The sequence below is a fragment of the Sprattus sprattus genome (genome assembly GCF_963457725.1).
Source record: "Sprattus sprattus genome assembly, chromosome: 16".
NCBI lineage: Eukaryota > Metazoa > Chordata > Actinopteri > Clupeiformes > Clupeidae > Sprattus > Sprattus sprattus.
The window spans coordinates 23277338-23421516 of record NC_137914.1 but is presented as its reverse complement, the minus strand read 5'-3'; the positions used below and the strand labels follow the sequence as shown (position 1 = coordinate 23421516).

Below are 144179 nucleotides of genomic sequence, written 5' to 3'. Positions count from 1 at the left end.
GGATGACACTCACCTCAACTGATCCCCTCCTTTTCCATCCTGATAATTAACTCTTTAAATCAGATTTGTTTTACCCCATTGACATCACATTGACTAGTCCATGATGAATCGGAAAGGAAGGCTGTCCTTCAAACACTTTATCCCCTCGAAGTTTTGGCATCAAGCTGGCAAATGTGAATCATGCTAAACCAGGCAGAAATCTTCTGCTCTTCAATTCCTATTTTGCTCTATTACAATTACCTCACATACAATTCTACAACATATTTCTGGACAATAGTTTTAAGTGAAACATGCCATACAAAAATCATAATATATTAGATTCAACTTTGACATTGCACCGAGTACAAGTACTGAGACAACGAAACACAGTTTAGCATCTAACCAGAAGTGCAAAATAGCAATAAAAGTGCAAAGAATGTGCATATGTAAAGTGGAATAAGTGAATAAATAAGATATATGCAGTAAGAGTTAGGCATGAAATATGAACAGAATTGGGACTAGCAGCAATTGAGGTAGGAAGTGTAAATAGATATGAAATATATAAAGTGCAGGTGTAAGTATTAGTGGTGGTAATAAGTAAAGAGAAGTGAATGAAGTAGTAGTAATATAATGATTAGTAAGTGTTGTAAGGTGTAAGTACAGTTAGTACAGTAAGTACAGTAATACAGCAAAGATGGATTGTAAGTACATTTAAAACAGTAAAAAGTGGGCCATATACTTATGTTCCCCTTCAACTATGCAAACAAAATAACAGGGTATGTCCATGACATAATTGTGCATACTTGCATGTCAACAAACATTACAATGGTCACAGACCTGGGGATGTCAGGGTCAGTCGTTACCACTTTAATGTAGCCTTTCCTTGGCAAGGGTCATGTTTTGCATGTGGACCGGCATGTGCACTGGTACAGCAGTCCCACCCTTTTTCATTATTTACTGACACACAAAACTGGTGACTCAGTGACTGGTTAGACTAAACAGGAAAGGGATGCCATAGTTCAGGGAAAAGATGTCCATGGGTGACCTGGAGCATTTTAATAATGTTGGCCAATGCCAAGATGCCCTGTGACCTTCTTATGACAGGAACTGGAGTACTCCAGGCACTCGGTGTCCATGAAGTACCATTCCTTCCGGACAAGCTTATAAATATCAGCCCCCATAAGCTTGCCCCCAAAACTCCTGAACAGAGCCCGGCCCAGCCCAGCCCACTACTGCTGCTCTTAAGGCAGCGTCTGTCTCCAGGCCCGAGGCAGTAGCTGAAACACACAGAAATACCAGTCTGTTAGTGTAATGGCCAAAATGTAAAGACACATACATGCAACATACGGTACAAACACTGTTCATTGCTAATCATAGATAAGTTGATGTCTCAACACAATGTAATCAAATGAAAACTGTCATTGTTCATGAGTGAATGTGTGTCCATGTGTGCTTGTGTTAGATTGTGTGTGTCCATGAGCCTCTTTAAAAATAAATGATTCTGGTTTCTTGAAATATTCAAATGGTTTGCTATGGAGTTGTACACAATTTTTGTCATTTAGCCTAACTTTTACTCAAAATCACTGTTTGACATTTATCAAGTTCCCAAAATCTACACTAAACTGCCTTCGTTTTGATATTGACTACAATAACTTTGCAAAGCAAAGTCATTCGCAACATTCGCAACTCCGTTCTGTTACCAGGTCATTGAGTTGGCTGTATTCTCGCCCCCTCCTTTCGCATCAGCGGATGAGGAGCGTTTGCACAAGCTCTGGCCAGTGCGCGCTCTACGCACTTATGAAGAGCGCACTGGTTCATTCAGGCAATCGGATCAGTTATTCGTATGCTTCGGTGCAAGCGCCAAAGGCAGACCTCTGGCAAAGTCGAGCCTCTCCCGTTGGCTGGTGGAGGCTTTCACTTTGTCTTATACAAGTTTGTCATTGGAGCCCCCGGAGAAGCTTCGTGCGCATCCTACCCATGGGGTTTCGTCATCCTGGGCCCTGTTTAAGGGCGTTTCAGTGGATGACATTTGCAAAGCTGCAAGCTGGAGCTCTCGCCACACCTTTATTAACTACTACATGTTGGATGTGGCGGAGCCTGTTTTCCTGCAGAGCGTATTACAGGCGAGCGATCTGTGATCCTATGCGGCCTGCGAATATGCTTATCAATTGTGTGACCATCTCCCCTTATGTATTAAAGGCGGATGACGCAGATGGGTGTAAGTTTCATAAGCAAGGGATCGTGATCCTGTTTCACTTATATTGAATTCATTCCCATAAGGCACACCGCCACCGCCACATGAACCTCTCTGAGGGAAAGACGAATGGGTTGGCGTGTGCAGTCGCGGACCTACCATTAAGGCGAACTAGGCAACTGCCTTAAGCCCCCACCCAGCAGAAAGCTCCCGACGAGCCGACCACTCAGGCACCGATGGGCCGATGGGATGGCACCAGTCAATAATCAACCGGCCCTCCTGCTGGTCTTGTCGGTCGCGACAGTTTTCCTTGCTTCACAGAATACATTATATACCTCTAACGAGGACAAATAGGAATCACTGTCTGGTATTTATACTACTCCTAGTGACCTGTATTCACACTCATGGTTACTATTTTCTTTACTAATCTAATCTACTCCGTCAGTCTTACTATGTTTATTTGTTATTAAATGTCAATCACTCTAGCCTAATAATTGCGTGTCTCGCTCGTAGACACCTTTAACAACCCTACACACACACACACACACACATAATCACACACCCAGCATGCAACACTACCATTACCCCTATGTTTACACCCCATCGTATGTTCTGTTCTGTTCATTTCTACAATAAAGTTCAAACCAGTGGCGGCGGACCTTAAGGGCGATTGTGGCGACGAACTGCCTTCAGGAAAAGGAGATTTTTTTTTCTCTGTCGGAAATTACCAAATGTCGAATCAGGCAACAGTCACGCAACAGTTGTGCTTCAGAAGGCGGCGTCCCTATTTGGGGCTAAATGGAAATCGCCCCAGATCTCTCTCACTCTAATGTTAAATCCATTCTCTTTCATAAAAGAGGGCTCTCAATGCATTTTCCATGGCTTCCGGGAGGGCTCGCCATGCTCCATTCTTTCGTCATAAGTATAACACCAAATGTATCGATTCAACAGGTTTCTACAAAGGGTGGAATCCTACATCAGAATTGGAACGAAAGAAAATCATGGCTAGCACGCTGTGAAGTGGCTAACGCGGTCTGTATTCCTTTATTTGTATGCTACTACTGTCACTTTTCATAGGTTGTACAGTGTGAATGTTCGCTTTTTGCCCTAACACTGAGTTATTTTCTTTGTGAAGACTTATTTAGCTTTTGTAAGCCAATACTTTCGAGATCAGTCAATAAATATAGTTGGTTTTGACTTATATGTTGCCCCCTTCTTTACGTTGTTACTGGACATATTTTATGTGTCCTGTAAAGCTATGTTGCATCATACAACATTTGAGACATGTGGATAATGAAAAAGTGGGATCATTTAATGTGGAGCCAAATCATGTTTGCTTATGAAGGCTCCTGAATGCAACTTTCTTCCATATAACTAGATACTGTAGCTATGTAGGTAGAGGGGAAATATTTTGATTGTGTGCTGCCATCTACTATACAAAAAGGTATTGCTGTATGAGTTAATCAGCCTACAAAAAAAATGATATTGCTTAATGTAGGTCGCCCTAATCATTATCAAAAAAATTGTGTACTCTTTCTCTGCTGACATTTATTCCTAAAGGCTCTGTAGTTATACATATAACCATCTGATACTAGCCCAGAGTTAAGCATATTCATCTAGCAAACTATACCTACCTTGGAGTGTTACAATAGCCAGTATCATTTTATTCCATGTGTCCATCAAGGCAAATTTGTGGATCCAAATGTTATTAAAAAACATATATAATGTTATTTCTTTGTAATCATCCAAAATTAGTTAAGTGTATGGGTATTTTGCATACATTGAGTGGGCAACGCGCCGTATATTAAGTGGGCCGCTCTGACAGACAACTCCCTGGCCACTTTTTTCCCCAAGTCCGCCCCTGCTTTGAGGTGGCCCTTTTTTTTTTTTGCATTAAAAGGACGGATGAAGAGGGCCCCTGGCTATGTTCGCCTTAGGCCCCCAAATGACTAGGTCCGCCACTGGGCGTGTGCATATGTATGTTGGCCGACACTGTTGCACGCGTGATTGGACTCGGTCCCATATGTCACATCGCAGTCACAACTGCGATAGGGAACATCTCGGTTATGTATATAACCTCGGTTCCCTAAGCATGGGACCAGATGTGACAATGGCTGCGTGCACAGTGCGTGTTTTTCTTCTGGTAGGCCCAAATGCTCAGAGTCTTCAGAGGGTGAGCGACGTGATCACTCCCAATATACAGTCCCGCTCAGCAGTATTGGCACCCCTAGTGAATATGAGCAAACAGGCTATGAAAAAATATGTCTTTGCTGTTTATCCTCTTGGTCTTCCACTCAAAATATTCATACAAATCTTACCTTTTCATTGAGGTAAAATAATTGAGAGAAAAAGTTTTTTTTTTTACATTAAATAAATATTATTCTTCAAAACATGTGTGCAGGTATTGGCACCCCTTAATTAAATGTTTTGTGCAGCCTCCCTTTGCCAAGATAACAGCTCTGAGTCTTCTCCTATAATGCCTGATAAGGTTGGTGAACACATGGCACGGGATCTGACACCATTCTTACATACAGTATCTCTTCAGATCCTTCAGATTCTGAGGTCAACGCTTGTAGACTCGGCTTCAGCTCATCCCACAGATTTTCTTTGGGGTTTAGGTCGGGGGACTGTGATGGCCATGGCAAAACCTTTATTCTGCGGCCGGTGAACCATTTTTGTGTTGATTTTGAGGTATGCTTCGGATCATTGTCCTGCTGGAAGTTCCAACCATGGCCCATTTTAAGCTTACTAGAGGGGGCTGTTAGGTTTTCATTTAATATCTGCTGGTATTTGATCAAGTCCATGATACCATGTATCCTAACAAGATGTCCAGGGCCTTTGGAAGAAAAACAGCCCCACAACATCAAAGATCGGCCACCATACTTCACAGTAGGTATGGGGTGCTTTTCTGTATGGCTATCTTTCTGTCTACGCCAAACCCACCTTTGTTGTTTTTGCCAAAAAGCTTTATTTTGGTCTCATCTGACCATTTAACTCTAAGTCTGACTTCCATTTGGCAAACTGTAGGCACTCTAGTTTGTTGTTGATTGACAGCAGAGGCTTTTTTCTGGCAACCCTTCAAAACAACCTGTGGTGATGTAGGTGGCGTCTGATGGTAGTTTTGGAGACTTTCTAACCCCAAGACTCAACTAATGTCTGCAATTCTCCAGCTGTGATCCTTGGAGATTATTTTGCCAGTTGAACCATCCTCCTCACGGTGCGTGGGGTCAATGTACACACACGTCGTCTTTCAGGCTGATTCTTAACATCACCTGACGCTTTAAACATCTTTATTATTTCCATTGTGGAAATGGGTATTTTCAACTGGTACGAGATTTTCTTGTGTCCATTTCTTGATTTGTGCAGCTGAACAACTTTTTATTGCACATCGTCACTGTGTTCTTGGGTCTTTCCCATTGTGATGAATGACTAATGGAATTTGGCCTGTGTCATCTCATATTTGTACATCAGTGGAACAGGAAGTCATGGTCAACCTCTTAAGAGTTCATAATTAAACAGGTGAACTTAAAAATGTAAAACATGACTGGAAATATACTTCAGTTAGATTTCAATTATAAGAGGGGGTGCCAATAATCTAGGGGTGCCAATAATAGTGGTACACATTTTTTGTAAAAAATATTTATTTAATCTCAACCGCTGTTTTCTCTTACAATAATTTAACTTCAATGTAAAGGTAAGATTTTTGTGAATATTTTGAGTGAAACACCAAGAGGATAAACAGCACAGACATATTTTTTCATACCCTGTTTGCTCATATTCACTAGGGGTGCCAATACTGCTGAGCGGGACTGTATGGGGACCTGAGGGGGCGGGCTCAGTGCGGTGATTTGTCGCAATTCGGCCTTCTGGCGTGAATAGAAAGTGCTTTGATTGGTCAATGAAATTGTCATTTCCCATATGTCACATCTGGTCCCATGGTTAGGGAACCGAGGTTATATACATAACCGAGATGTTTCATTCCCGGCATGGCATGCCGGTTCTCATGGTTTTCAGTTTTTCATGCCTGATGCTTTTTTTAAACACATCCACTCATGAAATATACTTGCTGATAATGACTTTCTTCACCATCATGTTTGAATGAGTCTTGTCAAGTCTCTTTGGCTAAGTGAGATTTAAAAAAAAAAGTAAAAAGCAGTCAAAATAAAGTGCATGACACATAATCTAGATGTTTTACTAGATTATCTACTCTTGTTTGTGAAGAGAATTTGTCCCAGAGGGAGAAGGTGTATCTATGAGAGATGTTGATACTGTTTCACCAGGGCTTGGACAGTGGAGGAGTAATTAGCAAATCGGTTCTCAGATAAAGTATGAACTCCTTTAGTGTCGCCAATGGCAAGATAAACACAGTATAAAAATATTGAGTCTGTGAGCTGCGTGGTTTGGATTCTTACGCAGTCAAGAGGGGCATTGTGGGTAATAACAATCATTTTCCATGTATAGCAGAAACAATACAGTCTTAATACCTCTGTCATGACCTTGAACTTCTGTCGCCACGATTTTTGTCATTGGCGACATCTAGTGGCCTAAAGACTTGTTTTATTATTTTCCTTTGTCCCCCTGTGCCACACCTGATTTATATTATTGTTGTCAATCAATTACCCTTGTAGCTAGACTATAAAAACCCTGTGTTGGCTCGTCATGTCATTGCGACGTTTGCTCAGACACTCCTGTCCCGTGTGAACACTACTCCCAAGTAAGACATCTCCTGTGCTGGTTTTTGCGTGGTTCTCGCCACATTTCGCTGTTCTCCTAACAGCGGTCTCTGGAATTCTTTTTCTCCCGTGGGTGAGCTAGAGCTACATTTTTGTTAGCTTCCTTTGTTAGGCCTTTTTGCCACTCTGACTGTTCTTTTGTGATTTGGATTACTACCTTTTGGAAACTACTTTTGCGTTTGGATTATTCCCTGTTGGAGATCTTCTGTGTTTTGTATTCCACTCCTCATTTTTGCTGTCGACGTCTTCCCTTCTTATTATTGACTGTTTTGACGGAAAACTAATAAAGAAAAGTTTTGAGTTTATCTCTGCATCTGGGTCCTCACTAGCCCACTGGGTTAGTCACTGGTTACCACGCCAGCGACCTGGGTTCACATCCCGATCCCGCTAACCTAACAGAACGTCGCAATCATTATGGACCTAGCAGAGCAAATGTCCAGAATCGAGCAGATGTTTCAGGCCTTGACTTTAGACCTACAGTCAAGCCACACCCGTCTGGACCAGCACGAACAAGCATTAGTGCAGCACAAGGAAGCAGCGGCTCGCCAGCAGGAGGAGGTCAATCGTCAGCAGGCAGAGCTGGCGTCTCAGCGTGAGAATATGGCCCACCAGCAGGCACTGCTTACGTCCCAGCAGGACAGCATGACTCGCCAGCAGGAGGACCTTGGCCGCCAAAGGGCAGATATTGCATGCCAGCAGGAGGGCTTACTACGCCACAGCCAGCACCTGCAACAACTGGACCAGAGAGGCGCTGCACAGCATCTACCTGATGCCCCTGTCCCACATTCCTCTGCAGAACCCCGGGTTTCCCAGCCGCCACGCTATGACGGTGAAAAGGGGGGTTGTCGAGGCTTCCTAACCCAATGCGACCTGATCTTCGAGCTCCAGCCCCGGGCTTTTTCCTCTGACCGCCTCCGCGTGGCTTACATTATCACTCTCCTAACAGGCAAGGCCCTGAAATGGGCTACTGCAGTCTGGGCAAAGCAGGGCTCAGTCTGCTCGTCCTTTAGGGATTTCCAGCAGGAGATGTTAATGGTCTTTGACCAATCAACAACTGGGCCAGACACTGCCAAGCAGCTGATGACCATTCGGCAGGGGAGGCGTTCGGTGTCGGACTACGCCATAGAGTTCCGCACTCTCGCAGAGGAGAGTGGATGGAACGAGAAGTCTTTGGCAACAGCCTTCCACCACGGGTTGTCGGACGCCCTGAAGGATGGCTTGGCCTCAATCGGGTGCCCCACTGAGCTAGAGCCTCTGATTTCCCACGCCGTGCGTTTGGACAACCGTATGAGCGAGCGCCGTGGGGACCAGGGGGTCTCTTGGGTTCTACCGGCAGGCTCTTGGAGGTCCAAGTCGAGTGAGGATCCTGAGCCTATGCAGTTGGGAGGGACCAGACTGTCAGCCCGAGAGAAGGAACGGCGGATGCGTGAGGGTCTCTGCCTGTACTGTGGCGAAACAGGTCATCTCCGATCCTCATGTCCCGAGCTCTCGGGAAAAGGGGTCGTCCGTCCAACCAGGGGAGGGTTGTGACGGGCGCAACCCTTTCCTCCCAATCTCCTGACCAAGCGGTGTATCTCCCCATCTCCATCTCCTGGGGGGAGAAGGAACATTCATGCAGGGCCCTGATAGACTCCGGGGCGGCAGGAAACTTCATTGACCGCGGTCTCGCACTGAGGCTCAAGATCCCTCTGGTTCCCCTTGAAACGCCGCTTGCCGTCACTGCCCTGGATGGGCGAGCACTGGGGGATGGAAATGTGACTCGGGTCACATCAAGGGTGAGGCTACAATTGGGAGACCATCGTGAGGAGATCTCCTTGAACCTGATTCGTTCCCCGGATTTTCCAGTGGTCTTGGGGTTCCCGTGGCTCAACTGCCACAACCCCCATCTTGACTGGGTGACAGGCCGCATCCTCGAGTGGGGTCCTACCTGCCACGCCACCTGCCTCTTCAGCGATTCTCCTCACTGCCTTCCCGAGCCTCCTGATCCTGCTGAACTGTCTCTGGTGCCGGCGGAGTATCTGGATCTGCAAGAGGTCTTCAGCAAGAGTCGGGCCTCGTCACTTCCCCCTCACCGGCCATACGACTGCTCTATCGAGCTGCAACCCGACACCAGCCCAACCAAGGGGCGGATTTTCTCTCTTTCCCGTCCAGAAAGGAAGGCCATGGACGAGTACATCAGGGATGCCCTAGCATCGGGGTTCATCCGTCCGTCCACTTCCCCTGCTGGAGCGGGGTTTTTCTTCGTGGGCAAGAAGGATGGATCTCTGAGGCCCTGTATCGATTACCGGAGCCTAAACAAGATAACCATCCGTAACCGCTATCCCCTGCCACTGATGTCCACAGCGTTTGACCTCCTTCAGGGTGCTAGGATTTTTACTAAGCTGGACCTGCGAAGCGCCTACCACCTGATCCGCATCCGGAAGGGGGACGAGTGGAAGACGGCATTCAACACCCCGACGGGGCACTACGAGTACCAGGTGATGCCCTTTGGCCTTACTAATGCCCCAGCCGTCTTCCAGGCTCTAATCAATGACTGTCTCCGGGACATGATTAACCACTTTGTTTTTGTGTACCTGGATGATATCTTGATTTTTTCCAAGTCTCTGCAGGATCATCGCCTACACGTCCGACGAGTTCTCCAGAGACTCCTTCAGAACCACTTATTTGTTAAACCCCAGAAGTGCGAGTTTCACCGGCCTGAGGTCACCTTCCTGGGATACATCCTCAGAGAGGGCCAGATTGAGATGGACCAGAAGAAGACCAAGGCAGTGAGGGACTGGGAGGCTCCTAAGTCCGTTAAGGGTGTGCAGCAGTTTCTGGGGTTCGCAAATTTTTATAGGAGGTTCATCCGAGGTTTCAGCTCTATTGCAGAACCCATCTCCGCCCTTACCAAGAAGGGTCGGGGTCCTTTTGTCTGGTCCTCTAAGGCAGAGAAGGCGTTTTGCGAACTGAAGAGAAGGTTCTCTTCGGCCCCCATTCTCGTCCTTCCTGACCCGTCCCTGCCGTTCATTGTGGAGGTGGATGCCTCTGGGGTAGGGGTTGGGGCAATACTCTCCCAGAGGGCTCAGGATGGCAAGATCCACCCCTGCGCCTTCTTCTCCCACCGGCTGAGTCCTGCGGAATCCCGGTACGACGTGGGGGACCGGGAGTTGCTGGCCGTCAAGCTGGCGCTCGAGGAGTGGAGGCACTGGCTGGAGGGTGCTCAACATCCGTTCCTGGTGTGGACGGATCACAGGAATCTCGAGTACCTCCAGGTCGCCAAGCACCTCAACCCCCGACAGTCTCGATGGTCCCTGTTCTTTGGGCGGTTCGACTTCACCATCTCCTACCGTCCAGGCTCGAAGAACGCCAAACCTGACGCCTTGTCCCGGCAGTTCCCTTCCGCTAGCCAGGACGAAGAGGAGAGGTGCGTCATTCCTTCCTCCCGGATCGTGGCATCCATCCGCTGGGGAATTGAGGACAAGGTCCGAAGGGCACAACAGGACGAACCCAACCCGGGTCCAGAGAGGCCTGGTCTCCTCTTTGTTCCGCGGGGTGTACGGTCTCAGGTACTCCAGTGGGGCCATGCTTCGCGCCTCACAGCACACCCTGGGGTCCGACGGACTTTGGAGTTTGTGCAGAGACATTTCTGGTGGCCTGGCATGGCCGAGAATGTCAAGTCCTTTGTCGGGGCCTGCGCTGTCTGTGCACGAAGCAAGAACCCTCACCAACGGCCTCAGGGGTTGCTTCACCCCCTCCCCATCCCACACCGGCCATGGTCGCACATCTCCATGGATTTCGTGACGGGTCTTCCTGTGTCGGAGGGTAACACGGTAATTCTTGTCATTGTAGACAGATTTTCTAAAGCCTGTCGCTTTGTGCCGTTACCCAAGCTACCATCGGCACTTGAAACGGCAAGACTCACTTTTAACTTTGTTTTTCGAGTGTTTGGTCTCCCACAGGATATTGTGTCCGACCGCGGTCCCCAGTTCTGCTCCAGGGTGTGGCGGGCCTTCTGCAAAATGATTGGGGCGACTGCCAGTCTCTCCTCGGGCTTCCATCCCCAGTCTAACGGACAGACGGAGAGGATGAACCAGGAGCTCGAGACCACCCTGAGGGCACTGGTGGCAGACAACGCGTCCTCCTGGAGCTCTTTTCTTCCGTGGGCAGAATATGCCCACAACACCCTCCAGTCTTCTGCCACTAACCTGTCTCCTTTTCAGTGCCAGTTCGGGTTCCAGCCTCCCTTGTTTGCAGAGCAGGAGGAGGACGTTGGGGTGCCCTCTGTCCAGCACTTCATGAGGAGGTGTAGACGGACCTGGAGGAAGGCCCGGCAGAACCTGGTCCGCACCGCGAGGACCACACAGTCCCAGGCCAACCGGCGCCGGAGACCTTCCGTCCAGGGCAGAGGGTGTGGTTATCTGCACGGGACATCCCCTTGCGAGTGGAGTCTCGCAAGCTGGCTCCCAGGTTTATCGGTCCATTCAAGATCGTCCGGAGGATCAACCCGGTGACCTACAAGCTCCAGCTTCCTCGCACCCTGAGGATCAACCCCTCATTCCATGTGTCCCTGCTGCGACCCCTTCTCACCTCTCCTCTGGCTCCCGCTGCCAGGCCCCCTCCCACCCCCCGCATCGTGGGTGGACAGCCCGCCTTCACAGTTCGCCGGTTGCTGGACTCCCGTCGGGTTGGGCGCGGGTTACAGTACCTGGTGGACTGGGAGGGTTATAACGCAGAGGAGCGCTCTTGGGTTCCGGCCCGGAACATTTTTGATGACTCACTTATCAAAGACTTTCACCATGAGCACCCTGATCGCCCAGGGGTCGTCGGGAGACGCCCCTAAAGGGGGGGGTACTGTCATGACCTTGAACTTCTGTCGCCACGATTTTTGTCATTGGCGACATCTAGTGGCCTAAAGACTTGTTTTATTATTTTCCTTTGTCCCCCTGTGCCACACCTGATTTATATTATTGTTGTCAATCAATTACCCTTGTAGCTAGACTATAAAAACCCTGTGTTGGCTCGTCATGTCATTGCGACGTTTGCTCAGACACTCCTGTCCCGTGTGAACACTACTCCCAAGTAAGACATCTCCTGTGCTGGTTTTTGCGTGGTTCTCGCCACATTTCGCTGTTCTCCTAACAGCGGTCTCTGGAATTCTTTTTCTCCCGTGGGTGAGCTAGAGCTACATTTTTGTTAGCTTCCTTTGTTAGGCCTTTTTGCCACTCTGACTGTTCTTTTGTGATTTGGATTACTACCTTTTGGAAACTACTTTTGCGTTTGGATTATTCCCTGTTGGAGATCTTCTGTGTTTTGTATTCCACTCCTCATTTTTGCTGTCGACGTCTTCCCTTCTTATTATTGACTGTTTTGACGGAAAACTAATAAAGAAAAGTTTTGAGTTTATCTCTGCATCTGGGTCCTCACTAGCCCACTGGGTTAGTCACTGGTTACCACGCCAGCGACCTGGGTTCACATCCCGATCCCGCTAACCTAACAACCTCATGGCAGAACTACTGATAATAAGCTTCCCCCCCAAAATATTATGAGATCCTAGGCCTCTGTAATTTATATTAGCCGGAAGATCTTTGTCTGGTTAGTTTCTGGGAAAGGCTTGAGTGATCAGACAACCTTTCCAAATATTTGGTGCCTCATGTCCTGATGATGTGACATCGGACAGAACATTGCTCAGTGACCTTTTCAAGTAAGAAGGCTGGCATTGTGCTGTTAAACACGGGCATCGGACTGCATCTGGATGGTGTCTTGTCATTACACAGATCACGCACAGCGCGTCAGTCTGAATTATTGATCGGGACTCAAGTGTGGGTAATCAAGTCAGGCCACCCGGGATCTCCCGGCTCCACAGTGAGATCTGTGGGATGCCAAAAATAACCCCTGTCACCAGCCTCCTCTTCAAAACAAACACATTCTCTACTGCCCTGTACAGCTACACTGGAACTTTCCATCAAAGTCGCCTCGTTAAAGATGGATTGATGTCATGAATCTTTAATTGTTGGTCAAGAACCTTTAATGGCACGCCTGCCGCCAGGCAGCCCTATTAACCCAGAATGTATCATATGTAATAATCAGATTTTTTTCAAGGCAAATGAGAATTTCAATTATAAGTCTTTCAAAATTATGTTGACAGCAAATAAGGGTTTTTAGAGGATGTAAATGGAAAAACTTTTCCTCTCTCTCTCTCTCTGAATCTCTCTCTTTCTCTTACTCTCTCTCTCTCTCTCTGACTCTCTCTCTCTCTCTCTCTCTCTCTCTCTCTCTCTCTCTCTCTCTCTCTCTCTCTCTCTCTCTCTCACACACACACACACAATCTTTATGAAGTGAAGGTTTGCTGTTACAGTGAAATCTAGGCCATTGTTATGTGTTGGGCATGAGCACTGGCCACAGTTAAACCCACACTGAGCCCCCCTCCAAAGCAGAATTAAAGTGTGGTGCGCCCTGAGATTAGCGACTGGCTACATGCCCCCTGCACCTCTATATTTCAAAAGGCTTGAATGTCCCACAAAGGTCCTTACTGTACTGTTTCCCCCATGAGATACAGATGTTGATTGAGCTGCCCAGGTACAAAGATTAATAAAGGATAATATGTGACAGGTGACACTAAACAAAAACAAATATAAATAGATAACGCATGATAACGCCACATACACTCTGCCTGAACGCACATAGGTTAATCTCATCTGGGCACATCAGATTACTCTTCGCTGGCTGGCGGGCAACCAGACGTTCAAACTGGGGAGGGTTATAGGATCAGGGTTTTGCTTTAGGATTAAAAAAGTACATGGTGCTTTCCTTATGCAGCATTAACAAAACAGTGCCTTCCAGGGATTGTCTAAAAAAAAACGACTTGTGTAATGGAATGCCCAGCAGAACGCTTTTCAGAAGCATGCTAAATGCATCTGATACTATAAAAACAAAACAACACGTGGCACAGCAACCCACAGTAGGGCACAGCACATGAGAATCAAGATCCAGCCAGAGAAGAGAATAATGCATTACAAAACCACCAGGCTGATTATTAAGCATTGTGTAAATTGTGCAGACTTTGACTTCAGTCACCTGGGATTTTATACATGTTTATTATACGGCTCTTCAGAACGTTCCAAAAAGCCCCGTTGATTTGAATGGGCCATCCCCAACGTTCGCAGGTACTTATTTTCATATAATGACCTGCATATAATGACCGCTGTGCTGTCAATGGCAACGGGTTTTGTGCCTCTGATATAGGTCTTTCGTATCATTCCCCAAGTATTCCACACTAACTTATCAATGGAGTTTCAGCAGACGGTTGAGCAGCTGTGTTCTAAAGAATGTTCAACGTCTTTGAAGTTCAACGTCTTTGGCGAACTATTTCTCTGCTTTTTAACACTACGTAAAGTAACAAATACATTGTAAAAAGACACACTGTGTTAAGTGTATTTGTTTTTTTGTTTTGTTGTGGCAAGTAACCGTATAATAAGCGGGATAATGTATAGAACGCAGGTCCTTATCGGAAAATAAGTCCCTTCAGGGCGAAGCAAGACACCTCCGCTTCGCGTCGGTGTCCGGTTCACCCTGTCGGGACTTATTTTCCGATAAGGACCTGCGTTCTATACATTATCCCTTACGTAAAATTACATGGATTTGCACCATTTACACAGCTGCTACTTTTATATATAAAGAAGTGGACATGGTTGGTCGATTAAGTAAAAAAAAAAGGCGAGGACAAGTTGTAGGTCTTCAGGGTACAAAATAAACGTGTGTAAAGACTTCTCATCTTTGTTTATATGAACCAAAGTTCTGTAAAAATGTTTTGGCTTTATCTATTCCTGTGATGATTTTTTAATGAAGAACAATCATATAGTAACTGCACTTGTGATGTGTGTGTTCACATTTGTTTGAGAAGAGACTGATTCTCTGAACTTGCAGCAATAGCCAGTCGGGAATCACAGACTCATTCCTCCTGACCAAGAGCAGTCATGCTTTCCCAGAGCCACAGGGGTGTAGTAGGATTAGACTTGTGCTTCACCCACAAGTGGGACTCAAGCGCGAAATAAAGACGGTGGCAGTGGTTTCCATTTCTCCATCTGGGGCTTAATTGATGGAGTTCCTTCAGGAGACTCACTGTGTCCCAAGAATGAGCTGAGCCACAGTCTGGAAGTGCCCCCTCCCTAGGCTGTGTTTCACAGTGAAACAGCTGTCACCACTCAAAATGTAGGTCACGTTTAAAAGGCTTCCACTGCTACTAAAGTGAAGCTACTGGAAAAAAGATGGCACACTTACATGCCTTTGACCATTGTCATGCATATTCCATCTCATATCAGAATACACGCCTTTTGTCTGGATCATTTTATACGCCAGCAGTTCCTGCTGAAAATTGTTAAATAAAATCAAAGTGCAGGGAAATAAATGTTTTAATCCAAACCAAAATATCAAGGGCAGTGTGTGGTTCATCAGTATGTCTGTCTCTCTGTGAGATGACCCCATGATCTTTGTCTGGTTAGGGCCTTGGCTTGCCCATTCAACTTCAGAACATTAAAGAAAATCAAATGTCATAGATCATCTAAGTACTACTCTGTCTACTGCTAATCGAATTAACTGATTATAAAAGCATTTCACATAGTTCCCCCATCCCACCATATTTGACCATTTTGTCAACGTTTGTCACAGTGTAACAGTGTGACTCCAGACAGACCCTGAACAGCATTAGATCCATTATCTCTAAAAGAACCTCTTAGGGACACTGACACCGGCTTATGGTGATAAGGGGAATGGAGAGAAACCAGCAAACGTAATACCTTTAATACCCTACCTCTGTTTGCGTCCTCTCATATATACTTAACCAAGCAGACAAGCCTGACGGTCATTGACATCCATGAGTCACTGCTGCTTAACATTTGATATGTACCCAGTTTGCATGGTTTCTCTCTTTCGCTAATGACAAGTAATCAAATAATCACAAGCTTACTCTACATGGCTTTTAGGGCAGTATGCAAACGATAAATCATGCACTGACTTGTTTAAAAGAAGACACAGGGAATTAATGTTAAGAGGTGTCGTGAAAAAAAAAGCGGTCCTTTGCTCTTCTAAGCCGTGAAGCGTAATGGGGAGAAGTGAAGGCAGGCAATCAGGGTGAATGGTCTGGCCACCCAGCACCAGTGGAAGGAGTCGGAGGGGTGAAAGGCCTTATCGAATTCATCTCACACCACTCACTTTCCACTTTCCAATGAGGGGAACAAAACTCTCAGCAAGATCTGTGGATGTGCCAGCAAAAGTGTGTGTGTGTGTGTGCGAACGCGTGTGTGTGTGGGTGGCTGATGGTATTTGGAGTGAGTGTGAGATTATGGTTGTGTTTATGTTGAGTTGCGAGTTCAGTTCATAATCTTGCACCTGTTAGTATTGTCACCACATGTGCCTGTGTGCGTGTGTGATTGTGTAAGCATGTGTGCTCGCTTACACAATGTTTTGAATTTAATTTTGAATTTGTGTCTGTAGTGGGTGTGTGTGTGTGCTGTGTGTTCATGCATGTTGTCTGACCACACACGTGTCCACAAGCGTGAGCCAGTTAGACAGTGACTGTTTTTGCATCAACTCCCATCTGTTTGTGTGAAAGAGTGTGTGTGTGTGTGTGTGTGTGTGTGTGTGTGTGTGTGTGTGTGTGTGTGTGTGTGTGTGTGTGTGTGTTTGTGTTTGTGTTTGTGTGTTCTGAAGGACAGAGGGAGGGAAGCCAATGCCCTGGCTTTTCATGACACAGTGCTGGGCACAAGGGTGCACACAGACACACACACCCACACACATAAACTAATTTACATACACGCACACACTCATACATACACACACACACACACACACACTTATACATACAGACACACACAGAGCACAAACTCATCTAACCCACACACACACACACACACACTCATACATACGCACACACATACACACACACACAGAGCATACACTCAAAAATAAACACACACACACACACACTCATTTACGCACACACACACACAGAGCACACCCACAGTGAGTGAGTAGCATCATGCATCACCCTGCCAATATAGCAAAGGTCACCTTCCTTCTCCAAACATCCCCTCTTCAACTCCCCCCCCCCCCCCCCTCAACACCAGTCTGACTGTGATCAATGGCCTATCTTTATCCATACCCTTCGGTTATTATCTTCCTTTGCCTTAGTGATCTCACCACACACCCTGTCATCACAGCACCATGACCACCACACGTGCCATTCATAAGCCAGCTGCAATCTGTATGCCTCTGTGCACCACGTCGATGCAGAGATTACAGGAAAGGTCATGTTCTCATTGTGGATGTCTGGCATCATCCACCAGGTCAAGAGAGCGAAAAAGGAGTGTGTGTCCGGGGGTGATTTTAGAAAAAATGCCATATGTCTCATTTTACGGCTGTCCTTTTGAAATGGCATTCACCCCGATCTCCTCTGCATAACAACAAGCTGTCTGCATGTCAGCCTGGTTGGAGCAGGTGAGATTGTTGGCAAAAATGAACATATGCTGTGAGAGTAAGTAAGTGAGATTATCCCTTTGATTTGGCTTTACTGTGGATAAAGCATTTGCTAATAAAAAGATATCTGCAATATGGCAGATTGCAAAGCCAGAAACACAGTGCATTTCTCACATACAAAAAAGCTAAACTTAACCCTAAACCACATCTTAATAATTGAGCCGGTAGGGTTAAATTAAACTCTGATGAAATATTTACAAGGGGAACAAGGAGGGTAAAGGGTCACAAATGACCTAAACCTAGATAACCATGAAGGAGTCTGCTGGTTTCGGCCAATTTGGCCTATGAGTTCACCACAAGACCACTGTGGCAGCTAAGCTCACATGCCTTCTATGGTCTCAGAGGTATGGCAAAAAAGTAAAAATTGTATTAATTCTAATTTGGAAACAAAAGATGCATATAGTGGCAAAGACAACCCTTAATAATGGGATGCGAATTTGTCAGACAGTAGAGGCTCTAACTTGAGATGACACACAAGTCACTAATTGTGCCATTTGTCAGAACTGGAGAGTATCTTTGACTGAGTGAAAGCTGAACCACTACATAGGTACTGTGACAAGTGCAAAAGCAACCCCTACGATAGCCTCTCACCTTATGTAACCTCAGGTAAACATATTGGTGTGTGTTTAGAGTCCCTGAAAACTATTTGGGATTTTATATCATACTCATAGTAATAAGCAAGTTCAATGCTGCAAAATCAGTGGAGGCAGGATGTTGTCATCATATTTTCTGCTCATCCTGTTTTCTACTTTACTTTTGAAATGTGACAGTTTACTCAGATAAGATCATCCATCCAGTAATCTAGCACCTTTGTTTGATTGTGTTGAACAATTGTATTAGGTTTATACAATAGTTGCCACCAATCAGAAATTGATTTAAGAGTCTGATTGATAATAAACCAGTATATGTATTCTACGCAAATATCATTACACACAGTATTATCATTAAGAATGAAAAACAAAAAATCTGCTAAAGAAGTCTGTAAGACATTTCAATTATAGACTGTGCAGAGTCTTTGTCTCGACGTATACCTCCAGAAAGTGGTTAAGGCCACCAGAACTTCTGAGGGGAAACTCCTTTCTCCTGGCTTTACCCAGATCAGCCCTATATGAACATGCTCCAGAAGAAATACTATCATTTGTGTTGGTTGAGTGCACCACCTTGTGTACAAAAGATGATATAACATATTCAACTCAATTCCGTTGTATTCTATTTCATTTGTATAGAGCCAATAACAATTTAATTTCTCTCTAAGCACTTTACAGAGCCCAGAGCCTGAACCCCCTAGGGCAAGCACTACGGCTAATAGGACTCCTAAGGTGACTATTGTAAGGACTCATAAGGTAACTATTATAAGGATAATCAGAGCTATGAAGCCAATGAAGAATGTCAGGAATGCCATTTGTTTATATCACTGGTAAATAGGCTGCCATACATTTACATTATAAGCAGAGTAGAATTTATGCATATTAGTTTGGTGGGAATGGGCAGTGGGCAGTGGGGCGGCAGAATCCCACAGTGGATAGATAGCCTTATGTAATTATTGGGTGTGGTGTTATACAATGTTAGAAAGTAAGCAACAACATTAGAAAATTAGATATACACACATTACAAAAACAGATGAGTTACCTACCAATTATTTATACATCATGCCACAGACTATCCAGGGTAAGTGGTGGGGTGATCCCCTCTGGAGTACGAACCGGGTCAGGGTAAGGGAAGGGGCTGGGGGCAGTACAGCACCTTGGGATTATAAACTCGGATTTCTGTAAGGGAATGATAGACAGCGTTCAAACCACTTTAATCACCACACTGAGCTCCCCAATGAGAAAGAGGAGCAGGCAGATGAATGAGAGCAAGAGAACTGTCTGGGCAAGACAGCTCCAAAAGCCTGTTGGGGCTTATCTCACACAGCCGCCACAACCTCCTCCCCATGGTGGAGCCAGAGGGTGAGAAGGTTTACACCAATTTATAAATCATTACTAAATCCATGTATACACTGAGGGCTTAACATTGGTGTCTGTAGGATGTACTAAAGAAGACCTGAACCCTTTGAAACAAAGTAGGGGACAATTCATTCCTTGAGGTAATTGGGCTTCATCTTCCTCTTGTTTGGCTAGGTACATTTGTTAGCAAGCAAATTAGTAACATGTGTTCAGAATCCACGGGTGAATGCTGTCTAGCTGTGAGTTGTCCTCAGGGCACACATACAAAATTCCACGTCCTACAAGTTTGTATTAATCGTCTTCTGCCTCCTTCCTTCCGAGACATGCGCTAACAGTGGGAAATCAAACAACCCTTAGGTGCAAAGAACTCAGAAGAATGCGCTAGTCGTAGTTATAGTAGAACTAGAACAACTTTATTCATAGTCAAGTCTGTCAAAACATAATAATACTTTCTCTGGATAGGCTGTACACGTAAAAGACTGTAAAAAGCTTGTACTGGTTGCTGTAATTTGTGATCTATTCGTGTCTCGCAGGGGGCGTGACCATCTGTGAGCTATGCTGGTTGTTGGCTGGGGGAAAAGAGACTAGAATAGAATTTCATCTACAGCGATGACGTCATTCCAAAATCAATGAACAGTTAGGCTACTTTGTCGCGTGTGGTGGGGACACTTAGCACACTTCGTGAGAAACTCCAGTAGCCTATTCAGGTGAGTTAATGTGAACAATCTGTTTGCACAATGAGCCATCTTTTCATATCTTCAAAGACAAACAGAATTCCGATAAAGGACTTAGCGGTTTATCCCGAAAAGTCGACTCTCCACGACCGAAATAGACATGCAACCAGAATATTGCGAAAAATGCTTTACGGAAAATAAAATAGCCAAGTATGTTAGTTTGAAACCCATACAATTACCGTTCGTTTCTATCGTCATTGAAAATGGTTGTGTTTGCTGTGAAACTATGCAAAACTTCCGCATTCGTAGAAAGTCAACAAGGGGAATAGCGGAATTGCAAGTGAGGAAGAACATCTACGTGAAGTGATAACAGGTCTATTCTATGGACGTAATACATAGTTGAGGGTATTATATTTGCCGTGGCTGCATAAGGTTACACATGTTTTCGCTCCGTCCATGTCCAAAACTACAAAAGTAGGCTAATCGAAGCTGATAACCGATAAACCCGGAATTATGCCTGGGTACATCAGCGAGTACCGATGAACACTTCCGTTTAATTTAAGGTAATGTGGAATAAAGCATGGATCGTGACGAATTTCTATTGAACAATCAATAGAAAGCAACCCAGCGGACTGTATACCAGTGCAACTACACATTCCAGGTAGTGTGTTTCCGAGCTGGTAATTTGCTAATCAGTGGGCCTGATAAAATCTAATGAACTCTGTATAATGTAGACCTAAGTCTGTAGGTCTGGCCTGGATTTCTTTTTCATTTTACTCACATTGTAATTGATTGCATTTAACACTACTTTGCACCTTGTGATTTAGATTCAAAGGTATTATTATGGAGACAGACAATGTTGAGGCTGCTCCCAGTCCTCAGCTCCTGTTTCTGGGACAGAAGTCCACTAAACGCCTGCTGGAGGTTTATGTGAAACGCAGTCTTAGCCTCAACGATTCTGCAGCCAGGAGGCAACGGGTCAAACCTCGTAAATGGATAATAGTGGACAACAAAGGCAACCGCATCAGGAAAGCATCTAGTGACAGCTCAACACATCGTCTGTCGCGCGAAATATCACAAACTGACCAACCTAAGGAGCCAAGTTCACACACAACCAGTGACTCTCATCAAACAGAATCTAACCAAAGGGGAAAAAAGCCTGGGACACATAGAATTACCAAAAAACCATCTATACTGAGGAGCTTTTTAAGACTGTTCTCCAGGAAGAATTATGAAGTTCCAAATGGTTCAGTGCCAAACACTCCTGTGTCCAGTGGGTCTTTGGACAGCTGCTTTGAAGCAGAGATGTGTCCCCCTGTCTCTAAGATGTCCAGCGAAGACAAGGAAGGGAACACACTCTGTCCAACTAAGTCCATCAAGAAGAGGCTCTCACTGAAGAAGCTCTCCTTCAGATCTGATTCAGTCAAAAGGAATACCAGCCTTGCTACTGCTGATGTGGTGCGAGTACCAGATGGTAAGCTAAGAACATAGTTACCAGAGGATGATGTTCTGTTATTACACTGTAATAGTGGTAATTGCTGAAAACTGATTTCAGATTTCTTCAAGTAGATAGACTCATGATTTTAATACTTATGAATTCACAATGACACATGATTCAAAAGCACATTTTCAAATCATAGTAGGTGTAACACATTGTAGGTGTACAAGTTCAAGTGGTTGGGTGGTTAACATCCCACAAGCTGACTAAAGTACTGGTTGGAAAAAAATCAGACGGTGAACGGCAGATGAACGGAAAGTATCCTGAAAATATAAGCGAGGGCTAAAGTACGGATATATGCTTACACTGATTTAGGGATTTCTGTACTCATGCCTTTTCTGTTCCCCAAGCGATTGTCTGTGTTGAGCCTTCAAACACATACTTTGAGAAAGTATCTGAGGAGTTGGAGCGCATTGTGAAAGAGCTGAAAGAAAGCCCAACAGAGGATGAGGCCCATTGTGCTGCAACACTAACTGATCAGAGGCCTGCTGAAGGTATTTTCTGCACTGTTTAAACCTCACCATTCAGCTCTTAAGCTGTTTTGTTGTCATAATATGTTTACTTAACCTGCTGTGTGTTTCAGTTGCTCTCTGACTGCATGATATTCTGTATTGCAGACTCAGAGGATGACATTGTTGAGAGGATGGTCAATATACTAAAACAACAAGGAGATGAGATTAATGAGAAGGTTTGACAGCTGATATATGCAAAGACATCTCTCAAAGTACATTATTTGGAGAGAGTAGAGATGTTTCATATTGATTATTTGATCCCCTCTTTCTTCTCAGATCAGGAGGAACAGTAGTATGAGCTCCTTTTTTCAGAAGCTCACCTACAACAACTTCCAGCTACTTGCCGATCGCTATGTGGCTGACATCCCTGATCCACTACCTCAGAGGGCCACCACTCCCCCACAGCTTGTGAAGCTGGCCTTTACTCTGGATTTTACGGCCAAGGTGGCTGGACTATCTAGCCAAGCCGTTGGCCGCATCATGGGGTTTGGGAACCAGTACATACAAAACCGCTTTACCCAGATGACAAGTGTCAATTGCCAGGTAAGCCAGGTCCTCTAGCTGATATTGTGTTTGTGGAAAAAAAAAAAGATGTTTGTACACTGGGCCTGTAAATTGGAAGCAAACTTAGTGGCCCTGGACTGAGCCATAAAGAATCCCAGCCAATCAAAACCGTGCTTCAGGAGCACAGAATGGAGGGGAACAACCTTTCATGAAACCAAAAGCAATCGCAGACTGCAAGGAAATTATGAATTTGTCCCTTTAAGTAACACTATGCAAAAATGTGACACTTTTTGAGGTATGGTTTTATAGGCAACTAGTTTTGGTACCATCCTCAAATTCATTTTGATAGCGTATGGTCATGGGAACGACAGATAAACACCTGCGTCTTTCCCACTAGCCATCCAGGATATGCCCTAGGTAGTTCTGTGTTACGGGCTGGAATACCCTGCAAAAATGGAAGAAAAGCTTTTACAGCATGACATTGCCAGCCATACTGCCAAAAGACTCCAGTTAGTGTGTTGGAAAGCTTTTATCAGTGTCAGCTGGGCTGTTGGTGGTGTTTGCAAGGTTTTTGCATGTCTTTAAGGTAGTTAGCTTGCTAGTTTTGGAACAGAACTCTGTATTGCTGCTTTAATAGATAATTTGTCTTTGTATAACAAGAACTTGATTTTGAGTACCAAAGGCTAATATGGTATAGGAATGTTGTTGCATGGTTATGCTTCTACTCGTGTTTTTGGTCATAGTGGGTGACAATAATGCTTCAGGTTTTCATACCTGTCTATTATATCAATCACTCAATTAATGAATCAGAAAACAAACAAACAAGAAACACTTATCTCAAAGCTGTGTATATTAAACTTTTTTTTCTGGGTGCAGGAATCTCAGAACCTGGAGGATCTTGACCTGGTGGATTAAGACTAGAACTTGTGAATCACGATACCAACTATCCTTCTAGTGCAATGCTCATGCCTTTGGATATTGCCTGATATTTAGGTATACATTACAGATGTGAAGGTGCCAAATAGTCTCGGTGTGTCCTGAAATGCTGTATAATAGCATTTAGATATTACCTGATATTTAGGTATGCATTACAAATGTGAATGTGCCAAATAGATTTGGTGTGTCGTCAAATACTGTATTTACAGTTGCTTTGATGTTGCCTTATGTCAGGACTCCGGCCTGGATTCCTGACATTTGGCTTCCCTGATGAAAAGTTTGTTCATTGTTCTGTTACGTTTTTGATTTGGCTCTGCCATGTGTTTCAGTTTACATTTTGTCTGCCATGTTGTTCCATATGTTCTTGTCTCCGCCCATACCACCTCTTGTCATTGATAGTTTCCCTCTATTTCCTGTGGTTACCTGTGTCTTATTCAGTCTCTCGATTTGTTGGCGTTTAATCTTTTCTCCATCAGCTCCTTATGTTTGATTTTGCCTCCATGATTTTTGCCACCTTGGATTTACCTTTTTGTAAGTAAATCTAACTGTTGTTCTATTCCTGCCATCCTGTGTCGTGCCTTTGGGTCCTCTCCCCTGTGAAACTGGGACACCCTCACCATCATTTTATTACTTAATGTTTAATTGGGAAACATAGGAAAATAATACTGAGTATTGCTTTGAAAAACCATGGAATTTAAAAAGGTTATCGAACAGGTTAGGACTAATTCAGGGTGTATTCCCATGCCTTGTGTGTACAGCATATGCAATATTGTCCTGTGTTCATATATTTTTTATTTATGGTGGGAACAATCTGGTCCTCAAATTCCAGATGGTGGGTAAACCACAAACAACAGAGACCCTGTTACAACGTTGTGATTTTTTTCATGCAATACTTTTTTTAAACATTTAAAAAAAAAAAAACAGTATAGGGGAGCTAATGTGTTTGTTAAAACACTCATTCAGATTATTATTGAGTGTCTTGTCACAGGCCAAACATGTTGGCCAAACCTCCACAGTTTGTCTCCTTTTTTCCAAATATCTTAGAGAGGCATGGAAATAGAAAATAGCAATCAACTACTTGAAATCCCAAGTGTGAAGTGCCCATCCCCAGTCAAGTGGTTTTAATATAATGAAGAGATGGGTACTGGGGCATTTTAGCACAGGAGACACAAAGAGGGGGTTTGTTGTCATGATGCAAAACTAGTGTCATAGGACTTACCACACAGCCTGTTCTTAATATGATCTGACACAGCCAAACAGCGATAAGTGGAACTGTGACATTCAAGCAATCCATTTAAGAGCAAACGTCTTATTTAGCCAAATATAACTTAGAAAAGGATAACTGTTTGACTTCAAAACAGTGCACAAGATCATGTTTTATTTTATGACCAGATTGCATGTGCACAATGCGAACTTAAGCTGTAAAACTGTATTATGTGCATCGTGTGTACCTAACCTACTGTAGCAATACTTCTTTATCATGTCATATACAAATGTTTTCTCACACACTTCAGTCACCTGCAATATGCAAAAAAATAAAGTACCAATGTCACATAATTTAATATGTTGCAGACACAATGTTAATAGATGAACAGGAGGCAACTCTACTGTGAGAACGAGTTAAAGCCAATCAGGATGGTTATCAGACAACTTTATATGTGAGGTCAGGTACACTGATTAATCTGCTGATATTTCTGTCTAAGATTAGCCACCAGCTATAGCCTAAAACATACATGCCAGGTTTATTCTAAAAAGCTCTTAAGTGCTGTCAGTCAACAACACCGTCTATTGGCTTTCCATTACCCATACCCTTTCTTGTTTCTCATTTTACTTAATTCACCCCTTGTTTACTCTGTTCCTCAAGTATGAGCTGGAGGGTGCAAACATGACTGTCACCACTGGCGACAGAACCTGTCTGATGATGTGAGGAAGAGGATGACAGTGCTACCCTCAGGACAGAAATGCCATGGTGTCCACGGGAGACCTCAGTAGAATTCTCATACTCTGTGTTCACCTCCAGAGATGGGAGCAGAGAGAGGAAGGGTAGGAACCTGTTGGTAGTAAAACAGTTGCTAACCTTATCCTGGATGCTTAGCATACGTCAGTGTAAAATAGATTTGTGAGTAACTGCAGACTTTTAAAACAGGTTATGGCTTTTCTCTCACCTGTTTCTAAGGTTTTGTTTCACGGTTGATAGAATAAAGTTGTTGACGAAGAACACAATTTGCTTCAAGTCTTGCCAGAGCCAAAACACTGCCATTGGAGCGAAGATGATCCAACGCAGAAATCTACAAGGCATAAATGTGTGCAGTTATATAGCCAGCAAATCTAAAGGAAACCTCTTATTGTATCAGAATATCTGAAAACCATCTTTCTCAATGAAAGAAGATATACAGCAGTTGGAGAAGTTACTGACTACAATACCTGTACGTGACCGTAAAGATGACCCAGAAAGGGAGGATGCATGAGATGAGAGAGATAGTCAAGAGGCGGATTGGGAAATAGAGGCTGAAGAACCCCATGAGTCCAAACAGACTCATGTCATACAGAAACACTAAAAAGAAACACAAGCACAGAGGTATGCATGGATAAGAACACAAACTACATTTCACATTTAGGAAAAACAACCAAAAAAAATTGTACTAAGACTGCTGCAGGAACAGTGAGTAGGCACGATTCAACATTACTCATGCTTCATGTCCAATAGTGTTAAATTACCTCAGTATACTCATACCATGCCATATTAACTTTACTGAAATATCACTAATCACTTGTAAATCATTTAATGTCTCTAATAACAGGATTGGCTTCCTATGTGTTTAAAGCACCTCTGAGGATCATGACATGTACAGTATATAAGACTCTGAGTCTGACCACTTTGTCGGTCACTAAAAAGCTTTTATGACCATGCACAGAGAGGGAAGTTAAAAATGGCTTATGACAGTAATTTCAAAGCAAAGGATGAGTGGAAGGACAGTTACCATTCTGGATCCATCCAGGAGTGCTTGAGTTCAGTGCTTGTTCTAGAATGTTCAGGCCCCAGGGAGCATTCACCAACCTCTGAATCCCTTCCCTGTCCCGGGGAGTGGCCTTTGAAGCGGGTGTCTCATCATGCTCCTCTATTTCATTTTCCTCCGGCAAAGGAAACTTTCCTTCTATAGTACGAGTCACTAAATTTGAGCGAAGGCGAGTCACCAAGTTCTGCTTTTGTTGGATAACACCTGCAGAGACAAAGTTGACAAGAGAACGTTATTAATTGCCACATCAGGCGGATACGTTTTATTTTGCTGTCGTTATACTTTTGAAAGTATCGCAATATTAAACTGAACACAAACCATGGTGCTGTAGGTATTCAACTCCGTCTTGGTATCCATTTACATATGCCTCACTGAGAACCTGAAACACATGAGGAAACACAAAGCTACTCGAGAGGAATGTCTTGGCCACATTCTTAGTTGTGTTTCTAACAGCATAGTTAATTTTCTCCAACTAAGGTTAAGAAGAAATTACCTTCCAGTCACGTGGAAACAGTGCAGTAGTCGCCCTGGATAGGTTTAACAACGTGGGATGGAAACATTGGCTGTTCACGACAAAGTCACATGAAGGACTCGTGTCATCCTGAGGACAAATATCCATTCCTCCAGCAAAAGGTGATACAGTGAGTGTGTAACCCGTAGTCTGAGTTGGTTGTATATTAGTCAAACCACCATCAACATAATGCTGCGGGAAAAAAACATGGTGATTGTTTTACATAACGGTAAAATGTTACATGTTCAAATATATTGACAGCTAGGATTGTGAGTGTTTAACGGATTTCAAAACGTTGAGGAAATGCACGTACCACCCCCTTGTAACTTGGCGGTATCACGCCACAGTACATTGGAATAAAGCAGCTGCACAGGAGTGCCTGAAAGTGAGAGAAAAAAAAACAAGGTCCTAGTTATTTCCATGGTATCCTTGTGATTTTAACTATCGCAAAGGAAAACGTTTTTTGTTTTTTTGTCTCTTGGCACAGCGCACACCTGGATAAGATCCTCATATGTCTTAAACTCAGACAAAATCACATTGTTGCCGTCAGGAACTCGAGTCATTGAGATACACAAGCGCCCAGTGCAGCGCTCGTGCGCATCAAGTGGAAGACGACGTCGCATAACGTTTTCCATCCATTTGAAAACATTAACAGCGGGATGAAAAGGCCCAAAATAATGCTCTCGAACAAGTTTGGCAAACTCAATCACATCATCTCTTACACCACCTGTGAAGAAAGATTGAAATAAAGGTTCAGTTTATTTTATGAAACAGGATTATCCTATTTTTTAAGTAGAGAAGTAACACCTACCCATACTCGCTCCACATACAACGGCAGCAGCAACTAAGGCACCGGCAGAGGAGCCGTAGACTTTTGAATTTTTGCCTATGATCCAGGGTGCATTGTCAAAGAAACACTGTGAGACACCGAGTTGGTAGGTTGAAAGAAATCCAGAACCGGAGAAAGAAAAAGAAAGTGGCGTGCCTTCATATGTAGTGACATCGGATAAGGGATACATGGTAAAACTAGTCTTTTGCCACGGAAATATTTTCACCTCTGCGTCTGAATTGTGTTAAGAGGCAGTAATAAATATCAGATGATGTTTAAGGCGTGTCTGTTGGGACTGCAGGCGGAGGCAGGCGAAACTTCACTCCAATGCTGTCTGGCACTGGCGCTGCTTGACACTATAACGAGCGCAAACAAGCTAGGACAGTGGCAGCTTGACAGCTCACCAAATTTGATTTCTTTTTTTTTTACTGTACTGTTATGCTGTGTGGACATTAGTCTATAAGCATACAGTCGATGCAATACTTTGTATATTACATTAAAAAACAAGTCTATTTTTATTTACATTACTTCACATCATAATATTTACAACTGTGAGTTTGTATCTATTAGCTTTTTAATAAACTAGACGTAACGCAAAGCGTTACAAAATATGACCGCCAAACTGTTCAGTAGGTTTTGGCACAGAATGAGTCATGGTTGTCAGTTTGTTTGTGTGTTTTTATGTGTTGTTTGTGTGTAAATTGGTTTGTGTTTCATTTTTATGTATTAAAGGAATTATTTGTGCATGCGTACATATGTCTACTGTGTGTATATGTGTGCATACGAATGTCTACTGTCTATGTCTGTGTTTCTGTTGCAGTTTTGACCATGCATTATGGTGCAGTTTTGACCATGTCAGCCAGAGATAGCTGCAATTACCTCATGTTTGCTTTTTCATTTTTAAGTAGGTGGCGCTATACATAAAATGAGTGGTTATGGGATGGGTTGACATGGCCCCTTTAGACAAACATACAAAAAACATGTGGCCCTCCTAAGCCTTACAGTTCTCGATATATTCGTAGAAAACTGTGTCAGCCCACCTACAGGCGAGTTGGTGTACAGTCACATAAAAAAAAATTATTGTATGGCCCCCCACGGACAAAATTGCACGAAACTTGGCATGCATTCAGAGGGTCTCATAATGATCCACCACTCTCAATTTCGTGCACTTTCGACAATATATGCATAAGTTATGAGTGACTGGAGTTGTTAAGAGTGCATAGTTTGAGGGTCTGCCACACCCACACCCTTCAAACTTGGTAAAAGACTCTCATAACTTTTAATTCCCCATTGCTGAAGTGGAATTAACGAAAAAACACAATAAAGAGCCTCCAATTTAGACAGAACGCTGCTGCTGTTACACTCACCAGAACTAAAAAGTATGAACACATCTCACCGGTACTCGCCTCTTTGCATTGGCTCCCCGTCAAAAGTAGAATCGATTTCAAAGTACTCCTGCTAACATATAAAGCCCTAAACGACCTGGCTCCAAACTACCTCAAGGAATTAGTCGTCCCCTATTGCCCTCCAAGGCTGCTCCGTTCCCAGAGTGCAGGCCTCCTGGTAATTCCAAGAATATCAAAAACCACAATAGGAGGCAGAGCCTTTAGCTACCGAGCCCCCCTCCTCTGGAATAATCTCCCTGCCTCCATCCGAGATGCAGACACCGTACCTATATTCAAATCAAAGCTAAAGACATTCCTCTTTAGTGCATCCTATAGCCAAAAGTATTTGCGTCAACAAACCCATCACCTAATGCGCTAGCCACCCAGATATATCCAAACACAAATAATGTTCTAATAAAAATAAATCTGTGATACACCATACATCTGTGTGTGTGCAGGTTGCAAGTTGCAGGCAGTGTATGTTGCATTGTGAAAGAGTGCTATAACAGATCTCGGGTGTGACATGCAGCTGTCCTCACTCACCAGAACTAAAAAAGTAAACTTACGACTGATATCTCCATAAGTACCCTACCAAACTAAATAACAAATGCCAGTATTACTAAACATATCTTCTCACCTCCTCTTTCTCTCTCTCTCTCTCTCTCCTTCCATATCAAAAAATTAAATAAAAAATATTTCATCTGTGTGTGTGCAGGTTGCAAGTTGCAGGCAGTGTATGTTGCACTGTGAAAGAGTGCTATAACAGATCTCGGGTGTGACATGCAGCTGTCCTCACTCACCAGAACAACAATAAGTACCCTACCAAACTAAATAACAAATGCCAGTATTACTAAACATATCTTCTCACTTTCTCTTTCTCTCTCTCTCTCTCTCTCTCCTTCCATATCAAAAAATAAAATAAAAAATATTTCATCTGTGTGTGTGCAGGTTGCAAGTTGCAGGCAGTGTATGTTGCACTGTGAAAGAGAACATATCTTCTCCCTTTCTCTTTCTCTCTCTCTCTCCTTCCATACCATATTTCTTATGCCTATAATAACACTGATAAAATAGCCATATTGCCTACTGTTAAATCTACTACCCAAATGTATCTCCCTATCTGTTTCTGAAATTGATGTCTACTAACATAAATGTTCTCTCTCCCTTATAGCATGTTCCAATCGCTGATGGAAGTGGAACTATTGCTCCTCACCCCCACCACTCCGCATCTGTACGTACATGGACAGCTGAACTCTACCCACTCACTTTCTTCCTTTTCTTCCCTTTTCTCTCCCTACTAATCAGGACTATCTCCGCTATGGGACGCTGCTGTAGTCTCTCCACCTGGTCTACCTGGAGAAACCCTCAGCCAATCGCACCCACCGCCACTGCATTGCCGTACACCTACTCTACCCAATACCATATGCTAGCATTTATATACAATATACATTATTGCCACCACTGAAATGTTTCTCTGTCCCTACATTTCTTACCCCTGTAACAGTAACCCTATTGGTACAGTAATCTGGTCTTGCCTGTATCATGTATTTACCACCAGATGTCTGTATACTTACTATGTCCAGCGACCAAATGCTGGCTGTGTATAACCCCTCTTGCTTCCTTTCCCCTTCTGCCACACAACCCTCCCCCTTCCCCCCTTCCCACCTTACTGTCTCCACCCGGCCGACCTCAAGCAGATGGGTCCCCCCTTATGTGCTGTGGTTCTGCCTAAGGTTTCTTCCTGCCTAACAGGGAGTTTTTCCTTGCCCCTGTTGCCATTGTGCATGCACTAAGGGGGTTTAGGCTCTGGGCTCTGTTAAGCGCCTAGAGGCAATTGTATTGTTATGGCGCTATACAAATAAAATTGAATTTAATTGAATTGAATTGAAGAGTAACCTGACCACGTTTGAAGGCATTACCATTAAATCTGTAGGAGGAGTTCAATCACATGCGAGGTGTGGAAACAAAGTGAAGTTTCCAACCACCAACAGGTGGCGCTATAAGTGATATCAGTCAGGCATATGTACGCGTTCGGGCCGGATCCAGCGTCCACCCTAAGACATTGTCTCTGGATCAAACAATGTACGCAACAGTTATAAGAGACTTCGTGTTTTGTGGCAAGCACTAACAAGTTGGCAAAGTTTGAGGGTCTGCCATGCCCACACCGTCCGACTAATGAGAAAATCCAATATAACTTTTAGTCGCCCATGGCTGAAGAGTAGCCGGACCACATTTCAAGGCGTTACTGTTAAAGCTGACGGAGGAGTTCGATCAGATGTGAGGTGTGCAAACGCCGTCAAAACGCATCTTCCACTCAAAATGGCCGACTTCCTGTGGACCTGCCACCATGGCGTTGAGAGACTTTTTGGTGCGTCCAAGCATGATGAAGACGTGTACCGAATTCCGTCAAGCTACACCAAATTAACCCCAATGCGCAGGGGTTTTTGCAATATTCTAGGGGGCGCTACAGAGCCATTTTGCTCCATCCATAGACAAAAACTCTACGGAAGATGGACGGTTACAGGCTTGATGTCCCTGGCAAATTTGGTCACTTTGACATATATTCGATTAAAACACCTAATTTTTGCTTTTTAATTTTTAACTAGGTGGCGCTATACATGTAATGACTGAACAATTTGAACAATTTGGCCCTCCAAGGCCCTACGGTTCTTGTCGCGCCACCTACCGGCCAGTTGGTGTATAATCATATAAATCAATTTATTGCATGCCCCCCCGTGAACGGAATTCCACGAAACTTAACGTGCAGTCAGAAGGTGTCATAATGATCCCACACCTCCGATTTCGTGCAGTTCTGACCTTGTCAACTTACAATTAAAATGTTTTACAACACTCCATTTTTGCTTTTTCATTTGTAACTAGGTGGCGCTATACATGAAATAAGTGGTAGTGGAATGGTTGACGTGGCCTCTTAAGACCAACATACTAAAAAAATGTGGTCCTCCTAAGCCCTACGGTTTTCGACTTATTCACAGAAAACTGAATCGCCCCACCCTCTTTAAAAGGGGTCCAGTCCGACGGGGGTGCAACAGATCAGAACGAAAATCAGTGGTTCCACGCTAATCTAGTGGGGCTACATGCCCACCAAATTTTGTGCACCCCGGTGTTTCAGTGTATTAGAATTAGCTAGGCCACATGGGAAAAGAGGATTTGAGATTTGATGTGCTTTAGCACAGACGCCAGTTTAAGTACACTATTCATGGCATTAAAACAGTCCACATCTAAAGGAAAGCTTTTCCAATTAAATTAGTTTGCCCATTCTCTTCACTATCATATGATGACTAAAATGTCATGACTCCACAGTTTAGACTTGGATGAATGGCAATAGGCAGAGCAATGTCACTGGGTCAAATGTGATGCATAACAAGGGGAATAAAGTATTAGTGAATACATATGTTCTCAAAAGGACCATGAGGCACCATTTCCTGACGTAATAATGTAATGTCTTGTGCGTATAAGGCCCCAAGCATAAACAACGCCTATTAGGTGTGCTGGTAACTCACACATTCTCCTATGACAGAAACTCACTGTGGCCAAGTGTCTGTGTGCTCACTCTCCCTTGTCAGGAGATTCTCTGCAAGGGCATTCAAAGTAGATATATGAATATATTTATATATAATATAATTATTGTCAAAAGACTGTGGGAGGAGAGTAGTCTGAATTGGGTTCTGGAAGTTAATCCCAGCTCATTCATTGGACTCATGTGCCAGGCGTGAACGGTTCCAAGCCAGTGAGATCATATCCATCAGGTGTGCTGGGAACTGGCACAAGCTGACTTCTCCTATGACACCAACTGACTGTGGCCCAAGTGTCTGTGTGCTCACTCTCCTTTGTCAGGAGATGCTCTGCAAGGGCATTCAGTGGCTCTTTTCTCAGACCTTCCCCAAGGTGCAGGATTGAGTGACAGTGCACTCTGCTAGTGACCTCTTCAATGAGCTTCTCCCCACTGCAATGTGGTGAAGAGGGAGAGAGAGTTAAATATCACCATTTTTCCCACATGTTTCACACTCATGGTAAGATTATGCACCAATGTCATCACTGCTGAATGGCCTAAGTTTAGGAATTCATGTTTCATGCTGAAGTAGGTTTGATTGAAAAGTGATTCATCCTTTCCCCTCTCTCCTTACTCGTGAAACGGGAGTGCTTTCAAGCAAGTGAGGTCATATCGCTGAAATGTGATGGTTACCTGCAAGCTCAGATGTTGAAGGGACAATGTATAGCTATTTCACACCAGCTAGGGGATAGGTATCAGAAGGTATGCTAAGATGCTAAGACAAACAGTTTGTTTTTCAATTGATTTAGTCATTCATTAATTCAATTTAATTTATATAGCGCCATAACAATACAATTCTCTCTAGGCGCTTTACAGAGCCCAGAGCTTGAACCCCCTTAGCGCTAGCACAATGGCAACAGGGGCAAGAAAAAAATCCCTGTTAGTCAGGAAGAAACCTTAAGCAGAACCATGGCACATAAGAGGGGACCCATTTGCTTGAGGTCGGCCGGTTGGAGATTGTTCGTCTCCTTTGAGAGGCGTAGATTTTATAGTCAAAAGACTGTGGGAGGAGAGTAGTCTGAATTGGGTTCTGGAAGTTAATCCCAGCTCATCCATTGGACTCATGTGCCAGCCGTGAGAGGTTCCAAGCCAGTGAGATCATATCCATCAGGTGTGCTGGGAACTGGCACAAGCTGACTTCTCCTATGACACCAACTGACTGTGGCCCAAGTGTCTGTGTGCTCACTCTCCTTTGTCAGGAGATGCTCTGCAAGGGCATTCAGTGGCTCTTTTCTCAGACCTTCCCCAAGGTGCAGGATTGAGTGACAGTGCACTCTGCTAGTGACCTCTTCAATGAGCTTCTCCCCACTGCAATGTGGTGAAGAGGGAGAGAGAGTTAAATATCACCATTTTTCCCACATGTTTCACACTCATGGTAAGATTATGCACCAATGTCATCACTGCTGAATGGCCTAAGTTTCATGTTTCATGCTGAAGTAGGTTTGATTGAAAAGTGATTCATCCTTTCCCCTCTCTCCTTACTCGTTTCTAAACGGGAGTGCTTTCAAGCAAGTGAGGTCATATCGCTGAAATGTGATGGTTACCTGCAAGCTCAGATGTTGAAGGGACAATGTATAGCTATTTCACACCAGCTAGGGGATAGGTATCAGAAGGTATGCTAAGATGCTAAGACAAACAGTTTGTTTTTCAATTGATTTAGTCATTCATTAATTCAATTTAATTTATATAGCGCCATAACAATACAATTGCCTCTAGGCGCTTTACAGAGCCCAGAGCTTGAACCCCCTAAGCGCTAGCACAATGGCAACAGGGGCAAGAAAAAAAATCCCTGTTAGTCAGGAAGAAACCTTAAGCAGAACCATGGCACATAAGGGGGGACCCATTTGCTTGAGGTCGGCCGGTTGGAGATTGTTCGTCTCCTTTGAGAGGCGTAGATTTTATAGTCAAAAGACTGTGGGAGGAGAGTAGTCTGAATTGGGTTCTGGAAGTTAATCCCAGCTCATCCATTGGACTCATGTGCCAGCCGTGAGAGGTTCCAAGCCAGTGAGATCATATCCATCAGGTGTGCTGGGAACTGGCACAAGTTGACTTCTCCTATGACACCAACTGACTGTGGCCCAAGTGTCTGTGTGCTCACTCTCCTTTGTCAGGAGATGCTCTGCAAGGGCATTCAGTGGCTCTTTTCTCAGACCTTCCCCAAGGTGCAGGATTGAGTGACAGTGCACTCTGCTAGTGACCTCTTCAATGAGCTTCTCCCCACTGCAATGTGGTGAAGAGGGAGAGAGAGTTAAATATCACCATTTTTCCCACATGTTTCACACTCATGGTAAGATTATGCACCAATGTCATCACTGCTGAATGGCCTAAGTTTAGGAATTCATGTTTCATGCTGAAGTAGGTTTGATTGAAAAGTGATTCATCCTTTCCCCTCTCTCCTTACTCGTGTCTAAACGGGAGTGCTTTCAAGCAAGTGAGGTCATATCGCTGAAATGTGATGGTTACCTGCAAGCTCAGATGTTGAAGGGACAATGTATAGCTATTTCACACCAGCTAGGGGATAGGTATCAGAAGGTATGCTAAGATGCTAAGACAAACAGTTTGTTTTTCAATTGATTTAGTCATTCATTAATTCAATTTAATTCAATTTAATTTATATAGCGTCATAACAATACAATTCTCTCAAGGCGCTTTACAGAGCCCAGAGCTTGAACCCCCTTAGCGCTAGCACAATGGCAACAGGGGCAAGAAAAAAATCCCTGTTAGTCAGGAAGAAACCTTAACACTAAAAGGTCTATATCCCTCGTCCGGGGTATTTTTTTAGTTAAGCAAAATGTACAAAAACATCAAGGCATGTCAGTCAACTTAGAAAAGTCTAAAAGGCATTGGACCTTAGAGTGTTAAGCAGAACCATGGCACATAAGGGGGGACCCATTTGCTTGAGGTCGGCCGGTTGGAGATTGTTCGTCTCCTTTGAGAGGCGTAGATTTTATAGTCAAAAGACTGTGGGAGGAGAGTAGTCTGAATTGGGTTCTGGAAGTTAATCCCAGCTCATCCATTGGACTCATGTGCCAGCCGTGAGAGGTTCCAAGCCAGTGAGATCATATCCATCAGGTGTGCTGGGAACTGGCACAAGCTGACTTCTCCTATGACACCAACTGACTGTGGCCCAAGTGTCTGTGTGCTCACTCTCCTTTGTCAGGAGATGCTCTGCAAGGGCATTCAGTGGCTCTTTTCTCAGACCTTCCCCAAGGTGCAGGATTGAGTGACAGTGCACTCTGCTAGTGACCTCTTCAATGAGCTTCTCCCCACTGCAATGTGGTGAAGAGGGAGAGAGAGTTAAATATCACCATTTTTCCCACATGTTTCACACTCATGGTAAGATTATGCACCAATGTCATCACTGCTGAATGGCCTAAGTTTAGGAATTCATGTTTCATGCTGAAGTAGGTTTGATTGAAAAGTGATTCATCCTTTCCCCTCTCTCCTTACTCGTTTCTAAACGGGAGTGCTTTCAAGCAAGTGAGGTCATATCGCTGAAATGTGATGGTTACCTGCAAGCTCAGATGTTGAAGGGACAATGTATAGCTATTTCACACCAGCTAGGGGATAGGTATCAGAAGGTATGCTAAGATGCTAAGACAAACAGTTTGTTTTTCAATCGATTTAGTCATTCATTAATTCAATTTAATTCAATTTTATTTATATAGCGCCATAACAATACAATTGTCCCTAGGCGCTTTACAGAGCCCAGAGCTTGAACCCCCTTAGCGCTAGCACAATGGCAACAGGGGCAAGAAAAAAATCCCTGTTAGTCAGGAAGAAACCTTAAGCAGAACCATGGCACATAAGGGGGGACCCATTTGCTTGAGGTCGGCCGGTTGGAGATTGTTCGTCTCCTTTGAGAGGCGTAGATTTTATAGTCAAAAGACTGTGGGAGGAGAGTAGTCTGAATTGGGTTCTGGAAGTCGATCCCAGCTCATCCATTGGACTCATGTGCCAGCCGTGAGAGGTTCCAAGCCAGTGAGATCATATCCATCAGGTGTGCTGGGAACTGGCACAAGCTGAATTCTCCTATGACACCAACTGACTGTGGCCCAAGTGTCTGTGTGCTCACTCTCCTTTGTCAGGAGATGCTCTGCAAGGGCATTCAGTGGCTCTTTTCTCAGACCTTCCCCAAGGTGCAGGATTGAGTGACAGTGCACTCTGCTAGTGACCTCTTCAATGAGCTTCTCCCCACTGCAATGTGGTGAAGAGGGAGAGAGAGTTAAATATCACCATTTTTCCCACATGTTTCACACTCATGGTAAGATTATGCACCAATGTCATCACTGCTGAATGGCCTAAGTTTAGGAATTCATGTTTCATGCTGAAGTAGGTTTGATTGAAAAGTGATTCATCCTTTCCCCTCTCTCCTTACTCGTGAAACGGGAGTGCTTTCAAGCAAGTGAGGTCATATCGCTGAAATGTGATGGTTACCTGCAAGCTCAGATGTTGAAGGGACAATGTATAGCTATTTCACACCAGCTAGGGGATAGGTATCAGAAGGTATGCTAAGATGCTAAGACAAACAGTTTGTTTTTCAATTGATTTAGTCATTCATTAATTCAATTTAATTTATATAGCGCCATAACAATACAATTCTCTCTAGGCGCTTTACAGAGCCCAGAGCTTGAACCCCCTTAGCGCTAGCACAATGGCAACAGGGGCAAGAAAAAAATCCCTGTTAGTCAGGAAGAAACCTTAAGCAGAACCATGGCACATAAGAGGGGACCCATTTGCTTGAGGTCGGCCGGTTGGAGATTGTTCGTCTCCTTTGAGAGGCGTAGATTTTATAGTCAAAAGACTGTGGGAGGAGAGTAGTCTGAATTGGGTTCTGGAAGTTAATCCCAGCTCATCCATTGGACTCATGTGCCAGCCGTGAGAGGTTCCAAGCCAGTGAGATCATATCCATCAGGTGTGCTGGGAACTGGCACAAGCTGACTTCTCCTATGACACCAACTGACTGTGGCCCAAGTGTCTGTGTGCTCACTCTCCTTTGTCAGGAGATGCTCTGCAAGGGCATTCAGTGGCTCTTTTCTCAGACCTTCCCCAAGGTGCAGGATTGAGTGACAGTGCACTCTGCTAGTGACCTCTTCAATGAGCTTCTCCCCACTGCAATGTGGTGAAGAGGGAGAGAGAGTTAAATATCACCATTTTTCCCACATGTTTCACACTCATGGTAAGATTATGCACCAATGTCATCACTGCTGAATGGCCTAAGTTTAGGAATTCATGTTTCATGCTGAAGTAGGTTTGATTGAAAAGTGATTCATCCTTTCCCCTCTCTCCTTACTCGTGTCTAAACGGGAGTGCTTTCAAGCAAGTGAGGTCATATCGCTGAAATGTGATGGTTACCTGCAAGCTCAGATGTTGAAGGGACAATGTATAGCTATTTCACACCAGCTAGGGGATAGGTATCAGAAGGTATGCTAAGATGCTAAGACAAACAGTTTATTTTTCAATTGATTTAGTCATTCATTAATTCAATTTAATTCAATTTTATTTATATAGCGCCATAACAATACAATTGTCCCTAGGCGCTTTACAGAGCCCAGAGCTTGAACCCCCTTAGCGCTAGCACAATGGCAACAGGGGCAAGAAAAAAATCCCTGTTAGTCAGGAAGAAACCTTAAGCTGAACCATGGCACATAAGGGGGGACCCATTTGCTTGAGGTCGGCCGGTTGGAGATTGTTCGTCTCCTTTGAGAGGCGTAGATTTTATAGTCAAAAGACTGTGGGAGGAGAGTAGTCTGAATTGGGTTCTGGAAGTCGATCCCAGCTCATCCATTGGACTCATGTGCCAGCCGTGAGAGGTTCCAAGCCAGTGAGATCATATCCATCAGGTGTGCTGGGAACTGGCACAAGCTGACTTCTCCTATGACACCAACTGACTGTGGCCCAAGTGTCTGTGTGCTCACTCTCCTTTGTCAGGAGATGCTCTGCAAGGGCATTCAGTGGCTCTTTTCTCAGACCTTCCCCAAGGTGCAGGATTGAGTGACAGTGCACTCTGCTAGTGACCTCTTCAATGAGCTTCTCCCCACTGCAATGTGGTGAAGAGGGAGAGAGAGTTAAATATCACCATTTTTCCCACATGTTTCACACTCATGGTAAGATTATGCACCAATGTCATCACTGCTGAATGGCCTAAGTTTAGGAATTCATGTTTCATGCTGAAGAAGGTTTGATTGAAAAGTGATTCATCCTTTCCCCTCTCTCCTTACTCGTGTCTAAACGGGAGTGCTTTCAAGCAAGTGAGGTCATATCGCTGAAATGTGATGGTTACCTGCAAGCTCAGATGTTGAAGGGACAATGTATAGCTATTTCACACCAGCTAGGGGATAGGTATCAGAAGGTATGCTAAGATGCTAAGACAAACAGTTTGTTTTTCAATTGATTTAGTCATTCATTCATTCAATTTAATTTATATAGCGCCATAACAATACAATTGCCTCTAGGCACTTTACAGAGCCCAGAGCTTGAACCCCCTTAGCGCTAGCACAATGGCAACAGGGGCAAGGAAAAAATCCCTGTTAGTCAGGAAGAAACCTTAAGCAGAACCATGGCACATAAGGGGGGACCCATTTGCTTGAGGTCGGCCGGTTGGAGATTGTTCGTCTCCTTTGAGAGGCGTAGATTTTATAGTCAAAAGACTGTGGGAGGAGAGTAGTCTGAATTGGGTTCTGGAAGTTAATCCCAGCTCATCCATTGGACTCATGTGCCAGCCGTGAGAGGTTCCAAGCCAGTGAGATCATGGGCCGTATTCACAAAGCCTTTTATCTTACCACTAGGAGTGCTCCTAACTCGCGCTAAAACCTTTTACGTAGGAGTAATTTCTTAAAAGTGATTCACAACGGCTCTGAGACCTACTCATACTAAGGATAATACCAACTCCTAAGCTTAAGATAAAAACTCCGTTGCTATGGATGACGTCGCTTCTCATGCACGAGTTTAGAAGGGGTGAGGACGGTGATTGGTTGTTGACAGGCTCTCTCATTAAAAACTCATTCGTGACGTCTCTCTAACAATCCCACTATATCGACTGAAAATAAGAGAATAACATAGGCTTCAAATTAAGTCATATTAAATAGTTATGGACAGTGCAGTTAGCAGAATGCACACGCATGATGACAAGTTTGTGCATCCAACGGGAATGACACTTTGCACGTTAAGAGAAATATAAAGCGATCAATATAAAATATGGCAATTGCATGTAATCAAGGCAGTAATAATTAAAGCACCCAGCAAACTGTAAGGCTATTATATTTCCAGCCCTTGACCACTTCAAATATCAGCACATGCGGCCCTTTAAGCCCTCCAATCTTAATTGATCAAAGCGAAACGAACGTGAAACGTATAGCCTCAGCGAAAGCCTATTGGTCCCAGGACCAATAGCCACTGTCACCCCAGCGGCATCCAGCTGGTAAGTTCTCAAAAACCTGCTGCAGACCGCTCTGCGTTGAAATGCACAAGTCATATACATCCAACTGTTGGATGATGTGGGGTCTACAGTGCGTTGATAGTTTGATGAATTAAACGGCTGAATGATGATCCCCAGTGTCGTCATTTGCGTTTTCCGCGAAGCCAAATAGCCTATCTTTATGTTTCCAAACATTTCACTTCGGGACACATCGTTGTTTAAAGGCGTCATTGCATCCCGCGCTAATTCTACGACAATATTAATACCTTAACGGTTTAAGCAATGTCTTTTATCAATTCCAAGTCGGCTGCAGCCATCTTACGATTTTTTGTGAATAGGTCTTAGTGACTTAGGAGTCCTCATGAGGAGTTTTAAGCTGTCCTAGACTTAGGTGCTACTTTTAGGGATAAAATATTTTGTGAATTGCTCTTAGTAAAAGAAATTAGGAGTCCTACATTTAAGACTGACACGCCCATTATTTTTAGGAGTTTCTCCTAAATTCGCCACTTATGAGCTACTTTTAGCCCTAAGATTCTTTGTGAATACGGCCCCATATCCATCAGGTGTGCTGGGAACTGGCACAAGCTGACTTCTCCTATGACACCAACTGACTGTGGCCCAAGTGTCTGTGTGCTCACTCTCCTTTGTCAGGAGATGCTCTGCAAGGGCATGCAGTGGCTCTTTTCTCAGACCTTCCCCAAGGTGCAGGATTGAGTGACAGTGCACTCTGCTAGTGACCTCTTCAATGAGCTTCTCCCCACTGCAATGTGGTGAAGAGGGAGAGAGAGTTAAATATCACCATTTTTCCCACATGTTTCACACTCATGGTAAGATTATGCACCAATGTCATCACTGCTGAATGGCCTAAGTTTAGGAATTCATGTTTCATGCTGAAGTAGGTTTGATTGAAAAGTGATTCATCCTTTCCCCTCTCTCCTTACTCGTGTCTAAACGGGAGTGCTTTCAAGCAAGTGAGGTCATATCGCTGAAATGTGATGGTTACCTGCAAGCTCAGATGTTGAAGGGACAATGTATAGCTATTTCACACCAGCTAGGGGATAGGTATCAGAAGGTATGCTAAGATGCTAAGACAAACAGTTTGTTTTTCAATTGATTTAGTCATTCATTAATTCAATTTAATTTATATAGCGCCATAACAATACAATTGCCTCTAGGCGCTTTACAGAGCCCAGAGCTTGAACCCCCTTAGCGCTAGCACAATGGCAACAGGGGCAAGAAAAAAAATCCCTGTTAGTCAGGAAGAAACCTTAAGCAGAACCATGGCACATAAGGGGGGACCCATTTGCTTGAGGTCGGCCGGTTGGAGATTGTTCGTCTCCTTTGAGAGGCGTAGATTTTATAGTCAAAAGACTGTGGGAGGAGAGTAGTCTGAATTGGGTTCTGGAAGTTAATCCCAGCTCATCCATTGGACTCATGTGCCAGCCGTGAGAGGTTCCAAGCCAGTGAGATCATATCCATCAGGTGTGCTGGGAACTGGCACAAGTTGACTTCTCCTATGACACCAACTGACTGTGGCCCAAGTGTCTGTGTGCTCACTCTCCTTTGTCAGGAGATGCTCTGCAAGGGCATTCAGTGGCTCTTTTCTCAGACCTTCCCCAAGGTGCAGGATTGAGTGACAGTGCACTCTGCTAGTGACCTCTTCAATGAGCTTCTCCCCACTGCAATGTGGTGAAGAGGGAGAGAGAGTTAAATATCACCATTTTTCCCACATGTTTCACACTCATGGTAAGATTATGCACCAATGTCATCACTGCTGAATGGCCTAAGTTTAGGAATTCATGTTTCATGCTGAAGTAGGTTTGATTGAAAAGTGATTCATCCTTTCCCCTCTCTCCTTACTCGTGAAACGGGAGTGCTTTCAAGCAAGTGAGGTCATATCGCTGAAATGTGATGGTTACCTGCAAGCTCAGATGTTGAAGGGACAATGTATAGCTATTTCACACCAGCTAGGGGATAGGTATCAGAAGGTATGCTAAGATGCTAAGACAAACAGTTTGTTTTTCAATTGATTTAGTCATTCATTAATTCAATTTAATTTATATAGCGCCATAACAATACAATTCTCTCTAGGCGCTTTACAGAGCCCAGAGCTTGAACCCCCTTAGCGCTAGCACAATGGCAACAGGGGCAAGAAAAAAATCCCTGTTAGTCAGGAAGAAACCTTAAGCAGAACCATGGCACATAAGAGGGGACCCATTTGCTTGAGGTCGGCCGGTTGGAGATTGTTCGTCTCCTTTGAGAGGCGTAGATTTTATAGTCAAAAGACTGTGGGAGGAGAGTAGTCTGAATTGGGTTCTGGAAGTTAATCCCAGCTCATCCATTGGACTCATGTGCCAGCCGTGAGAGGTTCCAAGCCAGTGAGATCATATCCATCAGGTGTGCTGGGAACTGGCACAAGCTGACTTCTCCTATGACACCAACTGACTGTGGCCCAAGTGTCTGTGTGCTCACTCTCCTTTGTCAGGAGATGCTCTGCAAGGGCATTCAGTGGCTCTTTTCTCAGACCTTCCCCAAGGTGCAGGATTGAGTGACAGTGCACTCTGCTAGTGACCTCTTCAATGAGCTTCTCCCCACTGCAATGTGGTGAAGAGGGAGAGAGAGTTAAATATCACCATTTTTCCCACATGTTTCACACTCATGGTAAGATTATGCACCAATGTCATCACTGCTGAATGGCCTAAGTTTAGGAATTCATGTTTCATGCTGAAGTAGGTTTGATTGAAAAGTGATTCATCCTTTCCCCTCTCTCCTTACTCGTGTCTAAACGGGAGTGCTTTCAAGCAAGTGAGGTCATATCGCTGAAATGTGATGGTTACCTGCAAGCTCAGATGTTGAAGGGACAATGTATAGCTATTTCACACCAGCTAGGGGATAGGTATCAGAAGGTATGCTAAGATGCTAAGACAAACAGTTTATTTTTCAATTGATTTAGTCATTCATTAATTCAATTTAATTCAATTTTATTTATATAGCGCCATAACAATACAATTGTCCCTAGGCGCTTTACAGAGCCCAGAGCTTGAACCCCCTTAGCGCTAGCACAATGGCAACAGGGGCAAGAAAAAAATCCCTGTTAGTCAGGAAGAAACCTTAAGCAGAACCATGGCACATAAGGGGGGACCCATTTGCTTGAGGTCGGCCGGTTGGAGATTGTTCGTCTCCTTTGAGAGGCGTAGATTTTATAGTCAAAAGACTGTGGGAGGAGAGTAGTCTGAATTGGGTTCTGGAAGTCGATCCCAGCTCATCCATTGGACTCATGTGCCAGCCGTGAGAGGTTCCAAGCCAGTGAGATCATATCCATCAGGTGTGCTGGGAACTGGCACAAGCTGACTTCTCCTATGACACCAACTGACTGTGGCCCAAGTGTCTGTGTGCTCACTCTCCTTTGTCAGGAGATGCTCTGCAAGGGCATTCAGTGGCTCTTTTCTCAGACCTTCCCCAAGGTGCAGGATTGAGTGACAGTGCACTCTGCTAGTGACCTCTTCAATGAGCTTCTCCCCACTGCAATGTGGTGAAGAGGGAGAGAGAGTTAAATATCACCATTTTTCCCACATGTTTCACACTCATGGTAAGATTATGCACCAATGTCATCACTGCTGAATGGCCTAAGTTTAGGAATTCATGTTTCATGCTGAAGTAGGTTTGATTGAAAAGTGATTCATCCTTTCCCCTCTCTCCTTACTCGTGTCTAAACGGGAGTGCTTTCAAGCAAGTGAGGTCATATCGCTGAAATGTGATGGTTACCTGCAAGCTCAGATGTTGAAGGGACAATGTATAGCTATTTCACACCAGCTAGGGGATAGGTATCAGAAGGTATGCTAAGATGCTAAGACAAACAGTTTATTTTTCAATTGATTTAGTCATTCATTAATTCAATTTAATTCAATTTTATTTATATAGCGCCATAACAATACAATTGTCCCTAGGCGCTTTACAGAGCCCAGAGCTTGAACCCCCTTAGCGCTAGCACAATGGCAACAGGGGCAAGAAAAAAATCCCTGTTAGTCAGGAAGAAACCTTAAGCAGAACCATGGCACATAAGGGGGGACCCATTTGCTTGAGGTCGGCCGGTTGGAGATTGTTCGTCTCCTTTGAGAGGCGTAGATTTTATAGTCAAAAGACTGTGGGAGGAGAGTAGTCTGAATTGGGTTCTGGAAGTCGATCCCAGCTCATCCATTGGACTCATGTGCCAGCCGTGAGAGGTTCCAAGCCAGTGAGATCATATCCATCAGGTGTGCTGGGAACTGGCACAAGCTGACTTCTCCTATGACACCAACTGACTGTGGCCCAAGTGTCTGTGTGCTCACTCTCCTTTGTCAGGAGATGCTCTGCAAGGGCATTCAGTGGCTCTTTTCTCAGACCTTCCCCAAGGTGCAGGATTGAGTGACAGTGCACTCTGCTAGTGACCTCTTCAATGAGCTTCTCCCCACTGCAATGTGGTGAAGAGGGAGAGAGAGTTAAATATCACCATTTTTCCCACATGTTTCACACTCATGGTAAGATTATGCACCAATGTCATCACTGCTGAATGGCCTAAGTTTAGGAATTCATGTTTCATGCTGAAGAAGGTTTGATTGAAAAGTGATTCATCCTTTCCCCTCTCTCCTTACTCGTGTCTAAACGGGAGTGCTTTCAAGCAAGTGAGGTCATATCGCTGAAATGTGATGGTTACCTGCAAGCTCAGATGTTGAAGGGACAATGTATAGCTATTTCACACCAGCTAGGGGATAGGTATCAGAAGGTATGCTAAGATGCTAAGACAAACAGTTTGTTTTTCAATTGATTTAGTCATTCATTCATTCAATTTAATTTATATAGCGCCATAACAATACAATTGCCTCTAGGCACTTTACAGAGCCCAGAGCTTGAACCCCCTTAGCGCTAGCACAATGGCAACAGGGGCAAGGAAAAAATCCCTGTTAGTCAGGAAGAAACCTTAAGCAGAACCATGGCACATAAGGGGGGACCCATTTGCTTGAGGTCGGCCGGTTGGAGATTGTTCGTCTCCTTTGAGAGGCGTAGATTTTATAGTCAAAAGACTGTGGGAGGAGAGTAGTCTGAATTGGGTTCTGGAAGTTAATCCCAGCTCATCCATTGGACTCATGTGCCAGCCGTGAGAGGTTCCAAGCCAGTGAGATCATGGGCCGTATTCACAAAGCCTTTTATCTTACCACTAGGAGTGCTCCTAACTCGCGCTAAAACCTTTTACGTAGGAGTAATTTCTTAAAAGTGATTCACAACGGCTCTGAGACCTACTCATACTAAGGATAATACCAACTCCTAAGCTTAAGATAAAAACTCCGTTGCTATGGATGACGTCGCTTCTCATGCACGAGTTTAGAAGGGGTGAGGACGGTGATTGGTTGTTGACAGGCTCTCTCATTAAAAACTCATTCGTGACGTCTCTCTAACAATCCCACTATATCGACTGAAAATAAGAGAATAACATAGGCTTCAAATTAAGTCATATTAAATAGTTATGGACAGTGCAGTTAGCAGAATGCACACGCATGATGACAAGTTTGTGCATCCAACGGGAATGACACTTTGCACGTTAAGAGAAATATAAAGCGATCAATATAAAATATGGCAATTGCATGTAATCAAGGCAGTAATAATTAAAGCACCCAGCAAACTGTAAGGCTATTATATTTCCAGCCCTTGACCACTTCAAATATCAGCACATGCGGCCCTTTAAGCCCTCCAATCTTAATTGATCAAAGCGAAACGAACGTGAAACGTATAGCCTCAGCGAAAGCCTATTGGTCCCAGGACCAATAGCCACTGTCACCCCAGCGGCATCCAGCTGGTAAGTTCTCAAAAACCTGCTGCAGACCGCTCTGCGTTGAAATGCACAAGTCATATACATCCAACTGTTGGATGATGTGGGGTCTACAGTGCGTTGATAGTTTGATGAATTAAACGGCTGAATGATGATCCCCAGTGTCGTCATTTGCGTTTTCCGCGAAGCCAAATAGCCTATCTTTATGTTTCCAAACATTTCACTTCGGGACACATCGTTGTTTAAAGGCGTCATTGCATCCCGCGCTAATTCTACGACAATATTAATACCTTAACGGTTTAAGCAATGTCTTTTATCAATTCCAAGTCGGCTGCAGCCATCTTACGATTTTTTGTGAATAGGTCTTAGTGACTTAGGAGTCCTCATGAGGAGTTTTAAGCTGTCCTAGACTTAGGTGCTACTTTTAGGGATAAAATATTTTGTGAATTGCTCTTAGTAAAAGAAATTAGGAGTCCTACATTTAAGACTGACACGCCCATTATTTTTAGGAGTTTCTCCTAAATTCGCCACTTATGAGCTACTTTTAGCCCTAAGATTCTTTGTGAATACGGCCCCATATCCATCAGGTGTGCTGGGAACTGGCACAAGCTGACTTCTCCTATGACACCAACTGACTGTGGCCCAAGTGTCTGTGTGCTCACTCTCCTTTGTCAGGAGATGCTCTGCAAGGGCATGCAGTGGCTCTTTTCTCAGACCTTCCCCAAGGTGCAGGATTGAGTGACAGTGCACTCTGCTAGTGACCTCTTCAATGAGCTTCTCCCCACTGCAATGTGGTGAAGAGGGAGAGAGAGTTAAATATCACCATTTTTCCCACATGTTTCACACTCATGGTAAGATTATGCACCAATGTCATCACTGCTGAATGGCCTAAGTTTAGGAATTCATGTTTCATGCTGAAGTAGGTTTGATTGAAAAGTGATTAATCCTTTCCCCTCTCTCCTTACTCGTGTCTAAACGGGAGTGCTTTCAAGCAAGTGAGGTCATATCGCTGAAATGTGATGGTTACCTGCAAGCTCAGATGTTGAAGGGACAATGTATAGCTATTTCACACCAGCTAGGGGATAGGTATCAGAAGGTATGCTAAGATGCTAAGACAAACAGTTTGTTTTTCAATTGATTTAGTCATTCATTAATTCAATTTAATTTATATAGCGCCATAACAATACAATTGCCTCTAGGCGCTTTACAGAGCCCAGAGCTTGAACCCCCTTAGCGCTAGCACAATGGCAACAGGGGCAAGAAAAAAATCCCTGTTAGTCAGGAAGAAACCTTAACACTAAAAGGTCTATATCCCTCGTCCGGGATATTTTTTTAGTTAAGCAAAATGTACAAAAACATCAAGGCATGTCAGTCAACTTAGAAAAGTCTAAAAGGCATTGGACCTTAGAGTGTTAAGCAGAACCATGGCACATAAGGGGGGACCCATTTGCTTGAGGTCGGCCGGTTGGAGATTGTTCGTCTCCTTTGAGAGGCGTAGATTTTATAGTCAAAAGACTGTGGGAGGAGAGTAGTCTGAATTGGGTTCTGGAAGTTAATCCCAGCTCATCCATTGGACTCATGTGCCAGCCGTGAGAGGTTCCAAGCCAGTGAGATCATATCCATCAGGTGTGCTGGGAACTGGCACAAGCTGACTTCTCCTATGACACCAACTGACTGTGGCCCAAGTGTCTGTGTGCTCACTCTCCTTTGTCAGGAGATGCTCTGCAAGGGCATTCAGTGGCTCTTTTCTCAGACCTTCCCCAAGGTGCAGGATTGAGTGACAGTGCACTCTGCTAGTGACCTCTTCAATGAGCTTCTCCCCACTGCAATGTGGTGAAGAGGGAGAGAGAGTTAAATACCACCATTTTTCCCACATGTTTCACACTCATGGTAAGATTATGCACCAATGTCATCACTGCTGAATGGCCTAAGTTTAGGAATTCATGTTTCATGCTGAAGTAGGTTTGATTGAAAAGTGATTCATCCTTTCCCCTCTCTCCTTACTCGTTTCTAAACGGGAGTGCTTTCAAGCAAGTGAGGTCATATAGCTCAAATGTGATGGTTACCTGCCAGCTCAGATGTTGAAGGGACAATGTATAGCTATTTCACACCAGATAGTGATATGTATCAGAAGGTATGCTAAGATGCTTAGAGAAATGGTTTGTCTTTCAATTGATTTAGTCATTCATTAATTGTTTAATTACACGTGTCCTTCGAGAGATGTACAGAGCACTCACACGGTTCCGTTAAGGGTGACAGATCCCCATTCACTTTGAATGGAGTGTCGTCATCCTCTGCCTAACCGAACGGAGCCACAATTCAGTTCGGCAAAGGATGACGACAACCCATTCAAAGTGAATAGGGGACCCTCAACCTTGATGGCTCAATGCATTCCAATGCGTACGTGTGAGTCCAGACGTAGAGTTTATTGTCAAAAGACGGTGGGATGAGAGTAGTCTGAATTGGGTTCTGGAAGCTAATCCCATCTCATCCAATGGACTCATGTTCCAGCCGTGAGAGGTTTGTGAGAGGTTGAAGGGCAATGTATAGCTATTTCACATCAGCTAGGGGATAGGTATCAGAACGTATGCTAAGATGCTAAGACAAACGGTTTATCTTAAGCAGAACCACGGCACATGAGAAGGGACCCATCTGCTTGAGGTCGGCCGGGTGGAGATTGGGCCTCATTCTCGACAGCAGTTGGGAAGACTTTCCGAAGGATTTCAGAAGGAACTCCACTTCGGAAACATTTATGAAAACATTTGCATTCTCGTTATTTTTTTCTTCTGTGCTTTCTTCTGAACTTCAGAGAACTTTCAGAACTCGAAATAGCAGTCGTAACGCTACCGGAATCTTCTCAAATGGGATTCCACCGGCCATCTTGTGGTTATTTGAGGAATCGCGTTGAGGAATGACATTTGAAAAAACTCCGTATTACAGTAAAAGGGTTAACGGGCGAATTTGTGAGAACCCGTTGGTGATTGCGTTCACGTCAACTCTACAGACATCCTCGGATTAAAATAATTATGATAATAATAAATACGAGAATATTTGTATCATTAACAATTACGTTTCACATTTATAGTCATAATTATACGAGGTAGTGTTTATTGTTACACTAGGTCTATATGGCTCGTAGCTTGACTGTTCTCTCCCTTGTACGTCACTTTGGACAAAGGCCGCGTCTGCTAAGAGACTGATTGTGAATGACATGAACACTGCAAATGTAAGTGAATAAATAAATAAACACTAAGCTCAATCTCTAAGAATTAAGGCATGCATTTATTGCAATTTATCCTACTACTGGTGGCCAGTCTTCACCCCTATGGTGGCCATTTCGAACGATAGGACGGACTACAATGAATTACAGAAAAAGGTCGAGAATGAGGCCCATTGCTTTTAGATGTCACTGAATATTGGGCCTCATTCTCGACCTTTTTCTGAAATTCTTCAGAAATGTTTCTTACACGACTTCGCAAAAACAACGTAAGAGAAACGCTTCCGCTGCATTCCCGCACGCTTGAAAATGTGTTCATAAGCAGCCGAAGTCTTCTCAGCTGGGTTCCTTCCGATTAGCTTCTTAGATTGATGCGCGTTCTCGTGAAAGTGGATTTGCATACATACACGCCCTGCCAGCTCCTTATTAGGAGACGCAATTTTAGAAACGTGTGCTGTCGCAATCTCCCGAATCCACCTCGTAACAGGTGTTCATTAATAAGGTGGAGATATTGTATAACGTTGAACGTCCGAAGTCCGTAAAACACATTTAAGTAGTCACTTTTTTTTTTTTTAAATCGAAAAATAAGCACCATAGGTGTGAAGACCGGTCCCAAGTACGAGTATAAATCGTTGTCCGTCCTGCCGTTTGAAATGGCCACCATAGGGGTGAAGACTGGCCACCAGTAGTAGTATAAATTGCAATGAATTCATCTCTTAGTTCTTAGAGATGGAGCTTAGTGTTTATTTATTTATTCACTTACATTTGCAGTGTTCATGTCATTCACAATCAGTCTCTTAGCAGACGCGGCCTTTATCCAAAGTGACGTACAAGGGAGATGTGAAACGTATTTGTTAATGATACAAATATTCTCGTATTTATTATTATCATAATTATTTTAATCCGAGGATGTCTGTAGAGTTGACGTGAACGCAATCACCAACGGGTTCTCACAAATTCGCCCGTTAACCCTTTTACTGTAATACGGAGTTTTTTCAAATGTCATTCCTCAACGCGATTCCTCAAATAACCACAAGATGGCCCGTGGAATCCCATTTGAGAAGATTCCGGTAGCGTTACGACTGCTATTTCGAGTTCTGAAAGTTCTCTGAAGTTCAGAAGAAAGCACAGAAGAAAAAAATAACGAGAATGCAAATGTTTTCATAAATGTTTCCGAAGTGGAGTTCCTTCTGAAATCCTTCGGAAAGTCTTCCCAACTGCTGTCGAGAATGAGGCCCATTGTTTTGGGCATGGCATATGTAAATGAGGAAGAAGTGATTCATCCTCTCCCCTCTCTCCTCATTCGTTCCCAAAGAGGAACATACCCGAATGCTGTGTATGGCTTATAAAAGACAAGCCTTCGAAATTGCTCAATCAGTATAGTACCCTTGGCATACACAGAATGCAGGCAGTCCCCTCACTATGTCAAGGTAGAGGACAGGATAGGGGTATAAGTATAGACAGCCTTAGTACAAATACACATACATATACACATAAACACACACAAATCAAATTCAAATTCAGCCGTGGCCTTCTGGTTAGGGTGTCAGGCTGGAAACCGTAGGGTGGCTGGTTCGATCCCTGACCAATAGGAAAAATGTGGGTGGGGGAAGTGGTAGACCACTGCTCTCCCATGCCCACATCCATGGCTGAAGTGCCCTTGAGCAAGGCACCTAACCCCAATGACTGCTCCCCGAGTGCCGCCAAAGGCATCTCACTGCTCGGGTTAGTGTGTAACCTCACTTCACTGTGTGTGTGTGTGTGTGTGTGTGTCACTTCTCTGGATGGGTTAAATGCAGAGGTGGATTTCAGTGTGTGTGTGTCTACACCACCTCTGCCATAGAGAGGACTTTCACTTTTTTTCTTTCACAAAAACAATGAAGATGCACATCTATTAACACTGACATCACAATGTAAATACCAAATTCTTTCATTCGATGAATTCAGCTTCAACATAAAATTCTTGTGTTCCTGTTAATATCATCAAGTAAAATAAGTAAGTACGCTACAAAAAAAGGTTTGCAACTTCATGTGATGGACTAAGGATTTTTCTCCTCCTTTCTTGTAGATGTTCTAATGTTATTCTAATCAGAGGAAATTCTGTGACTTATCATAGTCTTTTGATTTGGGATATTTTGGACCTGACTGGAACTCCCCAGTACGTGAGCTGTTGGATTCTTCTGTTTTGAAAGAGGCTGAAGGAAGCCACAACGTGGAAGTTCAGTCTTGCAACACTGCCTTGAATCGAAAGTGGAGAGGTGCTACAGTAAGTATTACTTCTGCTTATTGTTTTTTTTTTTTTTACAAATGAAAGCACGTGGCGTAGCTCTGGAGGATCGTGAATTTATTCTTCTTTCAAGGCATTATTTACATGCAGTTATATTTGTACAATATTTGAATGGTACATTTACTTTTACATTCCTTTTACAACATATGAAAATATAAAACTATAATTGCACAGTATATAAGTGAAACCTCTTATTTTGCAGTGCATTTGGAAGACGTCAATCTCATTGACAGCTCCAGGAATATTTCCCGGACCTTTAGCGGTAACCAAGATGGTCTTCAAGAGAGCTTTTGTTAAAGATAAACAGCAGAGAGCAAAGAAAAGCATATCCACTCTCAACAAAACCCTGAGATTACCAAAATCACATCTACTAAAATACAAAAACAAATCTCCTATCTTCAAAAGCTGTTTCTCTAAGCAAATGAAGACATTAAACCCACACGTCTTGCAGCAGTCGTTAGTTGGGGTATGAGTTTGTGTCAAGATGGAGGGCCTCAGTCCGAGCTGGGGGTAGGCGGGTCAGAGAGGGCATCCAGAGAGATCTCTAGGTTATCCCCCACATAGTCGGGTGAGGAAGGGTTCTCTGGAGACTCAACTTTGTCCCCTCGGCTCTGCATGATCTGCTGTGGAGTCTTGAGGAATCTGCCATAGAGAATTTTAATTTGGAATTAAGAATAGTTTCAGTACTGCATTTTTTTCTATTTTGTTCCTTTCAAACTGAATCCCTTCAAAAGCTGAGACATAATTAAATTAATTCAGAAATGAGCAAACTGAAATTAATGAACTGAATTGCCAAGTCAACAATCTAAGCACTTTAAACTATGAAGTGGTGAAAACGAAAGCAGCCAAACATAAACCTAATATAAGGACAACATATCTAGAACCCTACACGGTCTACTTATACAAGAAGCCTAACAAAGAAAATATAAACGTGCTAATGTTAAAATGTTTTCCTGGAGTCCTACTGTTATAGGGATTCTATAATGTTAAGAGTATGTGCAACTGTCCACATACCTGAAAAGAAGCTTTTGCCCTGGTTCTTTTTTGATGATATTGAGTTTGTAGTAATGTCGAAGGGCCCTAGACATTTTTTCATATGTCATGTTGACCCTATTCTGTATGAAAAAATGTCATGATCATTAGGTATCAGTATTTTTGTAATTATCTTCCCAATTAAATATGTTGTGGCTTTGGTGGTCATTACACAAACCTTTTGGTTTCCCCATAATCGGGCAAGCCCATTGGGATCTACAATCCTGAAGACCATGGTTTGTGGATCATCCCATTTTATGAAGCTCTCGTACCGACTATCTGAGAGCACTTGGTAAACATAGTCCCATAGGAATCTGCAATCTAAGGGGTAAGGCAGATCGGAGATGACAATTCTAATCTAAATGTAACAGCATGTTAAATATAGACATTTTCTGAGGACCACAATATTTTCAGTAGTACACTGCGGAGTATATTGACTAGTCTTAACGTCTGACAGGCACAGACTTTCACTTTCACTTTCTGTCTGAGCCACACAAACCGATCTCTTTTTTATCTACAATACAAATGTACAATGAAAATGCATCGCTTCTACCTGCTATCTTCCCATTAGCAGGTTGTAAAGCAACGTCTGGTTCCCCTGTCCTGTTGGATAGATTCAGAGGTTCCTCCCTGGCATTGGAGTCCATTTGCTCTGTCTGCTGCCCTGGAGGACCAGTAGGTGGGAACTTTACCTCACCTGCAAACAGTGGTCAGTTTGAATGCTGGATGTAACACAATGACTTATCCAAGGTTTTTCAGTATGGAAACAAAGCATGATAAATAACCATTGTGTCTTTACTGGAAAGTGTACAGTGCTTTGATTTTGGCTAATTTTGCCAATTTACTAGCCTCACTGACCTGACTGGACCTGCTCTGCTGGGTTAGTGTAAGGGAAAGAGGAGGTGTCCCCAAAATCCTGGTAGTGGTTAGAATGTGACACACCTACTGGTCTGGTGTGAGGGTTCACTGGGCAAATGGGAACAGACCTGTTTGAGATTAGAAGGGCTAATGTTGAAGTGACACAGGAAAGAAAGAAGGAAAGAAAGAGAGACAGTGAAACACATGAAAGAGATACTAATTATAGTCTCTTACCGAATAAAACCAAGTACTTCCTTCTTATACCAGGAAATGGGGCAAAAAAGCAATGGAGCGTTGAATTTTTTTACTTCCCAGATCCTTATAACCAGTCTAGATTCTTTCAGACAATGTATAGACCTGATAAAACAACATTTTCGCTTTCTGAATGTGACCCTTGACATTTCCACCTGTGGTTGACTGACTAAAACAATACTGGCCGGCCATTTGGGGCACAAGATAAGTAGTCTCCAAAACATGAAATCCTGTGAGCCACACCCACTGGCACAGTTCCTAGCTTGTACCTACCAAACATTCACACTACGGAAATCACCTCTTCTTGATAGACTGTTGTCAAAATGGCCGAAGTTGAGAGAGAGATTACATCCTTTTAAATATTCACCCTGTTAGTGTCATTACAGACTATGTGTAGTCTACATATCATCTAATTAACATATTTGTACAACTTACTTCTTGATGTCTGACTGATGTCATGTTTGAAGTTGGGGTTACCAACTTGTAACAAAATACAATTACAGTATATGAGAAAAATCAATGTATCACAGCTCCTAAATGACGAAGTACCTAAATCCAGTGCACATAGTAGAGTCAATACAGAGGGACGAAAAACACAACGCATTTAGGATCAAGGAAAGATCCTAGTGTTGTGGAAGTAACTTGAACAACCCTCCAGGCCTTAAATACATGGGTACTGAATGTGAAAGTTCACGTACAATACCTGACAAACAAATCACAAAAATGTAGGAAAGTATGAAAGGAATATGAACTAATAATACATTTTAGTGATTAAAGGTAAGCTGCAGACCTGTGTCATTGCTTGTTTGTGCATGGGCCCTCGGTTGTTGGCAGACTCGAACTGTGGGACTGATGAGATTTTCAGAGCCAGGGGCAGACAGCGCTCCCCTACGCTGCTGTTTTACATACTGAAGGAGCTCATACAAGACATCTCCTGCCAATGGAAAACCATTATCAGTCTTTCTTATAGTATGCATGGGAGTATGCAGGTAGATATTATGCAATTCTGAATGGTAGCTTTAAGGAAAAAATGTTGGCAAGTCCAATCAGAGGGTTGATATACATACACATCCACTTAGCACTCCATCCATCTCTTTATGTTTTGTTTGTTGTTCTAAAACTGATTGTTCCAATCGTTGATTGTGATTGGCTAAAAGCTGTTGTAAAATCCAGCATTACCTTACAATTTGTCCTCATAACATTCTATGATAACATTCTTTATTACTGCGCAGCGAATGGCAAGGCAAGGCTGTGTATATATAGCGCATTTCATACCCAGTGTTCCATCTGGCTGTTGCGTTGCTTCAAGGGTTGCGTGGCAACGATTTATTTAGGAACTATATTTTTTAGTGGCGGAAGAATGACGGTTTATCATTAAACTATTTTTTCTTAAATTGAGTTGTCTTTATTTATGAAACCATATCAAATATTTGAAGTAACAGTTTTAGTTAAGATTTTAGAACAGGTAAGGGGGTTTTAGGGGGCTTCGCGTCGTGCCTAACAACTCCCCTTACCTGTTCTAAAATCAGCGCAAACCACGGCCTCTTGGGGCTTATTGCTTATAATTACTGCGGGTGAGCATTTTATATGTTATGCTTTATCCCTTGTGTTTGTTGTGTTTGCATTTGGAAACAAAAAGATCTGATTTAGGCCACTGACCTGAATTTGGGCTGCGCAGACGGAAGTCTTCTTTGGTGAGGAGACACAGTGCTTTGCCATTCATTTCAAATTTCTCCTGATCCGTCTTACGTAGGGAATATTCCCTCTGAGCCCAGCGTAACCAGTGGCTCACATCATTCTTATCCCATAGTGATGGATTTATCCCTGTGATTAGGAAAACAGTGGATATGTGGACCATGTTTTATATATGTGATAAACATGTTCAATGTCATTTAGTGGAATAACTGATGGATGTTTGAAGAGCCTCCTTGAAATCAACATTTGATAGGTGAATATTTCACTACATATTTCAAAAACCAGCTCAAATTAAGTTTGTGCTTTTATTTTCACAATAGCATGGTATTTGCGGATTATATATAATACCTTAATAAGCAAGCTGCAGTTGCTAAGTGATGTAAGTAATTGTCCAGTCTATGCTCAGTGAATTCAGACACATAAAACTGAATTAAGAGGATCTGAGGTTCAAGAGTGGCGATTAGGTTCATCTTTGATGTCTTACCTAAGACTGAATTTAGGGTACATTTTAGCTACTCACTGAGTCTTCCAGGGAGTGTGCAAAGCTCTTCATCTGCACCAGGACCCATGGGGCTGGTCATGTTTGGATTGCCCATTTGAGCTCCGTTTCCTCTAAACTCCTGCTGAATCCAAGAGTTAGAGTTCCAGTTTATGAAGAAGTTAAATAGGAAATGCAATCTTTACTAGAAATAGTTTAACAGACCACTCTCCTTTTTGCACTCAAATGTTAAGTAAATAGTCTGAAAGTCTTGTTTATTTTACAGTGTATTTAAATGACTTAAAATACATTTGTAATATGACGCAAATTAATAAAATTACTCGGACAGCAAATTAAGTGGGCAAACATTTTAAAATGGAGGAAGACAGCATGAATATTTAGCTCTTTCTGTTTCACATAGATTCAACAAATAAAAACGAAACAAAATGTGGCTCAACTGTCTTGATGACTAATGAAAACTGCTGGCGATTTCCTTTGGCGTCTTCGTTGAAAATTACACTATCTCATACAATTTTAGGCTACGACCAACCTTTGTTTTCGTGTATGTAAACTTACCTGGAGTAAAGGTGGCGGTGGAGAACCGTCACTCATATTCCAGAGGTTGGGCAAACTAGATCAAACTCAGTCCAACACCACGGGATTTCTTATTTTGACTTCTAGTGAACAATTCCCACATCCAAGTCAAATGTGTAAACTACAAGCTGTAACATACCAATGCTGCAACAGTCCATTCTAGCTGGATCGCATGATATTTTTTCTGTAGGCTATCCTTCCGGGAAATGATATCGAAAGGGACCGGGTCTGTTTATGAGGGTGTGTAGCATTAGTGCTGCAAGCGTTCAAACAGTGACAAGACTGGAGGTCAAGGTCAAACTTGAGCTTCCATTTCAAGGTTATCCCGTCCGACTGCTGTAGCACAAATTCATAGTTCACAGTCAATGAATGGAGCATTTAGCCTCTATCCAACTGTATATTGGGGAATCGCCGTTTTATTGGTAATTATCAAAAAGACAGTGAGATATTATTGGTATTGTAGGCTATGTATCAAACTAGTGTTTAATGTGGCTATTGTTAACATACTTTCTCGACATTTTCAGTTACATTCTAAAGCCATCAATTTTCAGTTTTTGCCCCCAAAACTATCCATTTGAAAGTTTCAAGTAAAAATGGTCGTAAGCTCAAACGGTGCCACCTACTGGCTGTAGTGTACTTTGGTTATGTGATGTACATTACGTGGGAAGACTCCTCCTCTTCCTAAATGACAGGATAAGGAATAGAGGGAAGCAGGGTGAGGTGAATATCTACCTATTTGTAAGCTTTATTCTCCCTGATTAATGCAACAGTGGACATCGTTCAATTTTATCACCGGTCTAACGTTGATATCCTTCATGTATCGATATATGTCTCAAGTCAACAAAGCGATTACGATTACGAACTCCGTGGCGTAGGTTACATGTCAAATACGCCAATATCGTGACTATTCTCTATGCCTGTGACAATAAACATAAAACACGTTGGTTGAATTCTGAATGTCTGTACTCTGTACTGTCTTTATAACTCAGAAATGTATTCCTCACTCACAATGACATTTGAACGTTTTTATCAGAGCTGAAATAAAAAAAAAATTCTGTTCCATCCAACCCTGCAGATGTTTCTCCAAAGATTAGGGCCACAATTTGGACACCCCACACAAAGTGTCGCTGGATGGCTAACCTCAAAGATCCTATCCAGGCGCAACAGAGTGCTGGAGGAGAATGCTGTGAAGCTGTGTGGCATCTCCCCAGATAACACCGTCCTGGAGCTGGGTCACGGCCCTGGGGTTGGTTTAGAAGCAGCTGCAAGGCTCCTCTCTGGACCCAAAGGGAAGCTCCTGGGGATAGACTTCTCTGAGTACATGCACCAGATAGCTAGTAAAAGAATGCAGGAGCTCATCACTAGTGGAAAGGTGACCCTGTACCACTGTGACGTGGCATCCATGCCCATAGCGGAGAGCAGCGTGGATAGGGTGTTCCACTGTAACTGCTACTACTTCTGGCCAGATTTGAAGAAAGGCACCTCTGAGATCTACCGCGTCATGAGGCCAGGTGGGTAAAGGGAGAGGCATGAATGTTGAAAGTTAGCTTCAAAGATGTGCAGGCTTAATATGTGTGATGTTTTTTGATTAAAGGCACCCAGTGCAACTTTATATAAACATTCAATGAAAAATAAACATTCAATTTCTAGTCTTTTTTACACGTAGTAAGTTTCAATAACTCCATACCATTACATATCGACATTCAAGGAGCAGAGATGAGACGTCGTTGTGTGGTGAGAACTGATAGAAAATTGTAAACAACAACAATCGCCGGTGGGGAGAGGCCATTTTTCCATTGACTGTAATCCTGCTTTATTTATTGTGGGCACCAATAAATAAAGAAAATGGTGGCGATTGTTGTTGTTATCGATTTTCTATCAGTTTTCACCACACAACGACGTCTCATCTTTGCTACTTGAATGTCGATATGTAATGGTATGGAGTTATTGAAACTTACTACGTGTAAAAAAGACTAGAAATTGAATGTTTATTTTTAAGCCTCGAAAGTTGCACTGGGTGCCTTTAAACACTTATTTTGTCCAGATAAACTGGACTAAGGTTAGTCATATAAGGAAGTTGAGCAATGGAAGAGGTGAACATAGCTCTGAAAAACACAACAATTTGCTAAAGTTAAAGTGAAAATCACTGTGCAAAATAGTTGTGGATTTAGATAGCTGAAAGACAGAGGATAAACATACATTTTGAAATAGTGCCAATGGGTAAGTGGAAAATGTACACTACTTTGAATGAAATATACTATTTGGAATAAATTCGGATCTTTTCCAGGTGGTCTCATGGTGACAACCCTCAGACTATCCAACTTGGAATACATGGCACCTAAAAAAGTTTTTACTGGGGAGAGCTGGCGTCCTGAAGTCTATATGGAGGCCTTACGGGCCACAGGATTCTCAGATGTGAGAATGGAAAACATAACAGACCAGCGGATCACCTTTCAAGTTATAGTTGCCACTGCTTCAAAATGAAAATGACATTACTAAAAAATATATATAACCTATTTTCTGTTTTCAAATTGATGATGTGACCTCCTTGATTAATATCCTTGATTTTTGAAAGTATTGTGCTACATTTCACACATGTGCTCTCATGCTATGAACCCACTGAACCCTTTCAAGATTGTGTGAACATTTATTTGCCTCTTGAAATTTGTTCGTAAATATGTATAATTAATATAACAGCTATGGATTTACAGGCTGTCTGTGGACTGCATGGCCCTTGTATTTATGCTCACAGCAAAGTAGAGCAAAGCATGATGTGCACTTCTAGTCTTACAGAGGGTCACCAAAGTCTGCTTTAAATTCTATGTGATATGTGATGTGAGATGTAATATATGATATATTAGAGGCTTACCAAAGTCTGCTTGACTACAAGGTGCTTAAAAGCTGAGTGTTGACGTGTGTCAAGCTATCAAGTCCTCCGGGCCTCTCAAAAGAAAAGACAAGACCTAGTGGTAGTTACAGATATTGTATTTTGTGTTCCATCACAATGTCACAATGTTTTATTAAGTTTTGACCTTTATGACAATATTGGTATAAGGACTCTATATGATACAGCCCAGCATAAGGAGATAGTGAAACAGAACATAATTTACCACCAATCTATGACCTGTTAAAAACCTAACTCTCTGGTCACTTGTGTCTGTTGGGCTGAGTTCCACCATCTATTCCACTATGTCCAAGGTCAGGATGTAGGTTTATGCATTTATGTGATATTTCATAGCCCAGTCAGGCTGTAAATATCTGCATTAGTTAACAAAACATTATGTTGTATGGATGCAAGCATACGTTTACTGTTTATATCGGGGATGGGTGCACAACAGGTGGAGCTAGGTGTGAAGCTAGTTTTAATAATCACTTCAAGAGAGGGTCAATGAGTGAAACTTTTCCAGATTCTCTCAATTATATCGACGAATGACCAATTCACATGGCAGCAGCTTTGGTGAACACCGACGGGTTTGATGTGAAGCATTTTCATATGAGGCATACAATTCCCATAATCCCTTGCATAGGGAAGTTTTGGAAAACGTTGGTTTCACTTTCGCATGGGAATAAATGGTTCGTCGAGAACATGTTGGCTTTTTCGTCAGTGAAAACCTGCACTCTACATTTTGTGTTGTACTCTTTTTTAAGTAAGTGCAATTTCTGCGTCTGCAATAAGCAATACGATACACGTTAAATGTGTTCTAGTGCGTATGCATTTACACAATGTTAAAATGACCATGCGTAGCTTCTGGTGTTGGCTGGTCAGTTTACACACCCATATTCGGAGATCACAACTCATAATCATTTCGCAATTATTTAATGTTATTGTGATACGCTGATTAAGTGGTCCTTAACCTTTGTTCCTTATTCTATTTTCCTTTCAGGTGAAATATCAAGAGCGTTGTTCGCAAAGACAAATGGGAGCATAACTCTTAAGACAAATAAACAGCAGATTCAGGAGATTTTGTGGAAATGTGATGGTCACAAAATAGTGGACTGGGATATGAATTCAAATCCCATTGAGTTCAGGCAGTTCAAAGGAAGGACGGCTCTCATTCCAGACACAGGGGACCTGACCATCTCCGGTTTGAAAGTAGAGGACAGTGGTGCATATGAAGCAGAGGCTGTTATAGACGGAATTATACACAGTGTCAAACACAAAGTAGAAATAATTGGTAAGTGGTTGATTATGGAAGGACTTTAGTACCAAATTAAATATGAAAAATGTAATTCTAATGTAATTCTAAATTTGAATTTAAAACTCCCACTCATGCATGCAAGTTTGGGCTCAAAATTATAATGAAAATTCAAATATTCAATTAACATTTGCCATTTGGTATACTACTATGATATTTTATTTGAAATATAAAGGTTAGTGTGTAGTTTTTAGTGACATCTATAGAGACAGGGTGCAATTGTTAGCTAGCACTGTCACCACCAAGCTTAACCAGAAGTCACTCTTACTATGCCTGTAAAACATAGTGCACCAAGCCAGCCAACATAACTTAACATAACTCATCAACTAAACGCATATAAAAACCTCAATATCAATAAAACTGGGATACAGACAGCGCATGTACTGTGAAGGAGGGAGGCATGCAGCGGGTGTTGTGGCTGTTTCCAGCCTGTTGTGCACTGTTGTCGTATCCTGCCACCCTAGTAACCTATGAGCACACAGTATACCCGCTAAGCTGTTTTTCAATACTTGAATGCTCTCTCGCTACCTTATCCACTATACATTTTGTATGTATCATGTATATACCATGTTATTTGAATGTTTGAATGTATTGTGGACATCTACGTGTATGAATTAATCTGCCATCTTTCCGGTTGTCTCCCTTCCCCTTCTGCCACAAGCCCCCCTTCTTTTTCTATCTCTACGTGGCCAGCTCCAAGCAGATGGACTTTGACTTGTGACTTTTTGAAACATGGGGGCTGAAGAGCTTGTTGGAGTAATTCACAGAGTAGAACACAAGGGGGAGGAGAGTGGTAATGGCGACTCTAAATTCACACTTGCTCAGTGTGAAACTTTAATTGAGCGTGTGGAAGAATTGTCGGCCTTATCAGGCGCTTGCATGACACATGAGACCTGCTATACAAATTATGTTGGGTGTCATCAAAGGATTTTGCCATGTTTCAAAAAAAGGCACATGTTAGGCATGTTGTGGTCCCCTCCTGATCAGCTGACTGACAGGTGGAAGACTGTGAAAATGCCATGCTTTCTCCTTCCCTTTGATCATATAACCTATTCATGTTTTAGTCATTAGTTACATTTATTCTGTAAACAATACACACACTGAGTCTCACAAAGTCGCAATTGCATGCACTCGGAATGAAGATATATGAAATATGAAATGTAATCAAATGAGTGCGTGCTGTCTAATGTTTTGCTTGTGCTCTTTAATATCTGTTGTGTTTGATGTGTGTTCAGACCCTGTGTCAAAACCCATCATCACCTGCATGACAAGCAATGGCACATCAGTTTTACACTGTCAAGCTGAAGGCCCTCATCTCAGGTACAGTTGGTCAGGGCCGGGCCTCACCACAGAGATTAATGGCCAGATTGGACCAAATATCAGCAAGGTAGAGACAAACTCAGTGAACACATGTGTGGTGAAGAACCCAGTCAGTGAGGAAGCGGAGCAGTTCCAAGCCGCTGACTGCTTCCCAGAGGAGGAGAAACCAGGACTCTCTGGTAATTAACATGTCTAGCCTGCTTTAGTAATCCTAGTGAACTATAGACTTCTGTATTATAAATACAAGTACAAGTTTTTAATGATGGATATCTTTTGCAGGTACAATAATCACTTTACTGGCTATACTGAGTGTCCTCCTGCTTGCTCTTGCTGTTGCAAGTGTGGTATTGTATGTTCTGAAGAGGAGGATCCCCAAAGGTAAAATGGTCTTTTGAAGTTATTTTGTACTGAACTGCAGATGTAATCAGCCATCAGCAACTTTTTGTTCAGAAGCGGAGTCATAGATCAAGATAGGCTCAGCAATCCATAGACAGAAACATTTATATGCACTTATGACTGTAACACCTGTACATAGTTTCGTACAATGAAACTGTTCTGTTTCTACCTGCAGTTCAGTCAACATACAAAAAGGCTTTTCTTTAGGGCAGTCATATTGTTACAAAGTAGTAATGGTGTGTAAAGAGGTTGTTCAGGTGTAGTAACTTGCATGTGACTGGAGGCCTGGCCATGGTGTGAGGTCCCTAACCACTTGGACAAGAGATGTATCATGTAGTGTGTTTACCTGAAAACCTATAAAGAGTGAAACAAAGCAATTACATTTACAGTAAGATACACAAACAAAACAGACTGCTGAGGAACAATATATCTGTGTAGATAATTAAGTGCATTGTGTGTATGTGTCTCTCTGTGTGTATTAATTTTCTTTGCTGCACACATAGTGAAGTCCAATCCAGAGGAAATGAACCGAGTTGATGAAAAGAAGGATGGACAAGAAGGACAGGAGAGTGTGATTGAAGTGCCGTGTGAGAGAGAAAGAGGAGGAGAACAGACGGAGGTTAAATCGTTGCTTGATGACTGCAGCACTATCATGGATAGCCCTTCCATGCAACGAAGTGGTATACCACCGTATTGTCTGGAATAGTGTACGGCTCGGTACACTCCAAAGTCTTTGGCTTGTATCCCATTTACAGAGCCAGGTCTGTGCAAGTGTTTTTGTTAGCGCACACGATTGTCTCACAGCTAGGGCAGCGGTCCCCAAACAGTTTGGGTTCCCAACACCATGTGCAAAGATTGAAATGCTCACAATAATAATACTTGTATTTCTTGAAAAATCAGATGATGCCCATCACCTGTTGCATAGGTTTTCTTTAACTTTGTTTCTTGTTGCATATTGTTGTTTATTGTTCTTGTTACACTTTTTATTGCCCCTTGCCAACCAGGCTAGCCATCGCAACTCCTGACAATAGGCGAGAGATACGACATACTACGCAGACACACTACAGCTGCAGACACACTACAGCTGCAGACACACTACAGCTGCAGACACACTACAGCAGCAGACACACTACAGCTGCAGACACACTACAGCAGCAGACACACTACAGCAGCAGACACACTACAGCTGCAGACACACTACAGCAGCATACACAGTACTGTGGCAGACACACTACAGTGCAAAACATGAAACACAGTACATACTGTATTTATAGTTCATTTATACATTTTTATGATTCAGCATCTGATTCCAATCTATCCACAGTGCCATGTCAGACACATGCCGGTCAGGAGGAAACTAGTTATTAAAAAATTTGGAGATGTGATTAGGAAGAGCATACTGTCGTGGCAACTTGTTGCAAATCACTAAACACACCACAAAAAGTACAGGTTCAGTTCAGTAACATAGTTCAGTTAGAGTAGTTCACTTGATTTCAGAATATACTGTATAGAACATGTGCTGTGTTTTAAAAAACAAAAATCATAGTGTTGACATTATCATTACCACTACCACCACATACAATTATGGCTGTGAAATTGTCAATGTACATGATTTCAAGTACGCTCATGTTGCTCAGAACTATTCCTTAAGCTTTCATGTCTGGTGTTGACACTAATACCTTGAAAGATATGAAGCTTACTATGTATTGTATAAATAAACCTTAATGAACCATCTATTTAACTCCTTGTGTGCCATGACATTACTGTGCCACTAGCTTTTATTCTTCTTGGTAATATTGGAGGTAATTTTATAATGTCACTGTGTCAGATTAATTGTATTTCCTGTTGTATTTACCGCTCTAATATCTACTATTCTCCTGTCCCATAAAGTTCAGGCATGCTGAAGCCTTCCAGCCCTGGGTTTTAGTTACCCTTTTGGCTGTCTTGTTTCCCATTAACAGAGCCAGGACTGTGTATTAATTAACACTGGAGTTATTTTGAGCGCAGGGACTGAACGGACAGCTAGAGGACTGTAAGGAGCAATTCACTGAATTTGACAAAAAATGTAGGCCTATTGGATTAAACGTGGAACATGCCTTGAACTGCCACAGTGATAACTAAAATGTACTTCTGTATTTTAACATCTGCCCTATTTTCTCATCCTTTTGCTGCTGTCAGATTTTTACTAGGGACAAAATCAATCTAAATCAGTTCAGTATTCAATACTCTTTCAGGGCCTCAAGATGAAAATAGGCAGAAAATTATTATTATTTTTATGTGATCGACATCCAATGGTTTTCTGGCGCCTGTATTTGGCATGTATGATGTATGATGGGACCTGAAGTTCTTATGAACACAAATACCGTTTGACCAACACACTTTCAAACTCTGTTACCCGTGATGCTCCTCTGAGCGCGTAGACAGGAAAAGGGGGGAGACTTGAAATCTTTTGACGTTCACGAAGAAGTTTGTAGCCGCTAGTAGTCAGTATCTAAAAAGCTAAGACTGCATCGAGTTATTTTATTGTGTATCTACATTCTACTTGTGAAGTTTTACTTGCGTACCGTGACTGTAAACCTAAAGTTAGTTGTAGGATTTTCTTATCCAAGATAATTGCACATCCAAGAAGGCATAGCAAACGTACTATTCTCAGAGAACTGTAATCACTGGAAGCTAGGTAGATATGCAGAGGGGTTCTCGTCTTAAACGTGAACTACAGATGCTTACAACTGAACCACCCCCGGGAATATCATGTTGGCAGTCGGATGATCAAATTGATGACCTTAGAGCTCGTGAGTAAACATCGAAGTCAATTGTCTGTCGAGTGTCACTGTCAACCGATGTTAAGCTGTTAATATTGAGTCGAATATCTGAACTTCTTTTGAGTACAGAAATTGTTGGGGGTGGAAACACGACATTTGAAGGAGGCCTGTTTTCTTTGGAGGTCAACGTACCCGAAAGGTGAGGGTGCTAGCTAGCCAACTAACATTACTTGCCTAATTTACCCGTCATGAAATATTTATTGAAGAAAATGTATGTCATGCAGGTACCCGTTTGAACCACCCAAAATTCGCTTCCTGACTCCAATATATCACCCAAACATTGACAATGCAGGGCGCATTTGTCTGGATGCACTAAAACTTCCACCCAAGGTAGGCCTAATGCTTTGTCAAAATAGCGACGCATGAATGATTGATGTGCACAGATTGGCCATGGAATGTTTTTGTGTAGGCAATAGCATTAAGGGAGTATTGAGCCTGTGCCATTTTTATGAGAAATTGAGTGTTGGTCATCACTTAAAGAATGTGGTCATGTGTTGATTCTGTCATTTAGGGTGCTTGGAGGCCATCTTTGAACATCTCCACAGTGCTCACCTCTATCCAGCTCCTCATGGCCGAGCCTAATCCAGATGATCCTCTCATGGCTGACATTGTGAGTCCCATCTCTCTCAGATGTACACAAAGTTAAGGTTTGACGAGCAGAGCACTACAGTGGAGACCTGACACAGAAACTCACTTACACCCGTGTTGAACGGCAGGCCATGCATTTTAGTTCTCCAAGCAGAGCAGTAGTGCTTTGTGAGTATTTTGTCACATTCCGGAAGCTGTGCATATAGATATAAACCGTTTCCTCAAATTATAAAGAAAATATGTGCAATCAGATATTGTGACAAAAAAGGCTTGATGTCTGTAGGCCAGAGACATAGAGAAGTACCCAACCGTTTACAAAATGGACCTGTCTGTCAGTTATATCCAAGTTAAGGTGTCTAGGGGTTGGCCTCTCAATAGAGGGGATGTATTTGTTTGGCTGTTCAAAAGTCTCTGACTAAAGAATACCCTTTCCTTTCGCCTTATAAAACTATGCAATTTAAAATGCACATGTCTCTCAGGTGTATATTTCTCTTTCAAGTAAAATGGTATGCACTATATGGTTCCTAAAGGTCAACGAGATCTACTGAATGCCAATATCTTTTTATACTCTACATTGAATGCTCTTAATAGACCTTTCTTGGTTCATTTCTAATTTAGAATGTGGTGTCTCCTGTTTTCGTCCTCTCATTTCGGAAATAAAAATGGCCTTGTGTTTGCAGTCCTCAGAATTTAAGTATAACAAGAAAGTTTATCTGGAGAAAGCCAGAAGCTGGACAGAAAAACATGCTATCCAGAGAAATGATGTAAGTTCTTAATTGTTTAAAAAAAAAAAATGCTATACAGTTTTCAGGATTAGGTGGTCTGGTTACCACATGACATGTTTTCACCACTAGAGGGAGCTGTATATCCATTATAAAATATATCGAGTGTGCCAATCTTGCAGTTGGGCCTTAGGGCAATTCTGGGGCAGGTTTTGCACAAGGTGTCAGTGCAAGCATTTTTTTTCCTTGTCACTGTCCCAGTAGGTTTGAAGGACATAGCTCTCAGATTCTTTATAATGCCACAAGGATTGGTTATGTTTGTCAAACAGGCATGTTATAAAGGAAAATCAAGTTATCCATGTGATTGTTGAAGACTTTTCCATATGAAGAGTCGGTCCATGCCCTTCTAGTTTACGGTTCTGTATATGCTGAATGTCACTTTGGATAAAATGTATTATTCTCTCTTGTGTCTTAAGGGCCAAGTGAAATCTGGAGAAAAGGTTCCTGAGGTTCTAAGTAAAGACTCATCTCGCAAGAGGGAACCTCTTAAGGAACAACCACAAGAGTCCAAGAGAGTGTGCCTTTAGTTTAGTTCTAAGTGATTGTGTACAGCCATCTGTCATCTTTTTTTCTTAATGCTCGGATTCACCAAATAGGGTCTTTGAACATTTTACAACATTTTCTTTATGTGCCACATTTTCGTTTCACTTTCGTATATGCTGCTAAATCATTTCCTCCAGTATCTTTATCTTCTAGCCCATGTATATAATAAAATATTTTAGGTTTTCATTCTATTTTCTGTAAAATAAATCTTTTTTCGAGCAAAGAACAAATTTCTCACCAGCCATTGGGACTTAAATATATGAAAGTAATAATTTTATTAAATCATATTTTTTGTTGTACGTGTACAGAAATATGTAAATATGTACATCCAAAATAGTATGTGTTTTACAAACTATGGTATTTAATATAAAATTATATATAAATTTAACATGTTTTGTGTAAAAAGAGACGATCAACACACTTGGGGTACAATGAAATAATAGCATGCTAGGTCAGAGGTAGTTACACTGTACAGACAACAGCTAGCCTACTATACACAGACAAAATGGCCATCCAAACTTGACTGCTGATCTAGATGGTAGTAACATGTTTTTCTTTGTCTGTCAGTCTAAAGAACATGGAAAAAATGGAAATACATTCTGTCTCTGCAGAATGTCAAACTATGTATTATACAAAATCAAAGATTGTGGGTGCTTTCACATTCAGCAATACTGTGAATGTGATTTGGTAGGGGTCTGTAGTGATACACAAACAATTTGTGACAAATTACTGCAGTTACAGAAACAGAATAAGGTTGCTTTCAGTAAATTCCCTTTTGAGCCCATAATATGTTATAGTTTGTCCCTTTACTGACATTTACATCGTCTGTCGTTGTACGTGTTAAAAGAGACTTGGTAGGCTGTATTGTAAAGTTAGTTCCTTTCGTTTTTTGGTGGACAGTTAATACATAATTGAAAAATAAAGGAAACTTATAAAAGGCATAGTTGGTTCCATGCAAGGCAGGGCAAGTTCTGGAAAGCACTGGGGGAACACGAAAGAAGAGCTTCTGACAAATGTTAATGGTACACTTGCCTCTACCGCCGTCACACACTAGAAAAATATATTTCATACCAAAAACCATGAGCACGTTGAGTGCAAATCATTCATGTTAATGAGAAAGCAAAGCATTGCATGTCTTAGCTCTTGAGGTAATCAAGAGTTTTGTGATGGTCTGTGGTGTAGAGTTGGGTGTTTTCAGTTGGAGTCTCTGGAGATCTGCACATAAAGAAGGGCTCGACTGGGGATCTCTACTTTAAACTATACTGAAAAGCCTAAATATTAACTCACTATGTCACAGAGAGAGGTGTGAAAGAAACATACTGGGAGATTCTTTGAACTCATTTCACATTGTTAAATCTTGTATGTCTGCGTCAACAGCTCTTTCTCTCGTTTTTCTCTTCCCCCTCTTTGATGTGTTGTGTTTATGGTACTAAAAAAACCTTTGTTACCTCCTTTTGCCACGTTGAAATATGAAGTTACAAGTCAGCCGCCACATGAGAAACAGCTTCCTGAATATATAAATTAATCTGCTTTCCTGTGATGGCACAATAGCACGATGGTGGATGTTTCCCTGGGAAACCACAAACCACATTCCCCACCATTTATTTGTTCATTCATCAAAGACAGTCACATAATGTTCCAAAATGTAAGGATTGATTCACTGCAGTGTCCAAGGAGAATATTCTGCTTTTCTCTTTTTTTCGTTCTCTCTCTCTTTCTGAAATGGTCCTTAGAAGTCTCAAATGGCCATATAAATGATTTACAAATGAGATGCGATGGGAGATGAGTGACATACTCCAGCAGGGAAGGAGCTGCCATTGATGCTGTCCATCCCATTGACTCTCAAACACTCCTCCTCATTAAGGCACATTCCTGTGATAGACCCAGCCATACACTCTCTGCCCATGGGCAGCACCTTCTGCTGGCAGGGGATGAGCGGCACGGAGGGTGACCAGGGGTAGCGATCCTCTGCCTCCATCTTGGGCAAGGCAGAGGAGTCGAACAGGGTGTCCACCTCGGCAAAGGACACCAGGGCTTGTGTGGAGTCATAGGAACTCTTCTCGGTCTCCATGGACACGAATGAATCTAATGTCTCCTCCGGGGACAGCTTGGACCGGCTCCAGAAGAGCCTGGCGTCTTCGCGGAAGTGGGGGTTGAAGAGGAGGTAGAGCAGCGGGTTGAGGCACGCCGGCAGGGGCAGCACCACAAGGAGGACGGACTTGATGACCTCCTCGGCCACGGGGAAGAGGCCCAGCAGTGAGGAGAAGGTCAGAAAGGCCACGGGGCAGTAGAGCAGGCAGTTGGTGAAGATGAGCCAGGCCACGTGCTTGATCATGGCGCAGTCCCAGATGCTGTCGAACTCGCCCTTCATCAGGTCCCAGTAGAGCTTGATGTAGGTGCCGGTGATGATGAGGAAGCAGAGGGAGTTCATCATGATGAGGGCCACCATGAAGCCCAGTGTGGATGGACGACCCTCGGGCAGGGGAGAGGGCAGGCAGAGGGGCGATGCGCCGTACTCACCGACCTTCACCAGCGGCAGAGCGGCCACGGCTACGGAGAGCAGGACGCAGGCGACGGCAGCAGCCCGCACGCTGCTGAAGGACGGCGACTTGCCGTAGGCACGCACACACGACACCGACACGCTGCACTGAACGGCCGCCAGTGTCAGGAAGAGGATGGACGCCTCAGAGGCGAAGATGGAGATGAAGCCTGTGGTCTGGCAGGCCGTGCCTGACTCCCAGCGGGCACCGTGCTGTGAGAACTCACCAAACGTCAGCACATCCACCATAGCCAGCGTGCCCGTGCACAGACCGGTCAGGAGGTTGGCCCCGCCGATGGCGCCGATGACAAACTTGACCGGGGAGAGGTAGGTGGGCGATGCGAAGACGCTGATGATAAGCAGGCCGTTGCCCACGAGGGAGACGAGAGCGATTGCCCACATTCCCAAGCGCACAACCCAGCTATCAAACATGTAGTCGCAAGGCTTGAAGGGACCTGGCAGAAGAGCAAAGCGAAGCCTTAATTAAACACACAATTACAATTTGGGTCTGTTTCAACACATGCTGGCAGGAAAAAATAGTATACCTGGGAGTGGTGTGCACTGGATGCTGGTTTGGAGTTTGGATTCTTCAATTTCTAATTGGAATTCCTCCATGTCGAGGTCATCTACAACACAACAGAATAAGGAGTGGAAATACAAAATGTCAGCTTGTTTTTGAACAACAATATTATGCAATGATTGCTTGTTTCAAGATAAAGTTGCATAGTAAACATGTTTGACTCAACAGTTCCCTCACCTCAGAAAATGTCACTCGCACCAACATTTCGAGGTTTAATATTTTCCCCTAAGAATAGTAAATCTTGCATGTAATTGAAGGCAAGGGAAATATTTTACCTACTTGAGGGCCAATTTATACCCATTATCATTGTGTGTTCATACTCTGTTTTTGTTATCTTAAGATAACATTCAAGTGCTCATCTAGATAATCTTACCCATTCAATCTTGTTTTAAATAGACCCTTTGAAAGGTAATTACAGAGTGCTTTCAAGTGTGCACGTCGATTGGATTTCATATGAAGGAATGTATAGCGAAAAAAAGAAACTCAAATGCATGTGGTAAGTGCAGATTTGCACTAACTTGTTTGCTTTTTCCTAATTAAATATAGATACGAGAGAGCCAGAAATAGCACACAGCCTGTTTAAGTTCATTACAGTGCATAGTCGCAGAGTGCTATAAAAAGCTGTATTGTGTTCTTTCCATCAGGTAGACCATCTGTGACCCAGCTTTGCTCTGAGTAAAAGCTTTTCTTAGAGGATCTTGCAATAGTTTTGACAGAAAGTTTTCAGGCTCCAGACATTGTTGTGAAACTTTGCTGCTTACCAATGGACACCATGTCTAGCCTTATGCTGCAATCCCACAAATCTTAACTTCATCTATTACTGTCTGGAAACATGTGGTTGAATTTGAATGGAGTTAGGGGCATATTTGATGACCACTGATCCAAATGACTTTGAAAATGGTTGAATGGGCTTGTAGCTGGCATTGCAGAAGCTCAAGTGGTGGGACTGGCAGCAAGAAGTGTGCAGGGACAAATCAAATGGCCAAACCCAGAATAGAAATAAACAAAAACATCCTTCACATCAAGGTGTGCCATTGTATATTTCTGCCTTTCACATAGCCTCTGATAACATGGATATAAAGGTGGCACCTCTGCTAAACCCTATGAGAGTAGCCACGTTTCTTTTCGAGTGTCTTGAAAATGAAAAACGTCCTTTTTTTGTCATCACCTAAAATACAACTCATAGGATTCTGATGAACTGAGCAGAAATCTGGCAGGCTGAGCTCTTCTCATGTGAGAGTTTCCAGACTATAATTCAAGCAAAGCCTCTTAGGTTATATAGTGCCAGGACACATTACATCATAGAAGGTTCATCATTTATTTATAATGGCAGTCATTGTTATTGGATGGAAATGTTATACCATACTTACAGTTGCTGTCGGCATGGATGGGAAATAAAGCTATGGTCCTCTTATGCAGGTCATCATCTTCACTAATTTGCTCAGTATCCCATTGGTTGAGGGATTTGTGGCTGCTGCAGGAGCCATACACACAGCACTGGTAGGCGTAGGGCATTTCAATCACCCTGTTGAGGTAATGTGTTGGTAATGGTCATTTGTAACAAGTGATGTACTTATATTTCTAGAATAGCTTTGGCAGTGCATGTGTAAAAGGTACATTTAACTCATAGTAGGATGCATATTTTTAATGTCTAAATAAAGAGACAGGGAGAAAACAGCTACTTGTTTGTAGAGCACAGAAGTGAAATTATTCATCTTTATCAAGATTTTTGGTGGGAACAGTTTGGAATATCACTCGTCTCAACCCCATTACTGTTTCATCTGTGAATTTGTGAAAACACCTTTAGTCCCGTTTCACATCTCCATATGCCTACTGCAGGGGCCAAACATGAAAGCTAGAGACAGTTCATCAGTAGACTGCATGTGCTGCCCCTAGCCATATGTGAATGACAGTCAAGCAAGAGCAGTAATAACTAAGACCCATAGAGGCCTGGGAATGATAGCTTTTTTGCCCACAGGGAAAATTAAGTCAAGGGGAATACAATATTAACAGATACTGCTCTAGGTACCTCATGGTGACTGAGGAAATGGGTCAGGTCATTAAACATTTTAGCTTTCAGCTGCTGTCATAGAGAAGGACTCTGGTGTTATCTCTGTTTTATTGTTGCAGTCCAAAGTCGCTCTATTCCTTTATTTTAGAATGTGGTCAATAATCAGAGGCCATATGTTGTGAGGGTTTCACAGATTATACTGTCACTGCCGTATGAAGTACTTGATTTATGTATTCACAAAACTATACTGAGAAACACAATTGTCCTTATTCATTTATTTAGTGAACAGTGACTAAATCTGAAGATATACAGTTTCCCCCCAGGGTATCTCTGTGCAGATTATTGAGTGTTTGAACACATTATCCCATAAGAGTTCTTCTACCTTATCTTGGGGAAGTCCTCCTGTCTGAAAGAACTGGAGAGGGCCATGTTTCCTCTCAGCTTTAAGTGTGTAAGGCTGGACAGTCCCACCATGGGCAACGCACTTAACTGATTTTCAGTCAGGTCACTGTGAAAAGAGAGAGTCTTTCAAATGCAGAAGAATGTTCATGGAAATCCACTCTTGAAGATGCTACAGGTCTACTACAGGTGTTGCAGCCACTTTATATGCCTTGTTCAAGAATACATCATAGCATTCTTTTCATACTGTCTATTTAATCTGTTGTGACTGACTCACTACATAAGTCTGCACCACAGCAAAAGGATTTTTTCATTATTACAACCACAACTTCGTAAAACCCAAGCCAAGAAAAACATTGAGTCGATGACACAAATACTAAAGTATGGATCAAGGAATCTGAAGGTTTGAACTAAAGAAAAACACTTGGCAAGCCAGGGTTTAATTAAAGCTTCAGCAAGCTGGCAGCTATCCTGGTGTTCACTGGAAACAGTGCCATTTTTTTTATTTCATATTTTTAAAGGGAAGACATGAGCAATGGCAATCATGGTAAGAGCGTCACTCACAGTTTGACCAGAGAGTGCAGAGATGAGAAGGCTTCTGGGTGAATCGTCTCTATGTTGTTCCAACTGAGGTCCCTGCAAAAGATGGTGGGTACATGCAAAACATGGCCACACAGTGTAAGCTCAACCACAATTTCATCAGTGAGGCAAATATCTGTATGTCTGTCATCTGTATCCCTTCAGGTTCAAGTCTCATGTAGGCCACAGGGTGGGAGTGTTAAGCAGTATGAATGACTCCAGCAACATATAGGGCTCTGGCAATGTGAGCGCTTGTGTTACTTGTTCAAGTGAATGTTTCACTTACTGAAAGACAACTTCATTTCATAAGAAGTGTGTGCACACAGCCTGCGCATAGCAAGTGGACTTGGACTTGGAAGGGATACTCAAATATCATGAGTAGCCTGTATTTAGGTGAATGCTTATTTTTGAGTTAGTGTAGTCTGTGTGTGTGTGTGTGTGTGTGTGTATGAGTGTGTGTGAGTGAGTATGTGCATATATATATGAGCATGTGCGTGCATGTGTGTGTCTTTAGATGGGCCGTGCACGTACAGTGAGCGTAGGGAGGAGAGCTGCTGGAATGTGTTCGCCTCGATCTGCCGAATCAGATTGTGCTGTAGTCCTCTGCGGAGAGTCAAAACAAAAACCTAGCGTTACCTCAGCTCTGCCGTGCCGCTGACAGCCACGGCGAACGACACTCATTCGGCAGTACATGGGGGCTTACTCAGCAAGGAAATGACACCATGGTGTGTGAAAGACAAAACCCAACAACCCAACTGATTACAACACAGTATCACCTTTGTTGCACAAAGAGCACAGATAGATGATGTCAACTTTTCAGGGCATTGAGATTTCATTGCATAACCCCCTGACTATGAGCTCAGTGGTTGCCTAGCATGTGAAATGAATAGGGGTACAGTTCAAGCACAGATAGAGAACAGAAGTTGCGCACAAACTCACATTTCCTGGAGTGATTTGCAGTGACAAAAGCTTGGGAGTTCTTCAATCTGATTATGAGACAGTTCACTGTAAAAAAAAAAAAAAAAAAAAATGGAGAGGTTCTTTTAGTTACACAGGGCAGGGCTTTTGCTGCATGGTTGTAGAGGGTGATGTCAGGATGGTGAATCATTTTACTATGGGTTGCTCTTACCTTCTCCCATCTGCTGTGACATTTTTGTATAATAAGCCTAGCACAACAATTAGACCTCTGCCCGGATTTGAGCTAAATCTAGCTGTTTCCCTTCTTATATGACTGTTCATTTCAATCGTCACGACAATAGTCAGAGTAGCGTGTGTGTGGGGGGGGGTGCATCATCTTATTCAATGGAGATAATTGAAATAAGATGGATTTAGTGGACCCTGAAAAAGTTAGGTGTTGAAACATTACATAGAACACATATACATGAAAAAAATTGGTGGTTTGTTCTACAGGGCCATATGGATATCAGCAGTCACATGAATTTTCTCCTCAGCAGTTACATGTTACAGAGCTTTCCCCTTGTGAGAGCGCGCAATTGAAGTTTTATATATTTATGTGCTCTGGGTCTGGATGTTGAAGGCTTTTCATCAGTGTATTCTTGGGTGAATTCTGAAAGCCTGACCAAAGGCTTGATCAGCGGTGTACCCACAAGCCTGGGACATTCTTGAGCATCACAAGACGGGTGACAGCAGGAAAACAACATCATCATTTAAATGTTGAGCAAGAGCATTGGTTGGAGAGTGGAAAACCAGGCCAGACAACCAGCTCCCATTTAAGTCAGTGCTGAAGCAGCAGACTCCATATTAACCTACCCCATGCTGTACCTCAACAAAGAAGTCTCACTGAGATATTGGCATACTGTGTAAAACAATTTAACTTCTACTACTAAGTAGTTTAACATGGTTGATAAATAACCAGAAATGTTATCATTAGTGGGTAAGCAGTAGAATTATTTTTATACGTTGTTCTTTCCCTTCTACCCATGGTTAAGGACTAAGAGGAGCTTGTATAATGGGATTTAATTTATTTTAGTTAAATTCTTGATATATTGTCAATGTTATGTTTGCTATATACGTTAATGCCCTTTTTTGGGTTGTATAGCCTTTTTTCACTCTGGCAGGGGGACTGCCAATGAAAACTAGCCTTTTGGCTATAATTGGATGAATTTACTGATCAATTGATAAATTGACTGATTGATTGATTGATTGAAGTCACTCCAGCAAACAGACTAGAATGTGTATGTTTCCTGGTGGATGAGGACTGAATACTCACAGTGATCTTAAGTTGGGCAGCTGCTGGCAGAGACTCTGGGGTAGGGTGGTGAGGCCAGCTCGGGTAAGGGCGCTGAGGAAGGACAAAAGAGGCAGAGCGAGGGTTGGTGAGGCTCCAGAGGTTATTTTGCAAATCAACGCAAGCAGGCACAACTCTATTTAGTAAACAATTACTACCATGAATGCTGAAACAGTGCCATCAGTCGCCTTGACGGTTTGAATGGCTGGCGTGGTTTCAATGGCTCTATTTTAGTCCGTGACATGCCAATTAGTTATTTAATCAGAGAAAAAACAATTCTGCCAATATCCTTCAAACAGCACAGAATTTGTTCACAGTGATCGTTAAACTCAAATGACAACCCACAGACACCTTAAGTATTATGCATCTAGGGTTAGTTATGTCTCGCTTCACAGATAATATTGCAGTTTATGTGGAGGGGAAAAAAGAAAAACAAAAGTGGAGACACACTCACAGTATTTCCAGACTGGTTGTTCCTTTCAGATCAGGGAATTCTTGAATTTCCGTGGCTCCATTGAGGGAGCTGTGGAGTGTGGTTAGGACTCATTAGTTTGGTTCATTACGCCAGCACAGACAGGAAAGCTAGCAGCTGCAGCCTCAGAGAGAGAGGCTAAGGTAGAGCGGGAGAGAGAGAGAGAGGCAAAGGTAGAGCGAGAGAGAGGGAGCTGCGAGAGCTGGCCTGCTCGTTGAGAAGGCAGCTCTGCGCTTGGAGCTCTGGAATCTGAGGTAGACCAAACATTTGAGCCCCAGCACTTCATTGCAATGAGCTGTGATAACAGCGCCCGTCTAAAGCACACATGGTTGGCTCCTGTTGAGAGCTCTGGCGGTGGAATCAGTCTTTTGTTCATCATCATGATTCATGCTAATGTGATACCATTAAGAAAATTCATACACTGGAACAAAGACGCTGATTACGGGATAAACGTATAGACGGCTAGGTGTACTTCTGCGTGACGCTGATATGCAGTCAGTCAAGTATGGACATAATTTGCCACCTCTTAGATTGCCACAGTTCTGAAGATGGATGAATGTTACGCATGCAAATAATGATATGAAAAACAAATCAAAAGTATATTTTAGAGATTTAACGTGACACTCCGAACTGTAATCATTCATAGAATTGCTAGTCTAACCCAAGGTAATTTTAGCCTCTGATGGAAAATTATACATTTAGGAAAAACCTTTGTCTGTACCTCAGCAAATACGGGTTTGAGTTTGTCTTAACAGGGTAAGTATAGTTTTACCAAAAACATTTCACACATTCATCAACTCACAAATTAGATTTGCCACAGAACACTCACAGGGTATGTAACTTTGGTAAGAACTGGAAAGCAGATCTGCCCACAAACTGGATTGGATTCTCATAAAAATTTCTGTGGGAAATGAAAAGAGTGAGTGAGAAGAGAGTTCAAGCTGTCGTGGAATATGATTCAAATATGACATTAACTTTCACAGCATAATTCATTTCTCTAACTTCATTGTCTTTCAATTTGCCTGCAATGTGAGTTACATTATTGAATATTGAAGCGAGTGAATGTCACCCTAACAGGCATATTTGGCTTGAGTACAGAAGAATTCCACACAGTTCGGCAGGATTAGGGGACAGGCCCTGGGAAGTGTTGTTAGGGACTACCATATAAAAGGAGAGAAACTCACATGGTTTGTAGTAGTGGGTTTCCCACAAAAGCCCGTTCTGGGATGGCCTTAATATTGTTGTTGTGGAATCCCCTGTAACAAGCAAAATGTTCATTATATTGCAACACAAATACTAAAATCTGCGTACGAGTCTTACAGTGTCTGTGAGAAAAGTTTTTAAAAACTACACTGTTGAGAAGTCATAATCCTTCTCTTAATCCATTATTGCCCCAAAGTTTGTCAGGGAAATAGTCCTTATAACATGCAGACAGATATGCCAAGAAATAAGCCTGGATTTGCATCTGGATCACTCTAATATGGATAATGGTTTTGTAAAGTGAATTAAAAATAATATGGAATATGTCACATCCAACGGACAGTGCCCTAATGCCTTGCACATGCACCTGTTCCACTGCACAAACACAGCTGAAAAACACTTTGGGACACATGAGCCGGAAAGACTCCAATCCTCACTGAAGAGCATGTGCTGGGGTCGAGGGAGATAGTATCAGCGGGCCACGTTGTGCGCAGTAAACGGGATTAGCAGGGAAAACGGGAACATTGCAGCCATACCAGGCGGCGAACATGAAGAGGCTCAATAAAGCCTGTCCTGTTGGCTGGGTTAGGTGACAAGGGTGAGGGGGGACTGGCTGAGGTGGGAATGGGTTCTGTGGATACTCACAGTTCCTGAAGCTTCGCCAGGGTCCGAATAGCCACGGGGAACTCTTGCAGCTCATTGTAGTTCAGCTCCCTTCAAGATAAAAAAAAGAGTGAGGGGGGACATGTCCATACATTTTTATAAAATTACAGGTTCACGCACAGAACCATGAACCCTGTGAGAATAATAAACAACACATCATAGAGAATGGTTTCTACATTATGGTTCTAATGGAGATGACAATCCTCTCTATCTTTTAAAATATGCCTGTATTGTATCTACGACATCCACGGAGACTATGCTGTCAGAAACAGTGTTTATCAAAATGGAGGCAGAACTTTCACAAGTGGCTCTGGTTTACATATAGACTGCTCTTGGGGACTACTACAGCTGTGGCAAGGTAACTGAACATTACATGACCCCGATCCCCATCTCCACCCCCGCAACCCCCCCCCCCCCCCCCCCCCCCCCCCAGCGCATTAAAATTACAACGTGTATGTATTTCATTAGCACGCTGGGAAGCTCACGTCAAAGGCTCGATGCCGAGCACAAACAAGAGTGGTTGCCATGGACGATCGGCTTTATACGCAGGTGCTTGAACAATACGTTTATCAAAGTCTACCCTCCTCTCCAGAGAGACTTCACTGCTTTTCTTGGATGTCTAATGTTTCTTTTCATCTTGCTTTCCACTCCAGGTTTCAAGGAGCAATTATTGGGGGGAAAATCCTATAATTGAACAAGAGCTGTAGGTTTTTTTTTTTCTCTCTCGTTTTTTTTTTTCTTCTCATTTCTCATTTGCCCAGTAAATGAACAGTGCTTGAAAGGGAGAATGGGATGATGGTAAATAAAAGGATGTAAATCGTCTGGTTTTTGGCTCTGGCGTCCTCATCCATGGCCCAGCCCGTCGTCACTGCGTCCCGTCCCATGGACTAAGAAAACAGAGGGCTGAATATACCTCATTATCCATGTAATTATGAGTCTTATCCCTCAGTGTTAAGTGTAAGCTTTCAAAACAGTCTAAATGTTTATATATTTTTCCTTTCAGGAGAGAGAGAGAGAAAGAAAAAAAAAGAAATAAAGGGAGGGAGGAAAAACGTTCTGGCTGGAGGCCACCTCTTTTGAAGTGAGCTTGCGAATGAGAAAGAACCTGCCTTGGCGGCTAGCCAGAGTGGGTAAAACACTCAGTCCTATGATAGAGAAATACACCCTTTAGCAAAAGCCAGGTGCCCTCTTCTTCCCCCTTTTGCACATATGATCCAGCAGCTGTGATGTGCCGTCACTTCCCCAAAAAGAGCACTGCACCCTGAAAGCCCCTATTACCTAAGTTCTGTCCCCATGGCCTGACTTCGATGTGTTAGACACACGGGTGGTGCGTCAGACCAAATATTTCACTGGTTATTTTATTAGAAACATGTTCAAAAAAGAGACCTGTAACGTTTAACTCGTTCCACGAATAAATGTTTTAGTGTGACAACGCAAAACACAACAAACTATAACTCCACCAGTAAAACAGATGGAAAAAATGGGTGGTAACCTACCGGCGAGCTCAGGCTGCAATGTGTGGGTTTAGTCTTTAGCACTTTGAAACATCAATCAGTTGCTGCTTTGAAAAAAAGAATCTTAGATAAGCTTGAATAAGGCTTTTAATTTCCTGGGCCAAGTGCACAGACTGAATCAGAGGGTGTGCTGCCTTTGCTGTTTCAATGAGCACCATACCCAACAACAACACTCTCAGGGCCGTGACTCCCTTTTGCCCACAGGGCCTGGCCACTTACACACACACACACACACACACACACACACACAGGGCTCACACACCCGAGACGACCCAGGCCACAGCCACTGATCCAGCCTGAGCAGATGGCATCGGGTCGGCCTCCAGCTCTGGTTACACGTAAGCGATTTCCTTTGCGAGGATTAGCAGGACATTCTGCCTGCACTATGACGGCAGTCAAAAAACTGCCATCTGATACGTGACCTGCCCTCACAGTCCTGTTGTGCTGGCCTCCTGGCCACAGTTGTAAACACTCTGATCCAGAAATTATTATTTATTTATATATATTTTAACATTCATGATTATTTGCTGTCCACAAATGCATTTTTATTACCTAAAAGGAACGCATAATATTTTGATCAATACCTGAAAATACATTCAGGGTTTAATTGATTTTCCATTGCATGGAGCATGTGCATAGTTTTTCACTGTGGTCTCTCCCTCTCTCTCGCTCTCCCTCAAATGTGTGTGTGTGTGTGTGTGTGTGTGAGTGAGTGAGTGAGTGAGTGAGTGAGTGTGTGTGTGTGTGTGTGTGTGTGTGTGTGTGTGTGTTGGGTGTTTGCTTGTATGATACTTTCAAATCTTAAATACTTCATATAAAGAGCGAAACGTCATTCTTAACACTTCAGCGGGCCATTAAAAAGCAGGTGTCAAACACTCAGTATCCTGGAGACCACCATGACTCCAGCATATGCTGAATCCTTTAAAGCAGAGGGTTCCCATACCCGCCTTGACTATTTTTAATGCATAACACCAGCAAATGCAGTGCAAATTGGCTTTATAATCCCAGCCACATAAAAGGGGTGTGTGTGTGTGTGTGTGTGTGTGTGTGTGTGTGTGTGTGTGTGTGTGTGTGTGTGTGTGTGTGTGTGTGTGTGTGTGTCTGTGTGTGTGTGTGTAAGAGAGTGAGTCTGAGTATGAGTGAAAGTGTTTATGTGTGTCTGTGTTTCTTCTTACTGAACAAAAACTATATTCCTGACTTACCAGAAAAAACTCTCCTGAAAATAGATATTTTATAGTTTTACTTCAAGTATTGGATATGTAAATAGATTCATATTTTCTAAAAGAGATCAATTTGGCAAAAAAGTTTGCTTTAACTGCAATCACTCAGTAAGTCTTTTAACATTTACTTGCATTTGGTCCTTAAACTTTAGAGCTATTTGCATAAAACTGATAGTCCTTGTTCCACATATCAGTACACAAATATCTTATGCACTACAGTGTACAACCCCCTTGGAGTTGAGATGTGAGACAAGTGTTGGCCAATTGGCACAAATTCTATGACAGTGTGCCACCATACAGCTGCCATCAAACATTCCGTGTTCCTCACATGCCTCAGATGTTGCCAGAAGAGTTCCGGAATGCTTCAGCGTAGTTGAATCAACAAGAGACCACTTTGTGGCGGCTCCTCACTCAAGTTGCCCTTTTGCTCTGTGTTTCAGGCCACAACATGTGTACTCATATGCTCACATATGTTTTCCTGATTTTCAAAATGAAATGACAGAGATGTTTTTGATTTTCCAGTGCTGACTGATCCAAGTTATTGGTCTGCATTACTCTCAATATATATATAAAAACTTCATAGGCCATGTACAGTTTAGATTAAAGATTATAATGAACCTGTCATACTGCAGTATACAATTTAGCAGTTGCATAGTTACCTTTAAGTAACCTTTATTAAATCATCCCTTTCATCATAGCAGTATTTTCAGTCAACAAAATACACTGTAATTTATCAAGCGTATCCAATGGTTGTTTGTATATGCACAGTGAAAGAAAACACTAGGGTAGCGCTCCTTCACAGCTACCCTACAATCTGCTGATGAACAGACTGACAGCATAATAACAGAACGTTTTACAACACAGTATTAAGACTGCTCTTTTGATTATTAATGATTGACTCCATCAAAGGTAGTCCTCTGCTTTTGGACCCGGTTTTATCTTTAATATTATTATTTTTATTTTACACGTAAATAGGCACACATTTCAGTAAGTGATTAGGCTGGAAAAATTTGAGGTCAGTTTGAAGTTGTTAAATGAAGGCTTCTCTCTTTAAATAAAGATTGATTCCATTAGTGTATTGTTAGGAAGTCTCAGTCAAAGCTCTCACATAACAAATAAAAAAGTTCCCAAGAACCATCAGTGACGGGAACTGAAAACCCTGTATTTTAGGATTTATATCATCAGTAGGTACTTACAGAGTCTCTAGGCTGTACAGTCCCTCAAAGCAATTCTGTCCCAGGGTCTTGATCATGTTGTTATGAAGATGCCTAGAAATCAAAGTGGTAATTATAATCAGAGTACACATTCAAACAGTTGTTTGAAAAACAAACAGTATGATTTTGCTGGTTGCACGCATGACCTCAATCATAGCCCCAATGTTATGTCTGCATAGTATAATACTGCTAATTTCTTAGACAAAATCCACATTATAAACATCCAAAAGAGACCAGAGCAGTGTTTAATGAACAGTTACAAGGATTAAAAGGCTTCAATTAAACCACTACTCATGCGTCAAATTACATTTCAAGCCTCTTTTGGCAAGGTTCCCCCGTGGGCCTTTGGCCACAGTCTATCATACATTCAGACATAAGTATTGTGCAGGTCATATCTGTACGACAACCTTTTTAACACAGGTTTTTACTACTGCTCACACTGTCAATCATCATATTATTAGAATACACAACCACTTCTCTGTATAGTCCTTATGTCTGTACACAACTTACATGCAAGTCCAATGTCTACGCATTTACATTACATGCGTGCACTCTACTTACAGCACAACCAGGTTAGAGAGATTGCGGAAGGCGTTGTCAGGGATGTGGCTGATGCGATTGAGTGCCAGGGTCATAGCCTGCAGGGAGGCCAGGTTATTGAGGGCACCCACTGGGATCTCCGTCAGCGCGTTGTCATCCAGCCAAAGATGCCGGAGGGACCGGAGGCCAGAGAAGGTCTGTGGAGGGACCTCCACTATCAGGTTGGCATCCAGACGCCTGGGTGGACAGGACACGATTGATTTAAGGGGGAGAGAAATACACAAATTCAAATGCTTTATGGGACAGGGATGTTTGAAGGCTGTAAGCATTCAAAGATGTGCTTGTGACCTTTTTAAATGTTCTTGGTATAGATGTATTTCTTAGTATTCCCCCAAGTTTGCTTTGAAATAGATGAGGGAGTTCAGTCAACAGTGGATATCAAAACAATACAAAAGTAGGGGTCTTTTGTTCCATTCAAACGATGAACGCCATTGGCTTTGTGCCAATGGAGGTATTTGGCCACCATCAAACGCTTCCCTGAAGTGACTGTTTGCTCTTAAATGGCCCCCATAGCTTTCAAGCTAGAGGCAAGAGAGTTGGCTCTGGACCCACTGATGCCATAGTCACTTCAGTTCTGTGGGGAAAAGCTTCTTTTCTCCCGCTCAGCCACAGAGTCACTCCTTTTCTTTCTGAGCGAAAACTGGGAATTCCTTATAAAGTCAAATTGAAAGAGAACAACAAAGAGACCGAGGGAGCTGCTGGAAGGGAGGGTGAGCCTGGTCCTTCCTACAGCCTCTTTTTGTGGTCTAGTAATTTTACATCTTGGCTTTGAGATCTCACTGCAGTACTTTCGTCAGAGCTCCAGCACTCTGTTTTCCTTCCTCTCTTTTGTCTTTCCCTCTGCAAGAACCGCAGCTCCCGAGGCTCCTTGGGTGCCATTGAGGATGATTTATACCTGTTCTTGATTAAGCTATATTTAACTGCACCAGCACAGACATGCTCATTGGCACCCTCTCTCTGCAGTGTACTTCAGAAAAAACATGATTGTGTTAAACTCTTGAGCGAGCGTCCTTCCCTCTTCCTTAACCTGATCTGCCAGTGAAATCCAGGCCGTGCGAGAGGGTGGGAGAGGTTACATTAATTACAGGTGATACTCCCAGGATGGTTTTGAGAGGGGTTTAATCAGTTTAGACGTGTACTGTCGCCACTGAGAAGAGAGTACATTGATCCAAACCACATGAAGGCATACTTCAGATCAAGCCTCCTCTCTCTGTCATTTTGCCTTTGCAAATCTGTATAATACTCACGACTCACTTCCAATTGTCTAATATCAGGGATTTTTGCTTTACTGAAACGTCTGTGTGGTGTGAGAATAAAAAAACGGTGCAATTGATGAGTCACATCAAATGGAAAGTTTTCAGGGAATAATGGTGAGGCCACTGTGAAACGGCGGAGAGGCAATCAATGACTTCTGGAAATAATTGAAGGGGCAGGCGAGCGGAATTCTTCTGCATATCAGAGGATCGAGGAGTGCCTCCTCCTTCTCCTCCTCTCTTATTTCTCGTCCATCCGCGAGCAGGCCTTGATGTCTCCACAACCAAGATAAATGTGAGGCCATCCCTCCACCCCCTCCTCCCCCCGTGTCAACAAGCGGCCTCTTTGATGTAATGGATGTACCCCGTTTCCAAATCGGGACATGTGCCTGGAGACTCCGCAGGCCTTCCTCCCCGTCCGTGATGTATGACAGCGCTTGGGCACGTGGGGCCGATGTGATCACTTCCTCTCCCAGTCTCCCAGCTGACCCCCTCTCACACTCATTTGTTTCACCCTGGCCTCTTTCACCCTCTAGTCACTCGGGGGCTCGGGGTTAAGTTCGGAGCTAAAATTAAAGTGTCACGACTTGAGTGATTCTTTGGACTTGATCCAGGGTGTTTCATCAATCAGCAGGGTAGGACGTGGAGATGGTCAAAAAGTGTTTGGACAAGATATGGGATTAGGCATTAAAAACGTTGAAAACACTTTTAAATTAAACATATTTGTATTGCCTTGAGGAATTGTTTTTGTCAGTTACATCAAAGTCTAAATGATTCCCTGGCCCCCAAATACTGGGAATTAATGAAAGGTTAGGTAGTTTCAGGAGACAGAAGGATTTATCACCCCTGTTAAACACACCTAATTTTGGTTTGCCTCCAGCGTTGTTTCTGGGCAGTTGTACAAGTTGCCCTCTTTTCCTTATATGCGTTGAAAAAGATGGGAATCTGTGGCTCCAGGGTATGTGGTCTGTTTGCTGCCCTTTGAGGAGCGATAGATGAGATCTGCCCCCTGCCTTGCTCCCCCTTTAAGCCTAGCGCCACTCTTTGTGAGGCTCCAAGCAACACCAATTTTTGAAGCCCCCACTAGCAATTTAGTGATCTGTGACTTATCATTAGCCCCAAATGACGTGTTTTGAGCTTATCAAATGCTTTTTACTTTGTGTATGATAGTGTGTGTGTGTCTGTGTGTGTGTGAACCCTCCCACGCAAGTGTGTAGATTGAGATGGAGTGTTGGACAGTGGGGGAGGAGAATTTGGGGAGTGGGAGAGGGGGTGGGCATTAAACACCTTGCTCAATCATCCCTTCTTTTGTTGGGTGGGTTTGAAAGTGAGCGTGAGGTTGGCTGGCTGCCAACTCTCAGCTGTGCTTCAGGGAGGCCCTGGCCACAAGTTAGTGTCTGGAGTCATTGGTGGAACCAGGCATGTCTTCCATTCGGAAAATCTCCGTTGGTGGCAAAGAAATTAAATTTGTACGCCATGACTCTAATGAAAACATCCTCGCAAGGTAAAGGAAATGACCAAATGGATATTTACATGGAATTATTCATTTGGAAAACAGGGCCTGCAGAGCCTTGGTGGTATTGTGCAGGGGAGGCCAGAGCAATTTGATGGAATTGGGGGTAGATGGACCTGGAACAGATGGAGTAGACCAGCTGAACCCCCGGACAATATTTAGATTCTGACCTTTTCATGGGGAACTGGTTAGGATGGGGCATGATTCCGATTAGGAGGGAAATGGCTGGAGTGCAGAGAGAGGGAAGAGTAACTGATGGAAAATTGGGTTCCTTCACAGCTCATTGAAGATCTCTGCGCTCTTTTTCGGGTGCTGGATTGTCTGGTGGTTGCCTCATGAGTTCCAGATGGGGCTAACAAACCCCCAAGCACACGTCCTCTCCTCACAATTCTGATGTCAAAACAACCCTGAGTTCCTCTAACTTACTCCTCCAACGTACCTAACTTTCCCAAACTTTCTTACGCCTTATCCGAAACCGATCCAAACCTGATTACACAAGTTTTCAGGTGCACAAAAAAAAGGAAGACTTCAATGATTCTTCATCTGTGTTATTTTGTCACATTTTCTGAACAAGGAGCATGACAAATTATGCAATATCTTTAGGGCAGTTTCCCCCCTTTTTCGACAGCTTTAAACATCTGCTACGTAGTACTGTTAAAACATGAGTTTCCTCGAGTTATTACGGAAAAAAAATAGCTTGACCGAATTCTCTGCTTGACACTTGTACAGCCATGGAACACCTGTTTTACTATCACCCTGTGTGCCATAAATTGTGAACTCGATCCTCCCTGGTGGAAGCTGTTTAATGAAGGCCTTAATGGTCCTAATAGGCGTATAAATAACCCAGCTTTCCTGCACTGGCTCTATTACATGTACTTGCCAAGTGTTACCTCATGGCTGGATTACAGTAATAGGCGACTCTATCCTAACTGCAAATTATTGCATCTGATAGAGTGCCGCTAAACAAGTTATTGTGTTTCCCCTTCGCCATATGATTCACAGCTTCCTCTCGCTCTTGACGAGGTTCCTTGGTTTTACTTGGTGCTTCTGGAAGCCTCCAGGCGTATTATTAGAGATGGAGCTGATAGCTTTGTTTCTCTGCACCTATTTAGTTTCCCCCAAAACAACTTGGCTCCACGTCAGTTGTCTGCTCTCAGCAGAGAGTGAATAGTATTGCCACGTTGGAGCTTGATTCTCATTCTCAGGGCCTTGATGCCAGAGGTTGTCAAACTGATCAAAAGACGAGATAAGTGTCTTTCACTTACTGTGTTTGGAAAGCTACCATGTAATCAATTACATGAAAAATTCTGTCAATTATAAAAATAGGCCCAGGAAAAGAGTCAACTTATTTTGACCGCTGTAAAACTAGACAATTGTCATGAGCTGTCACACTGAAGGAACTTGCTGCAGAAGAAGCAGTTCAATAATGTTTAACGATTTAACGTCATCACCAAGCAGAAGGTATGTTTCATTATTAGCTAGAGAGAGAGAGTTCATACTCACAGGGACAACAAGTTGGGCAAATCCCATGGCTCTTCACTGGGTAGGCGCTCAAGCTGATTATTCTGCAACATCCTGGACAGGAGATAAGAAATACCTATTTATCATATGATGGGAACAAGCCTGAGAAGACTAAGTCTTCAAAACTCTGCATGTTCTTCTATTTTTAAGTCTGTAAGCCTCCCCCCCATCATTCAAGGATTCAGAGTGACTATCTCTATAACATCATGGGAGCATTCTCTCATGATGAAATAGTGTGCTGTCACAGAATGTGTGGCACGCATTGCATGCTGGTCCGACTCCTCCACACAGGGTTGTTATTTACACAGGAGGGCGAGAGCATTGTAAACTTCCTGACATCAATAAGTCGCGAGATATTATTTCATTCACCGTTTGGTGTTCCTTTTCAATGAGAGAAACCAGAGGAAGGGAGGGGCGGAGGAAGGCAGAGAATGAGAAAGAAAGATGGGAGGATAGGAGAAAGAAAGAAAGAGAGAGAGAGAGAGAAAGAGAGAGAGAGAGAGAGAGAGAGAGAGAGAGACTCCTTGGGTGGGCTGCTGATGTCATGCTCACAAGCCTGGTGAATGAAAAGGGAAGAGGAAGCAGAGAACAATAAATGGCCCAGCTCTTTGAACAATGCAAATGATTCCAACGTGAGACCTTGCAGTCTTAGCCGATAGGGCTTAATTACACTGCAGACAGCTTTATCATGTCCAATCGACTGAAACCCCTGACATTTGAGCGTGCAGCATAAAGTTGCCAGTGTTTGCAGTATAAAGCATGCCTTTGTGGCCAGGATGCCTTTATCAAGGAATCGTGGTGCCACAACAGCCATTGTGCACTTGGACTTCAAATGGCTAGCCCTGAGATGATGTCAGAGAGGGTTTTTTTATGTCAAATATTTTTTTTTGTATTTCAGGGGTCATTACAAAATAACAGTGATTTTTTTTTGAGAAAATGTTCTACACTATTTTTGTTTGGTAAAGAATGCATAGCTAGATATCTTAGCTAGACACGGCTATTATTCTATGCAGACTTCAAACATTCTGGTTGGATAACACAGTGGTTGTTTTGCTTGATTCATATATGGGCCATTCTACCGAATTGGTGCAAAGTCAGGTCGGAAATATATGGATTTTTTTTATGTTTTATTCCCAAAACTTTGTCCGTATGTATATTGTACCATATCTAAAGTACACTTATCTAGTAAAAGAACAGTCAATTTTTATATTGTATTTTCAGAATGTGTTGGAATGTTTTTCCTCTTCCAAAAATTGTCACAACCGAAACATCACATTTACTATAGTAAAAAAGTATTATTATTGACCTGTTCAGATTGTGTTTCCTTCCCTTCTCTGAAGAGTATTTTTACAAATATTTCTTGAAGGTTTTCACAATGAAATCCATAAAAATGAATTTTTTACCAAATTTTCAAGTTCAATTTATACAATTCATCAAAATCTAAGTGCAATATTTCTTTGTAAAATGCTAAATACTGATCATATTGATTCCAGAGTTGTTCATTGATGAAATTGAACATACATTAATCCAATCAGTATCATAACATTTTAGTTGATTACTCAATATACTTAATTTTTTACAAAACATCCTGTGTTTCGGTAGTGCTGCACTGTTTCGGTAGTGACATCCAGTGTTTCGGTAGTGACTGCACTGTTGGATGGATGTTCATTTCTCTCCCAAAATCTTCCAAAAGGTGCTCTGGGCCGCCCTTTAGTCCACACAACACATTTATTTAAAAATTATGGGATTGAACTACTTACCAATTCATTTTGTCACTACTGAAATCATCAGGTCACTACCATATGTTTCGGTAGTGACTGTTTCGGTAGTGACAATTCTAGCTAACTTTAAGCATAAATAAAGAATTCTAACAAGCACACGGCATGCAAACACATCTTTGAAGAGGTGAACACACATACAAACATAAGATTTTCCATGAAACCCCAAAAGGTTTACTTAATTGAAGAAAGCATGCGTTTCGGTAGTGACAATTCTTAAGGTTACACGTCGATTTTCAGACTTTGGAACACATTTATATAAAAACTATGGGATTTAGCTACTTACCATTCAACCATGAGGGTCAGAGATGCAGTGTCACTGCATGGTCAAAAATGCAGAGTCGTGGCTAAAACACAGGCTCAGCCAATGGACTAAAACTCTTGTGTTTCGGTAGTGACATGAAAACTAGGGACATGATTTTTTGAGTATAGAAAATTGATTTGAAAATTAAACCCACAATAAATCTAAATATTCCAAGTTCTGTTTCAACCCAATCATAAAGATCTTTGAAATTAAATCATTGAAAAAAATCTAAAAAAATTGAAAAGTGTTATTTAAAGGCATTGAAATTTAGATGTCAGGGTTGGGGACAGCTACTTCCCAATAGAAAGTACCCTATAAATGATGATTTTGTATATATTTAGCTTATCACTATCTCATGTAATGCATTGGGTTTATATAGACCATAACATTTTCTAATTAAATATCTATGCCTAAATACCTAATTGTTTTGTAAATAGTTTTTATTGTTGAGGGACTGCATATTACACGAATTCGGTAGAATGGCCCATATCAAAGTGGGATCCGGCAGGAACACCATGGAACCTTGTGCTAACCCCAAACAGGGTCAGCTGATGCCAAGATCCCTCTGACAGCAAACAAGCGTAATAAATAGATGTGGAAACGAACTGGTATTGTTAACTCCTCCAAGGTTGAGCTGAGAGTGATTTTCAAGCCAACTGTGTGCCTTGACCTCTAGCCATCTGGGTATTCAATTTTCAGTAATGACATAATAAGCCTGGGGTTTACTGCCATTTTCTACAAACAGTCAGGACAAAGATAAATAATTATTTTTGCATGCATGCACACACACACACTTTGACCAGACCATTACAGAAATACCAATGTGATTTCCATATTGCTAAGTAGGAAATGTTTGCATATGTGTTGTTTTATAGTTGCTTCACAGTGTTACTAGATCTTTGCAGCCTAAAACAACAACTTTAAAAACTTCATCAAAGTCGATCAGAGAGCCTTCAACCCGCCCCAATCCCACCCCCTTGTGCAGATATTTGTTTAGGTCAGGTCTGGGAACATCCGCCGTGAGAGAGCCAGTAAAGGGATCTCCCTGTCCTTTAAGCAGCGAGTCCCCTGGTGATGGATCTGACAGCCGGGGCCCTGATGAATGAGCGGACAGGGAAATGGACTCCTCCTGCCCCAGTTCTCCCTGGAGGCGGTGCACGCGGGGAGAAAAGATCAGGTGCGGATCAGGTGTCCGCTCCTCCAAGGCTGAGGAGGAACCGAGGAGACAGGGGCGGCCCAGGAAGTAGAACCTGATCGCCCGGCTCATTTATTCGAGCACATCACCACTGCGCCTGTCCGCCTCCTTTTGGGCGCTCGAATAAAACACGTTTGTCGGCGTTTGTAAGACAAACATATAAAGGCCTTATCTACTTCCGCCCCCCCCCCCTCCTTTTTCTTGCACTTTGATCTTGGAAGTGTATTTGTGTGTTGTGTGTTTTCATGTGGTCTGAGGACCTGCCTTCCTTTATGCTCTCCAAGAAAGTAAGAGTCTGTGAGAAAAAGCGACTATAAAGAGAGTGTAGAGGACGTTTGTCATTGATACATCTGACCCATGCATTACATTAGTATGTCAAATAAATGATTACAAACTTAAATTCTCTTTGATGTCTGCTCTTTGTTTTCATAATGTGCTTTCACTTTGTTATGGTAAAAACATCCACAAAACATTACACACAAAAGACCAAATAGAAAATGTTACCAAAACTTTTTTTTTCTAAATGAGCCACATAAACTTCTGGCAGACTTTCAGTTAACGTGGGCCAGCCTGTAAATTATGACATTTTCTGGAAGGACACAAAATGAATATTCTTTTTCTTCTTCTTTTTCATGTTCCAAAAGCACACTACCTGGGGTACTTACAGGACTTTGAGGTTGTAGAGGCCTTGGAACACCGGTCCGGGGATGTGTCTCAGGTGATTGCCGGAGAGACGCCTGGGGGGGGGACAAAGACATAGTTTGGTTCACTTGAAGTCCAAAGCAGTGATGGCTTTAGCAGAGGTCCTTCTCTGGCAGATTCATGAAAGTTTGTGTTTTTTGAAAGCTGGGGGGATTGGAAACACTCACTAACTTTCAACGGCACAGGAAACCTACAGGGACCAGAGGAGCTCACTGACACTCAAGCTCTTCCACAGCTGGAGTTTCAGGAGTTTTTCTCTCTCTCCCTCTCTCTCTTTCTCTCACTCCTTCGGTCTCTCACTCACTTCTGAATTCTTATTTCAGCCCTAAATTCTTACATTTGCTTCCCCTTAAAAAATGTAACATTCAGTCAAAAAAAAAAAAAAAAAAGTTCCAGTGAGTCATATCCCAATAATAACAAACCAACAAAATCGCTAAGATTCTGAAGAAAATAGGAAAAATGAAATGAAAATGGCCCTGTTGTCTGTATGAAGTTTTCAGTTGTCCTCTCAGACCTCGGCGTCAGAGTCAAACCCTCATATCACACCGAGCCCTTGGGGCATATGGAAGAAAGCCATGTCAGGATAGAAGAGGAAACCGAATGCTTAACAGCTGTCAACTTACCCGTTTGCGCAAATCAATTTGTTTATCAAATAAATCACCTAATAACTATTTGTATCTGTTTGTATGGGTGGCACTGTCAAAAGCGTTCCTCTGGCTTACGGGCCCTGGAAGGTCAGTCTAAACATAAATCTGGCCTCCTGTGAGTGGAGACCACCCATATGTCTCGCACACATTTCTTCCCCTGACTTTCGCTCCCTTTTCGCATGTGAAGGCATTGCTCCCATTTGCCAAGCCGTTGCTTTTGTGCCTGAGTGTGCAAACATGAGAGAGATAGACACAGAGAAAGTAAGAGAGAGAGAAAGAGAGGGAGGAAGGTTTTGTGTACTGTGGCCCTTGTTTAGCCCTTTTAGTCAGACTAGCAAACGTGATGGATATGACAGCTCTGGCCAAAACAAACCTGCCTTGTCACAGAGAAGGAAGGCAGCGCTGGTGAAAAGTGCCTGGCATGTCAAGCGAACAGACTGACAGCTTTTCACTCAAGTCAGTGGCTCTGAAGATCTCCGAGCCGTCCCGCAGGTGCCAGACCACAGACCATGGTTGCTATTTCTGATACAACACAATGGATTGCGGGTGTCACAAGTGTTTGTTTTGTGGAAAAAAATATGAGTGTGAGATTTGGAGGCAAGAGGAGTTTGGCTGCTTGAGTGACGTTTCTGTGTGGGTAGGAAATGAATCACATCACAAGAACTTCCCTGAACACTACTTAGTCTTCTTCTTCTATTGAACACTTCTCAGTCTTATTTCTACTGACCACTTCTCAAAGATATCTGCAACAAATGAAAAGGCCCCTTTTTTTAACCAATCACCTGCTTCAATAATCAGCAATGTCTGTCTTTTTACCCGCAGGTCTGTTTCATAAATACATTCTCAGATTCCACTGGGTTTGGACCCACGGGTCCTTTTAAATCTGAGCTATTTCAAAGGTTCCATCTTCAAGGGGAAAGGCAGAGGTTCTGACATCTATAAAAGTAATCCGCATTAACGTGCAGCCCACAAAAACACTCTCAGAGCTCTTGTTTTGCAACTCCCGCTGGCTTGCAGGCTTTAGTCCTCTTCCAACTTCTTCTCTTTGGTCCACAATTCAAAGTGCAGTGATTTTGGTTAATGGGTTTTTAATGTTAAGATTATAGAAGGTGAGAATGAGAAAAACATGGTATTGATGGCATAGATTTAGAAGGTGAGGAGATGATCTCTCTTTGGGAGATCCTCCAAGCTTTGGGACCAAGACCACATGAGATGCATAAACAATGAAAATATTGTTCTTCGTTTTTTTCCCCCCTGCAAAAGCCCAAATGAATCAGTTTTACTTGATTTCACTTTTATTGAGACACTACACTTCTTTGATGGCTTTGAAGAGAAAAAAATGGTAAGTCTTTCTTCTAGCCACAAACTGACAAAGTAATAAGGTTTTTTGTATAGAGGAGGTGTTAGATTAAAATATTTCTATGTGGTTTATGACTTTTATCACTGAAGAAAGTGTTGCTGAAAAACAGCTGCTGGCGGATATTGCCGCAACTGAAATTGAAACTGAGCTTCACATGTGGAGCCCTGCAGTTTGCAAACACAAGCCAGCTATTCAGACACACTTCACCCTACTCTGCCATAGTAGATATGTTATTGGGTAACTCTAACAATTGGAGCGACAACTGTATTAACACAGGGGTATGGACACTGTTGTGTCCTTTAAGGTCACACTTAAGATATATGAACACGTGGACGCAAAAAGGAATTAGCTGTTGATAATGCAACAAGTGCAGATTCATGGTTTCACGCAATGTTCAAACAGGGTGTTAACTTGTAAATGTAATTATGACATAGTATTTACAAGACTATTTACTGTGTATCTTTGTAATACTAAATATCTACGTGGAAAACGGAGAGAGAACTGGTGGAGAGGTTCAAAAGCTATGCCCATTTTTATGTTTAAAGTTGGTGTCAACTGGCAGTACTGTTGTGTTTCTGTGTGGAGAGAGGCCTCTCGCAAATGTAAGCAGCGATGACAACGAGCAGCCCGCAGTCAGACACAGGGAACACAGAGACAAATGGACAGCATTAGCCGCATTCAGCCCAGCATCTGTCTCCTGTTAGATGCTTCATTGGGGGCCAAAATACCGTAAAACTTTAATCATTCTCTTTTTTGGATTTAATTTGGGTTTGTTTGGGGAGAAATAATTGCAGTTGTAACCGAGAAGAATACTGTGAGGTGGGGGGTGAGGGGGCGTTGCTGGCGGGAAAGAAGTCCTTGATAGGCATCACATTTTTGCAACACTCACACACAATATTTGAAACCGCGATTGTTACCCCTTTTAGTTCCATTACATCATAGCTTTCAGCACTAAAACTTTATTTTGTTCAAATTGAAATTTAATTTATGAGAAGAGTGTGAACACCTAATTTATCTAAATGGTATTGATGCCGTGATCTGTTGCTCCTAAAATGTGGTGTAAAGCGAGTCTTTTCCAGGCATCTCGACTAACCAGGACCACATTGCATTGACATTCACAGGGCTTTATTTATATATTAGACTTATCTGAGTGTGTGTACGGAATTTCAAAGGACGTCTTTCAGCCCAGGGTAAATATGTCGTCAGAGGTTGGGCCAAATATTAATCATAAACTGTCCGGACACTAGGCAGAGTTTTTAAGAAAGAGAAATAATAAACAGTGCATGAAAACCTTAGGGGACCAGGCACCAAGGTTGTGTTCACACATTGCACTTTTTGTCCAAACAGCAATGCATTTTTTTTGCCTGGAATCCTATGGGAGACGGCCGACCTGTGAAGTCAGCCAAAAAAAGGCAAAGTGCAGAGATTAGAGAGTGATTCTAGCTTAGTATAAGCCTTCTCAAATTATATATTTTATGATGACAGTGGATGACAGCTCCCTCCACAGCAAGGTTAAACTTTGCTTAAAAACTGACAGTCTAATAATCTACCTATGGCTAACTAGCAAGCTTGCTAGCTGGTATGATCAGAATGTGCACTCACGTTGGCTAATTTACTATTTCTAAGTGAATATGATTGTTTTTGTTTATTTGCAGATAACATCTGATGAAACTGCATAATGTTTTGGTTCTGACAACGTCTCAATGTGGTGAGTTTTTACCTGTTCACACAGACTTGAGAAATTCTTGACTTTGGTGAACAAGGCTTGTCAAATAATTACTTGTAACTCTATACTGCGCGTGTAGGCTAGAGTAAACTACTTACACTATTGACTTTTTCAAGAAATACAGTATGTTGTGTGGCATGTAAGCTAACTCTGTATGTAAGCTAACATTGTCATTATGAACAATGAATAATATAATGAATCATTACTTAATCAACACTTACAAGTGACCATGTTATTTATTATGGATTACTGACTCACAGAAATTATTACTAATGCATGTAATGTAATGTGAGGCTTTGTGCCACTTTGCAAACACACAATCACACATTATGAAATTGACTAATCTCACAGGAAGGCAACTAGGTTGAGGTGCAGTCATTTTGTAGCATGATCTTTTTCAGTCTATAAGTGTATAATATATTTTTGTAAGAGCATAGTACACCTCTATTTTCCATCTGAAGGAGCAATACAACACCTGTATCATCCTAAGTCTAAGAAACTCGGAGAAAAAGAGGTGATTGGCACAACATCATTCCTGTGTGCCTACGTACAGACACACGTCATTGAGGAGTGAAGACCCCCTTGTCAGATGCTTTTCATTTGTGTGTCTCAGCGATACGGGCAGCAGGGTGTGGAGAGGGGATAGGGAACAGGCCTGACCTGATGAGAGCCATGATGAGGTGATGGATAAAGTGAAGTCATGGAAAACAAGAGAATTCAGGTACTTTTCATGAGAATGATAAGGCCACATGTTCTCAGTTTTTTTTATAGAGAAGAGAGCAGAAAAGTAACAGAAAGAATTTGAAAATCCCTGACGTGGTGGGTAAATGGGATCTGACGTGGTGGGGTGGGTAAAAGGAAAAGAAACAAGATGACCTGACGAGGTGGGTAAATGGGAGAGACACTAGATGACCTGACGTGGTGGGTAAATGGGAGAGACACTAGATGACCTGACGTGGTGGGTAAATGGAAAAACACGCGATGATTTGAGGCTGCAGTGGAGATAGCGAGGGGAGACTCACTGTTGGCATGAAGTGTGCTTATGCTTGTCGCTGCAGATCCATGATTTATTTGGTAATGGAAGGATGCCAACAGATGAGGGATGGAGGGAATGAGGTTATCTGGGGAGGGTGTGGATTCCATGCTGCTCTGCTCCTATCTGCTCCAAGTGTCATGCAATAGCTGCGGTCTGGTCAGACTCAGCTGAAACAGGCTGCGCAGCAATAATATTACACTTCTGTCACACTGTTGTGACGGCTGAGGTGTCCCACTTGGCCTTAGCTTGCCCGGTATTAACCTCTGGAGGGATTGGGGGGAAATTTATGGCCTTGGTGAAAAGGGTGGGGGTGGTATGTGTGTGTGTGTGTGTGTGGGGGGGGGGGGGGGGGGGGGGTGTTGAGATGGTTGGTTTGTCTTTGCCTGTTCCTTCTCCATCAAAGCAGATGGTATGGGCCTTGGAGACATCTGTTGCAAACAGCGCATAACATGTTGCTACTGTGCAGTGTGCAAAACGGAAAGGAAGCTTCTCTCAATGTTGAAAGCGCCCTCTTAATCTTTATGTCATCTGACGATGTTCCGCACAGCCAGTCTCCGTTTGCTCGATTAACACTGAGATGGTCGTGTGGCTTTCAGTTATTTTGCAAATGCAGTTGTTTTTTTTTGCCTAGACATTCAGGGCAAGGTGTGTACAATCATTATATATAGATATATACAGATAGATTTTTTTACATTTCCATAATTGAATCACAATTTAGAGGTGATCAGTGCTGTAGTGGTGAAATTAGAGGTGGGTAAACTATGAATTTTGTGATCGTACAAACCTCGACGCGATGCAACACGATGCAACGCGATGCGGAGCAACGCAACACAAAGCGCTGGCACTCTGTAATGCTGTCCTGGCTATATTGCATTATGTTATCAGTTAAAGTCATATACAATCAATGACAATGAATAAATGTGTTTGTAGTTTGAAGATTATTACATTTCAAGTAACAGTAAAGAAAAGTATGTTGCTTTTCTGTCCAGATATGTGGGTGGCATCTGCTCTCTTTTTCTCCTCTCAAACTGTCTTCAGTCCCAGATTCTTCTTTCTCTGTATCTCCCTCTACTTCAGATTCTAATTCAGATTATCCACTATCCATCTCTCCTGTCCCTGTTTCTTCTCTGACTCCTTTCTTCCTACATATTTCTTCATCTCCTCCCTCTATTACATCTTTCTCTGTCTCCCCTTTCTCTGTTTCTTCCTTCTCTGTTGGTCTTTTTTCATTGTCTCCCCTTTCCTCTTCTCCACTCTTTGGTTCTCCACTGCCATGATTTTGTTCTCTCACCAGCCCTCTCACTCTTTCTCTTCTCTCTATTTGACCTCCTGGTGTTTCCCCTAACCCCTCTCCCTGTGCTCTCTGCATCATTGCCTGAAAGAATATGTTTAATGAGTTGTGGGGCTGAGACCACCAGTTAAGGAGCCTGTCAATAACACTGACAACATAAGTTAAAGGAATACTCATGTACTGCCTATGTCTTCAAAAATAGTCTTTACAGCATGTTTTTTTTTCACATTGATAACTGACTTGTTTTCAAATAATCCATGTTTCCAGTGTATTTCGTTTACAGGCTACTCTACACCTTTCATGACTTCAAATAACGCATTGATTAAGCATATAGGCCTATTCAGTGAATCAGCAGCTTGGCTCCCTGCTCACGTTTCTATGCGAGAGCATGGACGTGTCATCATGAAAGTAAAAAACAAATATATTTGACCTTGACCGCAAAAATGGAAGATTCTATAGCTAAGCTAAAACATTTAACTTAGCTAGCTTAACTGGCTTGCACATAATCTGTCTACAATTTCTCAATTAATTAGCCTTATCTGCAGTAATATGCGTGAGGATAATTACTCCAGCATTTTCAATTGCTGAAAGAATTTACGTTTTATTAGGATTTAGATGGAACCGGGAAGGCTGGCTTGTTACCTGCATCATCGTATTTGAAAGCACGTTATTAATAGCGTTTGTCCCTGTCTTAATGCGATGTTGTGCGAACCAAAACAACGTTTTAAAACGTGAATTAATCTTCTTCAGGCTTTTTGCGGGCATCTGTGGGAGTGGGAGCACTTCAAAAATCGCCTGGTATCCATGGCTAATTACCGGTAATCTTTTCCTAACAGGTAGGCAGGCAGACTAATAGACAACTTGTATGTGTTTACATCCTTCCCGGATACTGATTGGTGTCGCCGCTGCAGCCACAAGGCACTGATTGGAGGTTCACAGACCATAATACAGTAGTAGAAAATTATTCAGACTACAGCGTTTATACGTTCAACCATATGAAACTTAGTATTAGGTGTTTTAAAATGACACAAGTTTATTTCGGATTATTCCAACGGAAGAATACAAGGCGCAGAAAACTTTGAGCTGCGTAAACGCCTCTTAGAGGTGGATAAACACTAATTATAGGTGCGTAAATGCTTTTTCCAAAATTCAAGAGGTGCGTAAACTGCGTTTACGTGCGTTTACCCTCCACTACAGCCCTGGAGGTGATCACAACTAAGGAACCCTGGATCTCAAAAAAACATGACTGGATGCTGATTTTGTTATTCAAATAAACAAAAATCTTTTTTCAAAACAAATTTAAGAATTATATTTTGTTACATTATACTCTGTATGCTTTCAAGATCATGATTCTGAATTGGTGTATAATCAAGATACCTAGCATGGCAGTGATAAAACAAGACATCCATCCTCTTGTTCATGACATGTGAAGACAGTGTGGCTGATAGCCAGACAGTTTGACTAGACTTCTGGCCTGGGCCCCTTTAAATATTGCTTAATGCTAATTGTCTTCACCCGGGCTTTAATGAAAGGTTATTCATGGGAGGGTGTGTACTGTACCTGTTGTCTGTATTAAAGGTGGATTACATTGGTGCCAGATCAAAAGCAGTAATTGAAGTCATAATTACAGGTACTGGAGATCAGTGAGGAGGCCAAGTACTTCTAAGAGTTTGGTGGAGTCAATTACATTATGAGGCTGTGTAAGTTTTAAGATATTTAAGATGAGAAGTGTGTGTCTGTGTGTGTGTGTGTGTGGGAGGGGGGCTGGGTGACTAGAGAGTGTAAACAGCTTTGTAATTGGATCCCAGTTATCTGCTGGGGTTTGGAGGACTTCTGTATCAAGGCATTTAAAAACATGTTTTAGTCCATTGGAAGGAAGGAAGTAAAGAGGAATGAGGAAAGGAAGGAAGGAGGGAAGGAAGGAGGGAAGGAAGGAGGGAAGGAGGACTAACAGCATTTCATGAAAAACGGATCCACCATGACACACACTTTGCTTACACTTCAAAAAGATATCTCAATTGCAACCAAAACTCTTCACTCTTTGACTTTGTAATGCATAAAATAGATGGTGTGGGAGAAGGTCTTATTAAACAACAAGAAGTGACTTTTTGTCTTTGTGTGATACGTCTATCTGCCAAAGATTTTACCCAAAGGGAAGAGTCTATTTGGTGGACTGAATTCAAGGTATGGACAGATACCTCCATCATAGCCTAAATTAAAACTTTATTTTGGTCCCAATCTTGATTTTAATTCATCAGGGACTTTTTTTCAAACTAGATGCGAAGAGACGACAAACATTCTGGTAATTTAGAGCAAATTCCTGAAAAGGGGAAAATGTAATTTGACATATGTTGTTAAAAATGCCATAACCTTCACCATAGCCTGCTCCATAGCCTGCTCCATAACCTGCTCCATAACCTGCTCCATTACCTGCACAATAGCCTGCACCATAGCCTGCACCATAGCCTGCACCATAGCCTGGTCCGTAGCCTACACCATAGCCTGCACTATAGTTGGACTGTATAATCATCATGTTGATACATTATTTAGTTTTGTTTGGCCATTTCAACGCTTCGGCTTTCAACCGGCATTTTATTAAGAGTTTCATGAATGCACTGATTATTCATGGAAGCACTAACTTTTTTTTCTGGACGATATTAACTTTTTGCCTGCAGGCTTTGTCTGAAAACTGTTAGAGATGTAAATTTCATTGAACTCACTTTAAACAACCACTTTCTTGGAAACCTGTTCAACTTTGGATGTCAGAGAGATTTGAAGTGAAATAATTTTGGTCAGTGCGCTCCTTTGAAGTCATTTCACTTCCAGTAATATCACTGGCAGTTTCTGCCTGCCCCAGGGCTGATTCTATCCAACACGGTCTGATTCGTTTTAGTAGCAGCGAATGTTTTTCTTTTCCCTACTGTCATACAGTAAGTCATATGTTGTTGTTGAGCAATATAACCTTGATAAAATAAGTGAACTGTGAGGTTCAAACACATCAAACAGTAAGAAAATATTAGTTATTCAGTTGGAAATATAATCTTTACTTTCCTTGCTTTCTGTGTAACCATAATATCACAATAAAACAGCATGGCCAATATAAAATTGCCTCCATATTATTTTCTCAACTCTCAACTCTCTTTTTCTCTCTCTTTCTCCCTTTCTCTTTCTCTCTCTCTCTCTCTCTCGCTCTCTCTCTCTCTCTCTTATTCTGATGACCAGGCATAGTATCTTGTCCATTCCAGTCCAGGGGAGACAACACTGTGTGTGGTGCTCTCTGTTGAAGTGTGCTGCTCCCTTGGCTGGTCTGATCTGAGGGCCACTGCATTGAACAAGACATGTTACAAATTACCATGCCGGCTCTGTGTGGCTAATGGCAATGGTAACACAGGCGGCCTAACTGATTCCATATGGCCCCGACAGATACTCAATGACCCAATTTATGGTTTATTATAGCTTGTCTCTGCAGGGAACACCTCCAGAACTCTGTGGTAGGTAGCGTACACTCTGTCTCTCATCCACCTGCAGCAGGCTAGCACTAGCGGGAAAGAGTTAGTTTAGAGGACGAAAACCCTTGTGAAGATTTTGGGTGTATTCTAACGATTTGTTATGAGTACGGGATATGGTTGTGTATGGGGAGCATATGACGTGACAAGCTGTTTGTTGGTTCTGCTCAGCTTAGTGAGTGGGAACTGAGCTCGCCCACTTATACACGAACTCCAATGAAAATACACACACACACACAGACATACACAAACACACACAGAGACACACTCCTACGTGAGCATACATACAAACTTTCATGAGTTCATCAAACGTGATGCGGTACTAATAAATACAATTCACCTTCTAAATCAAATTATTAATTGGATGACATCTCTGAGGCAGAAGTACTATCATCAGATGTAAACAAGCGAGGATCCAAACAGAGGAGATGGAGCCAGTTCTCATCAAATCTGTCCAAGTCAAGTTTGCTCCCAAATGTGACACATCACTGGAAATGACTAATATATTTCTAACTGCTTCACAGTGCTTAACAGATTTTACTGTGGTCAAAAAGTAAACACTTTTTTGTTCAAATACACAAATTAGACGTGCAAATATACGGAGGCCAGATGTGAATTCCTATCATTATACCAAGACACTTGGGCTTGTGCGCTGCCCTGCGGTTTGTGTTTGTAAATTGACTGGACATTTTGCATACCTAGCGCTCAGATTTTAACATGGTTCATGATTTCGTGGAACCACAGAATGAAAAATAAATCTATTCATCACAGCTGGAGGAAAAAAAAACGAAAAAGAAAAAGGTTTCATTTGATTACATGAGCAGCGTAGCCTCTCTGATATTATCTTTCAGCATGGAGAGACTCTCCTTTTTTCTCTTTTTCATCTTCAAAAAGGATCAACATGCCATAAACTCTGCTTTATGGCAGTTACATCCTTTTTGGAGACGTTACAAAGGAACAAACACTACACATAAAATGTTACGACATGCAAGTGTACTATAGGGACCGCTATAAAAACTGCTCTCCTTCGAGGCAGGAACCTTCCAAAGACGTGACCGCTCTATTCTGCCTCCTGGGATGATACTCATTAAAAGCCTGAGTGTGGACAGTAAACGCAGCTCTGTGCCCACTCTCTCTCTCTCTCTCTCTCTCTCTCTATCTATCTCCCTTTCTCTCTCTTTCATCTCTTCTATCAACGCATACTGAAAGATGTGGACAGCGAGGGAAGGGCAGAGAAAAAAAAAGAAGTGATTGCACTTTTTCTTTCTTTCTTTTGTTCTGCAGGCATCCGTAATGAAAACATCATATGCAGGCGCTTAGCTGTGTACACAGCGCAGCGCAGATCTAAAGGCAACAAGTTGAGCGCTCATCACGGCCTGCTGGGCCGGGGGTCTGTCGGTTTCATCAGGTACTGGGCTGAAGGGGGGGGGGGGGAGGGGAGGAATTCCCTGCTTAAAATCTCCGGAGTGCGGTGAGAGGAATTAGTTTAGGCAGCCATGGCGTCACTACAGGTCATGTCACTGAAGAGAGTGCACACACACGCACAGACCCACTCACCACCCCCCCCCCCCCCCCCCCCACACACACACACACACTTTATTTATTTATTCCCTTTTATCAGTGAGCATTACGTTGCCACAATAGACAACAAAGCCAATGGGTAGCTTCTCGTACACAATGGTTTGCCTAATGTCAAAGAGCAGCACACTGGTTTGGAATGGCTAAGGACTGGGGTGATTGGGTGATTGGGGTTCGGTTTTCCCTCATTGAAAAGGGTTGCCTAATTGTGACTGAAACTGAGTCATTACTGCTCTAGCAGTTTCAGAGAGATTTTGAGTCACTCTGAACAGCTCACATCTGTGTTCTTCAGGGAGATGGTTCTATACGGAACCCCCAAATAAATCTTAGAATTTAGTTTACTCATAAATGCTCCCAGAGAAAAGTTATATAAATGTTACATTTCAGTTCCTGTCCACTCAGCTCGCCAACTTTTTGTATTTAGCTTTTTTGGGTAATGGTTAGTTCATTATCATCTTTCCAAGGACTGTTCCTTTAGAAGGCCTATGCCTGCAGAAAAGAAGAACAAATTGCATTCTTCCTTAATGTCTTGCATCTTTTATAAAGATATGCTTGGCAGACACATGACCTTGAAGAACAGATTGCATGAAAGGCTTCAGTGATTGTCGGATGTAGATGCAATTATTTTCATATGTTGAGATGAGGCATCAGTCGGCTACGAGGCAGGAAAGCTGACTACGATGTAATTAATACTCTTTTAATGTATTTTAACTGTAATTATAAGCACGGAACTGAATGTGTCCGTTATAGTACCATTTTAGAGAGTACCATAATCAGCCTGAAATGTCTGATTTCAAATTCCTGCTGACTCAGTATCACCTTGTGTGGTGCTATAATCCAGGTCAGTCCCTTCCCCTGTGACTATGCAAACGTGTCTATGCTTAATGTTGCAGTGTTTGTATCTCTCTATAGCCAAGTCAGACTTGAGCCACATCCGGATAAAATCAAGAAAATAGCCCAATTATTTGGGTAATTTATTGTTGCTGCCTTTCTAGGAAATATGGATAGTCCTGATCATTCCAGGTATTATATTTTTTTTGTGTGAGGAGCTGAAATAAACAACATATGTATAAATAGCCTTTCATAAAAAATGATCAGATACACGGACCGAAATTGAGGAGGTCAATGAACAAGAAGAACACACGACTCAAAAATCCTCCCAATGCGCCTTTTGATTATAAGCAATTTTGACAAACAACAATTTTCTCTGTTGTTAAGTTAGTTGTTTTCCTGGATTCTACCCCTTGGGGTAAAAACGCCCAACGGCATTGTTCTACCAAAGAGGGAGAAAGGGGATACGCTGCAGTCATATCAACTTCGGATAGAGGGAGCAGCCCTTTGCTTTGACAGAGAAACCATAAATATTGATATCTGTAGAATATTACATTTCCTCCCCTATCCCCTCAGCCCCCCTCCGTTGCTGGCATGTGTGCCGTGTTCATGACACCACTCTGACAGGGCCAAGCATTTCCAATCCCAAGCATTTGTCTTCGTCGTAGATTTTTTTTCTTCTTCTTTGTTTCGTTCTCTCTCTCTTTTTTCTCTCCTTTCTTTTTCTCTTTTTTTCGTCTTGAGGCCCATCTGCGCTACATCGCCGCTCTGCTGTCAGTCCTCATAAGCGAGTGGCCAGGTGCTTTCCATTCCTCCGCTAATACTCTCCCATCCCCAGGACGCAGCATGTGAGCTAAGCCAGGGTTCACCTGAACAAATTGCCCTTCAGTGGGGGTGGATGGGGGGGACGTCGACCAGTAGATGCATGATGCCCTCCCCCCAGCCCCCTGCATCATTCGCTGGGTGTTGATAGGGTTGTGGATCTCCTCTGATGAGGGTCTACTTATCACCCCGTTCAAGAGCCCTCTCCTCTCATCTCTCATTCCCCCCCAACACCTCCTGTCCCCTAAGCACAATCCTACCCGGCCCCCAAATTTCGCTGTGTGTGGCCTGATCTCTGGGCACTTGCGCGCTGTTTAATGTCTCATCCGTCCACTGATGAGCAAACACACGTTTTCCACAGGAAATTGTCTGATTGGTTTAGACTAGAAGCTGCTCAGTCATTCGACGGGATCCTCCTCATTTTTTTTCCGTACAGCTCAGACAGACAGCTCAGCACGGCAATGGAAGTTTCTGGATTTGAAACTCCATCGTGCTTCTCATTTTCAGAATGGACATTGACAACGAAGTTGCTTTTCTCATTAATTTGGCACGGTGAAACTATTCCACCAGCCCACGTCCACTTGCCAAACTCACTCCAAAACTTTCCTTTTCCTTCGAAGACGAGAGCGTGCTTAAACTTGACAGTCTTTTTATTTGTTTGATTGTTTGGAGCTAGCCAAGAGCTTGATAATTCATCAATGTCAGGACAAACACAAAGTATCTGATGAGCTTTATTTCCTACTCTGTTCCTTTCACAATTTCTCGTAATCACGGGGAAAAAAAGTTGAAAAAACATTGGCCCAACCCGAGAACTCAGAGAAACTCTTCCTGTTTACCAAGTCACCCTAGATGGAGGCTCTGCCACTACCACCACCTCCTTGGGCATGTAAAAAAGCCTGTCGCCTCTGAAAAGTGTGATGCCTCAGTCTTGAGCCCTTCCAGACACCACTCTGTGCACTGCAAAAAGTGAAATCTTAGTAATATAAAATATCTTTAATCAAGGCAATGTATGCTTGTTTTTTGTCTGACAAGTTATTACTTCTTACAGGCAGTTTTTGTGTTAGAACCTTTCACTTGCTTCAAGCGTTTCAGTCCTTACTTATCTTAATAAGGGTTTATTACTTTTTACTGAGATTTTATTACTGGTTCTGAGCATGTTAATGCTTGAAACTAGAAATGCCATTATTATAAGGCAGTTTGATCCCCACTTACAAGTACAAAACTGCTTTGTCAAAGTCAGAGTATCTTATTTCAAGCATTTTATCCTTCTCAGTCAAACTACACTAAAATCAAGAACATTGGCCTATATGCCAAAAAATATTTAAGAAGTATTATCTCAATATGTAGGCAAAGTTGCTTATATTCAGCAAATGCTAGCAACATCCTTTTGAAATGAGTGTGCTTGCTAGGAAATTCATCTTGAAATCAGTCAAGCTACACTAAAAACAAGAACATTAGCCTAGATGCCAAAAATATTTAAGAATTATTATCTCAATATGTAGGCAAAGTTGCTTATATTCAGCAAATGCTAGCAACATAATTTTGAAATGAGTGTGCATGCTAGGAAATTCATCTTGAAATCAGTCAAGCTACACTAAAAACAAGAACATTGGCCTAGATGCCAAAAATATTTAAGAATTATTATCTCAATATAGAGGGGAAGGTGCTTATATTCAGCAAATGCTAGCAACATCATTTTGAAATGAGTGTGCATGCTAGGCAATTCATCTTGAAATCAGTCAATCTACACTAAAAACAAGAACATTGGCCTAGATGCCAAAAATATTTCAGAATTATTATCTCAATATAGAGGGGAAGGTGCTTATATTCAGCAAATGCTAGCAACATCCTTTTGAAATGAGTGTGCATGCTAGGAAATTCATCTTGAAATCAGTCAAGCTACACTAAAAACAAGAACATTGGCCTAGATGCCAAAAATATTTAAGAATTATTATCTCAATATAGAGGGGAAGGTGCTTATATTCAGCAAATGCTAGCAACATCCTTTTGAAATGAGTGTGCATGCTAGGCAATTCATCTTGAAATCAGTCAAGCTACACTAAAAACAAGAACATTGGCCTAGATGCCAAAAACATTTCAGAATTATTATCTCAATATAGAGGGGAAGGTGCTTATATTCAGCAAATGCTAGCAACATCCTTTTGAAATGAGTGTGCATGCTAGGCAATTCATCTTGAAATCAGTCAAGCTACACTAAAAACAAGAACATTGGCCTAGATGCCAAAAATATTTCAGAATTATTATCTCAATATAGAGGGGAAGGTGCTTATATTCAGCAAATGCTAGCAACATCCTTTTGAAATGAGTGTGCATGCTAGGAAATTCATCTTGAAATCAGTCAAGCTACACTAAAAACAAGAACATTGGCCTAGATGCCAAACATATTTAAGAATTATTATCTCAATATAGAGGGGAAGGTGCTTATATTCAGCAAATGCTAGCAACATCCTTTTGAAATGAGTCTGCATGCTAGGCAATTTATCTTGAAATCAGTAAAGCTACACTTAAAACAAGTACATTTGCCTAGATACCGTAAGAAATATTTTTTCAATATCTAGGCCAAATATTTTTTTAAATAATTATTTTTATCTAGCTTAATTTTTGGGCTTTTTGACTTTAATCGGATAGGACAGTAGAGAGACAGGAAGCGAGCTGGAGGGAGAGATTGAGTAACGACTGCAAGTCGGTCTCGAACCTGAACTCTTACCTGTCTCCCCATCATACCCATTCATGGTGCAGGGTTGCTGCCGCTTGCGCCACAGCTCCAACCTTAAAGCAGTCATCTCTTGAGGATATTGGTATTTGTATTTGTTTTGGAGAATTTTGAAGTCAATGCATATGTGCAATTGATCATTGAGATAGTAGAGATTGTGCAGATAGCATTCGCAGCTGGTTTTACCATAGCAACTGTGTCTAGGTTGAAATTACTAATTAAAAATGATTTGAAGCATTCTTTGTGCTATCTGCAAAATCTATATTATTTCAATGATCAATTGCACATTTGCATTGACTTCAAAACTCTCAAAATAAAATGCCAATATCCTCAACAGATGACTGTTTTAGGGAAAGGAGCTGTGGCACACACAGTAGCAACCCTGCACCATGAATGGGTCTGATGTGGATACAGGTAAGAGTTCAGGTTCGTGTCCACCTTGCGTCATTTCTCAATCCCTCCCTCCAGCTAGCATCCTGTCTCGCACTACTGTCCGATCTGATTAAATGCAAAAAAGACCAAAACTGAAGCTAATAAATGAAATAACAAAATCGCTGAATTTGTCCTAGATATTGAGAAAATAATTCTTATGGTATCTAGGCAAATGTGCTTGTTTTTAGTATAGCTTTACTGATTTCAAGATAAATTGTCTAACATACAGCCTTATTCCAAGATGATGGTGCTATTATTTGCTGAATATAGGCACATTTTTCTACGTTTCGAGAGAAGAATTCGTTTTTAGGCAAATGCACTTGTTTTTAGAGAAGCTGAACTTATTTAAAGATACATTTCCTAGCATATAGCCTCAATTCAAGATGATGTTGCTGTCATTTGCTGAATACAAGCAGATTTTTCTACATTTCGAGGAAAAAATTCTTATTTTTAAAAAATGTAGGCATATATACTTGTTTTAGGTGTAGTTGTACTGATTTCAAGATAAATTGCCTCATATAGCCTTATTTAAAGAGTATGGTGCTAACATTTGCCAAATTTCAGCACAATTTCCTACATTTTGAGAAAATAATTCTTACTTATTTTGACAAACGTACTTGTTTTAAGTCTGGCCACACTAGTTTTAAGATATATTTGGGTTCTTTGAGGCTAGCTTTTTTAACTTGTTTTTTGAAACTCTTAGTAAGTCAAATCTTCCTGTTCTGTTGGCAGATCATTTAGCTTATTTTAAGCAATATTTGCACCATTTTATTACTTTTTTTTCTTGTTTTTGAAAGCTTATTTTTTGCAGTGTGCAAACACCACGACTGATGAGCTGGCAGCCACTCGCTTTTCCACCATGTGTTGTGGCATTGGGCTTGGCATCAGAGGGCTGTACCAGGGCACCAGGCCCTGCCGTTTGGGGAGTGAAGATGCTGCCACAGGCTCTGTCCTCAGGCCGCAGTCCAGGCCTGTGCAGTCACAGACACCCACAGCCCCAAACCACAATGGGGCCAAACACCATTTACTGGCTTTAACGGGAGGAGGGGAGGGGAGGGGAGGGGAAAGGCACCCACTGCTCCTTTTTTCCTCTTCCTTCTGGAAAGAGAGTTCTAGAAATCCTGGAAGCTTAGGTGTAAGTTGGGGTTTTAGAGAATGGACACGATGATCTGGTACTGGGGGAGAGATATATTGCCCATCCCTGCTCTAGACACGCACGCACACACACACACACACACACACACACACACACACACACACACACACACACACACACACACAGAGACACACACAGAGAGACACTGTTTTTAAAGTAAGCTTTCCCTCACTTTTTTGAAAGTAAGCTTTCTGCACTATGCCCCCTAAGCTAAAATCAAGACTACGCTCTTTACATTTATAGCGAGGGCCTGTTTGCTCGCCACATATAGTACCTTATCTATATTGACTGATCATAAAGATTCCCATTTTACTGCAGTTGAATCATAGACCCTGGAAAACTGATTTGAAACACAGTATTCATAGGCTTGCACACAGTGAGATATATGAGAATCTACTTACAGCTCTGACAGAAAGTGGAGGTTGTGGAATGAATTGGGCTGGATTTCACTGATGTTGTTCATGCTGAGATCTCTGTGGAAAGAGGTAAGACAAAGAAAGCTTAGACCAGACACATGTGCAACCAACTAATCCCAGATATTTACATACCCACACACTGATGCATCAGATACATCACTGACATTGTTAACATCGTTGCAACTCTTTCCTTCACTGTGCAGAGAGTATGATTACAAAAGATTTAAAGTGAGACGGTCACGAGATGTAAGAAAGAGATGGTTTGAAATTATACTCTCTCTTGAGTCTCTTATGACCGTAGAATTTTGATATTCTTTTGGTCAACTGAAAATATTTCATTAATAGTAAATATTTTTACAAGTTTTTGCTACGTCAGGAAGGATAGTTCTGAAGAGGTTGCAGTAGCACTGGTATAAGCTGTGCTGTGTAGAGCACCTGTCAGACATGATATATGTCTGTAACATATCAGAACACTATGGACATAAATTTCCACGGGCTCAGCAATCAAGAGGAGAGCCGGAGCTAGAGAGATTGGGGAAGTGGAAAATATTGATTATATTTACAGAGCAATTATATGCAATTTGTGCACAGATCCTCACATTTCAAACAGAAATCATGATTGTATGAATGGCGCAGTCTGTTTTCTCTTCCTTTCTTTTTTTTATTTCAGGCGGCGTAATTACGAAATCCTGAAACCTGGCGTCGTCTTTTAATTACTGCCGCCTTTATTGTTTTCCTTCCCGATTAATTAATGCAGACCAGAGCCAGTTGGAGACGGAATGGTAGGAAAATGTTGCTGCCGATGCTGCTGACGCTGCTGCTGTAGCACTGATGAAGGGCGAGGGGCCTGACATATCGGATTGCAGCCTGTTATCGCCTGTGCCAATAGCGTTTCAGCGTTTTGATTAAGGGCCCGCCCCGTCCGTGGCAGCACCTGCAGTGTGACCTGCTCAATCTCTGCGCCTGCTGATGAGACGGCCTGGCTATGGCCACTTCCTCGAGGTCCGGCCAAGACCCCTTTAGATGAAACATATGGTTTCTGATATCAAAGACACTCCACACCTGTGGATTTTACCATTCTTCGGAGAGGGAGGGAACGAGGGGAGGATAAGGGGGAAAAAAGAGAAAACTTTCCGCACTGAATCATTGTTCGGCAGCTGTAATTTCCTCTTGGTCTGCTCTTTTTTTCTTTTCCTTTTTGATTGGCCCCTATTCCAGATGTTTTCCTACCTTTCTCTCTAATCTACCCACCCCCTCATGACCACTAAAATTAATTTAGATTTGTGTTTCTTCGGTGTCCCGGAAGTGGGTCAAGACAAATTTTTCATTCACACTTTCACTCCCCTGCCTCATTATGTCTTGACTGTCTGTGAGAGAGAGAGAGAGAGAGAGAGAGCGAGAGAGAGAGAGGATTGGTCATCTCTGGTCCTGGTATGGGTAGTATAACCTCAGTGGGAGTGCTTTTATCTTCTGGTATTCTGCTCCAATGTGAAAGGTCCCACTGCTGACGTCCTTCAGACCAGTCTGCTGACAGATCACATAATGTCAACAGCTATTTGTCGGAAAGTCACGAACCCAGATATACCGCAAGAAATTCATAATGAAATTCTCATGTTAGAAAAAAGGGATATGTGTCAAAGCATAAATATTCACGCCAGCACCAAATATCAACCTTACATATTTTTGGAGGCGTATTTGAAGTGAAATTCCAAGGGAAATTAAGAACGTGACAGATCTGTCATTGCTGGCCAAACACTGCCCTAACAAGCTAACCACCTGCCGGTGGAATGTTACTGATCTTTACAGAATATATGTTCACTTTCTGCAAGGTGTTCTGAGGCAAAACTTGCAATTCATGAAAAAAGCCCTGCAAAAAATCCATCTCCCCATCTGTCTCTGTTTCTCATCTTTCGCATAGCATTTATAACAAAACCTGAATGCATAACAGTATGGTCACATACTGATCAACAAGACAGTCAGCCAGAGGCCAGGGACTTTACACCAGCTGCACAGCAAAGGCTATTGGAAGGCAAACTGGTTCTCAACTACACGAGAGAGCAAAGCCTACGTTTACCCTCAGTTACATGTTAAACTCATTTTGGGACATTGCTGACCGAATCAAAACCAGAGGCACTTTATTCCAAGACCCGTCTCCCCGTCCTAATAGCCGTGAACTGGAGGGAAAGGGCAGCGCCGTACGAAACGAGACCACCGGGCTCGCAAAGGTAAACTGAAAAGTCTGAACATATTCCTCAGTTAGATTTTGATACCTGGCTATTTATTTGTTTTGTCAGGCTGTCAAGGCGAGGTGAAATGCTAATGTTCTCGGCCAAGGGCCCCGGGAGAGTCGCGTCAGGCTGAGGAGAAACAGGGCTGACTAAGGCTGACCTCACCGTGATCTGCGTTTCACGACACGGTGGTGAAGCGCAGGCACCACAACGCTAGAGGCTGCGGAGAATAAGTCTCACCTCATACGGAACAAATCGTACATGGGCCTACTGAGGGTGGGGGGGGGGGGGGGGGGGGGGGGGTCAAACATTTACATAAAACACACTGTGCTCTGCTGCCATCCAGGAATAATTAGTGTAAATAATTTGAAATGCTGTCATAGCGGTTATATTTATCAATTAGCAGTGTTCTGCAGGGAGTTAGTGTGTGGTTACAGTCAGCCTCGCTTCACTAACTTTGAATGAGGAACACTCAAATATTAATGTAATTTCTGTGTAAACAGAGTTTTCAGCAGACAACTTTAGTGTCATTAGTCATGATTTATAATGTGAACCAGGGACCAAAGTACCAGGATATCTTGAAGGAACTATTACTTGGACAAACAAACATCTGAATTGTTTGTCTCTGGTCCAAATTAGTGACTTTTAATACTGACACATACATGCACCACAACCAGAGACTGGATGTATTAAATGTGATCAGTTGAAACCCTTCATTATATCAATGGATTAAACACGTTTCTCTCTGTGCTGAGGTCTCTGTGGGAGGCATAGTGAGAGAGATTGAAATAGAAAGAAAGAAAGAGAGATGGAAAGGGATTGCTCAAATGCACATTGCCTTTTACTGGATTATACATATACAATTAATGAAAGCCACGTTTGGATTACTCTAGCTGTTATCGTGACACATAATATTTCTGTGAAAGCACAGTGCTTAAATAAAGGCTTCACGTCCCATATTTGTACGCCCTCTATAAACCAGGGGCTTTGAGCTTCATATTTCTCTAAGATGGAGACCTTTCGTCGTACATCGTATTGTTCCAGCAACAATAATGGGATTTTCTTGTAATGCACAACGGCTTTTCACTTCATATGGAGGGACAAGTGATGCAGTGGCCATTGTGTTGTTTTCCACGACTGCAGCTGGCATACGCTATGAGCACCATCTTACTTTACACCAGATGTCAACGACATCTCAAAGTAAAAGTTAACATCATGGGGGAAAGCTTGCCAGTTCACATTGATAAGATTACCACTGGGTTCCTTCTCTACTGGCAAATCCTCATGATGAAGAATAAAATGAATGGGATGACATCGTATTGTGTAAATCAAGATCAGCCATCGCGATTGCCATTGTCTTCACATTGTCTCGCAATGGCCTTGTGCTGATTGGGCTGAGGAGATAGGCCTGGCCAAGCCTTGAAGTGTGGGGTAGAGGGGCTGCTCGTGGATGTCAGCACATGCGGTGAATATGGCCCCAATCTGGAGCAGCTGTTTGTTCTCCCACTTCTCCAATGTCAGGACTCATCAGCCAGCTATTCTTTTTCAGCCGCATGAGTGGGCAAGGAGGTAAAAGCCTATTTTTAGGGGGAAGACTGAGAGAGAGAAAGAGAGAGAGAGAAAGAGAGAGAGAAATGAGAATGAGAGGGATGAGAAATGAGTCGCCCCTGACATATGTCCCTCTGCTGTTTGTTGTTGTTGTTGTTGTTGTTTTGAGTCAGGCCAGCAACATCTGGAAATTGCCAAACAAACTCCCCTTCTAACTTAGTGGAAAAAAGCCATTGTCCAGTCCCAAGATGTGCATTCCATAACTTATTAATAATGGATATAAAAAAACAACAATTTGGGGGTGAAATGTAGGTGTGAAATTTCATAGACACCAGATATTAACTACTTACTAACCGAGAGTGAGGTCATGCAGGGACATATCAGACTGAGGCTGTAACGTATCTATCAAGCGATAGCGAGGTTGATACGGCAAAGCCGAAGTCTGCATGACCGAACGGTCGAGGTTAGTAAGTTGTTTATTATATGGCATTTTTAGCTCTTTTCATTTGGAGAATAAATGGTAATTGTAAATAGAAAACATGTCGTTTTGTTCAGCTCTCACGTCTTCTCACGACACAGTGTGTTTCAGGTGTTGCCTAGCAAACAATGACTTGCTAACTTCAAGTTACAATGATCAATAGAAAACGGACAGGGCTCAGCTTAAATGGCTTTAATTTACAGTTAAACACAAGGTTTTCAAACTACTACAAAGTACTGACCTGTACTAAGTCCTATAAAGTATTACCCGATATCAAAATGTTCGCGAATTCTTGAGTCTTTATTCTTCAACTGTCATCAACTGTCATGGTACTACGACATTCAACTGGTTTCCTGTTCTCAGATAATTTCATAATAGGAGTCCTGATTCAATCACTACTTATAATTACATGCTCATGGCTGCTGATATATCGCTAATTTTTAAGGATGTAATGTTTAGTACTTGGTACATGGTATCGCTCATTTTTAAGATGACGTCACTGGAGGGCAATAAGAATACTGACCGACAAGGACGTCAATACGCGGCAGGCATGACTACCCATTAGCCAATCATAATGCTTGTACTGTCATTGCCATATAATAAAAGAGGATACTAACTTCTCTTTGGAAAACGTGTAAAGTATATCAGTTGAGGACAAATTACAATGGACCTGCAAGTGAGGATTTTACTGTTAATAAGAAATAATTTACACCAAACATATTAATTGATGTGCAACCTTAAAAGCATTCAGTTTTACTGCAGACTACCCTTTGTGAAAGTTGACAAATCCTGCTTCAACTTAGTGGTGCACAAATAAATGGAGCATAAGGTATTGAGGCACTCCTGACCAAACACTTAAAGCTGCTCACATCTTGCCTGATTTGCTGCTGATCTAAAGTAAAATAATTTAAGAGGGAGGGAAGCATCAAGAGGGATCGGAGACATGTAAAGGCTCTGGGTTGAGGAATTCAGGGCGCAGACATGACTAGACTGCTCTGGCGATCATGTTGGGGCAAGGAGCCGCGAGGAGACTGCTGAATAACCTATCTTTGAAGTGGGTCTAGAGGGCCTCGTTCTTCCGATGAGCCCTGGCAGAGGTATGCTTTAATCTGCCGCTGCTTCTTCTTCATCAAAAGCTCCAGGAGGTTTTTTCGGGGGACCCGGGGCCTGAGTCCTCCCTTCATTCATTCCCTCTACACACACACACACACACACACACACACACACACACACACACACACACACAAACTCTTACAAAAGCCTCAGAATACTGCATAGGCTATAAGAACGCCTTGCGTTTGGGAGAGGGGTGGGGGACGACGTGTGCAACTTTTGGGCCAAGTTCTATAAAGAACTTTTTTTTCTTTCTTCCCAGTATGCATGAGTCTTACCAGGGTCAAAAGAATATAGCAAACTTCAGAACCGCTTTGAAGTTCCTTAGCTGGTGGAGTGAGAGTGTGCTCGGAATAGAGAGCTTTGTGTTTTCAAATGCAGAGGTCGCTCGGCACCTCAAACATTATTTCTGTTCTTTTCTTCTCAGCATTGCTGCATGGGGTTGATGTATGCGTGTAATTCTTAATGCAGCCTGCAGTCTGTGGCCAAGGGTAGACCCTGCACATGCCAGTCAGGTGAAAAATAGTGTTAAAAAGTGATGCGTCTTAAATTCCTGCTCATGTTCACTTGAACCTTAGCCCACTTCTTTATCTGTCTCTCTGCTCTTTCAATCTTTGTCTCTTTCACTGACACACAGACGAAAACACACACGCGCGTGCGCGCAAGCACACACACACACACACATACAGTATATGGTAGGTCAGAGGATATAAGGAGGGTGTTCTTTAATCACTTGAGAGGAGACCACCCATGAGGGAGAACTATGAGATTGAGGGAACAAAGCAGAGACACACAAGCAATTCAATATATAACTGAAGTAAACAGACAGAAAACTGTCTTTGTTTGCTGTTGTATTTATGTGAAAGGGAATATGGTTTTACAGAGCTGTCATGACAACAAGGTGTAAATCACAGTTTGGATTAAAAGTATATTGATTCTTCCTTATGGAAAACAGACATTGCTGGGAGAGAACACATTTGCTGAATGTATGTCACCGCAGCATGTATATACTCCTGACTGAGTCACTGAGACTGAACACTAAAATTTACACAATGCATCATCTAAAGTCGAAAACGAACTAAAGATCCAAACACCACACTCACTCTGCCTGAAAACCAACAGAGAAGGAGCTGTGTTTACCTACTACAGGCGCAGTTTACGCAGGCTGAGACCAAGTGATGAGCCCCCCTCCTCCCTGCCCCCACCTCCGTCACTTTCCAGACCTTTAAAAGCTGACATGTTTGGGTAAACATTACACGGGCATATGAATCCCGCGCCACCGCCAGAAAGCCACAAGACAAACAGATTGTCCTCAGGTGCTGCCTCCCCCTTCAAAGTGCAGGATCCATTTCAAGGGTTTCCCAGATTACAACTGCCGCCACGGCCTCACAGTCCTTCAATCAAATGGAGAGATTCACCCGAAAAGTAAAACATCCCTAAGGCCTTCTCTCTATCCCCCACTCTCTTAATCACTCTCTCCCTCTATTTATCTCTCTCACTCAAGGGCTTTTTCTTGACTTGACTTCTCTTCATCACTTGCTCCGGGTCAGTCATTAAAACAGGAAACCATGAAAATATTGTCTTTCTTCTGATATATTTCTATACGGTATATAATTGTGATGAAGTGTTTTGAAAGTACTGTCATTAATAATAATGGCAGCAGTGCCGCTGCTAGCTATTTTGGTGCCCTAAGCAAAACTCCTTTATGATCCCCCCCCCCCCCCACGAGAAAAAAACCCAAATGAAGGACACTTTCTTCCAGGTGCCGGCGCGCGCCAACAGCTGACCAACAATAATGGAAATCGAAAGGTTTCATTAGCCATACCATAAATCTATTCATTTCAGTGTAATTTTGGCAAACCACTACTGGACTTGCTAGGATGTATTGTTCATTGTTCTGTCTCAACGTCCTATGTAAGTCAGACTGGTTGCAGTTCACTGCCTGGCCACAGTTTTAACATTGTTTTAGATGGGTCAAGGGGGGGGGGGGGGGGGGGGGGGGGGGGGGGGGGGGCGCTATTTACCTCTCGTCAATACAGAACCTAAGTTAGTAGCTAATGTTATAGTCTCCTTGAATTTAACTTCTACAATTATAATGGGTGCCTGTGACACTTCGTATGAACGAGTTCATATTCATTAATTCATATTCACACATATTAACACCAGTTCATCATGTGTAAAGAATGCTGATATGAAATATGAAAACAACCAGTAGTCAATGTGCAAGCTTCCAATTAAATCGTGATTTAAGATTCTCTATTTGATGTGGGGCAGTCTGTCCTTCAGCTGAGGCATGATTATCTCTCGCTACAAGTTTCACATGTTCGTGTTGGCGTGACTAATTACTATAATTATTATTTTTGTTGGCATAACAAATACTAGTGGAGTCAACTGAAGTTGAGAGGCACTTGTCTCCAGGTCACAGATTACACTAAACTGTCATATTTTTCTTTTTTCACAGACACAAAAAAAGGCTGTGATTGGAATACGGGACTGGAGCTGTCCCTAACGGGACAAAACAAAAAATCACCCATAATTCGGGATGACACGGACAATTCGGGACGTTTGGCAGCCCTACTTGCACCTAAATTATAACATATTTGAGTGTGCTAACATTATCAATAACGTCAGCTAGTTCGAGGTGTATGTATAGGCTAACCATTTAATTAGCAGCACATTTCCCGTATTTAACAATGATTAAACATGGACGTACCTGAAAGTGATGCACCGGCATCATCTCGCAGTTTCTTAAGGTCGTTTTTTACTTCTACGATTCTCTCCGATTCGGTCGTAGAGGGACACTTTGGCACGCCTTGGCACGCCTTGGCAACACCTTCACCCAGGTGTTAACGCCCATCCGAGCCCTCGGAGAGCCCTTGGAGAGCTGGTCGGAGAGGAACTTTTCTTAAAGAGTCGGATACCCCCTTGGCTGTGATTGGCCAGCTTACGGCATCATTTCCAAACTACATAATTTCCAGAATCACACATGTCAGGACCTCACATTTCCTGTTTTCTGTCAAAATGTTTTAGAACGACTTTGGTAAACTGCAAAGCCTCACCGCTTGCGGCATTACGGCTACCGTATTTTATATAAACCCTCGAAAAGTACATTGCTCCCGACCACTGTTGGTCTCTTGGCTGGTGGCTCGGTGTTGAAAGTGCCTTCTCCAACCAGCTTGAACTGACATCTAATGTAATTTGCTACGGAGTAATGCTGGCAGCATTACTTTGCATCCGTTAAATAGGAACTGTATTTCATGTATGTGTTTGCCTCAATGAGGGTGGCGTGTGAGAGCATATCAGCACGATAACGTTGTCCTTGTTAGCAGCGAGGCTAGCTAGCTAAGTGTTTCAATGGGTTTTTGGTCTAAGCATTAGCAGCACACTTTTGAGTGTTATTGTGAATACGCTAACGCTTGATTTAGTGGAAAATCGAGTAAACGTACATACCACCTGCGCTTCTGTCTCCTGTTCTGTTGTTGTTGTAGTTGTCGCCCCCAAAAAATTGCTACAAGCACGTCCTCTGCTTATAACTCAAACTAGTCCAGCTCCACCATCAACCATTGTCTAGTTGCTATCGTTCGCTGTATGTGAGGATTGCCGGGAGGAGGTATTTATACAATAAACGACTATCACACACACAACGATTTCTCTAAGATCGTCTTCTTGAAAATTGGGCATTAAAGGTGTCCAGAGAGAGGATCATAAGTAAGTGTGCTCCTGTTTGTGTTTTTCAACATATGGTTGAAAAGGCAGTCCCACAACTGTATGTTGAGGTATGCATGCTATTGCTGTGTGGCTGATATAACTATAAAACTGCATGTTGATTGGTATGATGATTACCGTGGGTTTATTTTTCTGGCCCTTTTCTCAGAGTTTGGGGGGTAATTTTGTTCGAAGTGTGCATGCTTTGTTTCATAGTGACACATTCACGTTACCACTTTTTGACAAAGGCAACCGTCTCGTGGCCAACAATACGTTGTCATAGCGTTGTAGTGATATAAAGGTTACCCAGCAATCATTGCAAATCTGAATGTGACAAAAATACCAAAGAAAATAAGAACGTATTCATTTTATTGGATCGTTTTATAATAGTTTCTCAATTGTATGTAAGATAAGCATATCGTTTTGTTATAAATCGCTACTATGTTTTTCACCAAAACATTACCACCACGATGGAGATACATTTGCCTTCTCAAGTGAATATATAGCATTAGACATGCTACTTATGATTGAGCTACATGTCTCCAAGGCCCATGTAAGGACACCTGCCCGACTGGTCTGGAGGGAACCCACATGTCATGTCAGTGACATATGGGAGGAGGGAGAAAAAACAATCAATGACTTCCAACAAAGAGGTAATGGGGTAGCTACGGCCTCGACAAACAGTCATTACCCCACCCAGTGGTCCGGCGCTGAATAGGTTTCAGCACGGATAGCCATCGGAGTAGTATGTAGGGCCAACTAGTACATTCAAATTTTTCTGAATCCAACACCCGCCCATTTTGAGGACAGAGAGGGATGCAGAAGTATATTGAGGCCTTTACTGTTTCTTTTTTTCTGCCCCTGACTCCTGTTGTCTTTTTGAGGTCATTTTCGAACAGTTGACCTAGCCACTGAGATAGGAAAGGGCATAACCACGGTGAGCTTGGGAAGTTGAGTGTGTATTTGTTTTCTATTTTGTTTTTTTGGAGTAATTAGATATATCTCTTGTTCTGCCTGTTTTGTGATATACATGCCTAAAAGGTGCCTTATACTTCTACACTAAAATAATATCGGCATAATAATTTGTATAACTAAGATGATTTTTCAGTTGCCTATTTTTTGGTGCCCCCTCAGGACGTGGTGCCCTAAGCAAAGCGCGTAGTGCGTGTTATGGGAGCGGCGGCACTGAATGGCAGCAATTCCAGGAGATGTGATAACCAGATTTATACATGCAAACTAAGGCGTCGTGCACACGAAGTCTAGTTTGTTTGCATCCGATCTGTTCATAATACCGATAGCCCTATCATACATACGAACACTCTCTATCCACACCTTCTTTCCGCAACGATCGCAGTCCGGGGTAGAAAGTGAGTAGATTTGAATCGGTACGGGGGCTGGTGTTCGTCTGCACGGTTTCACGCAACCTGATGACGTCACTGCCCCACGTGATCTTTTTGCCATCTCCAACCACTATTTATATATAACTTGTTCTCCCTCAAAATCTCACTCGTGGTGGGCCTCGAATTCACTAACATTAACCCAGTCTTCTGATTTTTGATTAGCCCCCTATCTTGATCTAATTCTTCTTATTCAGACGTAACATAACTTTCATGACCACAAATATAAATTGGCCAGCGATTTAATTTGCTTTTTTATTCATAAATGTATGTAAAATGCTCGGAGCAATGCATCATGGGAAATGGGATGACAGACATGTCATGTTACTGTTCCAAACACTTTATTATCAATAGAAAAAATAATTCATTTTCGCATATCCTTTAGTCTGACCACTGATATTAACTATCATAATGTAATGTTGATAATTGGAGCTTGAATGTCTTGTGTAATGTGTTTATCCTCGTGCTGTGAAGTCCCTTCTTCTAGGTTTTTCACGTTTTTTCAGTTGTGTAAATAAAGCGCTAAAGCGCCTCCCACAGGCGTGAGGTATGTACTACAGTCGGTTCACCACAATCTGCTGCCTCCGTGTTTACGCAAATCTCTCGTTGCCAGCCTCCGTATTTACGAAATTAAAAGATTCGATTGGTGTGAAAAGTAAATCCGATTCGGAGGCCCTAGACTTCGTGTGCATAGCACCTAAGTCATTCTGGCACAAAAGCAGGGATATGAAAATAAATGAATGCTTGACATACACACTTCATAACGTCTTCAAACTTCTCTATCCTACACAAGGCTGATACATTCATAGTCTATGAGGAAATGTACCAACCATGTAATCTCTTGTAAATCTCATGTTATTGTAAATATTTGTATTATATGTACTAACGTTGAATTTGAGTATGATGTGGTTTATTGTCATTCGAACACATAAAAAGAAGAAATGCCTGCTTGGCTGAGCTTTGTAAAGTGGAACAAAATCTGAAAAGCCTATCTGTCTTAGCATTCTGATCACTCGACCACAGAATGACACAGGAAGGAGGGAACAATACACACTTCCTCTCCTCCACTCTAAAATATGTGTTTTTCTTTTACATACAGTTAAAGTTCCTGGGCTTGATATTCCTTCTTTTGTGGCCTGGGGCTGTCTCCCTTTCACCCGGGCACAATGAGCGCTCCCGAGTCTTTCACCTGAGCAAAAGCCCTCCACAGAGAAAAAAAAAAGACAAAAAGAAGGGGTGGGGAAAGAGATACCCAGAGTCCCTGAGAGACAAGTGAAGTCTGCATTTAGACCTTTTCTTCTTCTTCTATATACCCCTAATGTTTTCTTTTTTTCCATTCTAATTGTTTACAAAAGGAGGACCAAGTCAAATGTCTGGCTCTGTGGATTGGGTGTTTAGTCTGAAGCTCTCGTCATGGGAAATGTTCCTTAGACTTGGGTATGCCTCAGGGCATTGAGAGGATGTCTCCTGATTCATTGAATACACACACACACACACACACACACACACACACACACACACACACACACACACACACACACACACACACACACACACACACACACACCAGACACACACACACATACACTGCACACATCAACAGTGGAGCTGCTGGCCAAACAGGTCACAGTTTCAAAATCATTGTATTGTTAAAGTTACATTATTTTTTACTACACAGTGTTTAAATGTACTTTTTTGATTTAGCTCTATCTTTTGTAATTATTCATAGTGTCTCTCTCATCATTTTACACTGTTATCAAGAGCTGCCAAAATGTGTTGCTTCAGCATGGTATCTTACAGTAATCAGCTTAAATTCATTCACTCACTTCATTTCCTAAACCTAATTTTGAAATATTATTTGGTGGTGACTGCAACAGCAGTTGTAGAGTGTGAACAGATTGAGATAAAGGGACCATTGAGACACTGCAGACAAACCAGCCAGATAAATGCTTCCTCTCTCCCCCTCTTTTCTGCCCAATGCACATGTACACACACACACACACACTCACACACACACACACACACACACAAACACACACACACACACACACACACACACACACACACACACACACACACACACACACACACACATACACGCATGCATGCATGTGGCCACACATGCTGCATACTCTCTGCCCTGGTCTGCTCTGTTCCTTCATCTCCCACGCTAGCACAGCATCTGAAAAGCCATTGTCTGTCCACAACCCTTCCATTTGCATGGGAACAAAGGTGCTATGCTTTATATGAAAGTCATGGGTGAAAGGTCAAACAGGGCCAACAATGCCCACAGGAAGTGAGTTTTTGGAGATTCCTGCAAACGTCACAAGTGAGGGGTTCAGGCATGCCAATGCTTTGGGAACTTTGGTTTCCCACAATGAGAAAAAGGTGCATTTGACACCAGGTGGACGAGAAAGCCAGATTACTTCAGTAGAGAACAATGTCTCTGGTTTTTACAACTTTGTTGACAGACAGTGTTTCATACACACATGCTCTAATTCTAATCAAGAAGTAGAGGGGAGTGAAATATGTCTGGGTTAAAGCCACTGTGTGGAACTAAGATCATTTAGATAGTATGTTACATAATTAATTAAATATGATTATATAACCCTTTGTGAACTTTCAACCAAGACAGTACTTATGGACCTAGCCAAATGATTCAGTCACATAATGATTACAGCCTCAGCTACCAAATTAGGCGGTATATTTTTCATCCACTGACTTTTTCCGATTTGTTTCTCTCACTTCTAAGACATATAGCTAGTGACATGCTTTCTTCCTCGTCCTTATGGTGTGACTTCAAGCAGTCGTGGCTGCAGGAATGCAAAGCCATTTCGTAAGCGAGCACTTCACAACCAAACACCTCAAGCTCGAGGATGAGCTACTCTGGCAGATAACATGGGCCTGGTTTTATGGCCTGTGGCTTGTGAGAGCTTCCAAATGTCAGCCTTGGTGTCCCTGCTCTCTCTCCCAGCTTGTTTAAACAGTGCGCACACAAGGAGACAGAAGTTGTCTGTTTCGATTAATGAACCCATTCAAAGTCCTCAGCCCCCAGAGCCCCCACTCCCCTGCCCCACCGTACTGCCCCCCCTCCCCCATCACCACCACCACCACCACCACCTCAATTTCAGCCTCCCTCACACCCTAAACTTCTGCCTCCACCCCCCAACCCCCCCTAAAGACCGCATTCCTCCACGTCCTGTCCCCTTTGTTAGCGCTAAGTGTCGCTGTGATCTTCAGTTTTTTCCCCCTTGCCCTTCCCTTTAGCTTGCGTCCCATCCAAACTCCTTTTTTTTCTGGCACGTAATCCCCCCGTCCATGCAGCGGCATTAGCGCTGGGCCCTTATCGTCTTTGATGCTACTGCAGGGATTTGGGAAGGCATTAAGTGTCATTAACGCAGGCCCATTTATCACCTGCCTGCCAGGGAAGTCTGGCTGCTGCCAGGCAGCACATTAAACAGGCTTTATTTGCCATGCTTGGCCTGAGATCTGAGCCACTGGGGAGTGGAGAGTGTGGAAAACAAGGGCCCTAGGTTCGGCACAGGCGTTCACCGTGTCGGGAAACGGCAAAGAGACCAGATCCTGGATGAAGACGTGCATGGTGCACAGTCTCTGGCTCCCTGAAGAAGGCATTATTTGTGGAAGGAAATAACATCATGTCCTGCAACCTGAGCAAAGACAAGACTGAGCTGACCATCATGGAGCCTTGGAACAAGTGATCCAAATGTGATTAAGGCGCTGAGACAAGTTCACTCTCCCCAAAATTGTCATAATCCAATCCAATGGCTGGGTAATTTTAGGATTCCCTACATTCTTCCCCAGACATTTACATTCCAGTAAATTCTTGAAGTTGGTTTAGCGACAGCAAACAGAGTGGCACCTCAATGGTCCTCCATCTCCAGTCAGAGTCGGTGCACACAGTTCCCAGTGGAGTTCCTGTCCTCATCATCTTTTCAACGGTTACGGCCCTCATCGTCCTGTTAATCCTACTGTACTAATGAGACTCACTTTGCCAAACATGATTGGTTTGAGGACAGTCTGGCTTGGGCCTGGTCTCGCGCACAAAGACCCCATTGTGGATTTACAGAGAGGGGGCTACTGACATGCCAGGGACCAGAGATTCCCATGGATGAGGAGGAATCTGTGCAATGTGAACTCGTACATAGGACAACGCCACCACCACCCCCCTTTCACCTACACTCCCTGCCCCACCCCCATGAAGCGTCCCCAATAGAGAGTCATTTTCTAAAATGGCAAGGGAGCGAACGGAGTGCCAACATGGTGGAAAAGAAGAAGACCAAGTAAGGTAGGACTAGAGGTTATGAAGGTTGCATGGAAGGTTCTCAAACTGTCAAAAAGGGACATGATAGAGATTAATAGATGGTATGTGCAAACCTCTAGGACAGCCACAGTTTAGACCTCATGGTCTTCTGCTGATGGACTATTCTGGATCAGCTCTTGTATTTCCAATAACTTGTTGCTATGAATCTGTTGAATCTGTACACAATCAAACATGTAAAGTCACTCAACACTTGACAAAAAAAAAACCTTTGTTGTTTAAGTAGGTCTGAAACAAGAGCCAGGGGCCTGAACTGTCTCGTGGCTTTCAACCATATGGCTGGGCCAGCTCTGTCAACAGGTCTCAACCACCTCCCCTCTCTCATCTGCCTGTTTATCCATGTCTCCAGGACGGGGCCGTCTCTCCAGCGATGACACCGAAACCGAGGTCCCCTTTCTTCCACAGACGGGATCAGGATGTAACCACATGGCAGAGTACACTGTCACCTTTGTTTCCTCTCTCTCGCTCTGTCTCTCTTTTCTGAGGTGAAGGCCATTGTTGCCATAATACCTATCCCTGCCCAGCATCTGTCCTGGAGCTCTGGCCTCCTCTCTTTTAAGGTGGGGCACGAGAAACCTCACTATTGCCCCCCCAACACCACCCTCAACCCCTCCACCCTCCCTTGTCTCCGAGCTCCTCTGGGATGACTACACCTTTGTTCGGAGCGGAAGCAGCTCTTATGTTCGCCCAGCCCACTGCATCCTACTTTTGCTGCCAAGGTCTTCCCACAACAAAGAGCCCGCACTACTTTCAATGACAGTATCCTCCGAGGAAATCCAGGGATGATGAGGCAATACAAACAAAAAAAGAGACAGAGACAAAAAAAAACGAACAAACACGCCTCCGATGAGCAACCGAGGATCAATTACATATATTAAGCCATCTTACACGATTTAGTGTACATGATAGGGCTTAATAGGGTAGGGATTCTGATCTGTGAGCTACCATGGTATTAAGTGAACATTATGGGATGTTTTTAATTTGCTCTGACTGACTGCCGCAGGCTACACCTGTTGATTGACCTGGCTGACCCGGAGTATCAGCCCCCAACCTGTCAGTACGAGAAGAAGGATTGGAACATAATGGTCTTATGAGTCAACGCCAGAATTTTGTGTTGGAGAAGAAAGAAAGAAAGAAAGAAAGAAAAACCTCATCTCTCCGTCTTTATTATTTTCTTTATTATGGAATGCAGCTAGTATTACACCGTGGACTGATTACTCCTGATGGTCCCAGTCTAAGCAACAGATGGGATCCAAGGCTTGATGTAACAGCACTTAATGCCAGCAGCAGTCCATGCCCCAGCAGCATCACGCCTGTGTGATTTCCAGAGAAATCTAATATCGTTCCAGTTACAATGATCTTCATCACCATTAACAGGGCTGTAGCACTACCATCAATCAGGCATGTGCCTTTTAGGAGTTGCCTCAACAAAGAGCTGTTTACTGTCCTACAGAGCTCTCTCTTTGCGTTTTTTGTTTGTTTTTGTTTTCAACATGCAGTTTTTCCTGGGATAAATTAGTTAACTCTCTCTTGCTCACTCCTACTTACAGGTATTCACCTCTTTTCAATCAGTCCTCCTCTGAGAAAAAAAAAGAGTAAGGAAGAAAACAGCCTCTCTTGGCAGGCTCCCAAGATGTGATGAGCCCCAAGCAGTTTGCAGAGAAGTGCTTCTTTGACTTCCCCTCCGGTCTGCCACTCTCCTCCTGCCTGCCACACCCGTTTCACCTGAGAAGGCACAGTCTCCTCCTATTAAAACATGGCTCCCAGGTGATTTTCCCCAGTGCGTGTCTAGTAAATTATGATTACAGACAACTCTTGTGGAACCGCCAAACAAAGTGAGGCTCAGTTCCCTCTGCCTCACCTAAGTTGACTGGCAGTTTACAGAAAGATGCATTCGCCATTGATCAAATGCGAGCCCTGAAAGAACAGGGGCCGAGGGGGGTGGGGGGAGGGTTACCAGTCGAAATATAAAAAAAGGGCAAAAGAGCCTCTGGTGTTGTGGGTAGAGTGGTTCTTGCTAGATTCAACTCCACTACCACCCCCCACCCTCTTTTAGTGTGACTGAGAGGAGAGGATGGAGGAGAGACTGAGTGGCCACCACAAGAGCAGGAATTCTGGAGCCAGGAGCCTGATGTTGAGGCTTGATAGGACGCCAGCCCCAGAGAGAGGCCAGCAGCGTGGCTGTGCACTCCCAGGATGCCTGGCTGTCTCAGAGAGGCCGGGGGCCTGCCCCACACACTGTAGACATGTTTACTCCAAGCCTTGACCTGGGTCAGCAATGATTACCATTGCTCTACTGACATAATGGGCAAGCAAGGCAACCTAAATGGAAATATTTCAGAAGGAAATAGCAAGAGAGAGAGAGAGAGAGAGACAGATATGGAAAGGAATGTGATCAGGAAACGTATTGCTTTCATGGAAGTGATAATGATCATGAAGATCCCCCCCAACCAACGTACCCACACACACACACACACACACACACACACACACACACACACACACACACACACACACACACACACACACACACACACACTCACACACATACACACACATGCCACACACTGTGGTCTGAAATGGTTAGCTTCTCAAGTGAACGATCCCAGCACAGCTAAAACAGCAGTCCTCACTGGTGATATATATCAGTGGTGTGGAACTCAAACCAATAAAACTTTATTCATGCCACTCACAGTAGCCCAAAACCAACAGGACACCCTTTGGATGAAATGGGCTTGTTTAAAAAACGGAGGGCAGAACATTAAATCAAATAAGACCAAAACATGGCTTGTGCCAGCAGAAGCAGCAAATGATGTGGCCCAAAATCTAGAGCATGGTTTTTTTTCCGCCCTCTCGCCAGCGCGAAGCCCCGTCATTCCCCTGACTCTCTGGGTATGACAGAGAGAGCAGGCTTGGAGGGGCACAGAGCAACACCCCTCCTGTGGTCTCCCTCAGTGGGCAGAGACTGGGTGGTCCGCACACAGCCCTGCACTTATTTCTCCGGTTCTTAATTTGCCTTGTAGCGGTTTCCTCCACCCGCCAGACTCTGGTTAGCCGTCACCACTGTGGTGCGTCACATAATGACAGCAGTTTGCGGTTTCCAAAGCGAGAGCTAGCTAGCTCTCCTTCTATCCCTCCCTCACTCTCTCTCTCTCTCTCTCTCTCTCTCTCTCTCTCTCTTTCTCCGTCTTGCCCCCTATTTCTCTCTTTGCCTTTTCTGATCAGCACAGACCCCAGAGACACGGAGGTTTCTGTTGAGGAAGAGAAACGACTGAAGTGGGGTCTGAGAGTCTGAGACAGATGTATGGATGAAGAATTAGAGAGAGCGAGTGAGCGAGAGAGAGAGAGAGAAGAGAGAGAGAGAGAGAGAGAGAGAGAGAGAGAGAGAGAAGAGATAGAGAATAGAGAGAGAGACTGGCATTACTTGACATTGTGAAGCTGGAGGCCACAAGTGCCCTCATGAATTATTACATGATGCTAATAGGTTGTATGACTGATCGCGGCTGCTCACCGCAATATTCCGAATGAAATATAATACAGGTGAGGTTTAACATCAAACCCTCATCTAACCACTTAGGATGTCCTTAAAATGGAGGTTTTAAGCTAACTTCTGCAGACATTCATTGCTTAAGTATGACACGAAATAGATCCATGTTTTTGATGGTGTGGCGTTTCAAAAAACCCTAATGCAGACAACACAGCAATAGTTGGATTCTATGTTAAAGATGGGATAAAGGTTTTGTTAACATCTTTTTAGAACATTTTATGAAGTGCTTGCAAGCCATTTGAGCAAATTCATTGTCAATATTATCAATTCTAATATACATAAACACAGGAAGCTAGCTACTGGTCTGACATCTTGGCTCTATATGGCCTGATAATCACCTTGGGACCCTGCTCACAAATCATGCTGTGGTTCCCTCTAGCAAGTCAATATTTACACAGATATCTCATCACTCATCCCTGTCTCTTACATGCCCCCAAACAACATAGAAGTTATATCAGCCCAGGCTCAGGAGAATAAGTATGGACACTTGGATGCGAGCAGTATTAAAAAATCTCAAAAAAGATTCTGCATGTGTGTGTATGCACATGTATGTATAAGTATGTGTCTGCACAAATATCTTCTTCTCTTTGTGTTTCTCCATCCCTTTATGGGGCTCGGTCATTGTCTATGTTATTGTGTGTGTGTGTGTGTGTGTGTGTGTGGGTTTGTATGTCAGCAAGTGTGAGCGTGTTACATGAGTGACCGTGGCCCCCATCCCCCCACCCCCCAACCCCTTTGAACGCCTGACTGCTGAGCTGAGGTGATGACGGCCCTTTCCTCCCCCTGGCTTCGCCTCATCCACAGGCAGGAGACAAGGGGGCGGCCAGAGAATTCCCACTGCCAACATTGCCCTTGCTCCCTCAGGGGGGGTGCCGCGGCCCTGGCACGCAACACCCGCCACTCATGCCACGCATGCTGATCCAAACACCAACTTTCCATTGGGAAGATGCTTGGGGGGGGGGGGGGGGGGGGCTGGGGGCATTGGAACCCTTGATTAAGGTCTGGGCACCTGGAATGAGGTCTGAAATGAGAGCTCTGAATCATGTTTATGATTCGATAAACCTTTTTCAAAATGCAACAGGTCAGTGGTGCTGAAAGCTCAAATGTGCCTGTATTTCCATGTTTTGTTTGAATGTGTCATTGAAGTGAATTTCAGGAACTCGCAGAATGTCTCAGTTTACATATGTATGTGTAAATATGGCATTGTTTACGATGGAGAAAGATGTTGAACAAGGCAAATAGGAGCTTGCTCAACTGAATGCCATGAATTGTGGTGTACATTAGGCAAAAGTATGGATAATGTCTCTCAGTGTTTCGTAGCCTGGACTCCAAATCAATGCCTTAACTAAAAGGATCCATGTCTTGAAGATGAAGAACAAGTTGAAAAGAAATGTAAAGGCAGTGAGCACATACTGTATATACATATATACCTTCAAATACCAAAGTCTTCAAGGGAAACTACACAAACACTTGCGTGAGAGACGGAGAAAGAAAGACCTATAATGACTCTCCACACTCAGCGAACACCGACTCCTAGCCACTTCTAAATCTCCTCTCTAATCAAGTATCTAAAGGAACATTTTAAAAGCCTCTCCAAAGATGAAAGCTTGGGGAATGTGTTGCCTAGAGTGACAATCATTGCAGTTAATTCTGGAGTGTGCCCACGGGGCAAGGTGAAATGACAGCTCCAGTTTGGCTATAGATTGTCCTTTCAGATCATTGAACAAGTCCGTGCCAGATCAGGGCCAGATCTGATTTGGCGTCCATCGTTATCTGGGTCCCCATAAGGCAGGTTACTTTGGTCCGTCCGTTTCTATCTGGGTCCCTGTAATTCAAGTAACTTTGGCCCAAATGTGGCCTGGACTTGGCCCATATCTGGAGAATCTGATGTTCTTTTCTGGTTTCTTTCCATTGAAGAGTCCTTACGTGACTTAGTTGGCTAGGTTCAATTTGGAAAAGAAACACCCCGCACACACACAAAAAAATTATCGAAGTTACATTCACACAACACACACATGCAAGCTTTCACACACAAATACATCCACTTAGGCAGTGGTGGTGCGAACTACTACTACAGAGAACTATAAAGTTGACCTTTAGGCTATTTATCTATTCAACCAATATCCCTAACCTTCCATTGAGCAAGTCAAGTGGAGCCAATTGCCAAGTCCAATATGATCCATGGCAAACGAATCAAAACAAGCACTAATCTAACAAATTACTGCTGAAAGAATGAACTCAAATCCAGATATTAGCTTATTACTCCCTTTCCATCCACTTGACATAGCAATGCCCCCTTTTCAACCAGTTTTGAAGTGTGGATAGAATAAGTCATTCCAATTCAGCTTGAGATAAAAAAAACAGTCATTGAAACTGACCTTCAGTGAAAAATAGAAACACTCCATCTCTTAGCATCAGAATACTGTCTGAGGTGGTAATTACATTTTTTTTCCTGGAAGGCATCCATGATGTGTAATTATTTTAGTTCTCCATTACTCACCGATGTAATTTGTTTTTGCAAAAGTATACAGTTCACACTCAGTGCTAAGTAGAGGCTACAAGGCAAACCTGAAATAACCTCACATTCTTTACAGCGAGGACAGCCAGTTTGACATAAATATGAAATACGGTCCGTGTGAAATGAACCTCTGGCTTACATTTCAATCAGGAGTCTAAGAAATTATCCTCAAGTGCAAGCCATGTTATTTTTGTATAGAGGTTGTTGGGGAGAGTTAGGGAGAAAGAGACAGAGGAAACGGAAAGAACACACAAGCCTGAGCGAGGCAGAAAGAGAAAGAGAGAGAACAAAAAGCCATATCCAAGGGCCTCATTTTCAATTATCTTGATCTCAGATCAGTGAGGGGATTTGCATCCAGGGACAAAAGGCTGTGAACTGCTCTTTAGGTAAGATACAACACATCAAGTGCTCTGTTGATGGTGGAGTGCTACTTGAGCGTTAAATCGGCATCGCTGCGAGTTTGTTTGGATTACGGCTCTATCTGGAGATGGGGACGTGTTGTAGTAAGCTTTTTGGGGATGCTGCCTTGTCTCGCATACCTCATGGTTCACTTGTTAAACGACTGTCCTCAGATCTCACGGCTCTAGACAAAACGGCCTATGACGAGTGGAGCCACCCCAACAAAACCACAAGGCTGTTTCTACGAAACTTGGGTGGCTCAGCAGACGCGGGATCGAGCAAATAACATCAGGACTTAAGGATTCTCTGTGGACGAGGAACGCTAGAGGGATTAATCAAAGGCACAGTGTCAGACAGTCAATTCATTACCATTTCAAAGGAGCATCAGCCAACAATGATAGAACATTTTACAAAAGCACCACACATGTCCAAGCCAAAATGGAAATGACTTTCCCTGTTTCCTCTACATTTCCTGCTGATTTGCTTTCAACGCCGGATACTAAATGCATACTGATACTGGCACACAAAAATGTTTTTTTTGGCGTTCATAAGCATTACATACGAAAAGGACATTTCCACTCTGAACCCTTGTCCTTGATGGTTCAGCGTTGAGTCAGTCCATGGATCTCCCCAACACCTCCACCCACGGAGGATTTATGCTGTGCATACAAGCGTGTGTATTGTAGGGTGTGTACACAAGAGTTGCTTCAAATCAGAACTGACGGTCTCTGTCACGTTCAAAGACCCCAGATGCTCTCTGATGGTTTAACCACAGAGAGTCCACAGAAGACGTCCCACAGAGGGGGGGGGCTTGCGCCACAATTTACAACTTGCTACTTTAAAAGGGACGTGGATGATCTGTGGTTTGTCTCTCCCTGTGTATGATGACTCTCTCACAACATAATACTGTGCTGGGTTAGAACATTTTCACTCTTTTTGTCTCTGCTTACATTTGTTTACAGTTAGTTTAAACTTATACCAGATACTCTCATCCAAAGCTACTTACAGCACAGAAGAAATGCACGTGTTTCTCTATCTGTGTTTTTTAGTGATTCAACCCATGACCTTGGTGTAGTTAGTACCTCACTCAACCTGTTGAGCTCCAGAAGCGCATCCTCTCTGCACTGCACAGCAAACCTTAAAGCCACTCTAGGCAGCATTTGTCAGATAAGCCTTAATTAAGAATCATTTACAGCTTATGCAATTTTCACATTTTTGCCTAAAGTATTAAAAGCAAAAGATATAAAGATGCTGTGGGCGTGTACTCAAACCTCCCTGTCTTTTTTTCCACTATCCCTCAGTATGAAAATCCCACCCACCATTTTCTCTTTGTCTCACCACAAACATCGCCGGCACCTTTCTTTGTTTAAAGACATAAGGCTCTTAATATTTTTATTCTGCCATGTCCACCCATTTCTATCCTCTTGTAGCAACGTGTGCCTGTGAAAGTTTTGGTTTGGTCTTGAGAAGTAGGAAAATAATGAGCATTAGGTTGACCTAAGCGCATAAAGATGTAAGAGTGTTTTTTTCTCTTAAAGTGCGTAGTGCATTGCATAAGTCTGTGTTGTCTCTTCTGTCATGTGGTGGGCAGATCTCTCCAAGACTGGCCCCTGCTCTCCTTCTTCCCTAGGCCCATGTACAGCTGTTCCAGTGATGGAGGAGTGTGCGGTAGGTCGGAGCAGTTTATTTATCCAGCATTGACTCAGACTATTTTAAAGCTGCTTTTACAGCGCACTAATTGGTGCTGTTTCACTAGGTAACTGGGGGAAATGAGCAATTACTCATATGTTTGTTTGAGGCTGGAGATAAGTGTGTGTCTCTCTCTCTCTCTCTCTCTCTCTCTGTATGTGTGTGTGTGTTTGTGTGTGATACATGACAAAACATCACTAAAAAAATAAATAAAAAATAGTCAGTTGCTTGTTGCCAAAAATAAACTCAGGGTGAATTTACCATGAAGGCTGGAAATATGAAGGGCTCTGTTGAATAAAGCACACTGATACTTATTATCTTATCAACTAACTCAAATATATTATGTGTGGCTGTAACAGTATGTGAATAAATGTATTCAGTATGAAGAAAAGACACACATTTCTGTCTCTCTCCCTTTCTGTCTGTTCACTTGTGTGTTAGTGTGTTAAACAGAGTGTGGTACGGTGTGCAAGCAAAGCTCTCTCTTTGAGATCCAGACTTTACACTGCACATTTGGGTGGCAAATTCCAGAGGCCGTTTGGGAATTTAGAACCTTTCAAGAATATTCCCAAACACAATTGGACTTCCACAGCAATTTACAGTGCTGCTTACTGATGAAAATCCTACTTTGCATGCAGTGCAAGAAGAAGAAGAAGGATGAGGAGGAGGAAGAAGAAAAGACGAAGAAAACTGATGGAGTTTCACAGAAGATGATGACAAAAAAAAGGACATGGAGTGTCACCTGCAGGTAGACTAGAAGACTAGAAGAACAGAAATGGAGTCTCCCACAGGGACAAACCGAGGTCCACACCAAGGTCATCATATATTGCCTCTCCATAATTAATGCTAACATGATCCGACCCAAATAGCAAACACAGCCGCAAACAAACCGGCACCGTAGAATTGGGAATTGTGGTTGCAATCAAAAACGCAGCATCAGAGCCTGTGCAGGCTTCCATTCTGGCAGACGCAATTCATTAGATTCACCTGTTTCTTGTTTTAGTCGGGGACCCGAAGTGAGGCCCTGGCCCACCAAACAGACTTATCTCTGTAAACTGTCAAGTTCTTCAGCTGGAGATTTTATTAACCACACCGTGCCAGATACCCCATCGACATTTGGAGTCTCGTTCAATTTTTTTCCTCTCTCTCCTTTTCTCTCCTATTTTTTAAAGCAGTGGCCTGGAAGAATGTTTCAGCCAAACACATCCATGTGTTTCATATATTTTTTGAATTTGGAGTATTACTTTTTGGCGACTCTAGCCTTTAGTAATGGACGGTTGACGGGTAACTAGAGAGTCATAATACATTCTGTAGAACACGTCAAATGGAATGCACGTTTGCACCCTTACGCTGTGGTACTACTGAAGGTATTAGTTCAGTGCCATTACAGACAACTGCAGAACCCTTAATAGTGGTATTATTTCAGTGCCATAAGAGACTACTGCAGACCCCTTAAAAGTGAGGGGGATTATTACTCTTCCCTCAATGCTTTAACTTGATGTCCAGCATCCTAAAATTCACACGGATGGTCTCGGCCAAAACAAACAAGCGCATCATCAGTATTTCCTAATAAAAGAGCCTGAAAAAAGGCTAAAAGTGATATTCTATAGGCTTGAGCAGCTTTACTTAGATGCATCATTAAGGCCCAATCTCAATAGTCCCCCTTATCCCTTATCTTCCCCCTTACCCTTGAAGTTGCGCGTTCATGTGAGAGCTAGTGGTGTCTCAATACCCAATTTGATCAAGATTAAGGGATAAGATTTAGGGCTATATGGCCCTTGGAGTCAAGATAATCCCAGACCTTACTCGCTCCTCCAAGCGCTATCCCAGAGCACACAGCGAAACCAGCCCGGGAAGCCCAAAAAAACATGGCTGCTTGAAGTGAGGAATATTTTACATGAATAAAGCTATCTACACAACTTTTTATATGTTTATAATGACTCGGTTTGATCTGAAATGTGCTACACGAACGATGCAGAGTATTGTAGGTCTTAACTGAAGCTTTCAAATAGTAGTTTTAGGTTACAGCTAACGCGTATGCCACCACTTCATTGGATTATATGGTAGCTTGCTAGCTAGATGCTACACACAGCCTAAAGACTTCAACGATGGCGGCAGCATCTCAGAGGGAGTCCCACAAATGTAAGTCTTTTTGGCTTATAATTAATTAAAAAATGACGACAGTCTTGTTTCGTGCTCTATACAGTCGTATACATATATATTTGCAACCATGAGCGTTTCGGCGCTCTGGTGACGTAGCAGCCAGCTGGCGACGATGTATGATGACGTACCCGAAACCAAGTGACGTACCCGAAACCGAGTGGCGTCTCATTTTATAGAGGAAAGTTTTCAGCCCTTGGCCCTTACACTTGCAAGTGCAAGGGTTAAGACAAAGACAAAGACAAAGAAAAAGGGGCAAGGGGAAGAATCGAGATTCGGCCTTAGTAAGCTTTTACTGTAAGGCTCAACTCAAGCGCTGTAATTAATACCTTTTACTAGATTAATTCAAGAAACATAATTTTACATGTGTAGATTTAGATGTCCTGATGGCCTTCCGACCAGATAACACTCCATACCTCCAAACAAGGCACACACACACACACACACACACACACACACACACACACGCATCTCTCTCTCCAGGCCTTGATAACAGGTTCCTGGCTTGGAGCAGTGGAAATTGAGGCTGTACTTTAAGCGAAAACATGTGCCTTCAATTCTTGGTTCAATTCAACTCAACATTAATTAGTGTTTATTTAGAAAATGGCTGTCCTGTCCCAGGGGCCACTGAGGGCCTGTGAGGCTATGCTCTGCCTCACTGAGAGCCTAGGAGGTCCCAAGCATCAATAGACAGTTAGCTGATCAGTGCCTTAGGCACACTTGTGAAGGATGCCCCTACTCCCCCAAGTGGTATATGGGTCAATGACCAAAGAAGTGTTTCTGAGGTCATCTCCTCTTAACCTTGCTCCAGGGTAAGGAAGTCTTGAGAAAGGTATCAAACATGAACACACATACAAACAAACACACACACACACACACACACTTATACACACTCACAAATGCGAACACAAACACATGCAAACACAAATGCACATGCGGAACCTCTTGCACACACACATAAATCTACCTTACTGACTGTTATCAACGTTCTTTCAAAGGGTTGTGGACGATAAACATTCTGCTGCTATTTCTTTGCACGTTGTATGAAGTGTGTTTTAATGAGGTGATTCAGTGCCTTCAGGATTTAACAGGGCCAAAATATGAGATGATCTTAAACACAGATTGCATCATAATATCTCTCAAGCTTGAGCCGTATGGCAATGCTGTATCATAAATCAATTAAGGACAGCTTTCAAACCTCATCAGATAACAGAAACCAGCTTGCAAACAATGCATGCATCTCTGTCAGGAACCATTCTCGTAAAAGAGTGATGGTGGTGTCCAAAAGAAAAAGAAGAAAAAAAAATGCTGTCAAAGTCTGTGCAAAGGTTCCAAGAAGAGGACAAAATCCTCTCAGCCGGTTCCGATTGCAGAAGCCTCTTTCTGGCAAAGGGCAAGTAGCCTCTGAACTACCCCCCCCCCCCCCCCCCAAACAGACAGACACACACACACACACACACACACACACACACCACCCCTGAGGGCAGTGGTTGCAGTAACCTCCCCCTCCAACCTGCAGGCACAGTGTGCCTCTGCTGGGTCATATATGGGTGAAAGCGAGATGTTGCTCTTGGCTCCCCCACTAAAGCCCTGAGTCTCAGGTGTAATTTCTATGCCTGGTGAGGTAATGTCCTTCTAACGTTGCATCACTGGGGCCCGGAGCGTGCTGCCAAAATCTGTGAGTTCAGGCGTCTTTTTCATGCAAGTGTTAGATGCCTCATTAGGCCCTGACGTGGAGCTATTGTTGCTGAGATACACGGGTACACAAAGGTATGAGGTGAGGCAAACAAGTATTGAAGAACTGTCATCATGTTCTGATTAAAACCATGTGATGCACAGACTCCCATTGCCCATGAGTACTTTTGAAAAAGTTGCCTCTTTTTTTACGATTCCCACATAAACCAATCATTTCGAATAATTCAAGTCTGTGGTATATCGGAATTGTATGCTAAAAAGTACAAGCAAAATCATCCATACGAAGAGTCCCCGATGAAGCAGAGACAATAGGGTTTGTTCTACAGAGAAGCCTAAACAGTAGACCTAAAAGTAAAAAGTAATGTATTTCTTAGATAATAGGACCTAGAATTTCAGCTGATATTAACCAAATGCATACCTATAAGCTCAGTACTTTGCAAGCTGTTACACCTAAGTAGGCATATCATAAAATCTGTGCAAACTAGCTGAAGCAATGCAATGAAGTGAAAAAAAGAAAAATGCACAACACTTCCATGCACTCTAACACGCAATTTCTAAAACCTATTTAACTAAAAATAATCACAATCTTCTATTTTAACGGTGATGTTCCTTTTGCCTGTATTAATATAGTGCCATATGACAAGGTTTTGTTAACTTAAAACTTTCCCCTTAACATTATTTTTGTAACTAAAGCACTAGCACCCTCTAGCCAGCTATTAGACTTGAAAAATGAAAACAATTTTTTTCAACGGCACAAATGTTGCACCTCTGTGGCAATCCTCTAAGTGTCTCGTAAATTATAAACCAAACATATGTTCCCGTCTGTCTCTAAAATTGTTGAATAGTTTTCTGTTTATCAAGCGTCTTCTTCTCGTTGTACTTCTTCTTCCTGTCTGTTTCTTACCCCCCACCCTGATATATGTATCATCTATCGGTGTCCATCTTTATGTATGTGCACACATCTGTTTGTTAACATGAGCTACAGGATGTAAGGAGTTTGAAATAACAGCCCTCTGTGCAGAGCACTTGTGTAGGTCCGCAGCCATCTATACATTGACACATATGTCAGCAGAGGACATTGACCCATTTGCAACCACTACAATGCTACATCTGTCAGGCTGAGGAATGGAATGTGTACGGAATGGCCGTGGCAGAGAGGGTAAGCTCTGAGTGTGCAAAGCAAGTGAGCGAGCAGGCAAGCAACATTTGTCCTTTTGATGTTTTCCTTGCTCACTCAGGGTTTAAAACACCCTCTTCCAGAAACAATTTTTCGGTATGACACATTTTTTCCATGCCTTAGGGCACCTGTTGTCCCATTTGGCCAAATGATACTAAATCATGGCAGCTACGCCTCGCAGAAACGTCTCACAGAACGTGCTCTTTGGTAAGGAGTGTGCCCAGGGTAGTGCAGTGGACGGACTTCAAATTGTGCCTTACTGTGTGCACTGTGTTAACCGGAAGAACTTTGCCTCTGTAAAAAGGCATTGCCGTATGCAGCCAGCCACAAACTGGCAAGTTATATCATACAGGTCCCAGCTTGTAAAATCATGGCGGTATTTGTAAATGAGGATTTTTTTTTTTATTGGTTAACCACTAAAGTCAAAAATATGACTTAACTCCAGAATGCACAACTATTGTAATGGGATAAAGGGTTTTAATCTGCAATCTAAACCTTTATTTTGCTTTTCAGCTAACAGAGAGAGATACTACAAACACTTAATGAGGAATACCAGCCTATTTCCCAATGCAGCACAAGCTTACTAGGATATCTCAACAATCAGCTTTCAGTAGCGCTTAGCTTAAGTCAATATTTATTTGAGGGCTGTGTTCCTCTGCCAGCCAGGAGAAGGGGCCCTTTGACAGACACCTTCAGCTGTTTGCTCTTTGATGCTGCAGATTGGGAGATCAAACGTCTTGTCTGATTAGGCCAAGGCGGAGAGCTATCTGCGATCAATCAACCATCACACCGATAAGATATAGCCCCAGCCGGCGAGTTTCACGCTGTGACGATGCAGAAATGTGCCGCTGTGCAAACACGGACACACAAAACGCAGCCCCTTCTTCCACGCAATAAGAGATGAGAGAGCAACATTGTTTGATTGACTTTGACAAACAAAAATGCCAACAGGGTTGAATTGAACCAGTGGAAACTGATAGGAAACTTTGTTTAAAATGCTGACTTAGTCAAGATAGGAATTTGTCCTGTTAGCTCTACAGTACCCAAGCTCAACTAAGTCAAAGCTTTGCCTTGGAATGTAAGCAGACTAACCAGGCCCAGAGGAAGAGAGACAAACATGAGGGTGAACTGTGAGCCGCCACTCTCTCCTTGAGCCAGTCACCAGCTGATTACTGCTACTTTATAAAATGTGGTTGCCATATTAATCACCTAAGAACCTGTTGACAAGACTAGCCCAACAACAATCGCAATAGCACTGAGGTCGGCCCCACAGGGTTTTGTTGCTATTTGTCCTGAACAGCACTTACAATATTTGTCCTGGTGACAGTTTAAGTATTTCTCTTGGGGAAATAAACAAATATATCATATTTGCTTTCTGTGTTGAAAATAATGTAACCAACCACAGCTATGACGTGGTCCAGTGTATGCTAGCAACTTGTAAGGTGACTGGACCAAATGTAATAGAATTTAACATTAAATTGTTATTGGAGACAATGTACAGGTATTGTCCTAGATGTATGTGTTGTTTTGCTTCTTGTATTTCACCCTTTACCTGGAGCTAACCAGTTAAGCATTACACCATGAATGGCAAATACAATAGTAAGCCCTTCAGGCATCCCTCTTTCCTTGTTGCACCTAGTCGATACAGGGGTGGAGTTTATACCGCCTCTTCTCTTCTTTGATCTTGCCGGGACTACTTACACAGAATCATTTTCCCCACCCTTGTACAAACTGCATGCAAAAGAAAAATAGAATAACACTTTTAGGTACCTGTGGTCATGTGTTGTAATTTCAAATAATGTAGATGTGAAACATTCACAGTTGCCCACAACAGATTAGGTAAAAAATTCTATATATTCTATGAATACAACTTTTTTCCACCATCAAATAGTCTAGTAAGAAGACTAAAACATACTACATAGTATAGAGTTGGAGTAAGTGCAGGGTGACCTTCCATTTGAGGGGGTCGCCCCATGAAATTGCCTGTGACTGTGACTAATACACGTGAGTGGGATGAATTTCGGGTGGATCAGTTGCGTCCCCCCTGCGTCATCATTCACAATCAGGGGACATCTGGAGTGCCTTTGACTTATCACTGACTTAATAAGGCAACCTCCCAACGGGGCTCTAGGAAACCCTATCCTGAAAAGCAGCCCCATTCCAGACCATCCCTCTCTCTCTCTCTCTCTCTCTCTCTCTCTCTCTCTCTCTCTCTCTCTCTCTCTCTTGCTCTCTCTCTCCGTATGGGATCCCATCCTCAGCGAGGAGTGAGTGGGACAGCACAAATTTACATTAGCCCCATATCCCCCCCTCCTCCTCCCCTACTTTCATTCAGCCATTTAGCTCAGAGCAACTGGTGACGCTTGAAACACACGCCTTTACGTTTAATACATCAAGTCCGAAGAAGTGCTGTAACCTGAGTTTATCTGGTCTGCTCACAGAATCTATTCAAATTCAGTCATGTCACAATCCAAGTCACACACTCATTCGTATCACAGTAAAGTTCAATTCATTCATGTCACGTTCAGGTCTGTAGTAAGCCTGTAGGTCAGACAAGAGAGGTTTCCACAACTCCAAGTACACACACTATCACACACACTTTTCTCGCATCAGAGTGATGTTTACATGGGTGAGCAGTCAGAGAGTAACAGACAGAGAGGGCAGCATACTCACAGGTAGGACGTCAGTGGGCTGAGGTTGCCGGGCACCGCCGATAGTCCAAGCTCCGAGCAGTCCACAATGAGTAGAATCCCATCCTCCTGGCACTGGCATGGCGCTGGGTACAGACTGGCAGGCAGAGTGGCACTCTGGGTCCCATGAGCCTGCGCTCTGCTGGCAAGCTGCAGCATCAGGAGTAATGCCAACATGTCACCTCGTATCTGTGTTTCCACCACCACTTTCAAGAGAAAAGAAAATTCAAATCTTCTAACTGAAAGGAAGTGCCAGTGAGAGAGGGTGAATGTGTTTAGGTTTAGGTCTTCTGTCCTTCTTCTTCTGTGCCCTGCTCTGTTTCACTCTTCAGATCACTCCACAACTGCCATGAGTGACTCAGTCAGTCAAAGGTTTGCGCACACTTCTCCAGCCTCTCTCCTTTTCTCTCTCTCTCTTTCACTCACTCTCTCTCTCTCTCTCTTTCTCTCTGTCAGTCTGCCCTGTCCTCTCTCACTTTGAAGACATTTACCTATTGTAGTGGGAGTCTAACTGTCTACCCTCATTGGCTCCCGCTTGAAGGATGGGAGGAGTCTATCTCTCACTCATGCTCCCTCTCTCTCTCTCTCTCTCTCTCTCTCTCTCTCTCCCCCCCCCCCCCCAGGCAGTCTAGGGAGCAGTTCATTTGATGAGGGGGGTGGTGGTGGTGGTGGGCCAGAGCTTTGGGATAAGACAGGACTGGCTGGTAAGCCCTGGTGGAGGAAGTGGAGTAACGAGGAGAGCTTGGGCCTGAGGTATGCTTATAAAGAAGGGCAGAGAAGAGGAGAGGAGAGGAGAGGAGAGAAAAGAAGAGAAGATGAGAAGAGAAGAGAGAGGAGAGACAGTTGTCCTGTGTCCTTTTCTGCTCTCCAAGACTTAAGGTTAAAAGTTAGACTTTGCTATGCGGAAGTTTGTCCTTAGAAGTTTATCTGACAAAGAGACACTAATATACTAGGCATTCGGTGATAAGGGATAAATACTTTTCTGAAAAGGAATGTAAGTACTTACATGTATAAGAAAGCTATTGTTCTTATCCATGACAGCTGTAATTGATAAACATTATGTATTCACTTCTTATGGTCACAAGTGTGTGGGGTGGGGAGAGGGGGTCTAGTGGCAGCTGAATTCAGTACATTTGGACGTCTGTTTGCCAAGACCTCATCTACCACAAGTGTGCACCTATGTGCAATCTCACACGATGTGCATATGGGTCAACTTTATTGCAGTAGCTGTCCATATTCATGTTGAGGGTCATGGTTGTTAATGTTGCTCTTTTTCATGGTCTGTAATCAGAAGATAATATGGTAATAAATGAATTACACAAATATACATAATCATCTGTCTTGCCATAAATTGTCATCTGGAAGGTGATCCAATTTGAACTAATTTTAGGACTTAGATAGAACAGTGTAGTCCTTCTATACAGTTAGTCTAAAATCTCCTTGAGATTAAACAACTCTATGGACTCCAGAGTGTCTATGGCACAATTCGGCATTAAGTTTAATAGCTCAGTATGTGTGGCAATGGGTGTTTATGCAACTCTTACAAAGCCATTCTCCCATCAAAATTCTGATGAGATAATTACTAGAGAGGATCTGTGTTTTCACAGTGTGGCTATAAGCACCATCAGGGAAAAATAAACTTCTTAAGTTTCAAAGAAATGCCTGTGCCACTACCTCCCCTGAAACAGGAACACAGTGAATGCAATGAGTGTTTCAGTCTGTTGTCATTTTAGTCTGTTGTCATTAGTGGCCACCATGTCTCCTTTCATTTCCTGTGCGCTTTCACTTGAGATTTTCAACAGGATGCAGTGCTCAAATATGATATTAGTCCGTTCCCCCTAAAAACAGAAACATTTGTCACATTATTCCATCAAATCTGTATCTGTAAATAGCTCGTATGTCACAACCCACAGTTATGCAGCTCTACACTGACTATAGCTGCATGTAGGAAATACAGTAACTAAATCAAATATACTGAAATATGTGCTTAAACGACACTGAAATTACTGAATTTGAATGAAGGCAAATCATATGAGTTGATAAAAGTTCAACCGCAATATTCAAGAACAGAACTCACAAGGAAGGGTTTCCTTACAACTTATTTGCAAGGTAATTTGTGTGCCAGTCTAAGCAGAATACTCTCATTCAAAAGACTGTTACTTTACACACACTAATATTATATGATAACCCACTCTCCCTTATTGATTCACATTTGTTTACACAGTATAAATGGATTGCAATACAAATCAAATGGCTCTATTCTTTATCCGACTAAGGCATTTCCCCCCTTGTTTGTCCCTCCCATCAGAATGTATGCAGGCTCTGAAACCGTGTCCAGTCCCACAAGCCTGCCTGTAAGTGGGCAAAAGTGTACCCCATTGATTAATTAAAATTCCTTCACCAGGCACAATGCTCTGTGGAGCCTTTGTTACGTTCTCAAACAAGAAACACAGAACCTTTCATCACTGCTCGTGCTCCTCTTCACCCCTCCCCACCCCTCGCAGAAATCTTTTCCCTTGTTTTCTCCCGCTCTCTCTCTCTCTCTTTCGGCTACCCTTTCATATTTGGGTGTGGGTTCTTTTTTTTCAAACTGCACTGTTTAATTCAAGGATATTCTAACACATACTCAACTCGCAAGCTCTGTAAAAGAGCTGGCAAAACATACCTTTGGTCCCACTCCAGTTGCTTTTCAAACACCTGCAACCTGCACATTTCATACCCCCCCCACACTCCCCAACCTCCACCCCACCATTCACATGCAAGCAGTTTTTAATTGTCTAGCCCGGGGTGCCCCTATAAATACACTTTAACAAGACACATATTCTCTCTCTCTCTCTTTCTCTTTTTCCCTCCTTTCTTCCCAAGGCAGTGGCTCACCGTTGTCTGACAGTCTTGGATTGATTTGCCATTAGTGCTGAGGCCGGCGAAGAGAGAGACTAAAGAAAAGCCTGACATAAAGTGGGGATTTAGACAATGCCGTGGCCCCGACAAAACTTTGAATTGGAGCGCTCTCACCAAACACAGCTCAGCAAACAGTCTCTACCTTTAGGCACCTGTCGCCTCTGATTGGCCAAAAAGGATGTTTTGTTTCCAAGCTTGAGAGAGGCTGCGAGAACTGCCGAAAAAAAAAAGTCTGCCCAAACCCATGGCCCCCTCAAGATCAAAGAGACTCTCTACACAAAAACAATCGCACAGAAACACATTCAGAAACACACAAACTTGCACTCCCGCAATCTCATGCACACACACACACACACACACAGAGACACACACGCACACACACACACACAGACACACAAAGAGAATCTCACACACACACACACACACAAACACACACTAACCAATCTTTTAAGACACAAAAGGGAAGCAGGTACCTGACACTCACCTGACTGAATTCACCACAGGCTATTTGAGCTCCATCATGCAAGGAGTTCTATTCAGAGGCAGCCAGAGAGAGAAAAGAAACCAAGGCCTTGTTCTTCCCCACCACCATGGGAATGGACAATTGGTTGTGAACTGGGCGATATTTAGTGGCAATGACCACCTGCCTATGGCTGTGTAAGTGCTTTCTCACGTGAACCGTTTGAGGAGGTTCTATGGGCTCCAATGGCAGTCATCCGTGCTCGCCCTCTTTTCCTCTTTCCGGTGGGCGCCGGGGTCGGGGAGAATGTGTACAGAGAGGGACGAGGTGGGTGGGTTGATGAGTGAAGCTGCTTGCTGCTTTTCTGTGCTGTGGATCGGTTCAACAAAGATATCCGTCCAGATGTTAAGACCACACTCTCCTTGAAAAGAGGAGGAATTTAAAGAACGATGAGAGAGCTGCAAACAGAGGGGTGTGTGGTGACGTTTTTGCCATCTACAGAATATTTGTTTTAGAAACATGAAACTGGATGCATAAACTTAATGAATGATCCAAACCACAAAACATGTTGTTAATGAATTTGATTAAGATAATCAAAAACAGTCGTGACAAGCTTTTTAATCTCATGATATTGAGATGCAAAGTTTATTTTTATTTATTTTTTCAGTAACATAAAATCAACTTCTAGTCTAGAACTGGAAATTACCCCAGAATGTCAGTATTAACTATAAACATACTATATTAGGCCAGATACTACGATAGCCGCTACACACTAGCGCTACACGCTAAACTGTTGTCTAGTTTCTCAGAATCGAGCCCTGGTTCTTTGTGTTCTCACCCGACTAGAACGTTCATTGCTGAGGCATTTGGCTGCACTTGTTTTCCTCGGCGCACACAAAAACAGTTGACAGTATGAAATACAGTCAATGGTACCAAAATATGCCGTCTAACACATCCACAAGTTGGTGCCTGCAGGTCAATGCACTGAAAAGGAGAGCAACTCCTCTTGATTCTATTTTAAGTGTTGCCATAGGCATTCCAATTTTAAAAAGCAAAAAGGCAAAGGGAGGCAGATTAGATGGCAGTAAATAAAAAAAAAGTTGATTGCCTTAAATTAGATTCCTTTAATTACTTGGAGAGAAAGGGGTTGCGTGTGTAACTCTGGGATCAACCAGAGGCCTTTGCTGTTCTGGAAGGTTGAACACATCTAAGAAGATAAATAGAAAAATAAAAAAATAAAGAAGACCAACCTACATTATTTTGCCATGGGTGAATTGCTACATCAAAGGCTTTTTGCTGTAACTTGTATGATACTTGCAACAGTGCTGTGTGTGTGTGTGTGTGATAGCAGGCTATTCTGCTGGCTTGCTTGTAGGGGATCCTCCCTTGCCTTTGTAGTTGTCCCAGGCCTGCACGACTGGAGAGTACGGTGAGAGGGGCGCACAGTGCGATTCTATCTGGTATGCGAGTCTTGATTACACTTCAGGTGGAATGTTAACTCTGGCTGATAGTGTTTTATCGTCCTCATTGGGGCTCAGCCACCCGTGGCTCCTCAGAAGAGAGAGACCGGCAGCGCAGCATGGCGTCTCCAGACATCCATCATGGTTACTAGTTACAGTGACAGGCCACACTAAAAGACCTCTTATTTCTATAGAGATACCTGAAGCTGGCTCTTGGCCAAACATTGATGCATTTATTCATTTCCCTTTCATTTCTGTGCAATTCCCTGTGCATAGCAGTGGTTACAATGGGGCAGCACCTTTATTTATATATTTAGACTGAAACTGGGTCCATCACACAATGTATTTATAATACACAGAGTAAATAAAAGTTAACATTCATAGTAAAGTATTGTCTATCTTATAGGAACATAATAAATACAATGTTATAGGAACATTACACGAAATTAACATAGCACAGATAATTAAAGAATGAGTGGCTTTCAAGTTAAATGAGGAATATCATCAATGGGCTAGCTTCCTGTTTACAAAAATGGGATCTACCTCGACTGCTAGTT

At 42.8% G+C, this 144179-nt stretch overlaps 6 protein-coding genes across 6 annotated transcripts; 3 read left to right on the top strand and 3 right to left on the bottom strand.

Annotated features, from left to right (window-relative positions):
* Positions 1-25319: 25319 nt before the first annotated feature.
* On the bottom strand, positions 25320-30456 carry pnpla1 (patatin-like phospholipase domain containing 1; the record flags this gene model as incomplete). Its single annotated transcript, XM_080853850.1, has 10 exons — positions 25320-25539; positions 25654-25776; positions 25913-26042; positions 26470-26709; positions 26824-26884; positions 26999-27208; positions 27330-27395; positions 27511-27743; positions 27828-28079; positions 30441-30456. The coding sequence occupies 10 exons, from the start codon at positions 30454-30456 to the stop codon at positions 25320-25322; spliced, it is 1551 nt and encodes a 516-aa protein (XP_080709976.1).
* Positions 30457-52016: 21560 nt separating this feature from the next.
* On the bottom strand, positions 52017-56449 carry etv7 (ETS variant transcription factor 7; the record flags this gene model as incomplete). Its single annotated transcript, XM_080853655.1, has 9 exons — positions 52017-52164; positions 52537-52637; positions 52733-52875; positions 53108-53251; positions 53413-53559; positions 54455-54598; positions 55324-55488; positions 55880-55982; positions 56414-56449. The coding sequence occupies 9 exons, from the start codon at positions 56447-56449 to the stop codon at positions 52017-52019; spliced, it is 1131 nt and encodes a 376-aa protein (XP_080709781.1).
* A 1057-nt stretch (positions 56450-57506) lies between these two features.
* On the top strand, positions 57507-59155 carry LOC308377091 (putative methyltransferase YdaC; the record flags this gene model as incomplete). The annotated part of the gene is made up of 2 exons (XM_080853646.1): positions 57507-57942; positions 58719-59155. 2 exons carry the CDS (start codon positions 57507-57509, stop codon positions 58913-58915), a joined length of 633 nt encoding a protein of 210 aa, XP_080709772.1. The 3' UTR covers positions 58916-59155.
* An 843-nt stretch (positions 59156-59998) lies between these two features.
* Positions 59999-64045, top strand: LOC308377058 (uncharacterized protein). Its single transcript, XM_080853606.1, has 5 exons — positions 59999-60078; positions 60316-60606; positions 61863-62126; positions 62227-62325; positions 62847-64045. Exons 1-5 carry the CDS (start codon positions 60018-60020, stop codon positions 63047-63049), a joined length of 918 nt encoding a protein of 305 aa, XP_080709732.1. The 5' UTR covers positions 59999-60017; the 3' UTR covers positions 63050-64045.
* A 981-nt stretch (positions 64046-65026) lies between these two features.
* ube2t (ubiquitin-conjugating enzyme E2T (putative)) lies at positions 65027-67062 on the top strand (the record flags this gene model as incomplete). The annotated part of the gene is made up of 6 exons (XM_080853408.1): positions 65027-65135; positions 65235-65304; positions 65390-65495; positions 65677-65775; positions 66434-66517; positions 66952-67062. The coding sequence occupies 6 exons, from the start codon at positions 65027-65029 to the stop codon at positions 67060-67062; spliced, it is 579 nt and encodes a 192-aa protein (XP_080709534.1).
* A 1591-nt stretch (positions 67063-68653) lies between these two features.
* lgr6 (leucine-rich repeat containing G protein-coupled receptor 6) lies at positions 68654-138978 on the bottom strand (the record flags this gene model as incomplete). Its single annotated transcript, XM_080854304.1, has 18 exons — positions 68654-70072; positions 70163-70243; positions 71568-71722; positions 72591-72716; positions 73172-73243; positions 73718-73789; positions 74126-74191; positions 75417-75488; positions 75889-75957; positions 76736-76807; positions 77091-77162; positions 77752-77820; positions 81700-81771; positions 82279-82494; positions 86587-86658; positions 90547-90618; positions 108104-108175; positions 138785-138978. 18 exons carry the CDS (start codon positions 138976-138978, stop codon positions 68838-68840), a joined length of 2859 nt encoding a protein of 952 aa, XP_080710430.1. The 3' UTR covers positions 68654-68837.
* Positions 138979-144179: the final 5201 nt, after the last annotated feature.

Bases quoted from the DNA above. Each gene is read 5' to 3' on its own strand.
- LOC308377058 (XM_080853606.1), top strand. From the start codon at position 60,018: ATGTTGGCTTTTTCGTCAGTGAAAACCTGCACTCTACATTTTGTGTTG. The intron at 60,079-60,315 runs GTAAGTGCAATT...TTTTCCTTTCAG, and splicing joins TGTGTTGTACTCTTTTTTAA to GTGAAATATCAAGAGCGTTG. The intron at 62,127-62,226 runs GTAATTAACATG...TATCTTTTGCAG, and splicing joins GGAGAAACCAGGACTCTCTG to GTACAATAATCACTTTACTG.